Source organism: Perna viridis, chromosome 13, assembly GCF_037379345.1.
Source record: "Perna viridis isolate PV_CMFRI_1.1 ecotype Kerala chromosome 13, ASM3737934v1, whole genome shotgun sequence".
NCBI classification, from domain to species: domain Eukaryota; kingdom Metazoa; phylum Mollusca; class Bivalvia; order Mytilida; family Mytilidae; genus Perna; species Perna viridis.
The window spans coordinates 22,628,435-22,744,068 of record NC_142457.1 but is presented as its reverse complement, the minus strand read 5'-3'; the positions used below and the strand labels follow the sequence as shown (position 1 = coordinate 22,744,068).

Sequence of the window (115,634 nt, the reverse complement as noted above, 5' to 3'; positions counted from 1 at the left end):
AGATTGAAGTTCAAAACTTCAAAACTTCAAAACTTCAAAAAAAAAAAAAAAAAAAAAACAACAAAAAAAAAAAAAAAAAAAAAAAAACAACAAAAAACAAACCTATGAGGGGTGCAAGTTATAAAAAGTGAGATAAAGAAACCTAGTAAACGAACGATAATATCGAAAAAGCATTTAATTTCTTTATTGAAAAAAAAATGTTTGGCGCAAAAACATTCAACCCAGAGGAAATCCTGCTTATTGATGTTTTGTAATTTAGTCTATACTTGTCTCCATAGATTGTTTGTTTTTATTTAGATACTTATTACTAGTTACTACTTGAACAAAGGGGGAGGGGGTCTTGAGACCCCCCTTTTTTGGAAAATTGAATTGATTTCTTAAAACAAATTTGGCAAAAATGAGCAAATAATAGCCTATACATGTAACGCAGTCTTTTTTCTTGAACCCCATCTGGAACCCCACCGTCCTAATTTCCACAACCTCTGGTTCAGCTTCGTAAGGGGTCAAGTTACATTTTCTGCTCAGAAAATGTTTACTAATTTACAGATTTTTGCCTGACGATTTGGTTGTGAGAATGTTAATTTTCATAAGATACGTAATCTTAAGTATGGAAAAACAGAATATTTCAAAACTAAATTCGGTTTGAAACAAAATCACATTTCTAATTTTATTGACGATTTGAAATATATAATGCAATTAGTCCAGATAAATATGAGTATGCGTATTTATGGAATTATAGCTACTTCTAGTTTAGGCCTAACAAATCTGTATATGTAAATATAACTTTATTCCATTTAAATTCACACATTTTATAATGAATAAATAGCGTAAATAAACAAGTCGTTACCGTAAGTAACACGGAAGGAAAGTTACAATAATAGACGTATTTTCAAGAAGCAACCCGCTTTTCTGATTTTGATAAGAGATAAAGGTTTTTTTTCTATTTAAACACTTTCCTTTTAACGATAGATATTGGTATATTGAAATATTATTCATTCATGTGTGAGAATTATTGACGTCATTTCTTACTTCGCTGCATAGTCTCATCATAAGGGTACACTTCATATATGTATCAGGGGAGATCCGATTCAAGCAATGGACAAAAGAGGGCTTAAGTAGCAGTCTTTGTAAGAATCATGCAAAATCTAAAAAATGTGATACACACCCAAAAAAGCCTATATATTTTTATTTTTGTGATTAAGTTGATTTATGGGTCTATACTATGAAATGTGTAATATTCATTCAAATCTGCCTGCTCCTAGGAGATAATCCATATTGAAAATCAAATAGATTCTTTGTATTTGAGTGTCATTTACAGAGTTATCTCCCTTTATTTTGAATTCAACAGTGCATTCTATATAATTTTTATCTCCTAAGAACACGGGTTATATGGAAATCTGAATGTTAATTTCTGTTTACTGTGGCAATTCAAACAAAACATCAACAATAAAAATATATTGGCTTTTTACCCATGAATCACATTTTGCATGATTCTTAGCTGGAGTGATGTTTAATTCTCTAACAGTTGTTGGAAAAAGTAATGTATGTTAGGATCCACCCAGCTTCTTAACACGTTAAAATAAAAAGTTTTTACAACTCTAACCCAAAAGGATGAACTTACAATTGTCTACTTCGATGTTATGTCATTTGGCTCTATGCAGAATTAGAGCTTCCATTTTCAGCTCTCCTGGTCAATTGTCTACTTGGATGTTATGTCATTTGGCTATAAGCAGAATTCAAACATTTATTTTAAAACTGCATTATATAAAGCACAGAGAAGGGAAAAACTACCAAATAATTGTGCATCTGTCACCCCTGGAACTAGTTACATACATCATGTTTAACCCAGAATTTAAAATATCAAAGGGGAGACAACCTGACTTTTGATAAGGTATACATAATGAGTGACTTAATTTACATGTATGTCTATACTTGACATGTAGTTGAACTTCGTTATGTAGAACGTTTTGTACTACTACGAGTTTAGCTATATAATAAAATACTATAATAATATTACTACAGGAATTCGCACCTGCAGTTTATGTTAGTTTCAAAATCAAATAGATGCATGCTCCAGACGTATGGTGTCCTAAATGCGAAGATCCCTTTTTCTATTATACCCAAACATTCTTTGTATACAAGGAGAAGTTATTAAAAGAGAAACAATGAACAATACACAAAAAAAACCCGCGGAAAACAATAAAGCAGATGAAAATACCCATGAAATGACAACTCTGAAAGTAAAACATCAAGAGAAAATACAATGTCATTAGTCAAAAACACATTCCAGATGTTGGTACAGACCGGCCGGGTTTCCCAAACAAACGACATTAAAACAGGAGTTTACATTAAGTGAAGGTCACTATAATGGTTGTTGTACAGTGCCAAACGGACTAATGGTGTTTCCAGATTACAAGAATAATGAAGTAAAAATATTAAGATCTGATGTTTTACAAGTATCGTCAGTCTATTTCAAGGGAGAGTATATGATGTAACATTAATAAACGAGAACCATGTTGTTGTTTCTATTCCCGAATTAAACACCATTACTGTCATTTATGTAAACACCAGTGAAAATATTAAAACGCTCGAGATATATATGCAAGCTTGGGCAATAACTAACAGTCATGGACATATCATCTTCTGTGTATACTCTTTGAGACGTTTAGGTTTCCTGTACGCACGATACCCAAACGCACGCTAAACGCTCACCAAACGCAAGATAAGCGAACGCTTCTATTGGCGTTTAAACGAACGCTCCTATCTTGCGTTTAAACGAACGATCCATCCTATCGTGCGTTTATCGTGCGTTTAAACGAACGCATTACGACGTGAAAAACGCACGATAAACGATGGACGAACGCTAAAATGAGAAACGTGAACGTCTCAAGGAGTGTACCTGGAAAAGTTTTATTAGAGGTTGACATTGACACCGGGGAGATACAAAATGTATTGAATGATAAGTCTGTTGATAAATATTCACACAAAGCTACAGATGGCAATACAATATGCTACACAAGCTTTCAAAGACTGGAAATAAATGTCTTGAATTCTTTTTAAAATTAAGGAGGATAATCTTTCAAGCCAACTGGGGATATAATTGGACCAATACCAAAATATTTTTGTGTGCATTTATCAAAACTTCAAACTATTGCTTATTTCAAGGGATGGGGATAGGACTGATGTTCTTCTAAATGCATATGATGGGTTGTATTATCCTAAGGTTGTAAATAATGACAAAAGAAACAACGAGGTGATGATAGTTGGCTGTAGGGATATAGTTAGAACTTATTTTTGTGGCTGAAAGGTATTAATCACATTATTGAAACTGGGAATACAATAAATTTATTAAACTCTGAACTTGCATTCAACTCATATGAAATTTTAGACACACAATGATCTACTACAAGGAATACAAGAATACAAAATAAGGGCTCTCGATGAGCAATTACAACACAGTAGTGATTGAAGACCATACATTCAACAAAATGGGGGCTCTCGATGAGCAATTACAACACAGTAGTGATTGGAGACCATACATTCAACAAAATGGCCCTCGATGAGCAATTACAACACAGTAGTGATTGAAGACCATACATTCAACAAAATGGCAGCAATATTATAGCAGTCCATCAAATATTAAATGTGAATCCAAGAAATTAAGCTATATGACATAAAGAATAAATGGAGTAACATTAGGTAGTCTACGATTTCAGGAGGAACATATACAAGTGATTAAGGATATTCCCATTTCTACCGTAAATGATAATGATTTAAAAATTACTTTATATGTTCATTTCTTGGGGTTTAACTATTGTATACAAATGTATACACATTATTTTCGATGCAGTCGGTATAGTTTCACTTTTTACCCTTTGACCTTAAAGACACTCTTCCATGGAAACGCAAGTCACTTGATTAAAATTCTGTTTACCAATTAGCCAAATACTGATAACTTAGTGGCGTTCGAAAAAAAAAAAAAAAAAAGTATCGGAAATTGAAATTGCATGCCATGTGTTATTTCCCGATGAACATTATAAGTAAAAGATCAAATTTTACTGCGTCGGCTATCTTTTTTTAAAGGTAGTACTTGTTACGTTTTATTGTGTTGAATGTTTTCTAAGGAGGAAACGACCAAACGGTTGATTGTGCAGTTTCCTAGACCCTCATATAAATTATGTATTAATTTTTGAACTCACAAAGAAGACCACAGTAAAGGGTTGCATACTGTTTTGTTGACATTATGTATTTGTTTTATCTTTTGCCATATTTAAAGTTTAATATTTGGTAAACAAATTCTGTAACAAAAATCGTCGTCATAATCCTTTACTCAACATTTCTTTTGGGGTATTTCTATTACCACAAAAATTCTTGTTTTAATCATATAATTCAGTGCATATATACGTTAAAACATTAAAAGTTGAAATACTGTCAATTGCCTTACAGATTTGCATCGGTTTCCTGACTCAATTTAGAACAAACTGCATGGCGGATGTTTTTTAAGAAGCAGGAATTGCTTACCCTAACGGAGCACTTGCGTTTATCTTGTTTTAGTCGAGTTGGCGCTGTTTGCTTATTCTGTTTCTCTTTTGTCTCTTTTTGTTGTGTGATGCTTTTCTTTGCCTAATGTGGGTTGTTTATTTTGTGTTCTCAACATTGTGTGTTTATGATTTGCCCCTTGTTCATTTCTTTAGTTTTCGTAGTTTTTACTTGATTTATTCACGTCATCTCTGATGTACACTGACTTAAAGTGGCCTTTTATGTACTATCCATATATCTCATACGGCTGTTAACATTAATGCAGGTATTGGTTTTCCCAAACGTTCGTTTGGAGCGTTCGTTTAAAAGCACGAGATAGAAACGTTCGTTTATTTTTGTACTTTGATTATTTCCTCGATTTAACTGTCATTTATATATTTTTTGCTATTATTCTTTTATAGAATTTCATTAATTTTATTTTCTATTTTTCGTCGTTCGTCTATCGTGCGTTTAAACGCACACTAGGAGCGTTCGTTTATCGTGCGTTTAAACACACGATAGAAGCGTTCGTTTATCGTGTGTTTTGTGTGTGTTTAGCGTGCCTTTTGATATCGAGCGTTTGGGTATCGTGCGTGCGGGAAACATAAACGTCTCAAGGAGTGTAGTAAAGAAAAACAGAATCAATGGATAAAGACTACAAAGGAAAAATAGTCACACAACACAACACATTTATTTATATTTGATATTTATAACATAACTCTTTAACACTCATGGGTACGATTTTGATAAGGTTTCCGGTCTAAAAAACGCTGTCACTTTATATCTTGGATCGCTTCCACAGTGTCTCCAAAAATGTTCAGCACGTTGTAGACAGCTTATTTTCGAAATATCTTCATATGAAACAGACAAAAAAAAAAAATGTTAGGCTGTTGTTTTGTGTTGCAAAGTTATAAGGCAACTAGAAACTATTGCATGAAACAACCGATGTGCGACGTTGTAGTTTTATTGAAATACCGATACAAAATTGTCAAGTCTATTGGACAAGTACTCAATCATTATTTTGATTTTTTTCTACCTTTATATCAGTAGCAAGAGACACCAACTGAATTATGTACTGTAAAAAAATTTGCAGTGGCCTGAAAATCACGATAAAAGTACCCGAGAATTTGATTTTTAACATTATGTAACACTAATCATTTGTTAAAACCGCGAAAATTGATACCTTAAACAGCAAAAATTAGCAACCGCGAAAATTAATACCTTAAACAGCGAAAATTAGCAACCGCGAAAATTAGCAACCGCGAAAATTAGCAACCGCGAAAATTAATAAGTTAACAATATAAGGTACCGACAAAACCATTTCGTACGCCTCTTTAAATGTGTATGTACATGTACCTGTAGCAAAATTAGTAGCACCTTCCCCGTCGTAAAACATGTGATTTAAACTGGGATCTGATGGGCATTTTTCGGGTCTTATATAGCAACCAATGCCTGCTGTTACTTTTTCACCTGTTAAAAGAAAAAAAAAACAAGAAACACAATTAATATTAAGCAAGAGAAGAATAATAGGATACATTTACTGTGAAAGTACTTTAATTCGTGAATACCAATTTTCGAGGATTAGGGAAGAAAACAAATGTTCGGGGATTCTTGAATTTGTGGTTTTGAGGTGTTCAGTATACACTTCAATGAAAATCTCCTCTTCGTTGGGAACCAAATTTCGTGGCTTGACCTACCATCAAAAACCACGAAAATTGGTACCCCACGAACTTTTGCAGTACTTCACAAGAAATATAATTATGCATATTGGAAATTGATGCTTTATCTCTCAAGTTTCTTCAGAATCCACCGAGAAGTGTTTGGCTAAAACATGTATATGTATAAACATGCTAGACGGAGAGTTATAAGGAATGGACAGCTAGTACGATTCCCTAAGGTTCTGTGGTCCTTTTCACAAAAATCGTAAGAGTAAAATTAGTCGTAAGTTATGACGTCATAGTAAATAAAAGTATTGTGACGTCTTAACTTACGACTAATTTTACACTTACGATTTTTTGTGAAAAGGATCACTGATTAACATAAAATCCTATTTTTTCAAAATAATACATTTAAAAGAAAGGAACATGCAAAGTTTTCACGGGCTATTTCCAGAATCCGTGTTGCTTTTGGGAAAGTCTCTCCGTGAATTTAAAGATGGAGTTTATTTAATGTTTAACGGTAAAATTTCAAAAGCACATTTATTTAAAAAAAAAAAAATATTCGACTGCTACCCCCTGCCTTCGACAAGTAAATACTAGATCCTAGTTGATTATTAAGGACATATGCAAGTTCACCTCTTGCATGGTAATATATACGAGATTTCATCCAGATACATGTAGTTATCATTCCCCATATAAAATCCTTATTTCCCATACAATCCCAAACAAATTTTTACTTTTATATGATAAAGCAACATTCCAAATAAGATTCAGACACTGGATTTGGTAGAAGTGATGTATGACCCTGGAAATATCCGACGCTTTGCCACACTTTATGTATGTACAGTTCTTTCTGCATACAGAAAACCATACATCTATTTCCCATTGAAGTCAACTTATTCAAGAACAATACATTTTGCAAACCGCCATTTTCATGTACAATCGATATAATTTTTATCTCACAATTGATTACAATAACCAAATGAAAAAAATAAGTTGTACAACAATTTTGATTTAAGAAGACATTGATAGGGCTAATCATAAGGATCATTTCAGCAGTTGAAAGTTTATTTCTATCTATCATAGTTTTCAAGATATTGGCTAAAAACAACTGTAAAATATGCCCTTTTCACCTTTAATGGGCAATGGCTATTACAGGGAGTCATCTGACAAATTTTATTCCTAGAGACTTTTGTAGGCCTTATAAAAAGGTACAGTTCAGCAATTGAAAGGATTTGGCTAAACCTTACGGTTTTGGAGATATAATATGCGAAAAAATTCAGTTTGGCCATTATGTTCTGTTTTTAGTAACGACATCCGTGTATTTCGCGGATAAAATTCCCTACGTCATTTCTATGCAGGAACATTCATACCAAGTTCGGTTTCAATTGGTCAAGTAGTGTCAGAAAAGATTTTGGAAAAAAAAATAATATAAACGGCCATAAAAAAACGTCGAAAAGGGCAATAACTCTAACATTGCTTGGCCATAAAAAAACGTCGAAAAGGGCAATAACTCTAACATTGCTTGGCCATAAAAAAACGTCGAAAAGGGCAATAACTCTAACATTGCTAAAAAAATCAAGAACAAAACGATTAAAACGAAAATTTGACCACACAAAGATATTATGCTGAACACTTTTACCAAAAAATCAGGATTTAGCTAAACCTAACGGTTTTGGAGATATATATGAGAAAAAACTTCTGTCTGTCCCCTATATTCTATTTTTAGTAACAGCGGCAATGTTTCTATTTTAAGTTAAAGGGGCCAAGTTTTTCGACGGAACATCAGAATACTAAAAAATTCCCAAATTAATTATATACAGGATACCACAACGACGGAACATCAGAATACTAAAAAATTCCCAAATTAATTCTATACAGGATACCACAAGGAACACTCAATTGGTAAAGTACCTAACGCTTTGAGATATATGCAAAAAACTACCGTCGGTCTATTCTACGTTTTATTCTAGTAAAAACAGCCGTGTTTTTTCGACGGAACATCAGAATACTCTAAGGAACATTCATACCAAGTTTTGTTTCAATTGGCCAAGTGGTGTCAAAGGAGAAAATTTTTGAAAAAAAAATGTTATGGCCGCAGCTCACATGGGGCTAGGCCAGGTACGCTAAAAGACAATATCAATCAGAGATACCCAACCCCGAAAGGAAATTCTCATTCCTTATCCTCCATTTTCCGATCCTCATTGTACCAAAGAACTGAACGTTTACCAAATACGAGGTCTTAATATACGAATGAAAGTATATTTAAATTTTCGTTGTTATATCCTCAACTTTTATTATATAACTGCGTCTTAATATACACTTTAAGTGTGCGTTTTATACCATCTTCAATAGTTCTAAATTTGAGGTCTCGAATTTAACTACAACGCTTAGACTTTCAGTGTATAGATATCTAAACCGCTGCGAAGAGCAACGCTTAAATAGTATGAAAATTAAATATTTTCTAACCTGTAGGTCTGTATATGCTCGTGATAGGGTATGTTGGTGAATGACCGCACCAATCCCATATCCCCAACGCTCTTCTCAAACAATTGTGTTTATTATTCGCAGCATTGTCATGCTGTTCAGCATATTTGTCACGTGCTAAGTAACTACCATGACCATGAAGTGGACATCCGGTTCTATCTTCAAAACAACCATCTCCTCCAAGTGTTGATGCACCTGTGACGATTCTGAGTTATGTATGCATTCAATATTTGACACATGCCACATTGTTTGCATTTTCTTTTCTTCCTATCCTTCATGAAAAAACTGTAATATTCTATTATTGTTTGTGATTTTTGTTTAGTTCTAAGAATCCTTTTATACTTTTAGAAAGTGTTTTATCCATCTGCATTCTTTTCTGAATATTTCGTTACGCATTACAAAAAATAACCTCCTGGAAAACATAACATATATATTGAAAAAGACAAAAACTCAAATTTTACTTGTAAAGTAAGTGAGAATAATTTGCAAAAATAAATTGCTAATAATACAATATGTATGATATATTTTGAAAAGAGCAAGTAACGCTATCAAAGTATAAATCCGTATGATACATGACATCAAATTGATCAAATGTCAAGGCAAGCAATGGTTATGTACCATATCCAACAGTAACGTTTTAACGACACTGGACACTACAGACAAAAGTCAGAAATGGCAAAATTCTTGCAGTGTCGGTAAAGAAGTGCATGCATTTACGCGGCGTTATCCGATTATCGAAGATATTCCAGTGTGCTGTGGATTTTAAGACAAAACAAAAACCAACACGTGCTGCTGTGTATAGCTCACATAGTACATATACAATAGCGACTTGAGATAAGACTAAAACGAAAAGTGTCAGATGAAATATTGATTTATAAATCAGTACGAATAGTCATAAGTAATCTTTCAATTAAACAGCCCCTCAAAAATTTATAACTTATCAGCACATTTAGTTAATAGAGAGTACCTATACATCAGGTGTGAGTTGTGATTTTGAACCTCGATTTTGATCTTTAACTTTATAATGGTGATTTGTGTTCATACTTAATCAATGAACTACCTGATGGACCATAAATTACGGCAAATGACGATTGCTTGCCGCATCTTTTTACCAATTCTGGAACTCTGTTCAAACAAGCTTGTTCGCTCTCATCGGAATGATCAAGCCTTTCTTCAGAAACGTTTCTGTAAAACTGATTGTTTGCTGAACGATGTTTTCTTTCTAAACTTGGTTCGTTTGGGCAGGAATCTATTGCAAACAAACAGCCTAAAGAAAAAAACCCATTTGAAATTAGTTAATAAAGTAAAAACAAACACGAAGAAACTAGAAAGGATACTTACGAATCTTTACTTCACACTTCTTTTCACATACACAGGTTGAATAACATGGATTTAACTTGTTTGCTACTAACAAATTGCCCTAAAAGTGCACGACGGAACGAAAGTGAAACAATGTATACGTGCCTGTTTTAAACGTAATATTAAACATGGTATTTGGAGCGGAACCATCGGGTAGGAAAGTCGGAGATGGTGGGGAACGAGGAGGGTTTAGGACACACGCTTTCGGTGATGGTGGCTGCCCCTTCAAATAGCCTAGGTCTGGTAAAGTAATGTCTGAAATAAGAATATGCATATCTCCACTAGTACATTAGGTACCTAAACTGAAGAACATTATAGTGAAAAAAAAATGTTTAAAAAATGGTAGTGGTAATTAAAACTTAATGTAAATGTTATAAATACCAATAATTTACATTGAAGTTTTGCTGTACACGTGTTTCATCTCTTATCAGCAGCAATAGAATCAAATTTACCGATGATCTAAATCCAAAACATTATTATACCAAAGAAGTACTCAAAACCAAAACTATCGAAATAGGAAGCCAAATCCTTCAACGAGAAGTACAATGTGCAATACAAAAATGACGACTCAGCGTTTAAAAAATTGAAATATGTAATTTTGATGAATAAAATCGGATATGATTTGAGGTCAGTCTACTAGTTTGGTGAATACCATCGCTCTGTAACCTTTGGTTCACCAGCAGCAGTAACATCTCGACAAAGTGCTTACCAAATGCACCAATGTAAAAAAAATGCTTTTGAATATAATTTATTTCAACCAGTAAGGAAACGCTTTGATTTTATGATAAATATAAATATTTCTTCTACGTCGGCTATATTCAAGTGAAAAACTTCATTGCAATTATAAAAAGGACTCAAAAAATGTAATAATTTAACATTATAGATGCTATGAAGAAACAATACTACTTTTAGCATGAACTCCACTTAAAAAAGTGAAACATTTTTTAATACAATCAAACTAAACTCCTTCATATGTTTATTTAAAATGTGTTACATATACTTTACTTTTTAATGATAAGGCATGACCGTACACGTACGTACTTCGTTTCTGAGGTCCAACTGTGTATCTTGGTCCTACATCACTTGACAAAACTGGTGATTTAAAGTGTGATTGGTTCACAAATGCGTTCAGGAAACACCTAGGTCTAAAGTCTCCATATCTAGGTGCATAAAAATTTAAGTCCTCCATCACCTTAAAAAAAAGTTTCACACTTTAAGATAGTTGCCTTTGTAAATTAAAGTCAATTCGAACTAAGAATGTTTCTTATTTGTAAACAGATTATACGAAATAACCTGGTTTGGGCTATTTTCCATTTTTTTGTAAGCAGTTTGGCGTTTCATAAGTGTAAATTGCCGCATACTTCTATGTGCTATATACCACAACGAATGTGGATTTCACTACATCGTGTAGAAAAAATACTCCCCTCCCCCCCCCAAAAAAAAGAAAAAACTCACAAAAATAACAATGAAAAAAAAAACAACAAAAAACAAAAAACAAAACAAACAAAAAAAAAAAAAAAAAGCAAAACAAACCAAATCAAAAATAATAAAAAAACAAAACTGAAAAAGCAAATCAAAAACAAAAACTTACAGATAAACGTTTTTTTTTACTTTTAGAAAAAAAACTTAAGTCACAAATAGAACTTGACAGAACTATATTTTTAGAAACAATTTTCGATAGGAACAATTATATCATAACTGATTTTTGGGACGGGTAGAACGACAGGTAAAAATCCGCGATGAAAAAAAAAAAAAAAAAAAAAAAAAAAACAACAAAAACAACAAAAAATCCAACACTGTATGGAAAAAATAGGCTTCCCCTCCCGCCGTCAAAGCGACCTTGTCAAAAGCTCAAATTCCGAAATGTCGTCGATCTCATGGAAAATTAAAGACAAGCAAGCCTGAAATTTCAACACAGTATTAATAATAAATATTACACTCACATCAAGATATGGATTCTGTACTTATATATGCATAAATAAGTTTTCGTGACCAAAAAGTTCAAATAAAACTTAAAAGTCCTTCACCATGCCACATCAAAAGTCGAATACATAATCTTTATGAGACTAACACACAATACACTCACAAAATAATTTTTGGTTACATTGAACCAACTTTCACGGAAATTGCCGATGATGTGACGTCTGTTCATAGATTGAAATATATTTTCCGAAATCAAGTTTCCTAAAAAAAAACGAAACAAAATTAATTTACATCGTATTTACATAAATTCAAAATGTGTTAATGTGAATAAGAACCTTAACTGATATTAACATCTATTGTGTCAGTGTGTCACAATGTGTCACCTCCATGTAAATATGATACAAAATCAATTAAGAAAAAATAAATTGTCGGTTGCATCATTATAAAATGATTTTGTATAGATGTATATACTTTGGAAGGAACTCAGTTAAAATACAGTGAAACCCGGTAATACCAAACATCTAAATCCTAAAAGGATTTGATTTATACAAGTTTCACTGTATATCGTCTTTTATAAAAAAAAGCCTGCATAGTATTATTTGTCATTCATTCATTACGTCATACTCACAAAAAAACCGTTTCTCATATAAATGGCTGTTAACCTACCTTCAGGTGCTCCAGGATTTGTAGTTCCGTCAGTCAAGATAGCAAGCTTAGGATACCGGGCTCTCCACAGGGAATTTGTATATGGAACTTGCTAAAAGTAAAAAAAAGTCACATGCTTATCCCATACTAATGTAAGAAAACCACAATAAGACTCAACTCGATAAAATTTAATTATTGATTCGATTTTCCCTTTTATACATTTTATAATTATTGATTCTTTTTTTTGGACTATTCTTTCGACCTTCATGACGTAACCAATTTTGTAAATTACGGGATTTTGTCATTTTAGTTTTATGGCGTTATAACTGATGTTTTGCAGTACAACAAATGTTTTTGTTCTTCTCATTAATAGATGAAATATGAGAAAGAATAAAAATGAATAATAATAGATCGAACAAAACGATGAAAAGCAAATAATAATTAATATAAGTTTAACTAAATATGTATTGAGCAAAAATACTCATAGGTTATTTAATGAACGTACATGTAGTTTATCGAGCATATATTTAGTATGCCCATTGGTCGTGAGTCCCCTGGCGTCAAAGTGCATTGAATTGAGGGACGTATTAAACATAATATTCTGTCTGATTACATTATCCCTACCGCCTCCTATGTTGCAATGAACGTAATTCTGAAAAATAGATTACACACTAGGCTTATGATTTAACATTACTACCTAGATAGCAGTGTTTTATCGAATGTTCCCAGTGAAATAAATTTCGATAATTCACACCGTGAAAAAAATTCGGTAATTTCAATCTCGGACTTTGTTCCGCCAAAATGTCACAACTTTGAAATCCATCCGCTGTTCACAAAATTTGAAATTTGACATTTATGTTGAAAATAGCAACGAATAATCGAGGAAATCTATATAATAAATAGGATAATCAATTGGTTATCGTGAATATCTCATGCCTAGAACGCAGTAATATTTAACTCGTGCGCGGAACAGGTTCCGCAGACTCGTTTAATCTGCGTTTTTCGGCACTTTTGTTCATAGTTTGGTTATTCACTCCCTCCAATTAATTATCCTATTGATAATACCTCTTTCATTCAAATGTAACTATGGCTTCATTTTTTTTACATTATGTTGTTTTAACTTATGCATATATCATGTTCATAATATAGCAATGCACAAAATCGTACAAAAGTGGTCAATAATTCGTATTTTTTTCTGCACACTAATATATCTGTTTATTTTATCTTTAAAGTAGTATGATGAAAAGCTTCAAATACTTTGCAATCAATGCCTTGATACGAAAGAGTACTATTTTTTTTTATATATTAGAAGAAGACACAAATATGATTGATGTTGCTAGTTTGGGTTACTAGGGTAAACTAAAGACATAAGTATCAGTTAAAAAAAACGGCGTTCTCGATCCCTCGGGATGTTCGTTCTATATTATCAATGTTATGCGAAAGTTTAAATAGCTTTAAAAATATTTTGTTTACATTGGTTTAGGATATAAATTTTTTCATAAGTTCGAGTTCTTTTTATATTTGGTTCTCGTTTCTTTATTATTTTATTCATCTTACATCTACAAAAACATTGTGTGATACGTTGACCCCGGAGAGTTCATCGTCCAACATAACACCCCTGACGTCGGCACCTGGACATAAACGCATGGTATTCCGGATATGGTTGAACCGAATTTGGTTTCCTCTCTAAGGAATACAATTTGAATTAGCAGTGAATAAGCCGAGATATATAGGGTATTTCCTGATCTTTTAAACCTCAGTGTTTCTGTTTTTTTTTATTTGATTTCATAGATTTGTTTACTTATTAATTATTTCTTTAAATTATTTTCCTGCGTCGAACGTTCAAAGTTATAATTAAAAATTAAAAAAATAAATAAAAACAAAATGAATTAAAAAAACAAAACAACACAAAAACAAAAACCATTAAACAAAACAAAACAAAACAAAACCCGAAACAAAACAAAAACACTTCATGCTTCTATGCATATATTATCTGTCAGTTCACGTTAATCCGAGATTTATAACGTTTAATGTCTCAATTAGTTGTTGATAACAAGACATCTGCAGTGTTCATGAATTTTGCTATAAAAATTTAAAACAGCAGTATTCGTTTGTGAACACTAGGATAACGACACAATTTGATATTAGTCCTTTTCACGTTATGCTTTTTTTTTGGTTCTCATATAAAAAGGGGAAGGCCATGACACTGTAGACTAAAACAACCTTAACCTTTGTAAACTCCCGAATGAAAAGGAAGACTATAAATATTATATTCACACCAAGTAATTACCCAAGATCAAATCGCTTTATTTCTAAACACAGACTATATGATTACTATGCTTAAATGGTAATAAACCAGTCTGGTGTTTCAGTTACGTTTTTGATAAGAAATCTCTTAGGCGAACTTATAAATGGAAGAAAGATTGGTATAATGTAAAATAAATCAATTTTACCGATGAATAACTTCGCCCAGATTGGAACGCACCACAGTCGCTCGCTTCTGAACACGTGTGTGATAAATGGTTGTACTCCATAATATGGTCGTTTCCCTTGATAAAATAGGACGATAAGTTAATTAAAGAGAATTGATTTACGAATGAGTCTCTATTAAGTATTACTCCAGTTAAGAGTTATGCAAAATGCGATTCATTGTTGGAAAGCCTACATATTTTTGTTTTTGACGTTTTGTTTAAAATACACAACTAAACAGAAATTAACAGGTGGCTTTTCATATAACAATTGTTCATGGGAGATTTAAAATCTATAGAATGCATTGTAGAAATCAAAATTGAGGAAATAACTGACACTAAAGTACAGTAGAAACTGTTGAATTTTCAATGTGGATTATCTCCTATGAGCAGACAGATTGGAATAAATAATTGCAAATTTCATAATATAGACTCATAAAAAAAACTTAAGTACAAAAATAAAAAATATGTAGCCTTCCTTGGGTGTATCACATTTTTCAGATTCTGCATGATTCTTACAACGACAGCTACTTAAACTTTTAAACTTTTAACCATATGATGCAAATCGAAATTAGAAGTTTCCCAACAAACACTTTAAAAATATATGTAATAACATCTAAATAGGTATTTGTGGTTATGAATATGGTTGTCTGGTATTGAACAATGCAAAAGGCTGTCTTTGATACTGTAAAATGTATTTTTATTACAAAAACATAACATTGTGTTCTTTTTGACTGACATTGATTTTTATTTATTATTCCCTGATATTAACCAGATCAATTTTCATATTTTTTTTTCTTATTATGCATACGTACAGACCATCGTATTCCAGTATACGAGGTTTTGAACAATATGTTATGGTGAACACGACAACCGACGCCATCAATACTTATCCCTTTACTGCTGACGTAGGCAGATCGTCCGATGTTTGATATCAAGTTGTCAGCTATCACATTTCCTGAGGGTGTCAACGTCGGTATGTTCCCTCCTGTTTGATAACAACATTTTAGAAAAATACCTTTCAAAATTTAATGAAAAGAGAAAACACAAACGAATACATTTATAAAAGGCAGAACTGTCTAAGGTTTCATCAGGAGAAAACTTTAAAAATAGAAATTGCGTTACCAAACGAAGTTAAACACACACACAGTGCAAAAAAACAAAAAAAAAAAAAAAAAAAAAAAAAAAAAAAAAAAAAAAAAAAACAGAATATAGGGAATCAACTCTTATGCTAAAAAAGATACATCAAGTTGTGAATTTCAGGTAGTTGCACAAAGAGCAGTTAGAAGATTTATTTGAAATTACATGAATTACCGAACACCGATACGTAATTGTGTGTATTGTCTTGCTTTGTCTACCTTCACCGCTAATGAGCAAAAACAAAGGGTGAAAAGTATAAGTTACCATGCTTAAGAGATTGTAAAAAATAAAATAAGACAAGCCTGTTTATCTTGAGGAAACTGAAAGAATGTCTGCGAGCGGATGGAACGAAAAACGGACTGACGGAAGAACAAATTGAAAAAAGTAAATTAGGTCAGAGTATTCGTTTTTTTAACGTTGATCAAAGTTTGAAAATAGAGGCAAAATAAACAACCATAAAAACGCAAATGATCGAATATAACATGAATGTAACCGTTTTTGTTTTGTGGTTGCTATGTTTAAATTTTATTACAAGTTTGAATTTGTGCTCTTTTAAGCAAGTTAAATTTACCTTTTAGATAAATCCCTCCATCGGTATTTCTGATATCGTTTCTTGTCAGATTCAAATTGGTTCCACTAAATAACATGCCGTACTTTCCTGAAAATATTGGCTGCCGTAATCAAGGGAACCAAGATTATAGCGGAAATCAAAGAAATGTAATCCAAGGACAAAGACCAGACATGGAAAACAGACAAACAGAACAAAAAAAAAAAAAAAACAAAAAAAAAACAAAAACAAAAAAACAAAAAAGCCAAAAAAAAAAACCAAAAAAAAAAAAAAAACAAGCAAAGTAACAAAGTAAATTAGTAATTCGGACTCCACTACAAACTGGGAGCATGGACAAGGTGTACCGGTAGGGTAAGCGTCCTCTGCTTTTCTAGAAATTCCCGCCGAGTTGCTCATAAAAAGTCAGGTCCGGGGTGGACAAAAGAGGAAAAGAAAACTATGACAGGTTGAACAAATCAGTTTTCATTGTGCAGATGCAAACGCCGTAAAAAAATTAAAAATGTCTATTACTGATGTTGAACGAATACTGAAAATGTTACAATTCCTAGTAAGAATCAGACACAAAGCAAGAAAATATGCCATATGCATGTCAAAACCAACCAGTCTGACAATGCAGCTTTACTTAAGGTATTCTTCCTTAATTCAAGCTACCACTTGTGTCATAAATGTAATTCTGGGTGTTCAGTGGGAATTATTTTATCATTATTTAATTTCATTTGTTATAAGCATTTTGTATGTTTATTTCTTCCCGGCAAAACCGATTTATTTCATCAGCTAACTTGGTACAATCACTTAGATTTGTCCACAGTCCGTAATACAAATAATTCTCAACTAAAAGTAGGCATGGAAGAAGGAATAAACACTTATTCTGACAAAAAAGATTAGAAATTGAATTAACTAAAATTAAATTTCAAGTTTATGGTAAAATGTCATTTTGGAATGTTACAAGAATATCGGGATTTTTCACTGAGTTATCTGCCCTTAAAAGTTTAACGTGCAATTCTATGATATAATATATAATTTCGACAGATTGATATGGAAAATATCGTCTTTATTTCTTGATTCAGGTGACCCAAAACAATGCAATTACACAATCAAAGCGTCAAGTTATTTCATAATATGTTTCACGAACTGTTTAACTATTAAAAAGACTTTTTCTAAATACGTGTAATTTACCTGTATTTCTAACCTGCACCCTATTCATTTTGATATTGACTACATTATAGCCAATTAAACCATGCTGTCTACAACCTTCTATTGTAACATCTTTGATCAAAACATTTTTCGTACCTCCTCCAAGTCTGTTTAAAATACATAATAAAAACTTGGTTAATGCCATGGCATTTTGTAAACTAATGCATTAGAATAATGTGAGAAAGTGTACAAATTAATATGCCTTATACCATCATACATGCAAACTCATTTTGTCTAGGTGTGAATGAAGGATAATATTAAAATTATAGAATTGATAAAATTTAGGTAATAGTCGAAGGAATATTTAAAGAAAAGTATAACAAAATATCGATTTTCGGGAAAATATTGGAAAATTCGAAACCACCGCAATAAACCCGACTTTGTACAAGCATGTTCGATAGAAATGATGGATTAAACCAGGTTTTGAAGCCCTCTCTAACTCCTGCTTCCATAAGGTTTCATTATTTGCGGTATATTCCAACGCATATAGCCAGGGTAAAATTGTAATCGATCAACTCGGTAGAATCAGTAAAAAAGTACAGAAGATTAAAACATACCAAATTCAAAACAAAGTTGAATATCACTTAAGTACCATTCTGTAAAAGAATCAGGCAATAGGTGGCACATCATTTTTCTTATAGGCCTTTTATGCCTTAAATACATTCAATGCACCCTAGAAAGCTCGGAAGCATCTATGACATAGATATTTGTTGATTACTTACATAGAAAAAGTACTGGGAAATTTTCTCGCCATTTTCCATAGTGCATTCCAACTAAATTTGACTTATCAATATCTTAAAAAGGCAAATTTCATAAGCACTTTGATTGTTTTTTTCTGAAGGTTATGATGTAATGACTTGGAAAAGGCCATAAAATCACTGCGTTTTTTTTTCTTCATGAACCACACCGTACACATATTTTGCCTGACTCTGTAACAGAGAAGTACGTAATAACATCAGAATCATGCATCAAGATGTAACTATGTTTTACAATCGCAATTCGATTATCATCACAAGATTGTTGTTTGTACATTGGTGTGGAAGATTACGTGAATACGACGTTTTTTTCAAATATCTTTGTGATCAAATTACTTTTGCATCATCATCATTGGTTTTGCTTATCGAATCAAAAATAATGTCATAGTACGTTTTGTTCAACATTATGAACTTATTTTAAGTATTGATAAACACTTGCCGATTATTGTAATTTATACCCAGTGTTAAGTCTCGGTGTTCATAATTTTAATTTGTCTCATGAACTCTGCCTTAGACCTATGTTTCACAACATTTAGTTGTAAAGTTGGTGCCTTGTCAATCTCTAAGCGTTCCAATCAATCAAATGCTTACTGAATTTCAATCTGTCCACGCGTGAACTATAGAAATACTCACTCAACACAATTATTAACAACCGATGCGTAAACGTCATCATTGTTTGTGTATGGCTGGTCTTTGATTGGCCACAAGTACAATGTGCCAGTCTCCTGGTCTACAAAGTATTCCCCCTAAAGATTTCAGAAACATTGTAACATTGTGATATTCGGTTGTAGGATTTGTCTAATTCACATAAGAAAAACGTGTCTTATACTAAGATCATAGTTGAGTTAACTTATTCGGACCATAGCGTTAACGACGTCCTCTATATGTACATCCAGATGCTCTGAAAAGTTGTCCAATAAGTTTTATAAGGTGAAAAACGAAACATTAGGTTTATCTTGCATAAGAAAACACGTGGCTTTGAAAAATGTAGCTTTTTTTTGCTAAATGTTACTGTGACAATTTATCCGCTAATATTAATTTTGTTGAAGATGACCACTATAACAAACTTACCGGCTGATCTAATTCGCTAAAAACATTGAAAAACCGGAAATATCCGCCTTGGTCTTTAAATCCAGCAGCTGTTGGATCAGACAAATTATAGTGGCCTATAAATAGATAAGTACATTTTAATATACACATTCTCTAGAATATTAATAAAAACGTAGATAGTATCTATGGCAATACAATGGTTGATTTTCTTCAATATGAAAGCTTTGTTCTGATATTCATGGAGGATTTTTGTAGCATAAAATCCTCGAAGAAAAACTAGAGACTCTAATGAGTCTGAATCGCTCATCTGACTTCATAAGCAGCATTCTACTTGTTTTGTAAAAGGACCGTTTTTTTTTCTTGGGCAAAAAATCCTACCGCTCATTCCTAAGGAACAATCTAATCAATTTTCATTGAATTCTTGAACACTTCTACTCTATGTCAATTTGTCAAACTTCTGTCTGATCCATACATTTTATTTTTAGTAACGGTGGCCATGGTTTTTGACGGATCAAATAAGGGTACGTTTTGTAAAAAAAACATGTTTATACATTCCTTATAATTTTTATTCCTGATGGATTAAAATTCAAATGATAAGAATTTGATCTTCATCAAAACGTTATTTTGTTAGGGATTATCACAATTGTGGAGTGCATACCAATCGACATTAATGACGTCACAGTACCAAATCAAGTTATACACAAAAATTGGTTTGTTTAAACCAATCAAAAAGCGTGTTCCAAATCAAATTAAATAATTCGAACATACCAGTGATCGTCGGCATATAAGCATGGCGATCGGAAAATAGATCATTTGATACAGTAAAATCAGAAACTATTGTATGCATAATGTGAATTATTACAATGTTGCCATTATGTTGTCGTACAAGCAGACAAAGCCCAATACAACATTGTTTTTTTCTGCAAAACCTTTTAGATCCAATGTTTGTTATCAGAGGTAGACGTAGAAAATAATAGCAGTGATGAGACCTGTACTGCTACCACACTCTCCAAATAAGAGATTGTGGAAAACAATAAATCTGTGCTATCCTCTTTTGGTCTCTCTACCAAGGACGATGATTCAATGTGGATCGTGAAAAATTCGATAGATCTTTTGCAGACAATACTACACGACTATTATCTAAATAAAATAGCATTAAAACTATGATTTTTCAACACTGTATAGTTCTATTCCCAATACTCAGTTAAAATCCCGACTTAAAAACATTATACATCGTTGTTTTTCCAAAAAAAAAAGATTGTACACCTGGTACAAATATATAATTCTTGGTAGAGAGTCCTCATACTTTGTAAGAAATAATTCTAAACCATCTTCCAAATATACAGAGGAAGATGTTTACAAAATGCTGGAATTTTTAATCATATTTGTCCAGTGTGGTGGACATGTTTTCAACAAGCGGTCGGCATTCCAATGGGAAAAAATTGCGCTCCTTTACTTGTTGACCTATTCCTTCACTCTTATGAGGCTGACTTTATAGCTGATCTGATCCGAAAGAACGAATATCGTTTGGTTAGATCCTTTAATCTCAGTTATCGCAATATAGATGGCGTATTATCTTTAAACAATCCTAATTTCGGGGATTTGATAAATCGCATCTACCCCAGAGAACTTGAGATAAAGGATACTACAGACACTGTGTAGTCAGCCTCATATATTGACCTACATTTAGAAATCGATAGTAAAGGAAAACTATTAACCAAACTTTACGACAAATGTGATGACTTTTCATTCAGAATTGTCAACTTTCCTTTCATCATGTGGCAACATCCCTTCAGCACCTGCGTATGGAGTGTTCATATCACAACTCATACGTTATGCCAGAGCTTGCCGAAAAGGTTTTTTGTATCGCGCTAGTCTTCTAACAGATAGGCTTCAGAAACAGGGTTATGTTGCTACAAGATTGAAGTCATCACTACAGAATTTTTATGATCGCCATCATGAATTCGTGGATTGCTACGGTGTATCCATCTGCGCATAAGTTATGTCAAAACTCTATAATACGTGTTATAACTATTTTGATTTTTTGTTCATAGTCATACATTTTTGTATGTTTGCTGTAGTAGAAACATCGCAATAATTTCTGATGAAAATACGCACCTTCTCTCATGCCAAACTGTGGTTTGATTTCCAGAGATATCGTACTATTGTAAGGATTAAAATATGTAACTTTGTGTGCAAAATCAGCCCAGCTCCAATACCTTATATATAAGCAGAAAAAAGATAGATATATAGTAAATTATATTTGCTCGGATCCCGAAAAAAACAATTAAATTATATCTATACTGCCAACATCCTTTTAAATGTCATTTCATCTAGAAGGTTTGACCGTATATATACACCAGTATATTCTCAAATTTCTCATTTAATTTTTCGGTATGACGTCTAAATTGTACGTGTAGTAACATAGTTTCCGAAGTTGTCAGGTTATTCATAGCATAGAAACAACCTTGACATTTCGATTCTGCTCCTACCTGTATATTTACGAATTCCAGACATTTCTTCGATTGTTTAGCATCATTCATATTTATAGATCAGATATCAAGTCACTGAAAGTTAATGATTTAAAAAAAAGAAAAGAAAAAAACGAAAAGAAAAATATCGACAGCTACACCTCGTAAGAATAGGCTGATTTAAATTTAATTTGACGAAGTAACAATTGCCCAAAGTCCTTTGTTACATTACAAATGTCTCGTTCGCTTACAAAGTCTGGAAATCAGATTTCATAACAATACACAATCCATTTATTCATTTCTTACCAAAAGCCGTGACACCATACATTTTGTTCACCAATCCAGTGTTTTGGTCGTTCCGAAATATATTTGAAGGATTTTCCACCGTCCAGTACCTTACTCACATTAAGGTACCCCTACAATGCAATTCGTAGTTAAAATATACATTTTGTACTTATTTAAATATATGTAATGGGTATATGTCACCCGTGACAGCATCCCTACAGCACCTGCGTTTGGAGTTTTCGTATCACAACACATACGTCATGCCTGAGCTTTCTGAATCTAGACTTCTTGCAAGTAAGCTTGTGTAACAGTATTATGTTGCTACAAGATTAAACTGATTACTTAAAAATTTTTACCGCCGTCGAAATGATATCACATATCCGTATGGTGCATTCGTCTGCACCATGAGATCCCATTTTTTTTCACCGTGTCATAGTTTTTCCTTCCTCTTTCATCTTTCCTGGAGTTTATGAGCTTTTCGATTGATTTTCTTCTAGGATAACAATGGGGGCTTACCCTACCGGTGCACATAGTTCTTGCTCTAGTGTTTAGTATAGTCCGAGTTGCTCATGTATTTATTAAACTTTTTGTGTCATTTAGTTACTTCACGTTCTTTGTTGTGTGTGTCTATTTTCACGGTAAAGTGGTTGTCCTTGATTTGAATTGTTTAGATTACCGGTTGATTCCTCGTACCATTGATTTGCCTTTCCCTTTCTCCTATAAATATCCATATACATTTCCTTAAATAATCAGAACGCGATTTATTCACAAGATTGGAGTATATATTTGATATGGTGTTACCTCATATCGTAATGACCTTTTGAGCAGTTATTAGACTCAGAAATTGTAGCTTGTTAAATAAGATACTGAAATTGCGAATACCTTGTTAGGATATCTGGCCAATCTAAGAGGAGTTCCGTTTTCAAAAACTTCTAGGTTGTTTTTACCACTATTTCCCCTGAAACCGAATGTTTTTAAGTGTCCATAATCAGTAATACCTATTTCGGTGAGATTTATTTGAAGGACCTAGAACAAAGTGAAATCAAATGGCAATTAATACTTTTGTTCTTAGAAGCAGTCATTATAAATATCAGATGGGAGATGATCCATGCATGCATGATAATAAAAGCAAAATATTCATTTTCATTTCTAATTCAGGAACAGTTACGGACCACATACCCCATCCTTGTTTGTCATTCCGTTGTTTAACTTTCCAGACAGAAGTTATATATTCTTGGTTGATTTAAGGAGGTAGATCTAGGGTAAGGGACACAACTCTTACGCATCATTGGAATGTTTGTATTCACCATTTTACATCAATCTAATGTAAGCACCAAAGTAACTTGGACTGATTCTATTCTGTTTCAAAGGAAAGATTGAAAGGCTTTGGTGAAAATGAATATAATACAAAAATAACGCTGATTTCAAGAATTATGTCCCTTACCCCAAGCACACCTCCTTAAGAGGGAGGTTTATTATATAATTTTCTCCAAAATACAAACGTTTTAACAGAATAGACTACATTTATGTTAAAATATGTTTTTTTTTATTTTGCTCTTTGTAACACCTCTAATACTGACAACGCATGAAATTGGTATTGCGTGGTAATCAAATGCATTGAAAACCGACAACAACTGATTCAGTACCGTAGGTTCCGTCTGCTAAAAAGATTTTAAAAACTCCAGACGAATTACATCATTTCATGTAATATCGCATCATTAGACTACATTATGGGTATCATTTATATTAACTGAAACCAAAGTCAATTTCGTTAAATAGACAACACTTGATAATAATGCCAAGTCATTAATAGTAACTCGCCAATAAAAAATATACAAATAAATTCATTTAAATATCGTGGAAAACAAACCCTTCGGGTAAAATACAGTGAAAACTGTCAAAACGGAACCATTTTTGGACTATAAAATGGATTTAGTTTAGAAAGGTGCCCAGTTTAGCAATTTTCAAAATACATTTAAATTCATATAACTGGATTGAAAAGGGTATCTGGTTTAGACAGTTTTTCGGATTATCCAGAGTTCTATTTTTTTTTAAAGATTTCACTGTACTTAGCGTGAGAATAATGTCTGTTATTTTTGATTTAGAAACCTCAGTATTGTGATTGTCTAATCGAACCATGTAAGTATTAATAAAATCTGTTTACTGACGCACTTTGTCACCCAAGTTCCTTTGCTTCAGTTTAATTGTATTTTGAAATTTTGTAAACAAAATAACATCTGTAAAACATGAACCAAATGTCAGCTTCCAAAAGGGAATTAATTTAGACAGATTAAACAGTATTAATACATATGTCAGTATTGTACTCAATGAATAATAATAATAAAAAACTCTTGTGTAAAGTTTCAAATAGCTACCACCAATACTTTCAAAATTGTAGCAGAACATTATCGTCTCATGTTTTAGAAAACCCATTATACCGCCTGTGGTGTAGAAACAGAATGTTTGAATTAAACCGTCAATATAGATTCAATTTTCAGTGTTATCAATAATGTATTCTTATTATTTATTTAAGTTACAAAACAGGGTTAATTTGGATTGTTTTAAAAACAAAAAGTAACGATCTGAGGAAAAAATAAAATTATATGATATTAGACAATTCCTTTGTAAGTATAGTATACCGGAGATGCACATGAGGGAAAGTCTTGTACAAAATAACAGCGGAAACACCAAAAGCAAACTACACGATGGACAAACCGTACATCACAAAACAACGAACAACATGACCAAATTTGTAGACGAGATTATTTCAAATTATTGTGTAATAGCAAATTCCGTACGCAACACTGGTGTCAATCTAAATAATAATAAACAAAAACAACTAGAAAACGTTCCGTACAAAATTAAGAAGTACGCCTGATACCGTATAACGGGGCAAATTTTGGCGTATTTTAGCGTACTGTCTAAAAACACCATAAACCATTCGCGAAATTTAATTCCGAGCTTAAGTACTTTGTGCAAAATAAGACACTTTTCTTTTTGCATATACCTTTTTTGCCCAGTTTAACACCTTCTTTAAAAACCACCATACGGTATTATCTGGGTCAAATTTTATCCCGTGGATAATATTTCACATCATTTTTAGGGAGGATATATTTTGAATGTTTAAAACTTACACTTATTTTTGGATAATTAGAACTGATAAGATAAATCATATGAAAACGCGCTCTTATGATAGTGCTATACCTTTTCTGTTTAACAATTACGAAAATTTGACAGATTTTATAGATGAAAGGTAATAACAAATTACCGTAATGATTATATTTGAACATCAGTGTTTGATTAAGAAATAAATCTTGCAAACTATAGTTTATCATTATTTTACCACTGGGTGGCCATTTATGTCAAATTGTTTTACCCCGAGCGATAGCGTGGGATTAAATAACAATATAAATGGCCAGCCTGTGGTAAAACATTGATAAAACAGAGTTTCCGTGATTTATTACCACTAATTTCTTCATTATTTTTATTAGACGCAGCACATGTGTTGCACGAAACGTTGTTCATATGTTTATCACTTTTGTACCATGGATATGGTCTAAAAAGCGTCGACACACGTCATATTAGAATGCTAGTTGAAAACCTATTCAAGATTCGTAACAAAACGAAGCAGGGGTTGATGAAAAATTTAGCAAAACATAAAATGTTCGTGAATATTCTATTGTAACTAAACAAATTTTAAGTGTATACTAACATGACTCCTTGAATCAGGGAACAATCTCCTGAGTACTCCACTATTGGTGACCGGCTTAAATTTATTAGCTGGAATTCTCTTTCCGCCTATCTTTAAACAAATCAAACGTACATAGCATACATACACACACATTCTAAGTTAAACCCTAATGATCCAAATTAAAACTATTAACTTAAAGAATAGGTCAAAATTTCAGAATGCAAACGAAGTATCTATAAATTATTGCAATGTCGTACTATTGCAAGAATATGAACGGTCTTGAAGTGCATCATTGAACTCTTAATATAACATGAAAATGCTGTTTAGACTAAGATGACAAAACCGGATTTTTTGTACAGTATTAATCTCAATGAAAATGGAAACCAAAACGATATTATAAATATCATACATATTATCAACCCTGGTGAATTTTTATATATATGTTGAAAAAAGGCGAACCTCTAGAAATATCCAGTGGATAACATTCAAAAACTCACAGGAAATACTACAAGAAATAACTAACTTTATCAATAACATGTCTTTTTTCATATTTACAGGTCCAGTGAAACTCAGGTGGAAGGGCATTGTTTATACTTACTATGCGGACATCCTCTCCCTGATAAGCTCGTATTGTGACGTATCGGTTGCCTTTGTTGCTTATATGTAAAGTTGACATCAATTCATATCTGCCTTGCATTAGTTCAATAAATATATCACGTGTAGCTCCTATAACATATTAAAAGCATTTTATGAACGTGATGCTTATTAGATGACTGACAGAATTGGCAGACATTTGAATCGATATATGCCGCACAGAAATAAAAAGATTATCAACTTATTCAAGTAAATATAAAAGTATCCAATTAGAACGCTATGGCCTTTCTGCCCTTTATCGATAGTGCTTAAAGGCGAAGAGGATTGAATGAGTGATAGACTTTTTTATGGTCTGGTAATATATAAAACAATACACAATGTAGTGGACGCAGACAGCTTTATCATTTTATGAAATTGTCAAGATCCTTATGTATAGGTAGCACAGGGTAAATGGTATCCCACCATTGGAATGCTTTACTAGTTATGATCCTAGAAAGAACAAGGACTTTTCTGTATCAAAAGTGTACCAAAGAGTTATTCCCTTTTATTTTGAAGATTCTAGTGCTTTCTATGTAACTTGTTTTCATTCTTACCCTGTAAGTACATTACAAAATAATAATTATATTTGTTTAGAACTTTTATGATCTGTAGTGAATGAACATAATTAAACTAAAATATGGCACGCTCCAAACACTGTCTGAGTCTTCCATGGACACTTCCTTAATACGAAATCAATAAAGGCTAAAGGTAAAACAACCTCATCATGCAATAACTGTATAAAAAATACAAAAATGGTCATCTGTTCAAAAAGGCAATCTACATATTATTCAAGGAAGTCAATATTTGAGTACTGTTTTAGTTCGTGTGTACTTTGAACCAATATATCAGTGGCCCCTTTTCATAAAAAATCTTAAATTTAAAATAAGTCGTAAGTTATGACGTCATAACTTACGACTAATTTGACAATTACGATTTTTTGTGAAAAGGGCCACTGTTTCATAGTTACACAAATGAACGTTATATTGATTAGCTTCCATAAGAGATATAATCAGAATCATTTAATTAATCAATCGTGCTGAACCTTTGTATATTTAACTTATTAAAGTTAAATTTAAGACTATATATACTTCATTTAAGGATAATTAACAACAGCTATTTAAATTGAATTGATTTTAGGCTAATTATCGCAATTATACTCCATATTAAGAAGGTAGACCTAGGGTAAGGGACATAAATCTTGAAATCAGTGATATGTTTGTATAATATTCAATTTCAACAAAGTATATCAAGCCCTCATTTGAAAGAGAGATTTTTGTTGCTTACATTAAATTGATACAAAATGCTGAGTAAAAACGTTCCAATGATTTGCAAGAGTTGTGTACGCTATGCAAGAAAGTGTGTAGTATAAGTTCACCTGCTAGCATAGGTCATGCCAAATAATTCAAGAAAGACACTGAGTAATTCCGGGTACTTTCATTATCAAAAGAGGGCTGTAATCAATCGGTTAAATGTATCATTCAATGATCAAAGTAAATATTTAAGCATTGTTCTTTAAATACTCTTATTTAAAGTATAGACGTTAAATATAAAATTGATATCTTTAATTTTCATCGAAGTTGATTTACTCCCGAAGATCAACAGCCCATGTTCATAAACCTATGTACAAAAATTATCAAAATTGCATTAAACGCGAAAATAAGATAGACTTTTAAGTTATTTTTTTTCTGGGAACAAACTTTTTTTAATTGTTTGAAAAGACAACTGGGGTTTTCGGATTTAAAAAAGGAATTGGTTTATTGCTGATTCAAGGAAGGAACAAGGGTAATGCAATATTATGTTAGAAATGGCAAATATGAAATAGGATTATCAAAGCTACCAAAAGCAAATGTTTTTTTTTTTATGTTAAAATAATTAGAAATTATTTACAAGCTATAAAACAAATACACGAAATGTCATTAAATGTGGCATTTTATTATATTCATATAGTTCATAATTAATTAATCATATTGTTCATAGTTAATTAATCATAGTTTTTTTTGCACACTGGTGGATATTGAATATAAAATAGGAAGTCTTTAATAGACTTATTAATAATACATCAATAATGGTTTAAACATAAATTACTGCAAATTTGATTTGACTTTTTTCCAGAATTTTTTCATTTTATTTTCAAATGTGGACACATATAACGTATCCTCCTTTTCATTTTCTACAATAAAACTCACTGTTATTGACAAAGACTATTAAAGTAGCACTCCAGCTAAGAATCATGCAAAATGTGATACATGGTTGGAAAGCCTATATATTCTTATTTTTGATATTTTGTTTAAAAGGCTTTAGTAAACAGAAATTAACATTTGGTTTTTCATATAACCCGTGCTCATAGGAGATAAAAATTGTATAGCATGCACTGTAGAATTCGAAAGTAAGGGAGATAACTCTGTAAATGACACTCAAATACCATAGAATCTATTGAATTTTCAATGTTGATTAACTCCTAAGAGCAGGCAGATTTGAATGAATAATTAGACTTTTCATAATATATACCCATAAAACAACTAATTCACAAAAAACAAAAATATGTAGCCTTTTTGGGGTGTATCACATTTTTCAGATTTTGCATGATTTTTACAAAGACAGCTACTTAAATACCGGTCCATATAACGTGCAGACAATGTTTCTTTTGCAGAGGTGATTTATGCGTAGAGAATGCAACCATAAGCGATGCGTTTCCGGTCTACATGTGCTATATTATTTTTACGTAACGGTTGTAATTTCTGTGTTCCGAACTGTGTTTTTGAGATCAACATACATTCATTTTCTTCTAACATCAATTTAATCAAATCAAATCAAGATCGATAAACCATGCAAAGATGTTTTTCAAACAAAATACATCTTATTTTTATAACTTAAGTGCAAAACCCGTATGACAAACTAAAACTTGTTTTGAGATCTATAATTGTTTTTAAATTATTAAAAAAGTGTAATTCGGTGGGTTTTGACACGAATGAATCCCTACCTCTTTGATTAATAAATAATGACTGCTTCTAGATAAAACACACAAATTTCAAATTGATATATAAATGAACAGTATTGTTTTAAGACATAGATTGACTGTTGAAATGCCCATATTATCAAGACAATGCATTTGGGTCCCACAGAGACTGTGAATATTTTATATGGATACTCGAACAGGAGGAAATACGACTAAAATGTAAATTTGAAGCTTTTCTCCATTGGAGAATTGTACTAAGCTTTAAAAATTAAATGTTTATGTATAGTTCATAAATGATGACCCTATTCAATGTATATGATGGAATCGTCTCTCAAAACAAACTTTAAGGTTTATACATCAGTACATTGTCGAAAACACTCTGGTCCCTGACCTGCATTGAAAATTAAGAGACGAACTCGATGATATTTGGACTCAAACATTGCACTCTGATAAAGCTGACTGCTAGTTTGACTTGCATTTTAGATATATGATATTGATGATACTAAAATATAATTGTAATTGTATGAATAACATTGTCAAAGGAACAAGTATCTAATTTCTTAGTTGATTACAATGTTAAATTTGTGTTATATTAATGTACTTTAAGATATGTAATTAGAACTGTAGATGTAATCCAGTTAATTTACATGTAATTACATGTACAAGTAAATGACCTAAATGTGTTCGTAAAAATAAAAGATGAAATTAAAAATGTACTTGAAGTAAAAGGTTTAGTTGGTAACCTAGGTAACATGGATTGTTGTATAACAAATGATTCAAATTGCTGAATATCATGGGACGGTATATGGATTATAATTGTCGTGTAACATACTTTATAAACAGAACTGGAGATGAAAGCATTAAAACTTTTGGGCGATCAACCGGCCAATATATTATTCTTTGATTAGGGACTCGAAACATCGAAGCGTTTTTTTTGTATTATAAGTTTAAAAGAACTGAGTTAAGAAAAAAGAAAAGATTTTTTTTCATGAACCACAAAGCATATCACGACGCAATATACTAGACGAGATTTGGAGGGAAAATAATATCCCAACCGGTTTATATAACATTTAAAGGAACGTTTATTCAAAAAAAAAAAATTATGAAAGGAGGATATTTATGATGAATAGGTAGCAGAAATGCGAAATATGTTTTTTGTAAAAGATAATAATTTTCATGAGTTACGATATCAAGTAGCAGCCTAGATAAAAATCATGCAAAATGTGATGTATGGTTGGATAGCCTACATATTTTCATTTTTGATATTCTGTGTAAAATGCTTTAGTTAACAGAAAAAAAAAATTTCTATTTTCAAATAACCCTTGTTTTTAAATCATATACAAATGGTACTGTATAATGAAAAATTAAAGGAGGTAACTCTGTATGTGTAAAATACAACAGAAAGCATTGGATTTTCAATATGAATTATCTCCTCAGGGCAGACAGATTGGAATTAACAATTATACACTTAATCTTATAAATATTTTTTTTATATTGCAATCTCATTATTTTTTGTGCAAGTAAAACGTATTGACTGTTTATTCATTAGCCTTTAATATGCCAATGTCATATTATAGCTTTAAGCCACACCCACTGCTTGAATGTTTCCATGTCCGACCGCCATTGATTTTGATTGAATACACAATGTGACACACATAATAAACACAGACATGTGTTGAAGCGAGGACACAGAGGGACAATGTTTTGAGTCTGAAGCAAAATAATGTTGTTACTTATTTTTATTTGTTAACCACATTACATATCTTTGTTGCAAAATGAGCCAGTTATTTGTCGCACTCCAACCGATCGCGAATAGATTTACAAATTTACACCTCTCTCTTTGTCATCTCTATTTATTTTTATTAACGCCCATTAGGGAGGCGCCACATAGGCAACACGGGGAATTCGTATTGGGAATATCATTCCCCGTTCATGATTTTTTTTAATTGCAGTATAAACAATAATATTCTCCTGATTTCACATAATAGAAATAAAAGGATTCGGCACTCTATGCGGAGCCTTGCAGTTACGCCGTTCCTACGGTTCATGCTTTTAATCCTGTTATGTGAAAACAATATAATATTATTTTCTATAAGAAACATAATAACAAAAAAAAAACAAAAAAAAATCAAAAACAAAAAAAATAAAAACAAAAAAAAACAAAAACAAAAAACAAAAACAAAAACAAAGGCAAAAAAACAAAAACGACAACCCCCCAAAACAAACAACCAAAAACAAAAACAAAACAAAAGAAAAAACAAACAAACAAACAAACAAACAAACAAAAATGTTTAGCCTTATTTAGGATCTATCAGAAATAAAATAATCTATATGATTCTTACAAACGCTGCTTCCTAAGACAAACATGTAAATACCGTTTAATGAGCATATTTATGGTATTAATCGTAAAGTCGAAACTATTCTACTTGGAATAAAACATTACCCTGACCGATTTGAATATATATGGCAGACAAAAAACACATATGAATATCACAATAGAAAAGAGACATTATTTGTTTATGTACCTGAGTGGCTGTCGATACGATTCAAAGCGTTTTGTATTGTCTTCAATGGTTTATCTGGTGTCCGTCTACAAACATCCAGTTAGAAATGCTTACAAGTTTAAACACAAAAGATTAAGTTTCATAAGGTATAAGTATTTGTATATTGATCATGTTAAATTAATCAGTTTTTTGTTTGCTGTAACTTAAGCTGGAGTTAACCTTTTGGGAAATTGAAAAGAGTTTTTGTTTGTAGAAAAAAACCCCAATATAGTCATTAAAGTGATTTCATTATGATTTATTTGTTTAATATTGATGTTATCGTTTTCGGGGTATTTCATTCATATCATAAGTAGTTTGCATATAATTTCGAAAGGTTGTAGTAAACTTGATTATTTAGACTATGTATGAGTATATGACAGTTTCGATACTAATTACCGAAAAAAATATTTTATCTATGACGAACAATGGCATATATTTGCTAAATCTCGTCGTCACATGTTTGATCAACTTGACAAATGAGATCAGTCTGTGTGTGTCGTACTTATTGCAATAACTTCAGTAACCACCAATTCTTACCCCGTATTAGCATCATTTCCATTTGGACTCACAAAGATAGATGTCGACAAAACACTGTCTAACAAAAAGCATTCGATCCGAGAAAAGAATAAAATAGCTAATATACTATAAATCTGTATATACATGCTGACGTATTATCAAAATGTTGAACGCAATGGAGATAGGTGTCGATTACATACACATATATACATTATTGTACCTTGTTGACATGTAAATGTCTATCCTTCATTTTGACACCCATTCATTCTTATCTTACTAGTCCTAAATATTCAACCCTATCATAATCAATAAAGCAACACACTGCGTCCTCAACTCTGTCTTAACGAATACAAGAAAATATCGCGTCCTAAATCCTGTCTCAACAAATACAAAAATATCACGTCCGAAACCTGTCTTGGCGAATACAAGAATATATCAAGTCCTTAACCCTGTCTTAACGAGTACAAGAAATCACGCCCTAAGTCCTGTCTAAACGAAACCAAAAAGATACCATGTCCTAAACCCTGTTTTAACTAATGCAAAAAATTACGTCTTAAACCCTGTCGTCACGAATACATAAATATATCACGTCCGAAACCCTGTTTTGACGAAAACAAGAAGATATCACGTCCGATACTCTGTATTAATGAATACAAGAAGATATTCACGTCCGAAACCCTGTCTTGACGAATACAAGAAGATATCGCGGAACCATGCAAAAATAAAAAAAAATGTATTCCTAGGATAAAAACTACACATGGAAAACGGACACAAAGAAAGTACATGGAACAGAAATAATAACACACAGAAAGACACAAAAGTAAATGCGCAACCCGGATTCCACTAAAACTGGGAGCATGTATTAGATGTTCCTGTAGGGTAATAGTCCCCTGAGAGTATTGCGATTTGGACAAAAGTGTTTGTGAGTATGCGTCATCTGCATAGACATATAGAGGTAATAGCACTTATTAATAAAGTAATGCAAGAATAAACAATTCAGATGTATCTTGTTGGTAATGCACAATCTTTTTCAGAGACACCTAACATTTGTCATTTTCTAGATGAAATATCCATTGGTGTTAAAATATTTATATTAAACATTTGCTAGTATTTTAAAATTATGAAATATCGACATGAATATGGTATGTAAAAGGTTAATCATTGATAGGGTATAGGAATGAGGGTTTAGAAACCTATGTCTATTTGATTTTCGGTGTTTCTTTATTGTGCCCTTTTCAGTTTTTTTTTTGTGTGAATTGTTCTTCACATGTTGTTCTTTTGGAATGTTCTTTGGTTTTGTATTTTGTGATGCGTGTGTATCTTATACACGAAAATTTGTAACTTAATATCAAGATAATGTTTTCATTTGACATTTGGCCTCTGTTCTCGAATAGTGATACTGTTCAACTTGCACAAATCGTTTTCCTTTTGTCTTCGTATCTGTACTTTTTTTTTATTTATTTTATAAACCATCCCACATTTCCTGCTTTACAGAAATGTTCAATATACTCAGAATCCTTTAATTGTTTTGTTTTAAGAAAAGTTATTCTGAAATGTTATTTGTCTATTGAGAAGAAATAAATAATAAAAATATCAAGATAAAAAATATCATTGAAAATCCCCCTCTCAACTTAATATTCTGTGATATGTTTGTTTGTTTGTTGGGGTTTAACGTCCGAGCAGCAATATTTCAGCTATATTCAGACGATGAACATGAAATTGATGATAAAATGAACATGAAATGATGATGAAATGAAAAAGGGATGGGACACAAGGATAATGGGGTCGACAAATTTTGATTGCCACGGAAAATAGGGAGAGATGGGTAGGGTCGGGCAATTTAGCCTCCTGTGGCGGAGCCCTATGGTTGCTACTCCGGAAAAATACTACAGTAGGGTTCTTTAACGTGCAAGGAACGTGGCATCTTTTCCAACACGGTGCACCACTATGGTTTGCGGTCAGATTTTCCGTATTATAGCCTGACAACCCTAGCATGTAACACGCCAGGGGTACCTCATTCCACCACCTGGGGCACACGTCCCAGTTGCTCTGTTGGCAGAGCGCCCTAGCCCCCGGCTAGGGTTCTGAGCACTATTTAGTCGCCTTTTACGACAAGCTTAGCGCTGCTGCAATCCTATTCTTTTAACACCCGGACCTGCACTGGGCTCAACTTAATATTCCAAAACTCTGTAGAGTTATTGTTTTGTTTTGTTTCTTAGGACCCTCTATGTCCAGTGTGGTGGACGTGTTTTTCAACAAACAGTCGGCATTCCAATGAGAACAGATTGTGCTCCTTTACTTTATTTGAGTTAATTTCTTCTTTGTTCAAGTTCATGGCCATAGTTCAAAGTCTTATTTGAAAGTATCTAGATCATTTTACGGTGCTTGTTTTCTGATCTGCTTATTCTCCTAGTGTCTAAGTTTGTTTTCTATCATCTTTCTAATAGAACGAAACAGCGTAATATAATTTTGTGGTTTCGGATGTATGTCCACACTTTCAAAGTTATCTACTGCGCTTTCAACATTATACTTGGTTAGAACTGAATGATTTTGCCCTAATGTCAATAGTTTTGACAATGTTGGTCACTAATGTGCGGTCTTGTCGTAATTTGAATGTTAAGTTTATTCTGAAGAACTGTCATCGTTCTGTTACCGGATTTATTACTTTTGTTGTTGGAGCCTTTCGGAGCTTAGGTGTGTTTACACATATTGAAGACATTTTGGTGTTCTCTTTAATAATTTACTGTTTCTTTAAAATGGTATACGATAGTGCATTTGTTGAATTTCACCATATCTGTTCCTTATTCCAATACAGACACATATTTGTATCAAAGCTGTTTTATTTCGAGATGCCAAAAACATGATTCCAATTGCATGGAATCATTTCAAAAATAAACATTGTCCATTTCAATATTTAAATGATTAATATCGACATATTGTTGTATGTCCTATATTGTAGCATACAAAGAATTTTAATAAAACAACTTTTTTTTATTACCATCATTGCAGTTTTACGATCGATGTCAAACCTTTAATACTTCGTTTTGGAATTAAGCAAATAATTTTTCATGTCACAGGAAAAATGTTGTAAATGAAACCTTCTAGATAATTGTATTTTTGTATAACCGATTTAACATATCAATTATTCAAATAAAAGGTGTAATTCAAAGCTCAATGCAGGGGATATCTGTTATTTACGCAAAAGTTTCGTAACTCAAAGTGCATAAAACAATCATTGTATTTCTTGTTCGGCTTTAAAAAGGCTGCATACAATAACACTCTCTGTATACCTTACAATCAATTGTCATTAAGTTATAAAAAGAAAGTTTAAATTTTGCAATTGAAATAATTGACACATCGAAAACTATTCCTGCTTTAGTTTCGGTTTTGAGTATACAACTAATATTTTGATTATGATCTTCCTACATATTTGATTTTAATACTGCTGATGAGAGGTTGCTCCTTCAAACACGTATACAGCATATCAAAATTAACAATATATAAAACTGGTATTTTTTTGTATTTGCAAGAGAGGTTAGTAAAATAAAAAATTCAGTAATCCGCAAAACTGTCTAAACCAGACATTTTAAAAAATCTTTTACAATATGTTTAAGGAGGTAGACCTAGGGTAAAGAAAATAACTCTTTAAATCAGTGATATGTCGGTATCATATTCAATTTCACCAAAGACTTTCAAGCTTTCCTTTGAAACAGAATGAAATCAGTCCGAGTTACTTTGATGCTTACAAAAAATTGATGTAAAGTTTTGAATACAAACGTTCCAGTGATTCGTAACAGTTTTGTTCCTTACTCTAGGTCTACTTCATTAAATATTGTTTCTTTTTGGTCACTGGGATTCATTAAATATTGTTTCTTTTTGGTCACTGGTTAACTTAATCCTTGTAAGACCAAGCCGATTTTGAAGTCTATAAAGGGCTTAGTTAAGAACAATTTCACTCTATCTTTTGAATCCCAGCAGACTTTTCTTTAGGGATTGTTTTCGTACTTCTTTCTAATTCTTCTTATCTTGGTTTGTCGAAGATTATCCGAAGCGCGGCTGACATTTTTGTTTATACAAGTATGCTTTTACAAAACAATACACAAAAAAAACCAAAGAAATTCTGAAATCAAATAAGTCCATGACTATTTGTCCATGGGCTTGACGGGTCCACCTTACACTCCCAGTCATCAACTTCATGGTGATGTTTAGGTACCTTTATACCTCCCATTACCGAATCAATTTGTCGCCAAAGAATATTCTCGGATTCCTTTTCAGTATGAGCCTGTTTGTATCCCACTGTGTCAAAAAGCCAAGACTTTTGTAATTCAATTGGTTGAGTGTTTTAGCCTTCCTGGGATATCATGTTTGAACAAACTAAACAAATTTAGGTATCATCGTATAGCCCAATGTCGCAGCTTTACAATGATACCTAGAAAGCTGCGGTAACAGGGTTTTGCGGTAAAATAAAAAAAGATGTCCCCCTACCCCGTCGAAAAAATCGCTTAAATTAACGTATTTTTCAATGTCAAAACCCCTAGGTATAAAATGTCTTATTTGGTATTTTATGTTTAGTATTATCACAATTTATACTTCAGGGGGTTCTTTTGATGAAGTCTTGCTAATTCTCGTAGTCAGAATTTATCAAAAAAGCGAAAAATGGGATTTTCGATTTTTCTGTCAAAAGTCACATAAATTCGACTCTTCAAGTTATTACGGGGGTTATCGCAGCCCACGTACTATATGTATCTTAGTGCTTTATCAATTGATACAATTTTATAGGAATTCAATGAATCTCATTTCGATCCTCCAGACATTAGTGAATGTACACCAATCATATCGAGTAACCCTTCGGTTTAATCTCTTTATTGATGAAGTTCATAAAATATCTCAATATTAAACAATAAATTATTTCTGTCGTTATTACCATTTTGTTTCTTCATTTCACCGTTTGAATCACATATAACAAAGGAAACTTTGAACTAAACATTATTACTTTAAAGATGCTTTTGAAATCTGTGATGTATTTGTGACACATAAGTAAATTGAAATTATTAAGTAGCTGTCTATGTAAGAATCACGCAAAATCTGAAAAATGTGATGTACCCCAAATAAAGCTACATCTATTTATTGTAATGAAATTGTTTTATGGGTCTATATTATGAAATGTCTAATTATTCATTCCAATCTTGGAAGATTATCAACATTGAAAATTCAATAAATTCTATTGTATTTGGGTGTCATTTATCTGCCTTAATTTTGAAAGCTACAGTGCATTCTCTGTAATTTTTATCTCCTAAGAACACAGGTTATCTACAAAAACTGAATGTTAATTTCTGTTTACTATGGCAATTCAAATAAAAATGTCAAAAATAAAAATATGTAGGCTTTTCTCCCATGAATCATACTTTGCATAATTCTTAGCTGGAATGCTACTTGAATACAATGGCTAGAACTTTGAATAGCTATAAATTATGAAACATGCCAATTAGGTTTGGTGGATAGAAAGGTGGGTATAAAGTGTAGACAATGTTTGATTATAGAACAGTTTGAAAAGAGGATAAGAAGCACAATACAACTTTTACTAATGGGCCTTTTATATTAAATGAGTCATTTTTCTACAACTCGACATCACAAATAAAGTGTATAAAAATACTTTTTCTTATTTATCAGTTGTTGTCACATTTCAAGCTCGAAACAGAATCTAACGTTCAAGTGCCATCCGTGGTGCTGTAGACAACCCTCTCCAAAATCGCAGCAACCTTGCAATGTTGGGAAGGTGAACAATTACCCGCGACGTATTCCGATCGTCAAACGACACCCTTTTCGATTCATGTCTGTGTATTTCAAAATCCCTGTCTGCAATGGTAAGTTAATTATAAACAAATTTAAAATTTCGTAACGCTTGTCCAAATCGTCTGCTCAATTTTATCCCAGAAGCATGTTTCATATTTTTGACAGAAATTCAACATTTGTCTACGACAAAGCAAAAACATGCAATACATGTTTATATGCTTCACAGATATAGCTAAATATAGGTTCCTGGTGGTAAAATAGCTATACATAAGAGTGAACAATTGACAATGAGTACAAAATAGTCGATCGGTTTTCGGTGTTCGAAATAAATATACTCGTTTATTGAATGACTAATTGATCGACGTTTGGTGATCGGTTTTAACAATTTATTCAATAAAAAGAAAAGTAAAGCATTTTACAATCCCATACGTTGTGCTCACATGCTGCATGATACATTTGTAAATCATACGTAAAGCATGTCAAGTCATACATTTCAAAAAGTACCGATCATATACACGTATAAGCGTGTGGAAAAGTAATCAATGGAAATAGGATTCTTAGGGAAATCAAAAGAATGCAATCCGGGGACAAAGACCAGACACGGAAAAAAGACGCACACAACAAAGAACGTAAAGTAACTAATTTAATACATACAAAGTAACAAAGGAATATGAGCAACTTGGGCTCCACTAAAAATTATGCATTCAGCATATGCAAATAATATGATCATTCTTCTAAATTGTAAACATCTGCTTAAGTACAAATGGTAAAATCAATAATCATATGTAAACCGAGACACATGAACATCACAGCATGTTCCTCTCGTGTGAAGATATATTTTTGTCAAATGATTCCTTCTCATTTGTGGCATTTTTCGACGGTACGTGTGATTAAATATCTTACAATGATATCTTAAATTTCAATTACGAAAGTAAGTTTGTATTCTAATGACAATTAAAATAAATGACTGATGGTAGTTTTACAGTGTTTCAAAAGTCTATCTTTTTTTTAAACAAGGAGATCTTACTGCGCTAATTTCAAAGCGGGTCGACTCATAGTATTAAAAAATAATGTTTCTTTAATATAAACGCTTGTGAAGATTTATTATTACAGTTAGAATATTTTGAGTTCATTCCTTGTTTTACCCATGATAGAACCACTTGGTGATGGGTTTGGTTACCTATTTCGACAATTTTGCTTTTGAGAACGTCTTGTATACAAGGATTTAGATCCATCTATATACTTGTTGTAAATGCTGCTGATGAGAAGTTACTCCTTCAAACACGTGTACAGCCTTTCGAAATTTGCTATATTCATGATTGGTATTTTGTATTTGTAAATGGCAACACTATTTGTATTCTCGTGCCTACCATCAATTATAAACTGTTATCAGGAAATGTATATCTACCTACTACTTTAAAACCAGAATCCGATTATGAAAGACATCCGAGTTTTCTAAAGAATGAAACATCCCTAATTTAGTCATTAACTATAATACATACATTCTCATCAAATATTCTACCGTGTAATGTTCTTCGATTTTAGAGACAATACTGTAATTTTTAATTCATGTGGGTTAAAACTGCATAATTGTTTAATTGTTTACGATATATATATCGTGTTCGATTTTAATCTAACATTACCGTCACATTTAAATTCGTATTTTAATTAACAAGTATTTAAAAACCACAAAAGTACAGAAAAACAATGGATAATGCAGAAGATGTTTTTGCCTAAAGAGGAAAGCGTCAAAAAATGGTATGTCAAATTTTCTTTCGTGGTCTATGTTCTTTAGCGTTTATCTTTTTTTTATTTGTTTGTGTTTTATTTTTTTATTTTGGTGTTTGTTTTTTACTGAAGCGAATTCATATTAATTATTTTACAGATTTGTCTGGAGTAAACAAAAATAAACAAGAAATAAGCAAGGCTAATACATTCCAACCTAACATTACCAGATATAATTTCGTAAATTTAAGAGTCAAAATGTTTAAAATTCAGAAATTCTTTCATGAGTTCCGTTTACTGATTTCCCCAGTTAAAGCACAGGTTGATTTGCATTTATTACTTCGTGTGAATTGAGCGTCAGAGGATGCAACAGATTGAAGTACAATTAGTGAATATTTGATCGTAACAGTTAAAAGAAAGGTAACAAAATTATTGCACGGTCAAGACTTTAGTTTCGCCGATTTCAAAATAGTTAGAATCTCATATAATAGGCAAATATTTTCTTTTAGGATTTAGGCTTTAGCCATAATCAAAACCAACACCAGATCTATGACTTTTTAAAATGTAAATAAGTCAGCCATTTGGCTTTTAATGAAGAGTTACATAAAATAAAAAAAATAAAATGAAATGAAATAATAAATTTTACGTTTGTTTCCAACAAATGATATAAACCGACTTTCACAAATTTTACTTTTGTTCTTCTGGTTCGTTCTTTCTTGTAAACACTTTCAAACGGACAAATTATGGACACAAATCTGTGGTTCAGCTGGAACAAATCGCATAATGGGAAGCACTTCAATACAAAATATTTAAACAGAATACGATTTCTGTTTTATTTTACATAACACGGACATTGTTTCAGCAGTACTGGAAAACATTATAAGTCTTCTGTAGTTTTAATTGTTTACAATACGGAACACCTGATATAACTCTCGTTTTTTTAGGCCATAGTGCTTTACCTGTTTTTATTGCTAATCTGTTTTTCTTTTTTTATTTTTATATGCAATAATATTATAATTATACTGTCTTCATTTTGAGTCGTCAAGGCCTTGTAAGTATTGATGTGTCTGAATTACCCTTCTGCCTTGAATGTTCAGTATTCTTTCCAGAAAAGCAATTTCATAAATGCAAATGTATGACAATACTGTGTGGTATGTGGTTGATTTTCGATTGCTATTTGCGCCGCACGCGACTTACTGGGCGTGGCTTTTGTGTGAGTAAATTACTTCCCACCTTAAATTATGCACACAAACGCACGTAACATCCCGATACGTATCAGCTGTTTTCTTTCACTTTAGTAGCATGAATGAACATCAAATTCATATTAAATAAAAAAATTTAACGTTATATTTTAGAAAAGTCATATTATATTCCGTAAAATCACTTACACAAGTACATGTTAGTGCTCGCTACGAGAGCCATCATGTATGAAAACAAACAATAACAATCGTCAATGAATGAAACATTTCCATGTGTGAACACCGTGACCTTATAATGCAAACAACTATTCACATATGTAACATCGTTCTACTTAATTCGCCCTTTTCTTCAATACAAATAATACAAAGCACTCAGTTCCATTATCTCAACTGACATAGCGTAAAGTGTACAGCCAATTATGGACAAATATCGCGGGTCTCAGGTTACTATAATAGGTCACGAAAATGTTAAAAAGTACCGTCATTGTCCTATTAGAATCGAAATAAATCACGGAAACTCCAGATAATCATTGTTTTACCACTAACTAACCATTTATGCCGATATATCACCCCTAGATATCGCTCGGGATAAAATAATGCGGAATAAATGGTCAGAACTTGGTAAAACAATGATAAACTGGGTTCCCGTGAATTATTTTCCAATAAGCCACACTATCTTAAATATCAGGTAAAATGCTCTGCAGGACAAGTGCTCATTGTTGACTTTAAACGCTTGTGTATTCATCGACGCCATGGTAAATGTTCATTATCTGTTTACCGTCAGATAGTAAGAACCAATGTCGGAACATGAATCTGCGTTTTTTTTAAAGTGATACATTGTTGACAAATAAAAGTCAATGTTTTTTTTAAATTCTCTAATGACAAAGCCTTTTCACTACCGCAAATATGGAAATAAACAAACAACTGTTGGCAATAATGACCTGCATACGAATTTTTGCTTAGATTAGTTTATATAAACCTCAATTAAGATACCACAAAATTATGTTGACATATTTTAAAACGAGTATATTTGGGTTTTAATTCAAATGACGATGAGTCACTAATGTTCCTATAATAGGTATGGAAGATGCGAATCAAATGCGAATTCATGTATGCATACACATGTAAAAACTAATGTGCATAATCCAAGTATTATTCATAAAATGCATTTGATAATCCTTGCAAACTTATTAATTTTGAATGCACAATTGTATATACAATGTCAACGAGAGCTTCGTGTATCCATTTAAACTGAGGTATCGGGCCTTACGGTCATCCCAAGATGGAGGATGGAAATTCGGGTCAGAATATTTTCTTTAATAAAGTTGTCTATTAAAGTTATTCAACAAAATAAATATGACAAATAGTCATTCATTCATCAATGGTTAAAATTAGAAGGCACATATATCGGCTGGATGACCATAACGAATAATATGGGATGACCGTAACAGAACAAGAGACTAACAAACGGGTTGACCATATTCATTCAATTTGAACTAAATTCGCATTATATGTGAACACAGTTTTACTTTTGATCAATCAAAACTATTTTACTAACTGAGACTAGATGCCATTATATGTTATCACTGCATTACTTTTTGATAGCACATGACCTTTTAAAGTAATTTCAAAACGAACGTACTGATCATTCAAAGTAGTGTCAAATGCCTGATTTATATTACATTTTAAAATGTCTTAAATCTGGTGTTGGATTTCAATAAATATGCCTAGAGGCTTACTCCTATAGGACAATATTTGCCTAATATATGAGATTCTAACTCGGCTAAATAATATGTAAAAATTAAAATATCAAGTAGCAAATCTCTATGGAAAAACATTTTTGGCAGAATGATGAGATAAACAACTTTACATCGCCAGTTAATAGCTTCACATAGAGAAAAACGAAAAAAAATAAAATAAAATAAAAATACAACACATAAAGAAAAAAGAAAAAAAGAAGACCCATTACTATTTGATATCTACCATAGTGTATACATAAAATTATACATCGCAACTGAATTTCATTCGTTTGAATTACCTTTTGTTTGTGCTCTTAGTTATGTGTGTTAATTCTCCCTGTCTAATCGTAATGGATGATTTCATTTTGATTGCCATTCGAATCTTGGTTCTCATAATTTTTCAAGCTCCACGCAGCGGCAAACGTTCGTTTTCTTTCTTCTGTTTTTTCTAACTTAATGACATATTGTTAAATACTTGTTTATATATTGCTCTTGTAGCACTTAATGTTGACAGAGTTAGCAAAATAAACTTGTCTTGTCTCTCTTACTAACCGCTTCAGACAGGCCTTTCGAAATTTTCGGGCGCGTTGTGTAAAATCGTTTACTTTATCCTGACTGCAGAATTCTTTCATTTTCTGAGAGAACAAAAAATAGCGTCTAAAGTGAAATTAGAAAGTTAAACGCTATTCGGAGCTTGATAATTCCCTGTTCTCTTATATTTGTTCCAAACTCAGTTCGGAAAAATAACTTTAAGACGACAGGGTTTCTGATATGTATAATTTTGAATAGATCAATTTGCTATGGAAATATTTATTTATATAATAATATATTTTTAAAATTGTAATACAATGTCATTTCAAAGACCATATAACCGAATTACAACTTTATACACGCCGGTAAAAATGGTATTTATGTTAAAGACAACGACTGCTCCATAATCGAACATACATCTTGTACAGAAAGTTCAGCATGAACTTGTTGCACCACGGATGTAAAAATATTGGTTTATTGAGTGAACTTGCAATACCAATATTATACATGCAAGCAATTAGAATATAATATCTCTATATACCGTACTTAAGTAGTACTATTACTAATTGCATCCCGGATAATTGACATTTTTCTTGTTTGAATTCAATTAGCCATTTATTTTTTATTGTCTATTATATCTTGGGTGACATGCAATTTCATCTAGCATATGTTAAGATTTCACTCCGAAGTTGCCAATGGTATCAACTGTTTGTTCAGGGGAGTAATAGAGGATGTAATAGTCCTCACAATGGTAATCTATACGAATTAAACCTTTGACCTTAGATCCAATGAGGTTCTGATGTCTGTCTGACAGAAATTCATTTCATAGGAAAAAATATTTCTATATGATAACGTATCATGAAAAATAAAAAATAGATTTGCAGTGAGATGCATTGTTTCGAAATCTCGGAAGTAAACAATAAAATGGAAATCGGTCTTTGGATTTTAATACATTCTACATCAGAAATTCCGGATAATGAAACTAGAAAATGACTTATAAACCTTGTTCTGTCGAGCACCGTTTTCATACTAATACATTTGTAAGCATATTTTACTCAATAAACAGTGAGGAAGGACTAGGTAGTAAGCAAATCCAACATAAGACCTCTCTCGGTAACAAAAGTGAATAATATATATATTTGCTCTTATGGATATACATACGGGAATCATAATAAATTATTTGTGCAACTGACAACATAAATAGAACTAATAAAATTACAGGTTGGTTACACAAATTATGAGATGGGGTTATGTCTAGAGTATCGTACAATCGTAACTGACAAGTAAAAATAAGTAAGAGACATTTTAACCCTGGATAAACCAGTAACCTATGTAAACTAAACATTTTATGATTTTTTTTTAAATCACAACTTTTAACCTTCGGTAACCGATCATCAGCCTTCATCAAACAAATCTTTCAGGCCAAAAAGGGTTTGGTTGAGGCAAGTTTTAAGTACCAGTCCACATAAAATTCAGACACTGCCAATTGTGAAGTGATTCATGGTGAAGAAAAACCCGCCAAACAAATGATTTTTTTTTCAGTCTACTTATGCTATACTTCTATATATATATATTGCACAAACAATTTATTATGTATATGCATGTGGGTAAATATGTTGTTCATTTTTGTTACCGAGAGAGGTCTTACCATCAGATTTGCCTATTAACTTAACGGTTTACTTGTCAAAACTTTTTACTTCTATACTCACAGTTGTCACAGAGGGTCTCCATTCCTTCAACAACACTTGCTACTTTCGTGATGGTATTGATTCAATGCGGATCCGGAAAAAATCGAAAGATCTTCTGGAGACACTCAATTCAAGATTAATAATAAAAAAACAATAACATTATAACTATGATTTTTGAACACTGTATACTTCTATTCCCCATACTCAGTTAAAATCCCGACTTAAAACATACATCGCTGTTTCTCCAAAAGAAGATGGTATACCTAGATACAAATATATAGTTCTTGATAGAGATCCCTCTAATTTTGTAAAAGATAATTCCAAATCAGTCTCTAAATATACAGAAGATGATTTCAAAATGCGCAAAGTTTTTATCGACAACATATTTATCCAGTGTTGTGGACGCTTTTTTCAACAAATGATCGGCATTTCAATGGGAACGAAGTGTGTTCCTCTATATGAGGCTGACTTTTTAGCTGATCTGATCCGTTTAGCTAGATCCTTTAATCTCAGTTTCCGCTATATAGATGACGTATTATCTTTAACCAATCCTAGTTTCGGGAATATGATACATTGCATCTACCCCAAAGAACTTTATATTTAAGATACTGCAGACACTGTCAGGCTCATATTTTTACCTACACTTAGAGATCGAAGGTAACGAAAACCTATTAACCAAACTTTAAGACAAACGTGATGACTTTTTTGTCAACTTTCCTTTCATCTGTGGCAACATCCCTTCAGCACCTGCATATGGAGTTTTCATATTGCAACACATACGTTATGCCAGAGCTTGCAGTTACTTCGCAGACTTTTTGTATCGCGCTAGACTTCTTACAGTTAGGCTTCTGGAACAGAGTTATGTTGCTACAAGATTGAAGTCATCACTACAGAGGATCTATGGTCGTCATCATAAACTCGTGGATTGTTACGGTTTATCCATAGCACCATGAAAACAGATTTGTCCAACGTGTCATAGTTTTCCTGTCCTCTTTCCTCTAACCCGGACTTGTCTGTTTATGAGCAGCTCGGTGGGTGTTTATAGAAAAACAGAGGAACATTACCGGTGCACCCGGTCCATGCACCTAATTTTTAGTGGAGTTCGAGTTGCTCATTTACTTTTGTTACTTTTTATGTATTATTTATTCACTTTATATTCTTTGTTGTGTTTATCTGTTTCCATGTCTGTTTGTTGTCCCTGGAATACATTCGTTTGATTTCCAATAGAATCTTGGTTTCCTTGATTACTCTTTCACATAACAACTATCTTTTTCTGTATTTAGACCTTCACTATTTAGAAAATTATACATTCATTTCACCCTAAAATCAACCAAATCAAGCCAAATCAAGAAGAATAACTCTTGCAAAATGCAAATTACATATAAATATAATTTTTATCTCAAACGCACAACAACCAAATGAAGAAAAAAAACTAAGACTAGTCATGTGATTAGTAACTATTTTTGAAAAAGAAATAAAACTGAATTTGGTGGGTTTTTGACATGCATGAATCATCTTCTGTCTCCTTTTTAGTAAGAAAGCAGACGTTGCAAAAAATATATATTTTATTACACAATCTCCTTGACATGAACATGACAAAATGTAGAGACAGATACATAAATATAAACATGCATCTGATTAACACATACACAGAGAAGTCGTGTCGTTAGTGAAAGCATCCTCTATCTTAAGTTATAATAGTCAACTCCACAACTGGTGACGGAAATGTTATTAAACAAAACCGCCAATAGTATTCAAGTAAGTATTGAAGTATAAGAACCTAACCTTAATTGCGACTACGTATGTTACATGGGTCACAAATACGGAAACTCGTAAAATGCTGCCTACAAAGCCTAGTCTATCTAATAGTTGGGGTATGTCGTAATAATTCCTATTTTGCTTAACATTCCGGAACTAAACAAAAAAGTCCATATAACGGACATTGACATAATGAAATTAACCAAAACTTGAAATGTACGAATCATTTTGTGTCAGGTCGAATTTTGACACTTTTATTATCAGTGTTTTCATATTTCATACAGACGCATTTATTTGGAACAGGGTTATGTTGCTACAAGATTGAAGTCATCACTACATAAGTTTTATGGTCGTCACCATGAACTCGTGGATCGTTATGGTTTATCCATCTGCTCCATGAAAACTGTGAAAACTGATTTATTCAACGAGTGATAGTTTTCTTTTCCTCGTTTATCTAACCCGGACTTGACTTTTTTATGAGCAACTCGTCGGGTGTTCCTAGAAAAGTAGAGGACGCTTACCCTACCGGTGCACATGGCCTATGATCCCAGTTTTTAGTGGAGTCCGAGTTGCTAATTTACTTTTGTTACTTTGTATGTATGATTTTAGTTACTTTATGTTCTTTGGTGTGTATGTCTGTTTCCCATGTCTGGTCTTTGTCCCTGGATTACATTCTTTTGATCACCGCTATAACCTTGGTTCCCTTGATTACTCTTTGCAAAGGCATACTTATTTGTGAATTATATTAAACAAATGATGTGTAGTTTGTATGTATTAATTTCAGGTGGTTCTGTAAATAGTGTAATCACATTACAGACATTACACAATTAATGGGTTCATTATAATGTGTAACACTGGGGCGAGGATTCATTTTTGGAAAGTTTTTGGTGTTTTTAGTGGATGTAGGGTTTTGTAATGACTTTTTGTCATCTCTGGAGCAATATTTTATCTGCGTGTAGCTAAACATTCTGTTATAAAGACTGCTATTTGATTATTTGACTCTTTCTACAGCTGAAGATCATTAAAAACATTACGTACACTTTAAACATAAATGACTTATTTTTAGCAATGTATAAGCTGTTCTGGAACAATACACAGCTATGAATAAGATTGATAAATATAGAGAAATAGTAAAAATTGTATAAACCGAACCCTTGTCAACCGGTAACCTTGGTAAACAAAATAACTTAGGACCCTTTATCTCAATTTTAAATAACAGCCTTTGTAAGAATCGTGTGATATGTGATACACCTTAAAAAAGACTACATTTTTATATTTGTTATTAAGTTACTTTGGAAATCTATATGATGAAATGTATAATCATTCATTTTAATCTATCTGTTCTAAGGAGATAATTCATATTGAAAATCTATTGATTACTACTGTATTTTAGTGTCGTTTACAGAGTTTTCTCCCATAATTCTGAATCCTACAGTACATTCTGTATAATTTATATCCCTTATGAACAGGGATTGTTTGAAAATCCAGATATTATTTTTTTTTACTTTAGCATTTTAAACAAAATATCAAAAATAAGAATTTACAGGCTTTCCAACCAGGTATCAAATTTTCATAATTCTTGACTGGAGTAATACTTTATACTTTTAAACTTGTGAACATGTAGACCAAATAGCTGCCTTAAATGAATAGGTCTTTCAATTCAAAAGAGCTTTGGTTTAGAGAGATTTCACTGTATTATGACGCTGTCGTTTAAAATGGCTAAGGATGTTTATGTGGGTATGATGTGAACGGAAGCACCAAACATTAAAGCATTGAAACAACTGATTATCTTATGAAAATTATCACTGAAAGGGTTTGTATTGATTACTTATCATTAATTAATAACTGTTATAATATGACATAACTATGAAACAAAAAAAATTAACTAATAATTCATAAACGTTTTTGAAAAATCTCGATCAACCATGCAGGGAACAATTTCATATGAAAAAAACGTAAAAGTTTGTTCAACGTCATGAAAACGTTTTATTGTAACTTTTAAGTTGATCGGTGTTCCATTGCATCACTATCCATGTATTAAGTTGCTATCTGTATGCCAAGGAATTCGTTGTCTCAAATATAAACAATGGACTAGTAATTTGTTACAATGTTTTGAATATGTTGGGCGATATATTGAAGCAACACAATGTAAGTACCAAGATATATTCCGAATATAGCATGCCAAAATCTGTTTTATATGCCCTTTCATATCACCCAAGGACCCAAAGAATTTAGTGTTGGGAGATTTGGTAGTTTGAAATCTATTTCCGCTTCCCCGTTATCAGCGTATCACGCCGCTAGCTATGAGATGTGGAAAACAATTCAAAAGATATGAACACTATTAACTTCAAATATGCAGATATTTTTTTCCATATGCTGTCCTAATCCATATACAAAAATAAGGTTTAGTACTGAGTGTGGCCGATGTTATAAAGAGAAGAATTAACTATCTGTGAGGCAAATTAAAGTTCTGCATCATTCATGAATGCAATTTACTTATATGAGCAACTCGGCGAGCAGATAAAGCTTACCTTACCTGTACATCTGATCCATGCTACCACTTTTCACTAGAGTCCAGGTTTCACAATAACTTTTTGTTGCGGGTGAGTTTTTCTAGAAAAACAGATGACGCTTGTCACGTCAGTGCACTTGACCCATGCTCATTTATTATGTTGCTTTTAACGTATCATCTTGGTTATTTTATGTTTTTGTTGTGTGCGTGTTCCCTGTATGGTCTTTATTCCTTGATTACACTCTTTCTAGATGTTGGTTCACTTGATTGCTCATTTAATATTCGAAGAATCAATGAGACCCCGATTTTTCAGATTTTGTTTTCTTTTCAGCGAATGAATTGCTTACAAAATAACTTCAAAATATGTGTGGGAGTGGGTGGTGTGGATGGTTAATTGTGTAAATAAATATTTTTGCACCAGGTCTATGTTTTAGTCCGGGTTGCTCATTTGTTTTTTTTTCTTTGTGTATTTCAGTTATTTTATGTTCGCTGTTGTGTAGTATATTTTCCTTGTCTTTTCGTAATTGTTGGATTATATTTTTTTATTACCAGGTGACATTGACTTCCCCTACATTCATCCACATAAACATTTTTTTTTCAGATGTCCATGTTTATATGCTGGTTACATATGATAATACAGTTAGTTGTTTTGAAACAGGTTGTTCCGCAGACCACCGAACGTAAGTATTAACGTAAGTGCAAGTGTTTGTAAGATTCAAGCAAAATTGGAAAAATCAGAAATATGTCAAAACCCAATCAACCTCCAGGGTACTTTTTCTATTTGAAAAGACCATAATTTGATATCTACATTACTGGCTTTGCGCAGAAATTCTTCAATATAATCTTAGAAAAATGAAGTTTTTGATACTTAATTCATTTTATTCTTTTAAAAACCGTGTTTTTGTGGAAAAATGAGGTATGACTGATAGTCAGAAATCGATTGTTATGCTCATTTGCTTTGTTACTTTGTATGTATGATTTTAGTTACTTCATATTCTTTGTTGTGTATGTGTGTTTTCCATGTCTGTTCTTTGTCCCTGGATTGCATTCTTTTGATCACCGCTATAACCTTGGTTCCCTTGATTGCTCTTATGAAAAAATACCAAAATGATAAAACGGATTATCAAATAAATGTGAAATACGCTGTTGCCTCCCCAGACCAAAAATAGACAATTATAAAAGTTGATTAATAATTTATTATTGTAGTGTTTTATTCACAAATTTCGGAATATTTGGCCACGCCCCGTTCACCATTTCTTCATTGCTAAAGTATCAATTGCCCTATAACAAATTAAAAAAAACAATTTATTTTATAGAGCTACCGTAATTTACCAACTGTTAGAAATATCTACTGTTACAATGAATAATGTTTTGTTATTTAAGGTAGATAATACCTATAAAGAAAAAAAATCATACAGACATATATTTTCTATTATTTAAAATTGTTTGAAATGATGCAAAATTAATTTATTTCTATTATTTCAAATGATTATTTTAAATAAAAACTACAATATTATAGATAAAACATTTATCTACAGTCTCTTGCAAGGGGGGTAATTGGCGGGAAAAGTTTTTCAAAGGTGAGATGATTGGCGGGAAATATTCTATGTAGGTATTTTTTTTTAATATTGCAAGAAAAATAGTTAGGTGACACCCAATTTTCTTTTTGAAATATGAAAGAATGTCAGTTTAGTGTTCTTAAGTTATGAAAAAAAATTATCTAACATTTTTTAGAAGTTAGCGAAATATTGAAAATTCCCTTCAGAATCCATATAAAACGAAGTAAAATAATAGCTTTTTTAAGGCTCCATTATCTCAAAATCAATCTCGGTGACCTAAAATTCTAAAGTATGTTCATTCAGAGAAAAACCAGGAAAATGTATCTACTAAAAATATTAGGTATGATCTACCTTAATATGCATGATTTATGAGCTTGATTATAGTTTTATATTTGGATAAAGTAATGTTACATATATGAAGTAATATTACCTCTTATACACGTTCATTTATAACACAAATCCATTTGAAAAATTAGATCTAAAAACAAAGGAAGTTCAAGAATGAATAGTATATATAGGAAAACATATCCAACGTCGGGATACCGACGAAGCGAAGTTGTCGAAGTATGATGTTTATGACCAATCTGTCCATCCCTTCGTCACAGCTTCCTGTCTCTTAGATAACGCCTCAATTTTATGACCGATTACTTCAAACTTTGATGAATGGAAAGTAGCAATTAAAATCAAAGATGGGATTGATTTGCAAAGATTCCAGTTAAAGGAACCACTACTTGGAAAGGGTTCTTCATAAATAATGACGAAGGCTTGTCACTTGGCTAGCCCCCACCCCCAATTTTGCTGTCACACTTTGGTGATATAGGATTTATTTTCACAGTTATTGTCAATAGGTCCTTTTTGTTCATTACGACAGTAAAACGTCGATGATTTCGGCTTGAGGCCTGGATAGCACCCGCCTTTTATGACCGATTTCCTGCAAATTTTGTTGATTGGTTAGTAACAATACAACCATGGTCAGGAGTGATTTTCAATGAAATCGGTCAAAAGGGGACTACTCTTTATCAATATATAGGGAATTAAGTTTATAGAATGAGTGCAAATGTGTGCGCGTTGGGCAGTGTGAGTATGCTCAGTTACATGCTTTAATTATCAAGTACAGTACAGGGAACTGAGCTTTTAAATTTTTGTGATATTGCGAATTTCGGTAAATGGTCTATAAGCATAGCAATAATATTTTTTTAAGGTAAACTGCAAAAATTGATTTGCAATTAAAAAGTATGTTTGTTTCCAAATCTTTTTATTTACTACCGGAAGTTGATAATAGTTATTTTTGTTTTTAATTTCATTGTTGTTCAGATTTGATTCATTACGAAAATGACGAACGATTGCAAATTTGTTTAGCGAGCAGTAAATACATCATGAAACAAAAATCTCTCCTGTTTTTGAAGTTTGTATTTGTTTTGACATAGCAGATAATGCGAAATATGTTAAATTTAAGTACAAAGATGAAGAGTTCGTTTGCTTAGTTCAGGATTTTATTTACAAATTTTTGTTCGATAAAACATTAACAATTAACAATTATTGACTTTCTATCAATCTGGCAAAACTTCAAGCACATAAAACAAACTGAAAAAAAACCCACTTCCTTGATAACTTAATGTTAGTGTCCATTAATCTTCCTTTTAATTAAAACATACTTATTTTTGTTCATTCATTTATTTCTTGTAGGAGTTGAAAAGTCCTTAATTTGGTTAGATAACCTTTAACTTATGAATTAGGCAATCAGATTTTGGCTTTTATGATGCAAACATACCAATCGTTTTCTTATTTCAAATTTCAAATGTTGTACACGTGATAAAAAAGGATTGCCTTTCACTGGAAGCATTAAAACAATTCACTTGTGAAACCCAAGATTCTAAAATAATTGATATAAAAGAAGTACACAAAACCGCAACATAAAGTCCCACATTTATAACAAGGAATTCAATATAAACCTCATTGTGTGATTGTGGAAGCATTATTTAAAATGAAAACGTAGGATTCTGGGAAGAAATTCTGATAAATTGACATAAGCATTTACTAATAGCAGTTCTTTGTTCATAGTAGCAAATCAGTGGTTTTCTACAAACCTAGAGAACTAGGATGTTACACATAGAATAACACTTTTCTCAATGACAGTTATCACATTCAAAACTTTAATTTGCATCGTACTTTCTGAGACACCAAGCTCATTTGATAAAAAATATGAGGTAGAACAGGGTATCTGTCCCTGTTTTTGATGGTACAACTTCTTAAATGACGTGTTTCCCTAACTGCCAGATGCTTATGACAAGTTGTAAGGAAGTTAAGCGCGCTATAAACGTTGGTTTACCCACCAGTTTCATCGGAAATACCTATTTCAAGTAAGGATCATTGCAGTGGTTCCAAACTTTCGGCCTTTCTCCCTTGATATTGCCATTTGTTATACGAATTTTCTTTTTTTTATTATCGACTACAGTTTCTCATTTCGGTAATCTTGTATTTAAGTTTCATCTAATGCAACTTTAAATCGATTATGTATGAAATTTTGTACGTGATGGCAAGAACATGACCGGTATTGTTTTGCATTTTATATTTAAATGTACTTAAGTTTTTATGCTGTTGAAATCCATGTTTTATTTCATGTTATATGTTCCAGTTGTTCTTGCATATCGAATGATGTTTTAACCCCTATAAAAATACTATAAAAAAAGCTCGAACTTAAACCATGAAGCAAATTATTAACGTTTTGGAGATTTCTAAATAATCATAGCATGCTTTTTATGGTTGAATGATTTCTCAAAGCATATTTTCATCGATATTTATTGATGTAGCAGAATTAGACGGATAGTTGCAACTAAAATGAATAATTAAAACAAAACTCAAACACAAATTGTAACCAAACAATAAGTAAACAAAGCTCACTTGATGATATCGCGCTCAAACCTCGAAAATTGCATGCAATAAACGTATAAAAAATGACAAACTGGACATTTATGTCTATGGAATCTAAATATACCTATACTGAAGAATCTGTTAAACCATTAAGTGGCTGATATAAATATTTGCAAGTATTAATGTTACGGGAAAAAGTGTTAACTAACGCACGAACATACATGTTGATCATGATATGCCTGCACTTTCTAAACCTTTTTATTTTGAAAATGTAAACAATGGAAATTTTGATTTGCACTTTTAAAGTATATTTGTTTCCGAAGTTGTGAGCACAGTCTCCATATTTACAAACGGAACTCGATAATAGTTTTTCAATTTCATTGAAGGTAAAATCTGTTTGATTGTACAAAATGATGCACGGCAGCTTAATTGTAAATATACCATTAAAATAAAACATCTTCAATGTTTAAATGTTGAAAAAACATGCGAGAAATGTTATTTTTTTAAACAAAGATAAAATGCTCGTTTGTTTAGTTCAAGATTTAATTAACAAATCTAAGCTTTAATTCAGAACATGTTTGTTCAACAGTACAAAAACAATACAAGGCCTTGTAACAATCTGGGAAAATTTAAGGCCAATGAAATTTTCTTAAAAAACAACTTATTTGATAAATAACGTTAATATTTGTTTTATCTTCCATCTGAGTAAAAATACATCTATTTTTTTTTCATCGCTTTATTACTTGTAGGGTTCAAAATCAATTATTTTGTTTAGATGACCTTTAACTTTTAAATAGCCAATCAGATTTTGGTTTTCATCATGCAAAAAATAACAATCGTGTAAATATTGCAGATTTCGATATCTTGTACATATGATCGAAGGAGGTTTTTTGTCATCCGAAGCATTTTGCCTATTAACGAAAGACATGGAACATTTAAAAACAATTTATACACAAAAAGTAGTAAACACCGAAGTCATCGTAATAAGAAGCTTATCTGGTTCCCTGGTCAAACTCATAAGCTACCCTAGGATCCCAGAAGTATAGAATCAGGTCACTAGCAACGGATATGCACAATATATGAATAAATTGTCGCTTATGAAATTAAATAAAAACAAAGATTTAAATTAACGTTATAAAATTGTGCATTTATATCGAAAAAATGATAAGTAATTTAAAAAAATATTTAAACCTATTTTTCTTTGAATATTAGAACATATGAAAGTAAATGAAATAAGTCATATTCGCTCAGCAAATCAAAAGACAGAAGACGTTACCGGTGCCCCGTGGTTATATTTGAGAGAAACTTGTGGAACGAAAATATTTCCCGGGCTTCCAGGTTAAATAAGAAGCCAAATTAAGCACCGATGATTACTGATGAGTATGCCACAGGAGCTACAAGATCCAGCCCCATATTTAAAACAAGTCATGAAGCCTCGGTTTATGAAGGTAGAAACATTGTTTAAATAGAAATCCTATGATTCTGAAAAAAAAATCTTATGTTAAATTTTAATAATAGCAACCCATTAATTTTCATTTCATGATATACATAGCTTAAAAATTGTTAAATAGAACATATGAAGTAAGATTCCTTGTTTTTGATGGCACACTAAGTAAAATAGCATGGTCGGAGAAATGGGTTTTACTTCCCGTGCTTCTCCCACTATCTGATGCTTTAAACAATTGGTACTTTGTTTTAGTGCAATTTAAAACCACCATTTCTAGCGGAAATGCGTATGCAAAATCGAGACCATTGCGGTGGTTTCAAACTTCCGGTTTTGCTATTTGATATACGAACTTTCCCTTTTAACTATTCCGTTTGACTATTCTCCTCAGTTAATCATTTGGGTAATTTTGTTTTGTTACATTTCCTCTACATCTAATCGGTTATATTTAGATGTGGAATATCGTACGTGAAGCAAATATGTGAACCAGTTTTTTTTCCGTTTTTTTTAATTACCTGTACATATACTTTAGTACAGTTCAGCTGTAAAAATTCAGGTTTTGTTGCATGTTATATGTTCCAGTAGTTTTTGCATAATAAATGATTTTCAAAACCTTAATAAAAGTGTTGTAACAAAGCACGAACAAAAACAATGAAACAAAATATTAACGTTTTAGAGAATTGTAAATAAATAAGGTATGTTTTTCATATTTAGATGCTTTCTAAAAATATTGTCAATAATACTTACTGGTAGTTGCAAGTAAAATGAATAATTTAAGCACCTCAAAATATGGTCAATTATTAAACAAAACCATAAAAACTGTGGGGAAAGCTTGATGATAAAATTGCTTAGGAATTACGTACATAGTTGAAATGTGTAAAAAGAAAATTGTCAACAGGAAGTTGAAGTCGTAAGATGATACAATTAAATCTAACGACATACCTAAATGATGCGTGTGTCAAAACTATGAAATCCGTGATATAAATAGTAGCAAAAACAAAAGTAACGAAAAATAATTGCAGAAAATCGGATGAAATATCACTATATAATATGACCCCGATTTCTAAGCTGGGATATTGAAAACAAAACTGGCACGGTTATGTGCATTATCCGGACTTGATCCTTTACGACTCTACAAACACTCCCCGAGTTGCTAATAACATGTCAACTCTGGGGTAGACAAAAAAGAAAAGAAAAACTACGACACGTTGAAAAAAATGGGTTCTCAAAGTGCATATAAACACACCGTAACGATAGAGGTCATGATGACGACCATAAAACTTCTTTAGTAATGACTTCAATCTTGTAGCAATATACAGTGTAACCCTGTTCCAGAAGCCTAATTACGTCTTCATTCAATAAATGTCCAATTAAGGAGGTAGACCTAGGGCAAGGGACACAACTTTTAAAATCATCGGAACGTTTGTATACAGCATTTTACAACAATCTTATGCAAGCGTCTAATTAACTTGAATTCATTTTATTCTGCTTCAAACGAAAGCTTGCAGGCTTTGGTTAAATTGAATATGATACAAACATTTTACTGATTTCGTGTGTTATGTCCCTTACCTTAGGTCTTCCTCCTAAAAACAAAAAAATTATAACTAGATATATAAAAGAATTCCAACATAAATCAAACAAGTCCACTTAATAGGCAGGAACAAAGACTTAAATATTGCCAACCTGTTACGTGTAAACGTCCCATATGAGAACAAAAATACCGAGGTGTCATTCCTTGTAAATTTTCCATAGCACTGATCGGTGCTGGATTTGAAAACTTTGGCTTTGGGTTTTTCCTTCGAGCAATTCGGTGGCTGTTTCTAGAAAAGCGGAGGACGCTTATTTGACCAATGCACCTGGTCCGTACTTCGAGTTTTAAGTGGAGTCCAGGTTGTTCATTCGCATTTGTTTCTATGCACCTGTTATTTTTATTATTTCATTATCTTTGTTACGTGTTTCTATCTTGGTGTTAAATATTATAATAAGGATTAAATTCTTTTGAATACCTGGTTTCCTTGATATTCCTTGTATCTAATTTATTTCTGGATTTAAATCTTCCAATCTATTTAAGGAATGACTGTTATATTTGTTTCGGTCTCTAAAGAAATAATCTCAATCACATGGTGCGCATTAAATAACCTGCGTAGCAGTTTATTTTTCAAGTGTGCACTACGGGAATTGAGGTTTATATTACAATATGCCGAAAAAATACAACAGTATACCATCAAAAAAAATTTGATGACATCACAGTCATTACAAAATGTGTTCTATGAGATGATGAACGAAATTTTTTATCCAATCAGAAACCATGTTACTTATGAAATTAAATTATTTAGTTCTAACTCTGATGATTATCGAGAGGTTTTCACTGAAGAAAACGCGTTCAACATACATAGTTGTCCAACATTTTTAAGATTTTATTTTTCTATTGCATTAATCTTTTTATTTCAGCTTGTCTTTTTCAAGTATATATTTCATTATGTAATTGAATTGCATTTTTTTAGAATATTGCAAAACTTGGATTTCATTTATATCATTAAGTTTACTAAAACAATTTTTGTCGTTTTAGGTACAACTGTAACAACGGGTAAGAACAATTGACATTTAGAACTACATCTATGTACAAAAATATTATTCTAAAAAAAGTTATCGAACGCTTCTCACGATTTGCATATGGATGGAAGGAACATAAATCTTGAAATCAGTAATATGCTTGTATCACTTTCAATTTCACTAAAGCCTATCAAGCTTTCATTTGAAACAGAATGAAATCAGCCCAAGTTACTTTGATGCTTACATGAGATTGGTGTAAAATGACAAATACAAACGCTCAAATGATTTGTAAAAGTTGTGTCCCTTACCCTAAGTCTACCTTCTTAAAGCGTAATCAAGGGAACCACGTTCTAGTGGAAATCAAAAGAATGCAATCCAGGCAAGGAAAACTGACATACACAACAAAGAACATAAAGTACCTAAAATAATACATACAAAGTAACAAAAGTAAACAAGCAAAATTGGGAGCATGGACCAGGTGCACCGGAAGGGTAAAACCAGGAAAAACATAGTGTTATACGTCTTTATGCCATTCCAGAAAATCCCTGTTTTACAAACCATGGATGTGAGAATGGAGCAGGTTGCGACTCTAATGGTGATTGCGTATGTTTAGATGGATTTTCAGGAACTAAATGTGACGAAAGTGAGTACTAAAATTGTGTGCGTTGAGGGAAACAGGACTGTAGTCACTTGACTCTTATTGCTTGAAATATAATAAAAAATATGTTCTTGAATTAATGTTCTTGATTTTTTTAAATTAACAAGAAATCAACAGAAATATTAATCATCATTTTAAAAAAGCATGCATCAGGGCTCTTAAACAGTAATATATATTAAAAATGGAAGTCAGGTTGGCTAAAAAAACCCCACATTTTTTACTTTAAGGTCTTTACCTAGAAACTAATTAAAATATAATTAGAATTTCCTTACATTCTTTAATGGAGAATTGAAATAATATAAGACATATATAATCTGACAATGCATGAGGACAAAAGCAAGTTATATGTCATCTTATGTCCTAGTAGACTTAGGGTGATTTGTCTGTACGCCGAAATGTATAACATTTTTGCATCATTAGAACGACTCAAACATTTTCGCTACATTTAAATGAAAGAGACTTATCGGTTCCGATTAGTTTTTGCTCCGCATGTGAAAAAAAATTTAAAAGTGTTTCCGGTTTTTTCGAGTTCCGTTTAGACAGGTGTCTGTAAAGTAGAAATTGTCTGCAAACTGCTCAAGTACAATTAAATGTTATAAACGATGAAATTTATTTTCAAGGTTTAGTACCTTAAGGTTTATTCGACAATTACAATTTGAAAACACATTTACGATACAGTAAAATATCATGGTAAAAACATGAACTCTATTATCCCATAATGACGTTTTCAACGTTGGCAGTGGATGAAATGTTGAGACATGACAGTTCATTATTTCCGATATTGCTTGATTGACTATTTAATCACTATTTCATTCCATTCTAAGATTTTTTTAGATAAATATATACCATGACTTCAACTGCAATTGATTCCTATACCTATAGAATGCCATTTGTATATTAGTTTATTTATCGTTTGACAAAGTCATGTGATACAATGTATAAACAAATTTTGGTCTTTAAATTGGGTAAAGAATGAATAAATTTGTTAAAACATCCTTATATTAACTTAACTTCTAATTGGAATCATGTATTAGTCCAGGTTTCATGGTTTCTTGGTCACGGTATTTCTATCGCAGGTTTTTCTTTTAACATTTGCCGAGAAAAGACGTGGGTTGCGAAAATAATCTCTTACAGTAAAGAATTTTCAGATTTCCCATAAATTTTCATGTTTGCAAAATACCTCAATTTTAATTAAACGTCGGGTTTCACGTTTTTGCGACGACGGTTGATCATTTTAGCACCGAATGCTGATAACTTACAGAGCTATCGACTTTTCTAAAACAATGACAATTAACAAAGAAACCGGAGTTAAATAAACCGTGACTCCCGCGTCAGGCGCCTGGTAGCGGCAGTTTCGCATTTTACATGTTCTAAGGTAACTTGGAACGTCAGACCCTGTTTCGGAGCTTTCTCATGCGTTTAAGGACGTAGACCTGGGGTAAGGGACATAACTCATGAAGTCATTGATATGTTTGTATCATATTCAATTTCACCAAAGCCTATCAAGCTTTCATTTGACATAGAATGAAATTAATCTTAGTTACTTTGATGTTTACATGACATTGATGTAAAATGCTGAATACAAACGTTCTGATGATTTGTATGGGTTGTGTCCCTTACCCTAGGTCTACCTCCTTAAACTGTAAAACCTGCCTCAGGAGTTAGACACAGTGATTGGTTTAGTGCAAATTACGATTCGATTGTTTCAACGCTATTTAGTTTGGAATTATATGAAACGTGAAATGTGGATCAATCGACGTTAATAGGACCAAAGTATCACAGTAGTTAAACAAATTAGCCTATTCTAATATGACGTCCTCAAAAGGCTTTGAGACCACAACTGGTTGATTTGCGATTCTAATATGACGTGTTTCAAATCTCTTAGGACCACAGCCATGGTAAAAAAAAAGTGATAAACAAATGACCAATATTTCGTGCAACACATGGACTGTGTCTATTAAAAAAATATGAAATATATTTCGTCCTATAAGAGTTGAAATAAATCAGGCAGAAACTCCATTTTATCATTGTTTGACCACAATGCGACAAATGGCCAACCCTTGGTAAAACAATGATAAAATGGATTTTCAGTGATGTATTTCCAAATTTTGCCCAATGAGACCCAACCAATCAGAAAGTAAATTACAAATAAATCAAAATGCATTTAAAAAATCATTTCAATTAAATTGGTGTAATACTATTTACAGGTAGTTTACAAGGGTTGTACAACGATCTTTCAACCCAATCAACTGGCATGACCTTAACAGCCGCAGAGGGACATTGCGCAGATGCACATAAGTTTATGGACAATCACGTGACTCAAGGTTACACAGATCTTATCACTTCCGTTGTAAGTATTTCTCTTGAAATTCAAGGTTGATTTAACATTGAATCCTGAAAGGAATTTCCAACATCTAATCGACGCACCGAGATTACAATTATAAAATTACTCAAATCGAGATTAAAAATCATAAATTTACTCTAACAATATGAATTCATGAAAGATTATTCAATGCCTGGGGGCAACACCTATTCTATAAATGATAAATGCGTACATTCTACGATTTGATGCTTAATACTTCAAAATTTTGTCTTTTGACATTCTGTGAAAGATTAAAACTATGAACCATGGTTCATTTTCCGAAGTACTTTAGTAATGCATAATTATGTCTAAATCCGATTATGTGATTTTATCACCACACATCCCCTAAATATGACATAGTATATCGAAGTATGTAAATTAGTGTGTTGTCAAAAGGCATTCATAAGAGGAAGATTGATTTCACGTCTTATCGTATTGGATTTCAATAGCTTGTCTTCATGGTGGAAGGATCTTCGCGTATTCTGAGAAAGGCACGTATAGACGTGACGTTAATATGTCTCGATTTTTTACGTAGTCACATGACAAAAGCTTTTTAAATCACTTTTATCGATAGAACTAGGACATCTGCCATTACCGGTAGACTTTACGAACGATAATGGAAAACACGTAATCAGCAGGGGTCTAGAACTGTTTTACAAAAAGGGTCTGATTCCGAAGTTAAAAATAGGGTTAAAGTTTCAGCCAATATTTTACCAATTATGTGCCCAAACTTTGCAAACAGAAACATGTTAGATCTAATAAAATGGAGGAGTTCCCAATCCTGAAAACTATCCCAGTTTCGGCCACTACGTACAGTATCATGTGATACACCACGTGTCTTAATCACATGACAACAAATCATAAAGATCAGCAATAATAATGCGATTAAATTGTTACATAGTCATTATTATTATTATTATTATTATTTCAGGAGACATCAATAAACATTTTATCTGTGTTAAACACTGTTGCTGCTGCCAGTGCAGATGTAGCAGAGAACGCTGTCGTTGATATGTCTACATTGACAAGTTGTAAGTGAGAAAAAAACAAGTACAACGGAATATGTATAAATCGAACTCCTTTTTAACTTAAGTGTCAGTGCATGATTCTTACAAATACTTACACTTAAACATTGGTTCGTCAAGTGTTCAGTTTACCAAAGTTTAAAATTCATTTAAATTGTTTTAAAAAGACTTTAAAAGTGTTGGGATTAAACAGGTTTTTGGGTTATTCAGGGTTCAGTTTAAACAGGTTAACTGATCATCTCTAATATATATAGCCGACCGACGCATTAAGACTTTGTACTTATAATTCGCTACATTTCATCAAAAAATAACAACACATATTAAAGACGCGATTTAACTTATTTCGATTCAGTTTTTCGAACGCCACTAAGTTTTGCAATTACGACCAGTTGAATTGCGTTTCAATTGACAAACAGTTGTAAAGTCAAAGGGTAAATAGCAAAACTTTATTGAATGATTTGGGGAAGCGTAATCAAGTGAACCAAGATTCTAGCGGAAATCGAAAGAATGTAATCCAGGGACAAAAAACAGACATGGAAAACAGAAAAACACAACAAAGAACAGAAATTAACCAAAACAGTACATACACAGTAACAAAAATAAATGAGCAACTCGGACTCAACTAAAAACTGGGATCATGGACCAGGTGCACCGGTAGGGTACGCGTCCTCTGTTTTTTTCTAGAAACACCCGCCGAGGTGCACATGAAAAGTCAAGTTCGGGATAGAGGAAAGACGAAAGGGAAACTATGACACGTTGAACAAATCAGTTTTCATGGTACAGATTGATACACCGTAACGATCCACGAGTTCATTATGAAGACCATACAACTTCTTCTAAAAAATTGTACTGACGTAGGCTTATACAACGTTATATAGCAATAGACACAATGTAACTGTACAATCATAGTCTTTTGTTTGTTGCCCCGTGCAGGTCCGGGTGTTAAAAGAATAGGCCTGCAGCAGCGCTAAGCTTGTCGTAAAAGGCGACTAAACAGTGCTCAGAACCCTAGCCGGGGGCTAGGGCGCTTTGCCCACAGAGCAACTGGGATGTGTGCCCCAGGTGGTGGAATGGGGTACCCCTGGCGTGTCACATGCTGGGGTTGTCAGGCTATAATACGGAAAACCTGACCGCAAACCATAGTGGTGCACCGTGTTGAGAAAGATGCCACGTTCCTCGCACGTTAAAGAACCCTGCTGTGGTATTCTCCCGGAGTAGGAACCATAGGGCTCCGCCACAGGAGGCTAAATTGCCCGACCCTACCCACCTCTCCCTATTTCCAGTGGCAATCAAAAATTATTGACCCCATTGTCCTTGTGTCCTATCCCTTTTCAATTTCATCATCATTTCATGTTCATGTCATCATCAATTTTATGTTCATCGTCTGAATATAGCTGAAATATTGCTGCTCGGGCGTTAAACCCCTACAAACAAACAAACAAACTTTTGTTTGTTTTCAAAACTTGTTATAGACCTTCTAAAGTAAATTAAACTGACTAAAACTGAAGACTTCGATGTTTTGTTTCAAATATAACTAATATGGTCACTAAAAGGCATAGTCGATATCACATCAAAACATATCAAAATTATTTTGTATTAGGTGACATTATCTTAACCAATGATTTTTCTTTTATTAATTTGTTGCGTTATCAGTGTGTTGCATCATATCATTACTTCTAGGTGCTGGATTTGGCTTTCTTATATTTTTTTTGGAATAATTTGGGCCTATGTATAACCTTTTGAACAAAATATTAATTCTAATTGAATGTGCATCATGCAATAACATAGTCAGAACGATTACCAATTTGTGAGCTATTGTATCATAGAGGTGAGGGTGTCTTTTTGGGAAATATCATGTCATAGGGATGGCGGTATCCCTTTGTAAGTTAGCTATCATGGCGTTGGGATACCGATATCTTTTTGTGAGTCATCATATCCTAGTGATGAAGGTATGTATCTTTAAGATCTATCATGCCATAGATGTGCTATTTTTCTACTTTTGTCAGCTACCAACATATAGGGTTTCTGGTATACTTTTTAGAGCTATCATGTCATAGGCGTTTAGCTATCATTTGGTGAACTATCATTCCATAATGGGGAGTGCGTATCCAAAACTAAAATATCTCGTCACCGATTTTCCGCCATCGCGCAAGTACGTGGTATTTAGGGGATAGCCGGTATCAGAGTGACAACTGGTTGACTAGGAGTCAAAAATAGATATGTCTTAGTGAGTTGACATGCCTACATGTACATGTACATATGGATTGTTACATTTGTTAGATAGCACAATAAAGATCCGGTTCGGCGTCTCTGACTAGTGCGCACAAAGTATGGTCTGTTCGATTGGTCAAACGTTCACAAAATGCATGATATATATGCCATAAGACGTTAAACACGAGCAGTCAGTAGAATTGCTCTCAAAAATGGCGGAAAAAAAATACGACACACTTAATTCCTGAAAAACCAAATAGAATTTTGTTTCTTAAAAGCGAGTCCATCAATAGTGCATTGATGCAAAATGACTCTCATAGCGAACGAGTTGTGGGGTTCTTTTGTAACATCACAAGCTTTTCCTGGTGCAACGAAAAAAAAAATGGCAATTATGAATGCAGACAAAGATTTGAGAACTAGTCAATGTCTACATTTTTAAAGACCCAGTTTTTCTTTTTCTATGCAATGAATCGTTTATTTGATGCAATGAGATAACTAATATCACAAACAACATTGATCATATATACGTCTCAAATTTAAAATCGTTATTTTCAAAAAATGCATTTTTGTACTAACAATGCGTAATATGATTGATTGATTGTTGGGGTTTAACGCCCGAGCAGCAATATTTCAGCTATATTCAGGCGATCACAACAATGCGTAATAGAATTTCAATATAAATATCTTAGTACAGAAAAATGATTATGTTGAATTCATACGATACACAAGACAAGACAAAATTTAAGATAAAATCGAATGACAATCTCTAAACAGCGTTAGACTATCGTTTCCATCCGTTATAACCGCTGGAAACAGGCCTAACGAAATTTGTCGTGTATTATTCAAATGAAACGTCGTTTAACTATCGGAAAATGTAGCTTTTCCAAATTTTCAATATTCTTTTATTTTCGGAGAGGGTTGTTTGCAGCGTCTTTAGGTAGATCATACCTAATTCAATGAGTATTCTTATCTGTCATCTTGCAAATCTTACAATCAAATGCTTTTGAAATGATGTAACCAATAATTTGTTCCAATTATTTTATATGAATTTTTGACATAAAAAATTGTGATAAATAACAAGCATTACTTGCATTAAAAAAATCTGCAAGTGGAGAAAGCAGGAACATGTGTTTTATAGGGGAGAATAATTGGCGGGAAATGTAGTGAGTTCTAAACGTCAGATCCTGTTTGGAGCATGGTAAGGTCATACTAAATATACATGGTTTAGTTTGTCTTTATAACATTATATTTTCTGTACTTTTAGGCGTTTTGGAATTGACAACTGATGTTTTCAGGGGCGCTGTAGGTGCAGAATCAGATTTAATAGCAAAGAACACGGTACATAACGCCTTTTTTTGTCCCACCAGTTAAATTAATGTCCTGTCTTCACATACAGATAACATTAAATAAAAGATCTTAGCTGGCGTTATAGAGAAAACGTTGTTTGATCCAATGGGATTCTTTAATTGTAAATTATCGATAGAACGGAACAGTGTTAAAATTCTACTTTTACTGCATTGCTAAATAAGTATATCAAAGCTTTAGAGACTTTTTTCATTCTTTTGGTTTTTTTTTTACTTTGTTTTGACTTTAATTATAATATGATATAAATTCATGTTTTTTTTTATTGTTTTGCTTTCTTGGCTGTTTTTTTCTTTTACAGTGTAACAAAATTCAGCAACTGTTACATTATGTAGCATGTAAGCATATGAGCCACTGACACAGAGTAATGTTTTTATTGTCTTCCTGTATGCTAAAGCTATTGTGCTTTTAAGACTGTTTCTTCTTTTTTTCTATTCTTTTTTTAATAGCTGGAATCCACGATAGTTGGTGCTGAGGGATACTTTGTTACAATGGCCCAGTTGATGCTGGACAAATGGCAATTTACGAAGTCAAAAGGAAAATGGGCAAAAATAGTCGATCCCGTTTATTTCACTACTAAACATGCACATTTTAAAGGTGTCAAGGTAAAGGGCAAAGACCTTCCGGTTGAGTTCCAGACCGGAAATGGTGACTTCACTCTTCCCTTCTTCGAGACATTTAACGATAAAAGACGGAAAAAGAATGTAACAGTGATAGTAAGTACGCCACAATAGTTCTTTATTCTTATTCCCGACTTTTTTTTTAATTTTTAAGCAAAGGGGAATAACTCCCCAACCCGATATACTGGTTGACTGTTTGGTGTGTGTGAACAAGACAGTAGCAGACTTTAATTTTAGATATTTGAGTTATTTGAGCAGTGGAAAAAACTTGGAAACTTAAAAAAGTACTTAAAACCATTTAAGCACATGCAAGTTTACCTAAGTGAAAATAGTTTAAATTTCACAAAGAAAATTGTTTACCGTTCTTTTCTTTAATGAGACCACCAACCAGGTTGTCATGTGTTGGTGGGTTACATGTACGTCTCTTAAAAAAAACTTGCTAACATGGCTTGCATTCCCTAAATATGAAAAATGAATATTGGCGACACTCCTAGGAGAAAGCCGGTATATAAATACATACTACAATGAAACCTGTCTAAAATGAACCCTGTTCGATTAAATCAGATGTTCGATATAACAAGTTTTAAAGGTATTGAAAGTGCTTTGAAAAGACTGCATTCAGTATATGGTTTAGAAAAGTTTCTAGTGCATCCAAATGTCCTAGGTGAAAACTACAGTCTGAAATATCATAGATATTGTTAAAATTTGAAACCTACTCTCTGTGTTCCAAGATTTAAAAAATACATGAAATGAGAAGACCTATAAATTTCTATTTTGCTGCACCGATAACCTTAACCGTGTACTAGTGTAATAATATGCTGTTTTCTTAACTGCGCGAATGATTATTAGATTATTTACTTTTTTTTCAACGAGAGGGAGTTTCTCGGAAGCCGCGAGACGAGATGAGCATGAGAAACTCCCGCGAGAATAAAAAAAAATTAATAATCTGTATATCGCTAAATATGTAAGATTTATAAGCGCTGCAATTTTCTTTCGGGACTATTTTTCGGCGCAGTGCTATGTGACATCACGTATATTGTGCAGATAAACAATAATTTTCATTCTCACTCGACTGGCGTGAGATTGAACATTATCGTAAAGCAAGTTCAAAGGGATTTTAAACAAAATAGGGACAATATAATCGAACACATTAAATGAAGTTCCTTCTTTTCAATTTTCAATACTTGTTTTAACCTGTGAAAATTGAACACAGCTTCAACCGGTCAAATCTCCCAGATTGGTTAAAACATGTTTCACGGTTCTTTTAACAGGTTTTAACGTATCCAGTTAGCCCTTACATCTACGTTACAAACCCGGATGTTGTTGGTTCAAGCGTAATGAAAATACTGGTTTCCGATGATGATGGAGCGATACCAAATACAGGTGACGATGATGACCCTTCGGAGTTTTCCGTAGCGACAGATGAACTAGGAGCTAGCTCAGATTCAACTTTTCGGGATATGAGAGAAACTAATACTGACTCGGGTGTTTACCTTAGTTACGTAGATACCAATCAGACGGCAAAGGGATTTCTCTTCGAGATCAAGTTAAAGTCTTTCAAGATATGCGATACATACTGTAAGTACAATACTTATCCATCTTCGGAAGACTACGACATTTACGTTAAAACTAAAGGTAGAAATCGTATTATGGTGCGTCATCCGGTAGACCTTAGAGTTGATTTCGGGAACCAGAAATTACGGATAGTGCTGCCTCCTAGCTCCAAAGATGGTTCTGTGAAGCCACTTGTTGTAACCACCAGTTGTGAAGGTAAACCAACTTTTGTTTAAAAAAATGTAAGAATAAAATTGAACAACAATATTATTGGTTGGATCGTGCAAGTACATATAATGTGTCTAAATCAAACTCCTTTTTGGTTCTATTTACAAATATTCCAAATGTATTGTAATTGATTATATATAGGACTTTAAAATGTGTCTGGTTTAGACAGTTTTTCGGTTTTTCATAGTATGGTTAAGACAGGGTTCATTGTATAATACCGGTACCTAGATACTATCATAGTTTAGTCAAGTTTGTATACTTAGAGATGGGAAACATACACATCATACATAATCTCCAAGACATTTTGTTGGGAGGCATAAAAAGAATTAAAATGGAGGAAGTGACGCATGAAAGTCAACGTGGCGTGGTAAAAAACTGTGAAAAAAAGCTATATTTAATGCAACAGAGTACTTTACCTATAAAAGGGAGAGGTGTACGCCATATCACTACCCTCTGATAAATCCGCGCCTGGGTCCAATTTTTAGCATTGATGTTTATGCAACGTATGTTATAACATGTCGTTTAGAACATCTACCTAACAACCGATTAATATTTCTTTAAGATGACAGACAAGATACAGCCAGGCGAAGAAGGAAACGGTCTCTTTCTCTTCGTAAGTAAGACTACATCTTTTGCATCGGGTAATCTTTTAGTATGGGTGAGCGTAGCGTTACCGTGATATAATTACGCCTAGCAATCATAACGATAAAATTACGCGTAAATGTAATGATATACAAGTAGGCTTCAAAATACAGCTCTGCGTAAGTCTCACCTTAGCGTCAATACTTCTATCAGGTGATATTGTTACGCGTAAATTTAACAATATTAAATTACAGTATACACAGTCTATATCGTATAAGCTTTCTATCACTGCAGTTTGTGAGAAAAAAATTATAATTTACTAATCACTTATATTTAAGATTATTTTAACAAGTACATGTAGACCTTATCTCAATAATACAGGGCAAATAAAAATAATATACATGTGCATCACTGAATAAATATAGTACACAATTCATTTTTCACAGCTAACATGTTGCATACGTAACAGTATTTTCTCTCTTTACAAATTTTTATATAATTTATTCTTGTTTTGTATTAACAATTAAAATACATGTATATCTTTTTTTTGTCAATCTCATCCTTACGTAAGCAATAATTGAAATTAACTTATTCCTTCAGAAAAGCATGAATTTCGAACAGCCGTGCTGGCAGTAAACGGACTATCTAACCTCACAAACTGGACTGGAGACTACTTTTCCGTTGACGTAAGTCAGTATAAAATTTAGTGTAAGCCTTTGTACGAATAAGACCGAGTCTCGTTTTCATGTCAAAATTTGGACCAGTCCCGTAAATTCAATTCGTTAGAGCGACCGCAATAACAAGCGTTTTTAAACTTTCACTGCTGGCTACAATTACGACTGTAATGACTATGCGCAGTCATAAAATAACTAAGAATAATAGATTATCACCTAACTAAACAGATTTTTGTTAAGGTCGACATCAAATGACTTGCGCAACACTTCTACGGTTGTGGTAGACAAAGTGTATTTCTCATAGGCATATACTTACGTTTCATGAAACATTTTGTGTCCGTGTCAGTACTGTTATTGATCCTTTTAGTCTTTATTTGGTCTAATACATTTTAGTGAGTTTATAAAACATGGTGATTTAACTTATTATATGTTTGATCTGTAATCATCAAAATCAACCTCTTCTTGTTCAGAGTTTTTTTGTTTTGTTTTGTTTTTTGTTTTGTTTTTTGTTTTTTTTCTTGTTTTGGCTTAAAGCTAGATACAATTGTACATGTACAAGAAATCATCGGGTCAGTTTGAAATGGGCATGGGCGAGTTATCTGCGTAGGGATCCCTTTTTGACGACCAATGAAATTACTAAAAACCATGACGTTGCAACGACCAGAAAAAATTGTACTTGTAACCGTTTCTAAAAAATTACAAATGAAATAACATAAATCAATCAATGCTGCACTTTCCTAATGCCACGAGTAAGATGTTTACTGCATTATACCTGTAGGGTTTAATATGGTTCCCTGGTCAATATCATAAGCGACACTTAGATCCCTAAAAATATAGACTCAGTTCACCAGTGGCGGATATGCACAATATATGAGTAAATTGCCGCTTATGAAATAAAGTAAAAACCAGGATCTGTGGCCTGGACATCTAAAAAGCTTCGCGGATTTCTGCCTATAAAGCAGAGCTATGGAACTACTACTTGTTACATTGTAGTATATAGATCGTAGTCAATTCGGACGTAGTTGTAACGCATTCGGAGATAATAGACCCTTTTGTGCTAACTATAGGATAGTCAATAAGTATGCTCTACGCATGCTCAACATACACTTCCGCGAGAAAAAATCTTTTGTTATACCCGAGCCCTACCTCGCGGAAGTGAATATTGAGCATTCTCATCAAGGTACCACAAAAGGGTCTATTGCGTCAATATATACATGTATGATTTCGGTAGAACGTTACTATTTCTTATTCTGTTAGGTTGGCGGAACGAGACATGTATACCCATCCGGAGCACTTGATGTCAATCCCAGATTTTTATGGGATTTCATATGTCTAGTGTTCTAGTTTTGTGTGTTATGTCTTGCTTATCTTATTTTCCGTTTCTTATGTGTAATCTATTTTATTCGGTCCGCTACATTGGGTATGTAGATTGAGCCCGTCCGGCTGTGCGGGAAGCATCGACCAGTCGGTGGCTGTCCCTTTCTTGCTTCATATTCCTGCCAATCCAACCCATCCCTTAGATTCAATCCGATTCCCAAAGTAACGGTTCCATTGGCCTTGTACTTGGAATATGAAGCATTTTAATTGTCCAATTGTTGACGCTTTGGTATTTGTTTGCTTTTATCGTGTAGCCTACTTAAGTATTTTGGACTTGATTATGGATCGGACCAGTGTTCCGTAATTTTGTTATTGCCCATAAGTAAATATTTCTGGATAACGTAATTGGACATAGTCTGCTGCAATCAGTTTTATTTAATCCAGAATGAACTCCATTTTTTTTGCTTTAAAAATGCTTTAACTTATGGGTTATTAGAAAAAAATTGAACTTTGACCCACAGCAATCATCTATTTTTGATAGAAACAACATCTGTTCTGCCTTTCTTTCGCAGCTATAAATGTAACGGAAATATCATCGTTTACTTTGTATTTTTACAGTGAGTTATTAATTACTTATCTATTTTGTTTGCTCTGGACGTAAAAAAAAAGAAACATACGACCTGCTCACTACGAATGATAAGTTTGCGGCGGTTCACCCAATGGCATGTACATGATGGTTAGTTTTTTTACTTGAGTGTAGCAGAGATTACAGGAAATACACCCATATTAAAACTGAACCTAGTAAATTCGTGAATGACGAGAACTAGCTTCGCTTTTCAAAAGACATTAGTCTAGAATTGTGCTTGCGAAATCATATGGTTTTTTTGTAATCGTTGACATACATACATGTACATCTTTTCAACGCAAAATAATATTACCATAATACATGTGTGTTTTTTTGTTGTTGTTTTTTTGTTGTTTTTGTTTTTTTTATAGAAATTCAAAGTGGACGATTCCAAAATCGAATTTAAAAGTAATTTCTTTGGAGTTTTCTCAGCTGATATGTTTTTTCTCGCTCCAAGTGCAATCGATTTTGACAAGATTTTTGGAAATTTTTCCGAGTCATTAGCTGAAAGTCCTTATGCCTTTGCTGCCATCCTGATAATTCTGATTCTGTGCGCACCATTGACCGTAATCCTCAGAAGGCTTGACAAGCAGGATGAATACATGGTAATATGTATGAATAGTTAAATAAAAACATGCTAGATTCTAAACATTGTATTTAACGGCTGTCAACGTATCATAGAATGTGGTGTGTCCAACTCCATCATGAGACGGATTAGTTTTATTTTTATTTTCGTAGACTGAAGTTTTGCATAATAACATAGAACTTTCGCGAAATAATACGTTACTTTCTCAAAACATTTGTTTTGTTCGTTTATAAAAGAAGAAGAAGAGAACGAATCTGTCAGCCTGTATTTTTACTTTGGACTATCTTATTCTTTTTATTATTTATGAAACTTTTATATCGTAATTGAGAACAGAAAAAAAACATAAATAAATAAAAATAAATTTTAAGATAACATAAAAAACATTGTTCGTTTTATTAATGTGAATACAGACATAAAATTATTGATTGAGATATCCTCACTTGAATTTCAGAAGCAAGAACATTGGGTAGCTATATTTTCCATAAAAAAAACATGCGAAAACCAATACATGTAGATAAAAACAACAAACTACATATGTTAATAACAAAACGTAAATGACAAAAAAACATGCATTTGTTACTCTAGGCGAAAGGTATTAGGTTACAAAACATTATATTTAGCAGAGGTAAACACATAATCTTGCTACCCCCTCCCCATGATTATTTAGCGATCACCATGAAACTTTAATATAAGAAAATGGCGTTCGCTAGATGAAGGTTCTTTGAAATGCTTCCACTTTTCAAAGAGAAGAGTTTATTCATGACCACCATGACAGCGAGGAAACTCACAGCTACGTATATTTCAACTAAATGATAGATATTTAAAAAAAAAATAAAATCTCGGTCGCCACCCATTTTTGCACAATTCTTTCAATCATGAATGCGTGTTTATATATATTTCAAACATAATGATTTTGCTTTATTACGCAAAAGTGTCGCTTTAATTGAGTTTCGCGTTATCATGCCTATGTCTGCGTTATTACGCGTAAGTTTTGCATTATAACGCGAAAATATTTTCAGTCTGAGAAAATGAGCTCAATGTACGAATGTATTTGTTGCAATCAAAGAATACTATGCGAAATGATTGATGCCGAGTATACTGACGTGTTTGTACCTTTTTTAAGTGGCAGTTTCTTCCCCTGAAAGATAACCCTACAAGTGCATCGGAAGTGTACTTTATAACAGTGGAGACATCTATTGGATCAGATCGTCAACTGAAAGCGACTGTTTTCATTAATGTCATCGGCGAAAAGGGTTCATCAGGAACTAGAAAACTAGAAGATGGAGTCCGTCAAGTATGCCTTCTGTATTATAATGCTTCAATCATTATAAGTTGGTTTTTAATTATTTGTACGTAGGTCCTTTGATTGTAGCCACACATTATAAAATCAGAACACTAAAATACAAACTAATATATACAAACTTCTTTTGTACATGTAAAATCTCGTGCAAAGGCTTGTCTTGAGTCGTTTATAGGAAGTGTTAAAATAATATGGTACATATAAAGTTCAAACGATGGTGATGCATATAATTCTAAGGCTGGGAAATGTCAGACTGTATCAGTGACGTATCTAGGAATTCAGGTTAGGGAGGGGACGTAAATAGAAATAAAGACCGAGCGAAGCGAGGGACGACATATTTTAGGATGTAATTCGTACAAAATCAAAATTTCATAAAATAAAAAAAATAAAAAAATATGTTTCCCATTTTTAAAAAGGAGGGGGGTGTTTCCCTTCCCTTGGATTCGTACCTGTGTATCAACATGATCATGTCATTTCCAAGTAGTGGTATATACTTTGTAAAGCCTTAGGATTAAAATATTGTACGTTGTAAGTGTAGTGAAATGTGAAATAGATTGAACGGTTAATTACGGTTAATTTTGTGTTACACTCCAGACGTTTAGGTTTCCCGCACGCACGATACCCAAACGCACGCTAAAAGCTCACGAAACGCACGATATACGAACGTTTTTTTCGTGCTTTAAATGAACGCTCCTGGCGTGCGTTTAATCGCACAATAGACGAACGGTGAAAAATAACAATATTAACTAATAATGGAGGAAGAAAAAAATAGAAAATAAAATTATATGAATGAATTATAGCAAAAAATATAAAAATAACAGTTGTATCATGGAAATAATTAAAGTACAAAAATGAACGAACGCTTCTATCGTGTGTTTATCGTGCGTTCAAACGAACGCAAAACAATGCGTAAATGCACAATAAACGATGCACGAACGATAAAATCGGAAGCGTGAACGTTTCAAGGAGTGTACAACAATGTAAATAGGAAATTAACAATGTTCCTTTGATTTTAGAATTTTAAGAGAGGAACGTCGTCGCATTTCGAATTGCGGACGAGTGAAGACCTGGGGAATATTTCTTCTCTTCAGATTTGGCATGATGGCGTCGATGAAAGGACATCGTGGCATCTGAGAAAAGTCACTGTCATTAGTCAGTCTTCAAGTCAGAGGTAATGTAGTTATTTAATTGGACTGTGCATGCTCACACAGTAGTATTTCTTTTATTTCTTACATTTGTAGCGATCGACAACTCTTTAACCACTTTACTGTGATACCATTATCGTGCTGTTTTATTTCTTGATAGTCCCACCCCAATTATTTATGAGAGAAACCATTTTTTGTTCATTCAGTCAAGTCTCGGTTGAACAGTATTCCACTCTACATTGTAGTCTCTATTCTTTACATATCCTGTTATTTGATGTATATATATATATATATATATATATATATATATATATATATATATATATATATATATATATATATATATATATATATAAAGGTCTGGGGAACTTTCAGAAGAGCCGGCTCATGGACAGTTCTGCCACTAGAACCAACTCTTCTGACAGTTCTAGCAGTGCCGTCTCTACGAGAACAGTTCCACTAGCAGAGCCGGCTCTACTGCTAGAACTGTCAGAAGAGCTGGCTATAGAACTGTTCTTCTGACAGGTCTAGGGCAGTTTTGTGAGAGGTTTGAACTGATTTCATCTATAAATAAAGTTTTCGTATTCGTACATTTTATTTGTGTTATTTATGCGCAATATAGGCATCGTTTATTAGCGTGTCGAGATAAATCTGTCTCAGAGTCTGCCATGATGACATATTTGTGATTGTAGTCATGGATTCCCGTATTTGTACATCAACATAATAAATACATGTACCAACGGGCATATATTTTGAAAATACTAAGTTGAACAAAACTTAAAATACATGTATGTACTTTGTGTTATGTATTATAAATGTTACCCGTCTTTTATATCATAGGTATACATTTCTATCAGAGAAACCACTTTCTCTCACTAGTGACAACGGTAAAACATGGTGTACGCTACAAGTTCTCCAACCAGACATAGTTACAACAGATACTCTTTTCTACGGTCTCAGTCAGAGAAAGCTATTTGACGATTATCTGTGGGTATCCCTGGTAAAGCGACCACAATTCAGTAGATTTAATCGTGTCCAGAGACTTTGGAGTCTTATCGCGCTTGTTTTCCTCTCTATGATTGCATCAGCAATGTGGTACGACGTCCCAGAAGGGACAAACACACTGCAAACAATAGTTATCGGCCCGATTAAATTAAACTACAAACAATTTTACGTCGGAGTTATGTCAGCACTTGTTACATTGCCGGTCAGTGTGGTTTTAGTATTTGTATTCCGGAACCGGAGGTACAAGGGAGAGAACTCGATTGGATTTTACTTACCTTGGTGGAGTATATTTATAGCATACGCACTTGTTATAGCGGCAGTTGGCGCAAGTGGGACATTCGTATTTCTGTACTCGCTTGATTGGGGTGGAGATAAAACATTGGAATGGATAGTTGCATTTGTTCTTTCCATTTTTCAAAGTATTCTTGTAATGGAACCTACAAAAGTAAGTACGTGCATCACTTACACACCGAGGTGTAATGAGTGTACTATGCTTGTGTGTTTAGATATACGAACACACAAAATCAAACTTCCGGAGGTTATTTTTAATTTCTTTTTCATTGTGATACAAATAAATATTCATCTAGTAATACTGTAAAAATTCGATCAATAAGAAATATGTCATTAATTTCTTATTTTTATACTCTCGTCACTCATGACAAATCGACTATTGTTTACGAAATACGTCCACAGGTCTGTCAGTAGCTCAAAATTATCAAGAATTTTTTATTTATTTTGTTTTGAAACAGAATGCTAAATAATTAAGTTTTGTCGAAAAAGACGCTGTTCTTGACATTCCGTATTAAACACATTCAGCAACATGTTGGAAAAGGCGAATTGTGTGCCTAAGTGCAGTTTGTTATTTTATAGGCTATTCTGTTCGCAATTTTGATAGCTTGCCTATTTAAGAGGATAGCCAGCAAAGAGCTGTGTGATCTTAGTACTCCTATACCATCTAGTACAGAGAAGTCAAAAGCAGACGATCTCGGTAGGTGAGCCTGAATTGGTATATGACCATTATAAGAAATCAGGAAAAAACATACGGATTATTAAGGAGCTGTTATTATTACATGTATCTTGAGTCCAATTAAAAAAATAAAGATTGAAACATCCTCTTATTTATAAAGTTCGGGACCGCTTGTGCTTTCTTTATATTAATTCCGCAAATTAGTTCCAAAAAGCTATTTTCATAACGTACATGCGCAATGTAAAATTTTAACCTCCTTCCACGTACGTTTTTGTTTTTGTTTTGTTTGTTTTCTATCAATTTAGATATACTCAGACACTATTGTATCCTCGGAAATCTAAGAATGCTTTTGCTGTCTACTTTTCTATCATCTCGTGGATCATGGAATTGTAGGGAACAGGTCATTAATTGGATCATTTTGGGAGAGTAATCAATGGAACAAAGATTCTAGCAGAAATCAAAAGAATGATATCCAGGGGACAAAGACCAGACACGGAACACACAACAAAGAACATAAAATGACAAAAGTGATACATACAAAAGCAACAAAAGTAAATGAGTAACTCGGACTCAACTAAACTGGTAGCATAGACCGTGCGCATCGGTAGGGTCAACATCCTCAGCTTTTCTAGAAACAACTGCCGAGCTGCTCATAGAAAGTCAAGTCCGGAATAGACGAAAGAGGAAAGGAAAACTTTGACACGTTGAACAAATCGGTTCTCATACGATCCACAAGTTCATGATGACGACCATAAAACTTCTGTGGTGATCAATTCAACCTTGTAGCAACATAACCCTGTTCCAGAAGCATAAATGTAAGAGGTCTAACGCGGTTCATGAAGACTGCATAGTTACGACAAGCTCTGGCATAACGTATTAATTGTGATATAAAAAATCCTTACGCCGGTACTGTATAGGGATGTTGCCACAGATGAAAGGAAAGTTAACAATACGGAATGAAAAGTCACCGCGTTTGTCGTATAGTTTGGTCAACAGTTATCCTTTGCCATCGATCTATTAGTGTAGGTCAAAATATGAGGCTGACTTCACAGTATCTGTAGTATCCTTTATCTCAAGTTCTTTGGGGTAGATGTGATGTATAAAATCCCCGAACCTAGGATTGATTAACGATAATACGTCATCTATTTAGCTGATAGCTTGGAATATAGGTGGGTGTTTCTAGAAAAACACAGGACGCTTACCCTAGCGGTGCACCTGGTCCATGCTCCCAGTTTTCAGTGGAGTCCGAGTTACTCATTTGCTTTTGTTACTTTGTATGTATGATTTTAGTTGCTTTATGTTCTTTGTTGTATATTTCTGTTTTCCAAGTCTGGTCTTTGTCGCTGAATTACATTCTTTTGATTACCGCTATAACCTTGGTTCCCTTGATTACTCTTCCATATTTTACATTTATGAAAATATTTTATTTTCTATTTTGGCGTCTTCCATGCACCTAGAATGCAATTATTTCTTAACTATAAAAAAATGATTTTTTTCATATTGAATGTCCATTCAGCATTTCACATTTGTTTCTATTGATCATTGAAATTCACTTTCAAATTTAGATAAAACATCAACCAATTAATTCGGAGAGGTATGGACGCTATGCAAAACGACATTTTTAGCCCGGGAAAATTAGAAAATAGGCAACTAACACACCCCATGGTTTCAAAGGATTCCAGTGTATAATATAGGTATTGGTTTTTTCTTAAATGAGGTACTGGTGGCCATTTTCTTTTTTTTTCTTTTTATACTTCAAGAAAAGATGGAAGAATCACCTGAACCAGAAGACACAAGCAATTATCCAACATTCCCAGGTGACGAAGAGGAGTCATCGGACCAAGCACTACTTCGTCACTTAGTTCAACTGGACAAACGGCTATGGTCGAAGCTTCAAGAATGGCTTGGTATATTTCTCTATGTCATACTTGTTTCAGCAATCTGTTCTCATAGCGATGTACCTTCAGCTTTCCGACAGAACGAACAGATCCTAAATACTCTTGCTAATGCCACAAAGGTAAATACGTGTATAATGTAATGTTGATTGATGATATTTTTAAATCCGAATTGATCGAACTCCGGTGATTTTGAAGTTGTAATTGAATATGTGATTAGATTGATAATGTGTATGTTTTGCAAACTTTGTTTAAGTTCAAACATCTGTGGTCCTTTTCACAAAAATCGTAAGAGTAAAATTAGTCGTATGTTATGACGCCATAATAAATAAAGTATTGTTACGTCATAACTTACGACTAATTTTACACTTACTATTTTTTGTGAAAAGGGCCACAGGGCATGTGTTTTTACTCAATATAAAGCTTTACCGTAATTGGATTTTTTTCCTTTGATTAACTTCATAGAATATGCTCAAGTGCAAACACACAAAGAAGAGGTTCATTTAAGTCATGAGTAGTTCTATATAAGAATGATTTACAAATGAATCGAACATGATTGTGATATACTTCCGCGAGTAAAATTCTTTTTTTTCTCACCTAAGCCTTTCGTGGAGGAAGTATATGCCACGCATGATCATAAACTTAACACAAAATAGTCAATACAGACGTACGTTTGAAGCGTGTACACTGTATATTTCAGCCGAATACCACCGCGGACATCTACGATTATCTCCGGACGACGTTCACACGTGCTGCCTACCCTAAATGGTGGGAAACAGAGGATGATGACATGCTCCGACCAGCTTATGTACAGTGGTTTATGTTAAATACATACAATTACAGATTCACATTGACTAGACTTAGGCAACTAAGGGTCAGAGGTACTAATGTATTTCATAACTGAATTCATTTGTCTTTGTTTTCTTGCCTTACAGCGGAAACAGTCACTACTGTATTTAGCCTTTTTCTATTTTCTCGTCTTACGACTTCCATTAAGTTTTGAAGACGCACATTCATCAGGGCACATCGTCACAAAACTGGCTTATCTTTAAAAATGAGAAAAAAAGTTTCAAAAAGAAAAACTCAAAATCTGTTCTTTTGTTTTAATCACTGAAACATATTTTTCCTCCAGGCACTCTAGGCCATGAAGATTGGTTAAATCTTTTCAACATATAGATTACACGGGAAATCTGCACGTACAATATTAATGAACATTGCTATCCAAATGGAATTTCCTGTCTGCATAAACCGTCATGTCGCATTAACGTGTTCTGTACAGAAAAGATATTTTTTTGTTTTAAAAGAGCATTTAAGACAATGTGAGTACAAAGTATGCTTTCTTTTATTTTTTTTTTAATTTGGCGGGCGATTTTGTCCTTTCTGATTTTCACGTCAGTTCATTTTTGCTGTGTTTTAAAAAGAATTGTTTTTAAAAAAATGTAAATTGTTTAATCAACAGGGAGTTGCTCTATTCACCATACTATGAACAGCTCTATTGATGTCTGTACTCCTTCCTTTAACGAAGAGACGGAGGAAACTAGGAATTTCTGTCCATGTGAGTTGATTATTTTTTTTTCACGCTTGGTAAACCACTGTCTTCTATTTTTAGATAGTCACGAATGGTTGAAGTTATGAGTACACATTTTGTCTACCTCAACGCACAAATATTTACATAGACATTATTTTACTGGTCTAATTCTAAAAGTATTGACATGGCCATAACAAAACATAGGGTTATAATAAAATAAATATTTCCCATAGACAGATAAAATATTTTATTTCCCATAGACAGAGGAAGCATTTCAAGAGACATTTGATGTTTCCAATGGTCATAATACGATTGTGAATGATCATTTCAGTCTTCGTTTTATTGACAATTTAAAACAAATATCAAAACTTTCTTTTTGGTAAAGTTTAAGTGAAATATTTCGTATTTCACGCATAAAATTTATTTACTGTTCGGTTTTGCAATACTTCCATGTATGTATTTATCCAATATATGTACATCGCCGGAAAGTATTAAATTCATTTGTACGAACTTTAGAAAAATTTCCCAAGCGATTTTGTTTGTTTCAAAGTACTGTGAAAGTACTTCAATTCGTGGATACTAATTTTCTTAGATTAGGGAAGGAAGAAACACAAATTCGTGGATTATTGAATTCCTTGTTTTGAGGTTTTCAGAACAAAGATCAAAGGGAATCTTATTTTCGTTGGGAACCAATTTTCGTGGTATGGCCTATCCAAGAAAACCAGGAAAATTGGTACCCCACGAATAATAGAACTTTCACTGTAATTTCAAATTAATTTGATATTTGAAAATGTACACGTATTGTTTGTATCCTGTAAATGCATTTTATGTTCGAAAGTGTCAGATACCCGATAAATCGTATCATTGTATGATATCTCTTGGATGCAGACAGAATAGGAAGCACCCTGGCACTGGATACCTGTTTAGGTATAACTCAGAATAAACAAAGGTAAATAGTAGGCGATATCACGCAGCCATAGCTTATTTGTATAGTAGGATAAAATTCTACATCGGCAGTTTCGAGAAGAAATATGTCTATCAGAATAAAATCCTAAATTGGCGTAGTGATTGTTTTTCTTGTAGTTTGGGAAACATACAACGACACCGGTTGTTTTGACGAAAATGAGGAATTTCATTACAGCTTCCTTAACTCTCGAGACGACCAGCTGGAACCAGTCGAGGACCTACCTTACACTGGTACCCATGGCACCTATGGAGCAGCTGGCTATTATATCGATCTAGGGCCGAAACAAAGTTTGGTGTTGAGATACGTGAATGTTTTACAAGAAAATAACTGGATTGATAGACAAACCAGAGCTGTATTCGCAGATTTGGTCTCCTACAACGCAAATACAAGACTTTTTAGTCAGATTAAGGTTGTGTTTGAATTGCCAACGACCGGAGACGTTGCTATGACAACGCACGTATGGTCTGCGAATTTTTACCCTTACCAATCTCCTTTAGATTATGTGATAATGGGACTGCAATTTATTTTTATAATTGTTTGGTGTGTTCGTTTCGTTCTGTATTTAGTTTTTTTATTCAAACAACGTTGTTCAGCTCTCATCTACCTAGAATTCTATGTAAAGCTGTTGGAGTTAGGATTTGGTCTTGCAGCTGTTGTATTTTGTTTTCTTCGAATAAATGCAACTATATCAGCGATAACCAAGCTTAGAACAAGTGTAGGTAAGTTCACTTAGTATCTGTCCTTCTTAGGTCCTAATTATCACGTCTTTACGAAATATTTTTCCGCAACATTTTTAGCTGTTTAACTATTTAACCTAAATATCCACATATTTGTCAGTTTATTCTGCCATTATATTTCGAAATTCTTCTTGAACTTTTTATTCAAAATATAAAAAAGCTACTCATGCGGGTAGAATTTGAAAGGAAAAGATATCGCACACACACACACACACACACACACACACACACACACACACACACACACACACACACACTTCAACAGTCAGTAACGCTATTATCTTCATTGAATTTTGTTTATATTTTCTGTCAAGCACGATTGTCTCCATGTTTGGTTTTAATGAACATGTGTTTTGGTATTAATTTATCAACAGGTCGCTATGTTTCCTTTGAAAGTATATGGCTTTACGACAGACTGTACCTAGGATGTCTCGCTGTCGTCCTGTTTATTATCATTCTTGACCTTCTTAGACCACTGGAGTTCAACTACCATTTCTTTACCATGATACAATCCCTGAAGATAGCCAGAGGTACCCTTGCAGCCTTCACGGTTATCATCATGCTAGAAATTACATCCTTTGCTTGCTTAATTCATCTCACAATAGGTCGAAACTACGTTCTCTTTAAAAATTTCTGGTCTTCCGTCGACACCCTACTGACGGTGCTCCTAGCAATGAGGAAATATAATTCAGAAGAATTCAACGATGCATTGATAAAAGTCTACTTTGGATTGTATACGTTTTCGTTGACTATTACTTTAGTGAACGTGTTCATTACGATATTAACTATATCCCAAACCGAGGCTAGAGCTAAAATAGAAGACGGAACATTGCAATACGATAAAGAGTTGAACGAGCATTTCTGGAGTAAAGTTGACAAACTGATTGAATGGTTAACAACAAAATTTTGTTTTTCTGGTATGTTATATTGTATTTCTTGTTCAGAGTTGGTCATCCATTAGTGTTTTTTGCCGGTCATCTATAAATAAACAGTAACAGTGACCTTTCACTTATTTTCGCATACATATGTGTTATATCATACCCAACTCATTGAGTGCATTGAGTGGCGTAATAATGAAATCAATTCGTTCGTCCGAAATTTGTCACAGATTCCCAAGAATTAATAAGATTTCAAATTTGGTATGTGGCTTTTTATAGATGGGCACACGTTATCAAAGATTTTGTTACCCTCCGATATCAACTTTTGCTCGTTGGCCTCTGCTGATTTTTAATATATGGAATAGGAGAAATTCCGATTGGGAAATTTTTAAAAAAAAAAAAAAAAAAAAAAAAAAAAAAAAAAAAAAAAAAAAAAAAATCGACTGTTCCTGGTCAGATTTAATTCAAACTTTGTCGATGACTTTACCCAGTTAAAAAAATCGACTGCTCCTGGACAGATTGAATTCAAACTTTGTCGGTGACTTTACACAGTTGAGGCGTTTGGTTGTTTCACGTGAAGTTGTATACGATGTACCCAGCACGACAACGCGTGAACATTAATGATGTTTTTTATGCATTTACTATGAGAGGGACCACCACAAGAGTATCCCTTGCACAAAAAGTACTACAAAATTATGGTATCGCCCATTTTTAAGAAAAGTCAATGTTGAAAGTAGCAGTGTTAATAAGAATCATCCAAATTCTGTCTTGTGTGATACACCCCCAAAATGGCTTTACATTATTTTGTCAGTAAGAGGGTGTTTAAGCAGAAACAAGGCATTTTTTTAAATTAATACTTTTAATGCCATGGCTTTACATTATTTTGTTAGTAAGAGCGCATTTAAGCAAAAACAAGGCGATGGGTGGTACATGACATATTTTGTTGAAGACAATATCATCTATTTTATATCGCAAATGCATCCTTACTCACAGCTGAATGTCGGTTTTTGATTAACTGCAACGGCGAAATAGATTACATAGAAAAGCATTTCATTGAAACAGGAGATAAACCTTTCCTTTTGTGCAAAATTTGATTGCTTTCTTTGGGTACTGTAAACGCATTTCTGAGCCTTCCATTGTCAATTCAGAACAATCTTTATACTTTTTGAGATACATATGGTAAATACATTACATTGGAACACATTTAATGGGTTAAAGTTTACGGTGTGCCACTCATATCATAAGATCTGCCAAATGTTTATATGGACAGCCCCTGAAGTCGTTTTATGGGTCTACATGATTGAATGTATAATGTCTAGTCATCGGAGATATATGTAATTCACATCGAAAATATAAAAGCTTCTATTTTATTTTGTTGTCATTTACAAACTTTCCACCTTTAATTTTGAATTATACACTATATGTATATGATTAATGTCTTTTTATGAACAAGAGTTAGATACACATGTAAAAACATAATAATTTTGGTTAGAAATAAAATTTTAAACAAAATATAAATAATTTGAACATGTAGGCGTTCCAACTATGTATCAGACTTTGCAAGATTCGTAGCTAGATTGCTACGTGAAATGTTTCTGCTGTTTCCTTTTTCATTTAATGCGGTTGTTTTTTTTTGACAGGAATGTCGGACGACGACGACTTGGATAAACATGTGAGTTTTCATATTCCATAAACTGTTACATTTGCATTTGAATTAGTAATACAAAGGCTGTTTATCTTGATTAAGGTGAATACTATTGAAAGAGTATTCAAGGGAACCAAGATTCTAGCGGAAGTAAAAAGAATCGAAAAAAAAATGTTGATTTTTTTTGTAAATGAAGTAATTTTAGTAAAAGTTCGTAAACATTCGGACGGTAGTCAAAAGAATATAACAGCGAATTATGATAAGACAGGGAAATGAACACCACACATACTTACACAACAAAGAATTGGATATATATATATAAAATAACAATTAAAGAACCAAGAAAATGAATGAGCACCCCGGAAACAAACTTCAAACATTGACCAGGTGCGCTCAAAGGATTTTTTAGTGTCGCCAATTAACAACAACTATGATTTGTGTAGAAAATATGAATGTTTCTCCTTTGTTTGCAATAGGTCGAGACCATTCTAAGTTTTACTTATTCTTTGCATGATTAAATAGATTTGCCATGGCTAATAAAATCGCTGCTTTTTCCATAATTAAAACTTTGAATGCACATATTTGAACAAATAACAAATTTTGTGTTAAGGAAGTAGACCAAGGGTAAGGGACACAACCCTTACAAATCATTGGAATGTTTGTATTTACCATTTTACATCAAGTTTTTGTAAGCATCAAAGTAACTTGGATTAATTGTATTCTGTTTCAAAGGTCTACCTCCTTAAGATTGACATATCATTCATGCGCTTTTGCAGATAAGAAAACTGAACATCATAGCAGATAAAATTGCACGGCTTGACATCGCTCGACAGAGAATGGCCGCAGAAATGATGATCAAAATGATTCATTTTAATAGTCAAAAGATGCAGCTCGACTGTCTCAATGTACAAAGAAACCAATTTGCTACCAAGTATATGTAAGTGTCTTACTCTCTGTTCCCCCCAAAAAATATTATCCTGTTTTTAGTGTTTTGAGTTTTTTCTGTGTTTGTTTGTTATTATTATGTTTTGTTTGTTTGCTTGAATTTGTTTTTAGTTTTGTTTTGTGAATTGTATTGAAATGTAAATCATTACTTTTTGAGGAGAGCTATAAAAGTTCATTACACCTACCTTTCAACCAATCGGTAGTACAATGTCGATCGCCAAAATGGATTCTAATAATTAAATTGTGAAAGCTTTTGTGAAACGTACAAGTTAAAAGATACAAATGTGCATTACATTCGCAAAACTAAATACTTCTATCCTAAAGCGAATGTTAAATATCCATGAAAATCTTAACGACAAAATACTATATGTTAATTGAACGTTTTTGTGGATAAAACATGTTGCAAGGCAAATCCAAAAAAAAAAAATAAGGTTTTATTCTATATTTTATTCAGATTTGGGTTTTTGAAAACTGGAGAAACGCTGGTGATATTGACGATTCCCATATTATCCTGTAACGAAGAACTTGCTATAACTTGTGAAATAGTACCGTGTCTACGGCGCGATGTGATTCGGAAATTGAAAACTAAGTTTGTTGGGAAGTCGTATATGTTTTTGATTCAAAACAAAATAAAATTGAAGGTATACATTATAATTGTTCAGTAAATTCTTATGTTTTCTTTCCCTTTGTTTCATCTTCCGCTTAAGTCAACCATATCAAGAACGATAACTCTTGGAAGGCAAACTACATTTGCGTGTACATTCCATGTTATTTCAAAAACTATAGCGCAATAACCGATTAAAAACTTCGACTGGTTATCAAGTCTGTTTCAGATTGAAATGTGAATATGGTTGATTTTTGACATACATGAATCACAATCACTTTTCTCGTGAGTTTTTCTTCGTACAATTAAACATCACAACCGTTTAGAATCTCGCGAAAAAAATTGTATTTATGATTCTTGTGACAACTTAAACCACTCTGAATTCACCTTTAAACCACTAATTTATTTATTTATTTATATATATTTATTGACGAAATATTTGACTGATGCTACCGGGGGGGGGGGGGTCTTTCAATGCGCCTTGAATTAAATATCTATACGACTTGATTATCTGAAACTGGTGAAAGTCTCAACTTGAACCTATCAAAAAATTTTGAAAAATACAAGGATTATGGAACTAAATTCAGGGTGATATATTGTTAGTAAGCCTAAGTATTTAATATTTTTTTCTTTATTCAATAACAGGGATGTGTGTTACTAGAAATTCTAGACAAACCGGAAGGGAAGAAAGCATTTGACACTGTAGTGGCGAAAGAACAAGATGAAACAAAGTGGACAAAATTACCTAGTTACAAGGTGCAGTATTGGCAACATTTAAAAAATGCTATTTTGAAATTGTTTTATTTTAAAAAGAAAATAATAGTTAGAGGATCTACATTGCAACGTGATTAAAAAGGTTCAATAAAATGATTGATTGTGAGTCATGAACAATTCTATTAAGCTACATTTGTACAAATGTAGGTCATTTGGACAAATTACTCTTGAAATAATGGTATGAAGTGTACTAGATATTAATATGGACCTTGATGTCATGACATTTTTATTTAGTTTTGTAAAATAAAAATTATAATCTGATTAAAACGATTGAAAATTTGGTCATCGTGTTGGGGGAAAAGCCTATTCTTTGACGTTCTTTAACGTTCGATAAACTACGCAGACTTTTTGTATCGCGCTAGAACTCTAACAAATAGGCTTTTGGAACAGGGTTATGCTGCTACAAGATTGAAGTCATCACTACAGAAGTTTTATGGTCGTCATCATGAACTTGTGGATCGTTATGGTGTATCCATCTGCACCATGAAAACTGATTATTCAACAGGTCATTTTTTTTCTTTCCTCGTTTGTCTACCCCGGATTTGACTTTTTATGAGCAACTCAATGGGTGTTTCTAGAAAAGCAGAGGACGCTTACCCTACCGGTGCACCTGGTCCATGCTCCCAGTTTTTAGCGCGAGTTGCTCATTTGCTTTTGTTACTTTGTATGTATGATTTTAGTTGCTTTATGTTCTTTGCTGTGTATGTCTGTTTTCCATGTCTGGTCTTTGTCCCTGAATTACATTCTTTTGATTACCGCTATAACCTTGGTCCCCTTGATTACTCTTTCATGTGTATCATTTTTTTTCAGTGTGCGTCTGGTATTCAGTCTACGCATAGAAATATCCCAACATATTTTTCCGTTGTGCATACGGGACGAAAACAACCTCTTACAAACTGGAGACCTCTTGAGATGTACCAAGTAACCACAGAAGGCGGAAGTGTGTTTCCGTCATACGATCCGAGTTCTAAAATCATTTTTGCTAAAGATACATTTACCGACACATGCTTGGTTTCAATAAGGGTAAATATCATTTAAGCCTACAACGTCTTTTAATATCTGAGAAGTTATTTGTGGTAAATCTTGATACCATGCATTTGTTTGAAATGAAGGACATGTCCTTAAATTGTATTTACTGTTTTCGGATTTGAAGCTTCTTGTACTGTATAAACCATGGGAATGAAATGTTTATGGTATTTGCACTCGCTTAGAAAATGAAGAAAAAATAACGCTTGAAACTGCAACTGCATATAATTTTTCTAGAGTGGCTAATTTTTGCGAGTTTTTTTAGAGCAAGTTTCACATTGTTACGAGCTTTTGACATACAAATGCGTTCGTATCTTATGGCTCATTATACATGCAAGTCAGCGCGATTTTGTTCTATATCCTAAAACGCAAAAGTGTCGGTTGCAAAAATAAATCAGTTTGCAGTACTTTATAAGTTTGGGTCTTTTAATTTATTTCATCAGACGAGGAATGGTCCGACCACGTCAGTATTAAATGTAATGATGGATGAGCCAGCTTTACTGGAGGCAGAAATAGAGTTGTCTGAACCTTGTAGCAGTATTGGTTTTCTTCCAGATGACAACCACAAAGGTGCAGCTTTGTTTAGTAACAAAATCACACCATTTATGACCATGTGAGCTGTTGCCATCACTTGGCGTCCGTCGTCGTCCTCTAAAAATACTTGACCAATTTAAACCAAACGTGGTACGAATGTTCCTTGGGGTATCCGGCATAGAATAGAAGTGGGGATTTTAATAAAAATTGAATATAGGGGTCAGACAGTAGTTTTTCGCATATATCTCCAAAACCAATAGGTTTAGCAAAATTCTGTCAATAGCTGAAATGATCCATATTGTTAGGACTACAAAAGTCTTCAGGGATAAAAGTTGTCAGACGACTCCTTGTAAGAGTTATTGCCCTGGAAAGGGGAAAATGACTCATTTTTTTAACAGTTTTCAGTCAATATCTTGAAAACTATGATATATTAAAAGAAACTTTCAATTGTTGAGAAGATCTTATGATAAGTCCTACTAAAGAATTCTTGAGTCAAAATTGTTTGACAAATTCTCGCAAAATTTATTGCCTTTGAAAGGCAAAATTCAACCAGGTGAGCGATACAAGCTCCTGGGAGCCTCTTGTTTGTTTTTGATGTCCGTTTTTGTATTTTACATTTTTTTAGAATCAAACAATCTTACACATTTTTGGTTGTTTAAATATTGTTTTTAATTTTTGTCCAGTGTATGCTAAAAAAGCAACTTAAGGACAGTTTAAGCTTAATGAAGCTGGAAGCGGTTTATTAAGAAGCGTAAACTGCTCCTAGCATAACTTGGTCCAAAATTAAAAAAAATCGATATTATTTAACTCCCAATCGATTAAAGTCAAAATCAAAGCCGCCTAAATTTGGAATTATTTGAACTGCGTGCGGACCGTTCGATGTTAATGACGTCACAGTTCCAAGTAAGTTTATTATGGAAAATAAGTATATAGCCCAGATGAGTAATAAACATTAATCAAATTAGGTTGTTCCCATATGCATTTTAGTATTTTTAATGTGCTAGCGTTAGTTATTGAAGAAGTGGGCTGCCTATCCTGTTTTTATCGTCGATAACAATTAGAAATACGGATTAATATAATACAATTATGAATTTTGTCTGTTTGGATATATCTGCCGATCCATATGAAATTCTATGGATCGTTAGGAAATTTTGTTGTTGGCCTCGCTTTCATATTAAGAACGTGACGTCATAATTCAAATGTGTATCTGTTTTTCAGTATACTTCCACATGAATGCTCCAGTGAAAACTACATTTGAAAAATATAATACAGGAAAGAGTAATCGAGGGAACCAAGGTTAAAGGTTATACAGTACCTGAACCGATCCGCGCAACAAAAATTGCGATTGGTCATCGGTCACCGATCAGTTCACGGTCAGTCATCGATCCATCAAACCGATCCGTTTAACCGTTTAACCCATCACGTGACCACAGAGCGTTCACTGTATTTTACGGTTTTTATTGTTTTCTTTGTCAATTTTACACATATTTACATAATGTAATAGATTTAAACATCAATTTATACTTTTAGTTTACGTTTCTTATATATAAAACAGATATTACGTCATGTCACATAACAAAACTGCGATCAGATCGGTCACCGGTCATCGGTCATCGATCCGTCAGGGATCAATCAGTCAACGATAATCGATCCGGTTCAAGGACTGTAACGGTAATCAAAATAATATAATCCAGGGACGAAGACCAGGCATGGAAAACAGACATACACAACAAAGAACATAGAGTAACTAAAATCATTCACACAAAGTAACATAAGCAAATGAGCAACTCGGACTCCAATAAAAACTGTAGGAATTGTTTCATTAACATCGATCGGTCCGCACGCAGTTAAAAGAGTATGATACTTTGCGTCACATTGCAATATATCGACCGACTAGTCCATACAGAATACACAAATATAGTATACGTCCATGAAAGAATGATAAAGACAACTTACATGATCTACTAAGCAAATTTAATGCATGCATGCGGAATCCTTTCATTTTTTAGGATGAGGTGGGGAATGGGGGTACATGTGACAAAAGCTTACAAAAAAAAGTTTTTAACGCATTTTATTAGCAATTAATTTAAGAAATGTGTCCAAGCTTATTTTTTTTTAATTAAAACAGGATTTACACACTATTTTACAATCTAATACCAAATATCATTCGTATTGATGATTATAATTCTTAACCGTTGGTTTCATACTCCATTCAATTCCTTATTGCAGGTAAACTAGCTGAATGTATTATTGTGTGTAGACCTGGTCCCCAAGAAGATTGGGAGCGAATGAATTCCGTACTTAACTGTACCAATGGTACATTCAAGTTCATTTTTCATAAGGACTGGTATGTACATTGTTGGTGAAAGGATTACTTTACAAATCATATTTTCAGACAATTGGACCTGCAGTAAACTGCAACATGTACAATTTAAACAACTCTGATTTATTGCATATCTTTTCCCACCTTTTATATAGGTCTTTTTGGTGCTTTTAGTATATGTATGATTCTTGAAAGATTTAAGTTGTCAGTATTTACATAATTTGCAGATGAACCTTTAATAATAATTTCACAAAATCCACGTGTTTTTTTTACTATAGATTAATGCTCTAGAGTGGTATAAACATCCTATTTACAACATTTAGCATTATCATTTCTTAATTCAGCGAACCGATTTATATATTGTGTTATAGTTCCCATTTCCTCAATTGTTTACTCCGGAAATGACGTTTTATGAGCAGCACGGCGGGTGTGTCTAAAAAAGTTCTTTTGAGAGTCTTTGTTTTTCTATTAACCTCCGTTTCAATGAGCAATTTGTTTTTGTTTCATCATGTTCTTTGTTGAGTATGTCAATTGCCGGTATCAAAGAAAATCCATTTTTCCATTAGAACCTTCCATTGGAATATTATTATTAATCAATTTACAAATTGATCTATATCTATAATTTCTTCAACATCTGAACTATCAAGTGTGATATAAAATACATTTTAAACCGGTTCCCAATTATCAATTCTAAGCCGCCTTACTAATTCTCAATAATACATTTTTGCATTACGAACTCCTCATTCGCCATAGGAACTACTCGTCCCTTTTTAACCATAAAATTGTATTTTAACCTCACTTTATACTATAAAAAAAATATTGTACATTTGTTATGCTAAAGTACTTTTTTTAACAGGACATCACTTGAAACAACAGTAAAGGTTTCAAAAATACATTGGGTAAGCATTATCTTTATTTATTCCATATAGATCTTTCCTTACTAAGAGTATATAGATAAAGATAATGCACGACACTTCCTTTTACTCACAAAAAACGTCAATTAAATTAGCAAATGAAAAACAATGTTGTTAATTAAGGCAAAAAAAAAACATAATTTGAAACGCATTTCTGTCATTTTGTTCCTTGTAGTCTTACATCGTTTGGATGATGGTTATTCACAGTAAAGAGTTCAACATCTTTCTAAATTTTTATTGCTATGTCTCTAAGCACAGTCACACTAGATATATTGATTCAATCTTTGATATTTCAGGTACAACAGTTTAAATTGAGTTCTTACCAAGGTTGGTTACATAGATAATCATAATAAACATGTCTGAAATTCATTCTTCGTGTTCATGGCTTAGCCTTTTTATCATTTTGAACTTCAAAACAAATGAAGTCATCTTTAAAATAGATCGTTTCGTGATTAACAGCAGTTCGTACATGCTTGCCCATTTCAGAAACGACATAAAAACAAGTTTGATTTTCGCATCTTAAATTTTGCAATGGAGTTATTAAAATCAAATGTAAATACTGACGGAGGTCATATGTCTAGGAGTGGAAATCTTGGTATGAAGGTTTTTTTTCTGTTTTATATTTATTTTTAAGGATATCTATATTTGATTAAAATATAAGTGTAATGACTTTTAGATATTCCATTGATCAAGGCGATCGTTACAGTCAGTCAAGTGAAAGATATTGCGGTAAAATGGCCACAGATAATTAGTATTCTGGGTATAGCCGCCGAAGATGTGTTCAAGGTTAAAGATGAGATTTTATGTCAGGAAGAAAAATGCTTCATGGTTCTAGAAAAATGGGTTATGTCAACAACAGTCACATTTGCAATGCTAATTGATCTATTAATAACAATGGGTTTTAAAATTACAGCAGGTATGATATATTAATCTCGTTTCCCCTCAAGTGATAAGTACAACCTATCACTGAATCTACTTCCGTGTCGTCGGTACATCGTCAGAAATAATAAATTGGGTTCACGAACTAGTTGAGTATAAATCTGTAGTTGATTTAGAATGATCCGAATATACAAAGTGTCTCCAATGCTCTAGGCAAATACCTTATTTATAGAAGGTGAAAGGAATAATCTGTTTAATTAAAGAAGTCTGTTCGTCTGTTTTCATTCTATACCTGTTTGATTGCTTAAATATCACGAGAAGACAAAGTGCAGAAAAAACATATTATATACAAATTTCATGTAACTTTTTATATCTGGTAAAATACACAGAGGTTGTTAGTATAACGTACTTAAAATTCCATGTCAAAACATGTACCAACCCAAGATCACTAAATCACATGGGAGCTACCAGCCATAATGCTCTCGGCATGGGGTACGGATATTCAAATGTGATTTTTATCAATTCATATTTTTCATGTGGGTTTCTAGTATGGTCCATAATTACGTATGTGATAAAAAGTGTTCGATATAGGCCTATGTCTGTGATGTAGGTATTGCGAAAAAGGGTAGACAGTATATAGTTTCAACATTTACTTCAAGTGCATTTGTGAAAGCGGTATATATTCATCTACGGGTAGTACATGAGTTTTTTATTACCTAATTAAATCTTAAATGTTTGACTCGTATCAAACAATGTGATGTAACAACCTTTATTGCACCCCTTTATAACATGCTTCACCTTTATTACACCCCATTCATCGCACGGTTGCAACTGTATCGCATCCTTACTCGTATTTCTTTATCATTTATGTTGCGGGGTCTATCAAACAGTTAGTTTTCCTATTTATATGAAGGGTAATTACACATTGCCGAACTGATACACTCTGTACAATAGTCAAAACGGAAGTCCAATGGCTAGGAAGTTGAAAATCACCGCCATGGTTATGACTTGGTAAAGCGAACTGATACACTCTGTACAATAGTCAAAACGGAAGTCCAATAGCTAGGAAGTTGAAAACCACCGCCATGGTTATGACTTGGTAAAGCGAACTGATACACTCTGTACAATAGTCAAAACGGAAGTCCAATAGCTAGGAAGTTGAAAACCACCGCCATTGGTTGCCATTGGTTATGACTTGGTAAAGGCACTTCCATTGCAATTAATTATTTTGGAATATTCCATTACAAGCGAGCAGAATAAAATTGCCTTTGGTCAAAATGGTTAAAATTGAAATGAAAAAAGTACAAAAGATATAAATGAATATAATAAAAAAAATTTACTAGTTAAATAAAACAAGTGAACTTTTTGGGATTTTGCGTCTAGTCAAAGATTAAAATAATAAGATTCAAGTCATAAGAAATACAGAAAATAATAAGTAACATCAGTGCATGATAAAGTGTATTATTAATGGAAAAATATATGTCACGTGCCGTTTTTGACCTCTATAAATTCCAGCTCTCGGGCAAGAGCCCCTCATGCTGATATATTTATCACGATATGATACAAAAGTCATATAGAAATTGCCATGCATTATTCTTCATAAATATTATAAGAGTATAGTGATGTCATATCAATATGAGTTTAATTTAATGGATAATTATTCTTTTAAGAGCAAATTCGACAAAGATTGGAAATGAACCAGGAATCGCAGATGACAAAAAGCAACTCGGCAAAGACAACAGCAAAACCAGACACGAAGTCAATTTTGACCTCTAAATCAGCAGATTTTATTTATTCTTTGTAAACGGAATTCCGTCGAACTATGAACTGCACGTACAATGGGCTGTTAGAAAAAGAAAAAAGAAAACAGCAGAATCTACATTGTATTCATTCCGGTGACGATATGTTTATTCTTTTTAATGCATAACTTTATACCAATTTCATTTATTTATTTGTTTGTTTTTGAGTTGTTATGCTTCATTTTTAATGAATTATTAGATTTGCCGTTATGAAATGAAATGACATCTGTCAAATTCAATCCTGAAATCTGTGGCATTTGAAATCGTTTCTTGGTCCTGGTTCGATAGTTTTGCAAAATCCGAAAATACTCTTTTTTTTGGCAAAATCTCAGTTTGGTCAAATAGAATTATCAAACTTAGCAATTGTTTAACTTTATGTTGACTACGAATCTGAATGCTTCTATTTGCAATTGTGTATTTTATTGTCTGTTTCGTACACATTTTCTTTGGTTTTATAAATTTTTGTTTGTATCAATAAATTTATAACGATATTAATAAAGCTTATATTTCTTTCCTCAAGTCCGATTTTTCGTCTGTTGTCTCTCAAACGTCTTGTCACATTCATTAGATATTTTGACATTTGCTTTTTTGTCAATATATTGTATTGTTGGATTGAATTTGGAGCTTGAGCGACGTAACTTCATGGTAAACAGACTAGGTTGGGACATATTTTAATACAACAAAAAGAAGGCGAGTAAGCCCCAGTTGTTAAATGCAAGATTTCTATAGGTGACGTCTGTCACTGAAACAAATCTTTGTTTAGTGAAGATCTTCTTCGATCTTATCATAATAAACTCTAAATTGTAAACCTAAGACACTGAAGTCTGATTCATATTTTGAACATAAACTTCATTACCATTCTGTGTAAGAATCAGGCAATGGGTGGCACATCATATTTCTCAATTTGGTCTTTTTTGCATCAAATATACTCAATACATTTAGAAAACAACTGAACATCTATTTAAATTTATCTTGAATCATTTGTGACAATGATATTTTTTTACTGCTTATATAAGGAAAATGTGCGGGAAAATTTTCCTGCCATTTTCCCATAGTGCATTTCAACTAATTTGACCTATCAATATCTTAAATAAGCAAATTTTACAAACACTTGGAGGTTATCGGGTATAAATACTTGGTTAATGCAATAAAATCTCTGTGTTTTTTTCTTCATTTATGTTCCACACCTTATACGCATTTTGTCTGATTCTTAGACGGAGAAGTACTTAAATAAAAAAATGTGGAGCGTTAAAATCCCTCTCTTCGACATACGTGACGGCATTGATTTGCCCATTGTAAACAATCGATTTCTATGTAATAGCATTTTAGTTGTCATGCCGAAGTTGTTTTCAGTTCACAGAATGCGTTTTCTATCACTAAACCGATTACCTTGTAAGGGCTAAAACATCCGCACAGAAATTAATTGAACAGGGCTGTCTTGTCCAAAGACATTAAATGTCGTCGCTCCCAAAGTTATACAGTCGTCACAATAACAAAGTAGATGGTTGAAAAGAATGTTTTCAAGAAAATGATGAAAGACACTTAGAAACAGAATATCATCCACTTTATTTAACATGATCTACACAGAATAGCAAGGCGGTTGTCTTGTAAAAGTGAAAACTGCCGTTCTGGATACTCCGTTACTCCGAGAAGTATTTGTGCTGCTATGTGTTCTTGAAAGCATTATTGCCTTTAGATTTTCAAAGGCAAACCTAGTTCTGCATTGCTGTATTAGGTTTCTATGCGTATTCCGTATAATTGAATAAATTTCTTAAATTCCATTTCCAGTAATTCCTTTCTTCTTTGTTCCTTGGCACTCTGTGGTTTCCGGTCACAAAAACTTCGTGTATTTTACGTTTATACCAACTCTCCCTAAATGCCTCGGTAGGTGTAGCGTTCTCACCTTTTTTGTTTTTTGTTTGCTTTGTTTTTTGTTAACTTTTGTGTAAAATAAGTTGCTAGAAAATGTATTGGGTCAAACTATATATTTTCTATTTTTAACTCGTAGGTTGCTAAACAATTGTTTTAAATAATTCTGATTGAAGTTCTGTCTATTTATAGAAGCTATTTTCCCGCCAAGCTAGAAATGTAACGACTATCTCGCATGGAAACACGAACACGGATTATTTGTCTTGGAATAGACAGTGGCCCTATTTTTTCAACGGATTTATCCGCTTGGGAAGCCACATCTTGATCCAACATGTTAAATGTTTTTCTTCCGGTTTCTATACGCACTTGAATGCATGTTCTTACTACTGCATCCATTCCTTGACCTTTGCGTTGAGGGCAGATATGTCGTGTGCTGTCTCAATGCAGACCTTTAATCCCGGAACAAAGTGGACAACTTAGCCTCTCGCTTAAATTTATCAAACTATCTATAGTTTCAATATACCCATGCGTTTGAGGGAATCTTTCAATGCCCGGAAAATAATTGGTAAACCAACGCGGACTATTAGGTCTTTGTCTGACGATAAAGGTGAGCTATTCAGGTTCCAAGGTAGTTACTTCTTTTTGTTTTTGTGTTGTTTGTTTGTTTGTTTACTTTATTTAGATTATGCTATTACAAATCAGAATGGATTACAAAATAAATAAATAAATAAATAAATGAATAAATAAATAAATAAATAAGGAAAACAAAGAAAAATAGAGTTTTGGTAGATCCTACATGTTTTGACTTAACAGAACTATACTAAAATGTTAATTTAGGAGGTAGACCTAGGGTAAGTGACAGCACTCCTAAATTCAGTGATATCTTTGTATTATATTTAATTTCACCAAAGTCTATCAATCTTCCATTTGAAACAGAATGAAATCAATCCAAGTCACTTTGATGCTTACATGAGACTGATCTTTATACAGACTGCTTCTTATATTATGATTACTTGGTAAATTATGCCTACACATAGAGATCTCCCAGCTTCGATAGAGTAGAATGCTCAGACATTTTGGCATATTGCATTTGCATGAATTCATGCTTAAAATAATGTTTTGATACAATGATCCAAGTTTTTTACATTTATTCCCATCTCATTACTTTATTATTCATCATTATCATTATCTTAAATTCAATCGATGTTCACAGGCAAGCACGCCAAATCGGAGGTGGCGATCATGGAAATGGAGATCATAGGTTCATTAGCTTGCTACACTGTTAAGTATATTAATGCAATACATTTATCCGTACTTATACAGACGATTAACTTATTCGTAACCGCAATTGTTCTATTTGCGTTTTTGATTTGTTATTAAAGTTGTTTAACTATACGAATAAGCTTGATTTTCTGTTGTTAAAATTAATTATGTACAAGAAATATAATGTGAATTGAATTTACTATTTTTATTCTTTATTGTTTTCATTTTTAGCAATATGACTGCAAGAACTAACACTTTAACCCACATTTTGACCGTCAGGTCTTGAAAGCAGCGATTTGCCCATTGTACGGCTATCTCGGGTTGTAACACGGAATTTATGCCCTGGAATAGACAGTGGTCCCATTCTTTCTACAAGTCGATCCGCACGCGAAGGCACATCTGGTTCATACACGTCCACTGTTTGCATTCCGGTTGCAGTTCGAACTTGCATGCGTGTTCTTGCCATTGCATCTACTCCTTGACGTCTGCGTGGAAGGCATATATTGCGTGTTCTGTCACAGTACAGGTCTCTACTCCCGGCACAGAGCGGACAATTTGGCTTTTCGCTAAAATGTATCAGACTATCTAGTGTGTCACTATAGCCGTGACTTTGAGTGAGTCTTTCAATTCCAGGAAATGTATTATTAAACAGTAGCGGATCATTTGGTCTATGTCTTTCGATGCCTTTGTCAGGAAAAACACCATTTGGACCTAATTGTCTTTTCATCAGTCCAAATACTTTGTCAATAAATGCATGCATTGGGAAAAACATCGGGTCCAAGGGGGCGGTTTCAATCACGTCAAATGTTCCATCCACCCAGACATGGGCACCGTTATGTATGCACTCAAAGCTATATTGGCTTCGATCTTCACCGTCGCAATTCGATGGCTCGGTAAATTCTATAAAATTCGGCTTGGCAAGTTCAAGATTCACATCTTCGTTTGAAATTAGCCATCCTCCTGCATTTATATTTCGGATAATTGGTATATCGCCTGGAAGATTGGCAAACGGACCAGTTGTTAATATGCCATACCCGTTTCCGAAATACCATGGTGACCATACAATGGACTGTGTTGGATCATCCATTGCATACTCAATAGTTACATCCCAGTAAGGAATGGGGCAACCAATGGCAAACTCCATTCTATAAGAGCAAAACATAAACAAATACAAATATAAAATAAAAAAACAAGCAAACAAGCAAACAAATAAACCAACAAAAAAAAAAAAAAAAAAAAAAAAAAACTGCTTTTGTTAACCGATCCAAATTCAGAGGTAAATCATTAACTTGTTCATTAGTTACTTGCTCTAAAACTTATGTTTGTGTGTTGATTCACAAGTTTTTTAATTTTACCATATCTATGAGTACATTGATAACCGTTGGATTCTTACAAAAATCTGTCTCATGTTCAAAGTTTTGATTAGAAAACAAGAGGCTCCCATAAGCGTGAATCGCACACCTTGTTAAAGTTTTGCCTTTCAAGGGCAATAACTCCCAACAAGGTGTTGCCCAACAATTTTGACACATAAATATTTTTCATAAGGATTATTTTATCGATGAAAGTTTCTTTCTATCTATCAAAGTTTTCATAGTATTGGGTGAAAACTGCTAAAAACCTCATTTTTTGCCTTTCAAGTGCAATAACTCTAACAAGATGTCGTCCGACAATTTTGATATTTCTGCAGACTTTTGTGGGCCGTGTCATAAGGATCATTTCAGCAGTTGAAGGGTTCTTTATATCTACTTTAGTTTTCAAGATATTGACTGAAATCTGCTTAAAACCTCATTTTTTGCCTTTCAAGGGCAATAAATCTAATAAGGAGTCGTCATATAACTTTGATCCCTAAATGCGTTTGAAGGCCTTATAATAAGGATCATTTCAGCAATTGTAAGACTTTGGTTTAACCTTACGGATTTGGAGATATAAGAGAAAAACATCTGACTGAACCTTCTGTCCAATATTTAGTAACATCAGCCATAATTTTTCACGGATAAAAAATCCCCACATCACATCTATACATAATACCTTAAGAAATATTCATATTAAGTTTAGTTGTTATTGGTCTGGTAGTTCCACATGAGAAGATATTTGATAAAAATAACATGAAAAATTGGGATAGAACACGTAAAAGATTGCTTTTTCCTTTAACATTATCTTTACTTTCGGATGTTCGCTGCTCTATTTAAGAATGACAAGGATTTCGAAGGGTTAAGGCATCTTTAAAGGTCTTTCATGTTGTAACAATATAAGAAAAAGTGTAATCAAGGAAGCCAAGATTCTAGCGAAATCGAACGAGTGTAATCCAGGGACAAAGACCAGACATTGAAAACAGACACACACAACAAAGAACATAAAGTAACTATATTAATACATACGAAGTAACAGAAGCAACTCGGACTCCACTAAACAACTGGAGCATGGACCAGGTGCACCGGTAGAGTAAGCGTCATCTGCTTTTCTAGAAATACCTCCGAGATGCTCATAAAAAATAAATAGTTCGGTCAGTGCAGTGTGATTTCTTTTTCGGATATAAGCATTTACAATTTTGGCAGAAAATGGACTTCCTTAGATTTTTCATAGGTTTTGTCGTAGTAGGTTTTATCTTTCAAAACTCAGAAGACATAACAAAGATCTTATAAAAAAACTACCCAAATAACATTTTAAGGTGTGTTTATTGAAATTAGGAAATGAAAAATGGGGTTAACTGGGCAACAAATATTAATGCTATGAAATAGATAAAACAAGAACAGTCCGGAAATCTGATAAAAATTACTGTTCATGAACAATGAACATCCTTAAGCATACCCACTAGTAAACGAATAACTTTCATATGAAACAAATGTTATACAAACATTCTTATGTAAGCTCTATGCCAGCCGAAAAATCCAGGACCATCATGACCAGCAAGGACTGCATCTCCAGTATGAAGTGATGCAATGATGTCATAGGTGTTCATTGTTCTGCTCACACTCTGTATAAATAATTGTATTACAGTACAACTTGTATAAACCGATCCTTGATAAAACATAATTACATCAAGTACATTGGTTTTGTTCATTTTTATACCTTTTATTTGGCTTTGTTTTAGGAAAACAACTTAAGCTGACATTTTTCCTCACGGTGAGGTTGTTGTTTTTTTGACACATTGACCATATCTACTTTCTCAATAACAATACGATGTAATTAGTCATATAGAAAAAAAAGTGAAAGGCATGCTTTATAAACATGTAAGTCGACAAAGAATAGGCTGTAACACATTTTGAGAACACAATACAAAAAAAAAAAAAAACAAAAAAAAAAAAAAAAAAAAAAAACGGACACGATGAACCACAACAAAATTCACCAGCGTAGATCATAAATCTAAAACAAAAGGGTTTCAGAAAACTCTCGCCGTTATATGTACTATTAACTAGCTCAGAACATATTAAAGTGTGTTACAACCATCAAATCTACCAGCTTCATGGTATATTTTATTGTGAAATGGCAATTTAGGAGGTAGACCTAGGGAAAGAGATACACCTCTTACAAATCATTGGAACGTTTGTATTCAGCACTTAACATCAATCTCATGTAAGCATCAAAGTAACTTGCGCTGATTTCATTCTGTTTCAAATGAAAGCTTGAAAGACTTTAGTGAAGTTGAATATGATACAAACATGTCACTGATTTCATGAGTTATGTCCCATACCCGACGTCTACTTCCTTAATATGTTATTAAAAAAATCATTATGTTTTCATTATCGTTCAGTATAAATGAATGGCATAAAGAAAAAGAACAGCATTAGACTTTAGACTTGACGTAGTGTTGTGATTTTGCCAGATTTGTAGTAATGTAATACTAAAAATTTACTTGGTTTTAAGGGGTCGAATATTTCTATTTGTCAAAACAAAGAAAAGAAAATAATTTGAAAATCGTATCCTTGACTAATAAATCTATAAAGGACAACTGCTGAATTCATCGTATTTTGTTTTAAAGATTGTGCTGTATAGCAAAACAACTCTGCTGGATTAAAGTTATATTACAAATAAAAAAATCTGGCATCCAAAATACCTCCGACAAAGAACATAATCTAAGGTCCCTTCATAGGGCCAATAAAATTTTTGCTTCAATAACTTTAAGCTAATGTTGCAAACATTATATTTTCAAATTAGATAAGACATAATGAAGATCGGCTGATACAACATAAGACGTTATATCACAGCTGTATATGGAATGTTGTTTTATTGTCTTTATTCACAGGTCCGAAGGGTCAGCAAGTACTCCAATAGCACTTCCAACAAATAAACCCTTTTATTTACTAAGATACAAAGGACCATGCCAACAAGTAAAAGGCATGCATGTCAGAGACGTGAGAGTGAAAACGGATGATGAGGACTCAGATAACAAGAACAGCGCCAGGGGAAGTCATCCGCTAGTTGATGGCGGCAGAAATTACAGACTGTTTTATTATCATTATTACTAGAGACACTAATTGGATATTTCATTTTCTTTCTGTTCGTCGATTCCTGGCTTGTTGAATACTTTGAGTATAAAGTCAATATCGATTATCTTTCTTTATTTTTGCAACACATTCATATGGGCAAACGAGAAACAGACTTTCGGAGGCATTAAATTTGAACTTAAAGTTTTAAACATGCTGAGGGTAACTTGTTTAATGAAAGTCCATGATATCGGAGAGAACGAATAGCACACATAATATGTAGATAACACACTTCATTAAGATATCATTCAAATTTCTATCAAATGTATCTTTTTATTGACAAAACAAGCCCCAAGGCTTTGATTTCTTTCTGTTTCAAAGGAAAGCTTGAACAGTTGTGGGGAAATTGAATACGATACAAAAATATCGTTGATTTTAAGAGTGTCACCAACTTCTAACCATTCCTTCATTGTAGCAGATATGAATAAATTAAGTATAAACATTAAATGTGAATATGCCTTAAAATTCATTTAAGCGTAAAATGATACTTCATCATTTTGTTATTCATAAAGAAAATAATAATAAATTTAATAGACAATTAAATTATGTTTGAATTTTATTATTTAGTATTTGTGTTTAAAAATGGAAAACCGAAACAAATTGATTCATAAAAATGCTAACCGGTTATTGTTCACCTAAAAAAAAGGAAGCGATCGCCGGTTTCAAGGATGGGTATGACTGATTGATGACTGATCGGAAACTGATCGGTGATCAATGAACGCTCGCAATCACATGTACAGTTGCAGATCGGTTGAGGTACTGTATTCAATATAACAATTTTACTATATCGGTTTAAACCTACTCAATTTGCTACCAGAAAACATTGTATAATGATATCAATTTTAATAATAATGAGTATACAGATGGAAATAAACCATTTAGACTTTTTGCCAAAAAGACGATTAGTAACATTCAATAACAGTTATTGTTACCAAAGATAAATTGTGACATTTTCAAGGCTTTTTTGGACTTCGACGTTTTAAAATATTCCAACTACTGACGCTTCGGCATTTCTTTGCCGATATTTATGATATGTTTTGTTTTAAAAAATGCAGCCTTTCTCCATTTTTTTTTCATTTTACAGTTCTCTTCAAAATTTGTTTACTTAAAGCTAATATACATGGGGCATAAATTTGAACTCAGTTTGTTTTCTTCATGCTTTCTTTTTCATTTTCTGTTCTTTCTATGTGTTATTTCGATGTCTATGTTTGATAGGTTTATTTTCTTTATCTTGGACTTTATTCTTCTTGATTACCTTTGAATCCTGGTTTCCTTGAAATCCCTAGCATTGAATTAAATGTTTGGTATGTATGTTTAAAGTTTATTCAACAACTGAAAATTAGGCGGTTGTGTATCATTATTTTTGTACATTTAAAAAAAATCATTACAACATTACATGATAAAAGAGATGATTTTACATTCTGCATCATCATCGTTTCATTCGTAGGTAGTTACATACGTATATCGTGTTTGCTTGATTTTAGTTCCAATTAATGACGCAAAAATAATCTCCTATGGTTTGTCTAAACCGATATCTTACTAATATCTTTAGTTATTGTTGTTTTCTTCTACAATTTAAGTACTCAAAATATAGATTTCAGACACTGCCTGTAGTAGAGATGATTCTTTGTGTAAAAAGCACCAAACAAATGATGCTATTCCGGTCTACATATGGTGTATTTTTTCATGACGATCGTCCTTTTGATCTGCATTTTTGAGAACACCAGACATTAACTTCCAACTAAATTCAATCAAATCAAACCACATAAAGCGGATTAACTCTTGCAAAGTGTCAATGTATACACAATCTATATGATTCTTATCCAGAAAATGCAACAAACGACTGACTAATTACGACTGATCTTCCACTGTTTCTAAACTAGAAATAGTAAGTGGGTACGTCGGGTTTTGGATATGCATGAATTACCTCCTGTCATAAAGCCTTATACTTAAGCGTTCTTTAAAAAATAAATTTTACCATGACGTACGCCAAATGCTCTTAGTTCCAATCAAATACGGAAATCTATGCTTATATTTGAATTATAATGAACTAAAACATCTGTTCAAGATTTATTAAACATGGGTACACATGGATTGTCATAACATAGCATAATTTATAGTCAAAAGGGGGGGGGGCTCTATTTTCAAGGTTCAACTGTACTACGACAGAGAGAAAAAGAGGGAATAATCAGTCTTTTCTTTCACAAATGTAAGAATCTTCAGAAAAAGATTGTGACGAGATATATAAATAATTCTCTCTAATTTGACACTTATATCATTGACGACTTAACAAAATAGTAATGAAACTTCCAGTAACAGTGAAATTTTCAGGGGGCGGGGGTCGGAATCCAGTATTGGGAGTTTCCCAATGATTGTTAGAAATGTTATTTTGACAAACTAAGAGTAAACATTATCTAATGTGAGCCCGGGTCCCCTTTTTCTTGTACATTTCATGAAGAAATCCGCTTTTGTTTTTTTTGGATACGTTTTGGCAATTTTCGATTGTAAGCTGGTGACATGTTATACTTTAGCCAATGAAAAATGATTCTAATGAGTTATACTGCATTATGATTAGATATTCATTCAAATGATCACGTCTGAATTTCATTGTATCTTTATTCTTATTGGACAAAGATATATCCCTTTTTCTCTGTTTTTCACTCAATGAATTGCCAAGGCGTGAAAAATCGATCGATTGCATTTTTAAATCAATTTATTCTTTGTTCTTGGAAGTGTAGATAATTGATACAACTGTACTTAAATCCTTTTAGGTACATGTTATTTCTAAATAATATGTCACTTTAAGTAGCACTCCAGCTAAGGATCATGCAAAATGTGATTCTTGGATAAAAAGCCTACATATTTTCATTTTTGATATTTTGTTTCAAATGTCATAGTAAACAGAAATTAACATGTGATTTTTCATATAACCCGTGCTCTAAAAATTGTACTGTAGCTTTCAAAATTAAGACAGCTACTTTAATAATACTTCCTATGGTTGAAAAACTACAATCGGCCAGAATGGGGTTTGGACTTTTGATAAAACAAATATATATATATTTATTTCTATAATATAGACATATGTGTTACTACAAGTAATACAACTCCATGGTAAAAAACGACTTTGACGTCTTCCACTTCTTTGAAAGTGTCTTGTAATTTAGATTGCAGTTACGACTTAAACACAGCAATCCAAAGTTAAAATTGTTACTACCAATTGGAGTTTTTGATTTTACCCTTGCAAACCTGTTTTAAATTTTGATACCAAAAGTATTTTTAAAATTTGCGTCTACTGTTTATGATAGGTAGTTAAAGTCACCCATACACGATAATAACCTACTAATAATGTGCTTTCACTAGGAACCAGAAAAAATCTCATACTAAAAGATTATGTTTATATAATCTCAAATTTAAGTTCAAATTATCCACAATTTGTTAACAATGGCGCTGTTCAGAAAGGTTTCTTCAATTGGCTGGAGACAGCTGTTCATTCATTAAATCCATATTGACACGTTGCATTGTATATTATATAATTGCAGATGGGTAAGAGTAATCAAGGGAACCAAGGTTATAGCGGTAATCAAAAGAATGCAATCCAGGGACAAAGACCAGACATGGAAAACAGACAAACACAACAAAGAACATAAAGTAACTAAAATCATACATACAAAGTAACAAAAGTAAATGGGCAACTCGGACTCCACTAAAAACTGGGAGCATGGACCAGGTGCACCGGTAGGGTAAGCATCCTGTGCTTTTCTAGAAACACCAACCGAGTTGCTCATAAAAAGTCAAGTCCGGGGTAGACAAACGAGGAAAGGAAAACTTTGACCCGTTGAATAAATCAGTTTTCATGGTGCTGATGGATACACCATAACGATCGATTTATTAAATGTGTATTTCTATATAAATAATAAGAAAACGCGGTTTTATTCGACGTAACATTTATGTAATGTCTTGAACCCTTCTTATATTATTAAGCATCTTTCGTTATAGGAAGACCTTATTAATAATTTGGCTCAGTAGATTTTGTAAATGCAAGTAAAACACCAAATAAACAAATGTTTGCCTATTTAAAAAACACACTATTTTTAACGTTTCAATTTCTATATTGTGCGTTTCTATGGATCGCGTATTTATTCAGTGCCAATGATGCAAAGGAATATACAGTCACATACGATTTTAAATATTCTTCAAAACAAGACAAGTAATCGTTGTTAATTATTTTAATGCATTCCATAAACCCTATTTTGTTTAAAGAAACACACACACACACACACACACACACACACACACACACACACACACACACACACACGATATATGTAGTGTTGATTATGCATATTTGAATATTGCAAATTGTGTTCTGTGTTCATGTACAAGTACGTAATATTTTTTAAAAGAAAATGTACATTTGTGAGGTACTTACGTAGTCGTTTTTCAGCCTTCTGACCCCTCTCACATAGCACCCCCAAGTCGTGTCGTATGGAGGTTCACGTATCTCTCGTCTTAGCACTCTACCAGCGCGAAAAATACTCCTCTTATTTCGCGAAGATTTGTCTCCAGTTACTTCGGAAATTAATCCCCTAAGAAGATGGTTTACATAGTTAGTTACATTTGGATTTTTCATTTTGACTACTCTCTCCTTAAAATGGACAGCAAGTAGCTCTTTGCACATGACATGAACGTCAAACAACGTCATGTTTTGGGTTTCTGCTATGAGGGCATCATTGTCGAAACATTCGACAAAGTTTCTTGGCATTCCATTAAAATCTTCAAACTTAAGGGCTACACTCCCGATGCTAAATGCAAAACCGAAAAGTACAACAAGGAAATACATATTCCTGTTAAAAAATAAATACAAAAATATTAGAATGTTTCATGAATCGGATGGTACTAGGGTTTCGGGAAGAATGAAGAAAACTGACATACAAATTCAGATAACTGTTTTAAAGAAGTTTTAATTGTATGACATATTACAAATTCAATATGCTTAAATAAAATTTTACAACAACTCAGTGCAAGCGATATTATGTACCAAATGATTTCATCCTTTTAGCTACCTCTTTGAGTAATAGAAATATTATTTCGATATCACATTATTGGGCGATTGAGATGATTGTGAGGCATAGTCGATAAATCCTGAAATCGACATTTTGCCGTTCCTAAATTTGTTCTTCCATAACAAACGGTGAGGTTATAGATGCCGCGGCAGAACCCGTATATCAAGCAGGCAAATATTCCAGAGGAATCAAAGTATTTTTTTTTTGTTTGCCGAAACTCTGTTATAGTTTGAAAATACATAACGTAAGTTGATTATTTGTAATTTTCAACTTGCATTCATTATAAAGCCTTAAGTCATAAAACATCTGAAGAAATATCTGCCGAGGTCGATTTTGTTAAGAGTTCCATGAAATAGGATATAGCATGCACTGAGTAGACAAAAATTGTCAAATTGCAATAAACTGAGAAGATATTAACACTTTCTCACTCAATCAGTTACCTTTCATTTAATATTTTGGTGTATATTTAAACATACAGTCGTGCAATATCAGTTATAATAAAAAATGAAAATGAAAATGAAGTGAAATGCAAATGTACAGTTGTGTCAGAAATACTACATTGTAAATAAAAAGTCCGTAACACAATTCAAATGAATTTACTTTGAGTTCAGAAATTATTGCCAGATTTGCATCAAAATCCCATTAATTAAAAATCGAATTAATAAAATGTTTAACATAACTAATGTGAAAATCGTTAAAAAAATAAAAACATATTCTAACCTACAATGACACAATTACAATGTTTAATGCACGGAGAAAATTCTGAATTTACAGTATTCAAAAGCTGATAGATGAAGCAGATATATCCGTTAGAAAAAGTGAACGTTATTAAAATTCTTAGAAACGACATAACGACACAATATTCACCTTTATTTGAATGAGTCCAGCACTAAAAATGCAGTCACGAAAGAAAACATAGAACTAATGAATGAAAACTGAAACTTTAAATGGACAAAAGATGTTACAACTAATGTTTAAATGACATAATTTTTTGCCTATAAACATACTTAATTGTTTGATATTTGGAATTTAGTGTGGTTACACGTAATTACTTTTGTTTCTTTTCTTCTTTCCCTTTTTATAGCTCTTTAATTTATATTTGTTAAAGACTTCTTGCACGTACACATGATCAATTCAGCTTAAATGACAAGAAGTATTTCTTTTAATCTTATTTTAGGTATAGCTAAGATATTGTTCTTGTGGTCTTGCTTATTTTGTTTTCTCTCCAGGGCACTGTTGCATGTAGTAAAGATAGTATGAAAAAAGAAGTTAACATACATGTTTAAATATAATTTATGCGACGTAAACCTTATGGACCACTGAAGGTTTGATTTTATTCAGACAGAAAGTGACCTGCCTTGCAAATAACATTCAGTCTTTTTCGTTACACGAAAAAGGTACAGTAGTTCAGATTGTAAAAATAAGAACGTTTAAAATATGGTATAACGCAACCAAACACGGTTCAGTGTCCTGAAGGCCAGGATCCGCAACCACATACAAGCGCCTGTCGTTCCAAATCCGGAGGGACAGTTAAATAGTCTTTGTAAGAATCATCCAAATTCTGTAATATGTGATACACCCCAAAAAGATATTTTTATTCCTGTTTTGAGTTGTGTAATGGGTCTATATATTGGAATGCATAATCATTCAATTCTATTTGTCTGCTCTAAGGAGAAAATAATTCTCCTTAATTTTGAATTTTACTGTGGATTCAATACTATTTTTATCTTCTGAGAACATGGGTTATGTGACAAGTCCAAGTCAATTTTTGTTCGCTCATAACATTTTAAACAAAATTAAAAAATAAAAATATGTTGGCTTTCCAACAATGAACCACATTTTGCATGATTCTTAGCTGGAGTACTACTTAAACATGGCCAATCAACGATATGCTTCATTGATGAAAAATGCTATAATTCAATAAGTAAGAAGCTTTCTATATGCAATTGATTCGTTCTCCGTAATCAAAGTTATTTCAATGATATCGTGAAATGTAATGCTTTATGGCTATCACATGGTAATGTTTTGCAGTAGTATAAAGGACATTTTGTCATATTCACTGATTTACCTTTTTGTTATCAGGAAGTTCCAATAACTAGAAGGGTAGACAATCTGCGTAAAAGATCTTATAAAAGTAAGGACTGCAGTTCGTTTGTCACAAGTATGGATTTTCCTTTCTAATGTTAAAGAATGGAGTTTTATTATCGTAGCTGTATTTTCTTTCGCTTCGTTTTAAATATTTTTAATCTTTTTGTCGGCTCTACGATTTGCAGTGGGTGTTTTGCAACTCAACATCTATAAATGTGTCACATTGCATATTTGAATCTAGTAGGATTTTGGGTCCTCGTATATAGGATAAAGATGAATCTTGAACATTAAATATCCAATTCGTACTCTCTAATCAAGTTCAAGGTTACATTAAACATTTTGTTTTGTTTTATATCTTAAATATGATTTCTTAACATTTTCTTTATTCGTTTTAAGTAGAATCTTTGTTAGAATCGTTCTGTATTTCATTCTGAATAATTCCATAATTTGTGATACATCTCCCAAAAGGCCAAACATTTTTATTTTTGTTGTAACATTCTAAACAAAATATAGAATCACATTTTTTCATGATTCTTAGCTGGAGTGTTACCTAAGTTTGCCAGTTTGATCGTTAATGCCTTTTTTATTGATATTTAGTAACCTAGTCCTCATACAAATATTGATATAATTTTTCATTTTGTAGCAATTTTAAGAGTGTTCGTATTTGATAAAATTTTACAAATACATATTACACATAAATAGGTTTCCACTGCCAATAAAAAATGAATTAAGTCTACCCCCATATTTTTGTAGACTTCGTTATATTCATTTTGTAAGCCATTTTTGTTGTTTCGATTGTTTTACGTGTTTTGGTCTGTTGGTTCTCCAGTGTTGTATTGTGCCAGCCATACCTTTTCGAAATTTTAATGGCATCATAAAATTTATCCAGCTTTTTACAACTTAAACAGACAATAGGGATCCCGATTTGGGCGAATTATGTACCATATCTTTCTTATGTAATTCTACAATTTCTTCTTTCTTTGTATAAAATTGTCACAGTTTGTTACAGAATAATCGTTAAATACTTTGTTTCCACAAAAATGTCAAGGTCAGACATAACCCCTGAGAAAGATTCAGCCAACAAGAGACAAATTACAATTTCAATAATTTTAATTAAACTGAATAAGTAATGTGTTACAATTTACAGTAATTATAATTATAAAAGTTACTTATTACTATATAGTATGGAAAGTTTGCTAATCTGTTCAACTTTTGATGTCCACTTTTGAATTCTGTCATATCGCAGGAATCCCAAAGTTAATTTAGGTAGTATTAGTCCACCACAGAATAATTTCAAACACTTAGTCCAAGTTGCAAAGGTGTCTTCAGAAGTCCAGTGCTATAGAATGAATGTACTCACAAAACAGCATTCAGTCATTTACCAGTCAATTAGATCAATTCCCTTTTCAGATGTCCAGTATTTATATATAAAATATCATAAAAATCTAGAAATACTAAGGAAGTTCTAGAACAATTTCACGAATTTAGAAAACAATTAATCATTAATGAGTCAGAAAAACAATACTTGTTTGTTTACAAATTCTAGAAAATTCTATCATTGAAATACAAATGTTTACAAATGTGCCGTTTCTATATTTAGAAATAAAGGTCAAACAGATCAGACTAAACAATCTTACAATTGTTAAAAATAACAGCATCCTAACAACTTCATTTGATCTAAGACAAAATGTCAGGAATTAGGAAAACCACAGAAACGACATCTTTGACATTCTTTTCGAAAATGAAAGTAAAAAGACCAAATTCCATTATGACCAGTATGACATTGCCCTTAATAGAAGCTAACAATTCCTGGGTGGTAACATGCAAGCTGCTAGCGTATAGGATGTTTTTTTTCACACTTCTCTTCTCGTAAGATTTGCAAGGTGGGATGGGCGCGGTGCGGCTCGGTATGGAGGAAATTTACGTTACATGAATCGCAAAGCAGTTTACTCACGAGAATAAACTACCCCAGAGAATTGGTTATGCTAACAAAAATTGGTTGAAAAAAAAAAGATTCCTTAGAAATTAATTTTAATCTTTTCTAGTCCAATTATTTAAACCCAGACGACCGACTAATCGTTTACGTCACAATACCATATTATTTAAAAACAAAATAAACTTATGTGCCCAAAGACTTATCAAGCAGAAGGATTAATAGAAAAAACTATTTGAAAATAAACTTATTTGATTTTTTAATTTTCATTGCAGAAATATTAACTATTTACTATCTCACCTCATTTTTACCTATTTTACAATTCCATTCTTATGTATAAAACCACATCTAAGACAATTAACATTGTTATTCATCAAAATCGAACCATGAATGCATTTAAACTGTGCAAACCTTATTACGTGGCATTTAATCGTTAGTTTCAGTGCATTTTGTGACTTAAAGATATTTGCTGCTCTATTTAAAAATAACCAGGCTTTCAAAGTGTTGTGTAATCTTTTAACATCTTGCGTACTAGAACAATATAGGTAGAAAAAAATAGAAGGATACGTGTGCTCTTTTTGAAATATAAACATTAGGAAGTTTGAAGGATTTCTCTTGATTGTCCATTGATTTTGTCTAAGTGGGTTTTATCTCCTAATAAGAGGCAATAAGAAGTATTTCATAACACTTCTCAAGTAATATTTTAATGTGTGTTTAATGAAACCATGACAAGGAAAGTTCAGGTCACTGGGCAAGCAATTTTAATGCTATAAAATGGATAAAACCTGAGAAGTCCGAACGGCTGAACACGAGCAGTGAACATTCTCAAGCAAATTAAATGAGTTGCATGTTTCACTGTATTTGTTGAAACATCAGTCATCGAAATAACGTTTTTGTAATGATTGACTTCAGTTTTGTGATTCGTTTCCCCTGATCTGTTTCAATTCAACACGAAATGAGCGGGGACAATGTTGTTTTCAAATCAATTTTAATTATTAGTTTTAAATGTTTTATTTTAATAAGAGAGACAGAGAGAGAGAGGTCAATTCCCACATATCACTAATTTCAAAACCATTTATAATTAAAATTTGGCAGTGTAATTTGTCTATACTGTGCCTTGGTCGATGAGCATGACTAGCATGTGCTTTGGCAAAGTAGATCACAAAGTAGAACGAAGGATTGTACCTCGCGGTATTATTTATTGGGTATATGCACGGACTGTCCCAATCAAAGACTTTTATATTATTAAAACAATACAAAAACGAAAACAAAGAATGGCGCACACACACTTCTTATACTCTTACTGTTTTAAAGCTTTTCCATCTCAACTGAGAAATGAATATAACAAACATGACATTGTGAAAAGGTTTATGCATTCTTAGCAAAATATTGATATCAATTATGGCAAACTTCATGTCAAACGTGATAACCACGTCCCGATTTTCCATGTATCAATCCGCTAAATAACTTACTGTTATACTTTGGAAATTTTTCAATGTATCACTCCGCGAAATAATATATATATATGTATATGCAGAATATTGACTGTGTGATAGATATAATTGGGTACTGATAGTAACTCAGGATAGTTACTTGAAATGTCAGTTCTGGTTGAAGGAAGTCCGAGGGTTGTGATCCCCTCTGTTTCAGAATGATTTCGTAGACATTGAAATGGCATGTTTAGAATAAATACAAGTGTTGGATTAGTATTTATATAATCGTCATCCATGCATGACATTTCCGTTATGTTCTTTTGGGTTTTGCTTGAATGTGTATATTTTGAAACAACCGCCGTGCAATTTCTTTGCAACCGTGTGACACTCTCGAAAGCAGCGAAACAAAACAAGAATGAAAAAAAAAATACAAAGTAACTTGACCACTGACGTAATGGCAAAAATAATGACATTATTAATGGACTGACCGACCTTATTATCATTTTCCATGAAGGGATAATAGAAGAAAATAACACAACCAATTTTTACAGACTTGATTATTGACTACAGTACCTTTGTTAATTATAACATAATATTGCGGCTTCGTAAAAAGCAATTCGAAATTTGGACAATAAATGTTATTGGCTATACAGACGTTAAGTAGGGCTCCGGTGCTTTGCCCTTTGCTCTATCGTTCACAAGCATAGTTACCTTTTCAATTAATTGTTATTATATCTTTCAGTAAAAGTCACCGTACTTGAAGTTTGTAATCTTTCATTAACCAGAATATGTTTGTTGTTATTCCCCTTTGATTAAAAATTGGCAGTCAGAGGAAAGTAAATGCAAATGTTGTTACTGCTATGCAATGAGTTAATAAGCTCATTGACTTCTAATTGGCATGCATATGGTCATGAAATGCCCTTGGCAAAACGTAGAAACAAAATGTCCACAACATCAACATTTGACTTACATATTGCACTTACATGCTTCTCAGACTTAATTCAAATGAGTCAATCTAAGCTACATTTTTCTAAGTTGATTTATAAACACACGAGATCGACGCCTTAAATAATGCAAATAACATGATTTTCTGTTCAAATCGAATATATTGAGGTTTAACCATTACATTTGATTTTATGTAATTTTGCAATTTTAATTCATTATCATTTGTAACAGAATAGGTCATTCCTTGGCGATTTCCGGGACTTGTAGTGGTTAGTTCTTTGTCACTTTTGATATCTAACATCAGTATATTTTAGCTAACAAAAGCGAGAGGAAAAATACACCACCCAATCCATGTAATATTCAGACGCTGCCTATGGTATGATGATTCATGATGTAGAAAAACCTATGGACCAGACGACATTTGTTTGTCTATATATGCTATATAGCTATATTTTTATGTGACAATAGTCCTTTCTGTTTTTAGATCTGCACGTTTGGGAAATCTACGTTTCAAATTCCCATTTATATTAACCAAATCAATCGAAATCAGGAACGATTACTCTTGCAAAGTGCAAATTATGTGTGAATAGAGCTGTTCTTATTACAAAGATACTATTTTCATTACGTCATTACGCTAGAATGTATTAACTCCATTTTCGTTTGGAATTTAATTGAAAGAGTAATCAAAGGAACCAAGGTTATAGCGGAAATCAAAATAATGTAATCCAGGGATAAAGACCAGACATGGAAAACAGACATACACAACAAGGAACACAAAGTAACTAAAATCATGCATACAAAGTAACAAAAGCAAATGAGTAACTCGGATTCCACTTAAAACTAGAAGCATGGACCAGGTGTACCGGTAGGGAAAGTGTCCTCTGCATATCTAGAAACACCCGCCGAGTTGCTCATAAAAAATCAAGTCCGTTGAAATGCAGATTGTTTTAAAGCGATACCATGCAAACGTTCCCTTTTGGGAGGATACCAAAGCTATTCATTTTTTAATATTATCTAAAATATAATAACTAAAGTAGTAGTCTTTGTAAGAATCATGCAACGTACCGTGATTTCATATCATCAGAAATATAAAAGATACCAAAATAAAGCGTGTACTGCAACATAAGATTTTTTTATTTAGTATAATTTCGGAAGTTATGCCGAACATGGTAACAATACAAAACTGACTTTACAAACAGACCAACAAAAGAAAAAACGTATATTAGTTTCTCAATCACAGCAGAAGTTCCATTACATATTATTAAAATATGTGAATACTACCAATACAATTGAAGCAACACTAGAAATTGAAAGAGTAATCGAGGGAACCAATGTTATAGCGATAATCAAAAGAATGTAATCCAGGGACAAAGACCAGACATGGAAAACAGGCATACAGAACAAAAAACATAAAGTAACTAAATACGAAGTAACAAAAGCAAAGGAGCAACTCGGACTCCACTAAAAACTGGGAGCATGGACCAGGTGCACCGGTAGGGTATGAGATTGATAAAAATTTGTTTCCTGATTGAAATGTCAAAGAGATTAAGTCATGTTATATCACAATTGGTTTTGAAAGGAACAACCATTGAATTCTTTACATGTTAATGAAGAGGTTCCTGAGATGTCAGTTAATGCAGTATTAAAAAAATATATAACAAAGCAAAAAACAATCATACATAAAGAAAGGAAAAAGAATACTTCAGGGCAAACTGAATAAAATACTAAGAATTTTGTTTTTGTTATAGGAATTGATGTAGGTGAAATCTTTTGGTCAGATCTAATTTGATATACTATACTTATAATCTTCAAATATGGTAAATTTTGTATTGAAATATGGTTTTAATTTTCCTATAGCATTGTAGTAATTGTAGTGGTCTGATATGTCTATTGACCGAAATGTCCTGCATTCGTAAGGAACTATGGGTTGTCATGGTCTGATATTTCTTTGGGTCGAATTTTCCTGCACTGGTAAACATTATGGTTCTTATAAATTGCGAAACGTCTTAAAGATTTCTTTTATTGAATTGTTTCGTTTCATTCTATTTCGATTTTTATGGTTCAATTTTGTTTTTATTTCGTTTTGATTCATGTTTTCGAATTGTTTTATTTCGTTTTGTTTCATTATCGTTTTGAAATTTTAAAGTGATGGGTAATATTGATTACACAATTTTCATTACCATCTGGGCGTCATACTGCAGACTTTCATGGTCAACCCTATCTTGGACTAGCTAAGAATCGCTTTGAATTTGATCATCGGAACAAGCGAATATTTTCCGAGACTCGTTCGGTCTCAATCGCATATACACAAGCATACGGAAATGAAGCTGCCATGTTGCTGTTTTTCAGCTCCTGATAATGAAAGTACAAACCGGATATTGATGATTTTTCTTATCCTAAGTATACAGATTCAAGTTGATAATACAATCACTGTAGGTAACATTAAGTATTCCAAATGCTATACAAAATTATGTGCAAGGAGTTCTGATCCCTGGGTTACTCTGATACGCATCTGCTCTCAAGGCACAGATCAACACAAGTCGAAAAACCAGAATTGCTCTGTCTGATGTAATCCTTCCGGTGTATTTACACCTCCCTGAATGAATAAGCTGTAGATTTCGTAAGAAAATATGTTTGAAATCTATGCAAAAGTTA

General features: G+C 32.8%; 3 protein-coding genes across 8 annotated transcripts; 1 reads left to right on the top strand and 2 right to left on the bottom strand.

Moving 5' to 3' along the window:
* Positions 1-5,193: 5,193 nt before the first annotated feature.
* On the bottom strand, positions 5,194-33,126 carry LOC148600016 (uncharacterized). 4 transcript variants are annotated; one of them, XM_088557658.1, is made up of 23 exons: positions 32,882-33,122; positions 32,327-32,391; positions 26,811-26,938; positions 26,234-26,323; positions 23,404-23,547; positions 22,543-22,652; positions 21,884-21,984; positions 19,787-19,881; positions 19,349-19,461; positions 17,943-18,067; positions 16,770-16,856; positions 15,874-16,046; positions 15,044-15,139; positions 14,148-14,276; positions 13,096-13,242; positions 12,612-12,702; positions 12,109-12,206; positions 11,064-11,214; positions 10,128-10,277; positions 9,724-9,930; positions 8,646-8,858; positions 5,875-5,988; positions 5,194-5,369 (listed from the first exon to the last, which is right to left on the bottom strand). In XM_088557658.1, exons 1-23 carry the CDS (start codon positions 33,004-33,006, stop codon positions 5,248-5,250), a joined length of 2,874 nt encoding a protein of 957 aa, XP_088413784.1. In that variant the 5' UTR covers positions 33,007-33,122; the 3' UTR covers positions 5,194-5,247. The 4 variants fall into 4 exon arrangements, with proteins under 4 accessions (XP_088413784.1, XP_088413787.1, XP_088413786.1 ...); XM_088557659.1 differs by lacking the exons at positions 5,194-5,369; positions 5,875-5,988; positions 8,646-8,858 and adding an exon at positions 8,870-9,075 and having other exon boundaries at positions 32,882-33,126; XM_088557661.1 differs by lacking the exons at positions 26,811-26,938; positions 32,327-32,391; positions 32,882-33,122 and having other exon boundaries at positions 23,404-23,479.
* Positions 33,127-40,311: 7,185 nt separating this feature from the next.
* LOC148600015 (uncharacterized) lies at positions 40,312-94,362 on the top strand. 2 transcript variants are annotated; one of them, XM_088558044.1, is made up of 32 exons: positions 40,312-40,411; positions 50,407-50,485; positions 58,249-58,266; positions 58,771-58,875; positions 61,098-61,240; positions 62,184-62,283; positions 65,753-65,826; positions 66,300-66,566; positions 67,742-68,240; positions 68,815-68,865; positions 69,435-69,520; positions 71,822-72,055; positions 73,160-73,330; positions 74,353-74,507; positions 75,322-75,931; positions 76,357-76,474; positions 78,214-78,470; positions 79,049-79,229; positions 79,808-79,903; positions 80,960-81,562; positions 81,955-82,497; positions 84,099-84,130; positions 84,880-85,040; positions 85,503-85,689; positions 86,298-86,408; positions 87,237-87,449; positions 87,896-88,022; positions 90,216-90,333; positions 91,166-91,208; positions 91,520-91,550; positions 91,900-92,139; positions 93,773-94,362. In XM_088558044.1, exons 1-32 carry the CDS (start codon positions 40,409-40,411, stop codon positions 93,904-93,906), a joined length of 5,790 nt encoding a protein of 1,929 aa, XP_088414170.1. In that variant the 5' UTR covers positions 40,312-40,408; the 3' UTR covers positions 93,907-94,362. The 2 variants fall into 2 exon arrangements, with proteins under 2 accessions (XP_088414170.1, XP_088414169.1); XM_088558043.1 differs by lacking the exon at positions 40,312-40,411 and adding an exon at positions 49,300-49,441.
* A 2,867-nt stretch (positions 94,363-97,229) lies between these two features.
* LOC148600014 (uncharacterized) lies at positions 97,230-108,850 on the bottom strand. Of its 2 annotated transcripts, none has more exons than XM_088559113.1 (4): positions 107,448-108,850; positions 105,947-106,361; positions 99,889-100,007; positions 97,230-98,178 (listed from the first exon to the last, which is right to left on the bottom strand). In XM_088559113.1, the coding sequence occupies exons 2-4, from the start codon at positions 106,355-106,357 to the stop codon at positions 97,290-97,292; spliced, it is 1,419 nt and encodes a 472-aa protein (XP_088415239.1). In that variant the 5' UTR covers positions 106,358-106,361; positions 107,448-108,850; the 3' UTR covers positions 97,230-97,289. The 2 variants fall into 2 exon arrangements, with proteins under 2 accessions (XP_088415239.1, XP_088415240.1); XM_088559114.1 differs by having other exon boundaries at positions 108,649-108,850.
* Between the last annotated feature and the right edge of the window lie 6,784 nt (positions 108,851-115,634).

What these genes read in the sequence shown, in the direction of transcription:
- LOC148600016 (XM_088557658.1), bottom strand. Translation starts at nt 33,006, where the DNA reads ATGTATATACAGATTTATAGTATATTAGCTATTTTATTCTTTTCTCGG. An exon ending in TGGCCAGATATCCTAACAAG is followed by an intron (nt 22,653 to 23,403) that starts GTATTCGCAATT and finishes ATTGCATTGTAG; the next exon opens with GGGTACCTTAATGTGAGTAA. An exon ending in ATATGCTCGATAAACTACAT is followed by an intron (nt 12,703 to 13,095) that starts GTACGTTCATTA and finishes TTTTACTTTTAG; the next exon opens with CAAGTTCCATATACAAATTC.
- LOC148600015 (XM_088558043.1), top strand. Translation starts at nt 49,412, where the DNA reads ATGTTGGGCGATATATTGAAGCAACACAAT. An exon ending in TATGTCTACATTGACAAGTT is followed by an intron (nt 62,284 to 65,752) that starts GTAAGTGAGAAA and finishes CTGTACTTTTAG; the next exon opens with GCGTTTTGGAATTGACAACT. An exon ending in AACTAGGAATTTCTGTCCAT is followed by an intron (nt 79,904 to 80,959) that starts GTGAGTTGATTA and finishes TTTTTCTTGTAG; the next exon opens with TTTGGGAAACATACAACGAC.
- LOC148600014 (XM_088559113.1), bottom strand. Translation starts at nt 106,357, where the DNA reads ATGTATTTCCTTGTTGTACTTTTCGGTTTTGCATTTAGCATCGGGAGT. An exon ending in GAAGGCTGAAAAACGACTAC is followed by an intron (nt 100,008 to 105,946) that starts GTAAGTACCTCA and finishes TTATTTATACAG; the next exon opens with AGTGTGAGCAGAACAATGAA. An exon ending in CATAGAGCTTACATAAGAAT is followed by an intron (nt 98,179 to 99,888) that starts GTTTGTATAACA and finishes TTGCTCTTATAG; the next exon opens with AATGGAGTTTGCCATTGGTT.